Source organism: Carassius carassius, chromosome 1 (assembly GCF_963082965.1).
Source record: "Carassius carassius chromosome 1, fCarCar2.1, whole genome shotgun sequence".
NCBI classification, from domain to species: domain Eukaryota; kingdom Metazoa; phylum Chordata; class Actinopteri; order Cypriniformes; family Cyprinidae; genus Carassius; species Carassius carassius.
The window spans coordinates 24,318,619-24,445,034 of record NC_081755.1 but is presented as its reverse complement, the minus strand read 5'-3'; the positions used below and the strand labels follow the sequence as shown (position 1 = coordinate 24,445,034).

General features: G+C 40.9%; 5 protein-coding genes across 9 annotated transcripts; all 5 read right to left on the bottom strand.

Moving 5' to 3' along the window:
• Positions 1-22,103: 22,103 nt before the first annotated feature.
• On the bottom strand, positions 22,104-25,273 carry LOC132117599 (nuclear body protein SP140-like protein). The gene is made up of 9 exons (XM_059527234.1): positions 25,225-25,273; positions 24,972-25,121; positions 24,266-24,399; positions 23,420-23,488; positions 23,219-23,337; positions 23,038-23,140; positions 22,889-22,928; positions 22,638-22,774; positions 22,104-22,508 (listed from the first exon to the last, which is right to left on the bottom strand). Exons 1-9 carry the CDS (start codon positions 25,271-25,273, stop codon positions 22,428-22,430), a joined length of 882 nt encoding a protein of 293 aa, XP_059383217.1. The 3' UTR covers positions 22,104-22,427.
• Positions 25,274-25,387: 114 nt separating this feature from the next.
• On the bottom strand, positions 25,388-27,699 carry LOC132113652 (nuclear body protein SP140-like protein). Its single transcript, XM_059521567.1, has 6 exons — positions 27,422-27,699; positions 26,469-26,659; positions 26,083-26,181; positions 25,786-25,931; positions 25,537-25,584; positions 25,388-25,456 (listed from the first exon to the last, which is right to left on the bottom strand). The coding sequence occupies exons 1-5, from the start codon at positions 27,433-27,435 to the stop codon at positions 25,537-25,539; spliced, it is 498 nt and encodes a 165-aa protein (XP_059377550.1). The 5' UTR covers positions 27,436-27,699; the 3' UTR covers positions 25,388-25,456.
• A 20,216-nt stretch (positions 27,700-47,915) lies between these two features.
• Positions 47,916-54,450, bottom strand: LOC132142497 (uncharacterized). Of its 4 annotated transcripts, none has more exons than XM_059552413.1 (9): positions 54,318-54,450; positions 53,067-53,285; positions 52,797-52,895; positions 49,848-49,999; positions 49,694-49,741; positions 49,400-49,562; positions 49,096-49,142; positions 48,664-48,736; positions 47,916-48,403 (listed from the first exon to the last, which is right to left on the bottom strand). In XM_059552413.1, the coding sequence occupies exons 2-9, from the start codon at positions 53,272-53,274 to the stop codon at positions 48,060-48,062; spliced, it is 1,134 nt and encodes a 377-aa protein (XP_059408396.1). In that variant the 5' UTR covers positions 53,275-53,285; positions 54,318-54,450; the 3' UTR covers positions 47,916-48,059. The 4 variants fall into 4 exon arrangements, with proteins under 4 accessions (XP_059408396.1, XP_059408413.1, XP_059408404.1 ...); XM_059552430.1 differs by having other exon boundaries at positions 47,916-48,373; XM_059552421.1 differs by having other exon boundaries at positions 52,797-52,886.
• Positions 54,451-56,133: 1,683 nt separating this feature from the next.
• On the bottom strand, positions 56,134-114,898 carry LOC132116851 (uncharacterized). The gene is made up of 13 exons (XM_059526137.1): positions 114,809-114,898; positions 79,376-79,550; positions 79,113-79,217; positions 73,718-73,869; positions 73,571-73,618; positions 73,270-73,345; positions 69,802-69,848; positions 60,245-60,326; positions 58,256-58,296; positions 57,927-58,014; positions 57,602-57,648; positions 57,146-57,233; positions 56,134-56,799 (listed from the first exon to the last, which is right to left on the bottom strand). The coding sequence occupies exons 2-13, from the start codon at positions 79,545-79,547 to the stop codon at positions 56,153-56,155; spliced, it is 1,593 nt and encodes a 530-aa protein (XP_059382120.1). The 5' UTR covers positions 79,548-79,550; positions 114,809-114,898; the 3' UTR covers positions 56,134-56,152.
• Positions 114,899-115,535: 637 nt separating this feature from the next.
• LOC132142484 (nuclear body protein SP140-like protein) lies at positions 115,536-123,393 on the bottom strand. Of its 2 annotated transcripts, XM_059552400.1 has the most exons (17): positions 123,284-123,393; positions 122,902-123,072; positions 121,851-122,025; positions 121,541-121,747; positions 121,254-121,373; positions 121,036-121,169; positions 119,218-119,274; positions 119,080-119,128; positions 118,969-119,001; positions 118,786-118,905; positions 118,566-118,705; positions 118,416-118,484; positions 117,139-117,266; positions 116,944-117,052; positions 116,677-116,751; positions 116,375-116,518; positions 115,536-116,230 (listed from the first exon to the last, which is right to left on the bottom strand). In XM_059552400.1, exons 2-17 carry the CDS (start codon positions 123,061-123,063, stop codon positions 116,150-116,152), a joined length of 1,803 nt encoding a protein of 600 aa, XP_059408383.1. In that variant the 5' UTR covers positions 123,064-123,072; positions 123,284-123,393; the 3' UTR covers positions 115,536-116,149. The 2 variants fall into 2 exon arrangements, with proteins under 2 accessions (XP_059408383.1, XP_059408375.1); XM_059552392.1 differs by having other exon boundaries at positions 118,786-119,001.
• Between the last annotated feature and the right edge of the window lie 3,023 nt (positions 123,394-126,416).

Genomic DNA, 126,416 nt, shown 5'->3' with positions numbered 1-126,416 from the left:
TCTCCGCGCCTTGGTCATATGGAGAGAACACTGGTTCCTGTCCCAGGGTCCGGTATTGGGAGCTCTTTGTCATCAGGTTACCATCTCGACAGATGCTTCCCTTACCGGCTGGGGAGCGGTAATGGAAGGCCGCTCAGCTCAGGGTCTGTGGGAGAGCCATCATCACTCTTGGCACATCAACTGCCTGGAGATGATGGCGGTCTTCAAAGCTTTGAGGCACTTCCTGCCAGACCTGAGGGACCATCATGTGCTGGTCCGCACAAACAATACATCGGTGGTCTCTTACATCAACCGTCAGGGGGGTCTGCGCTCGCGCACACTCTGCAAATTAGCGCACCAGATCCTCCTGTGGTCCCTGGGGAAATTACGCTCTCTGAGGGCAATGTATATACCAGGGACTCAGAATATTGGAGCAGACACCCTGTCGAGGCAGGTGCTGAGGTCAGGGGAATGGAGGCTTCACCCCGAGGTGGTGGAGCTCATATGGGAATCTTATGGCCAAGCAGAAGTGGATCTGTTTGCGTCTCAGTACACGACGCACTGTCCACTATGGTTCTCCCTTACTCATCCAACCCCCCTGGGGTTGGACGCTATGGTACAGACGTGGCCGAGGCTACGTCTGTACGCCTTTCCCCCTGTTGCTCTGCTCCCAGGAGTTCTGGAGAGAGTCCGCCAGGACGGAGTAAGTCTACTTCTCGTAGCTCCACACTGGCCGAGTCGAATCTGGTTTGCGGACCCCGATTCATCTCCTCGACGGTCCTCCCTTGGAGATCCCTATCAGGAAAGACCTTCTATCTCAGGCCGGGGGCACTATATTTCACCCCCGGCCAGAGATTTGGAAGCTTTGGTGTGGCCTCTGAGGGAGCGCAACTCATAGAGAGTGGTCTCTCAACTGAGGTTGTGGAGACCATTCTTAGCTCCAGAGCTCCAGCTACGAGGAAACTTTATAGACTCAAATGGAATGTTTTGTCTTCTTGGTGTTACCAACATCAGTGTGACCCCGTCCACTGCTCTGTTGACTCAGTTCTTGAGTTTTTACAAGACCGCTTCACTCTGGTCTATGTCCATCCACCTTAAAAGTTTATGTGGCGGCCATTTTGGCTTTCCACGCCCCAGTGGGTGGTGCATCTCTGGGTCGTGACCCTCTTATCTCTCGTTTCCTTTGTGGCACCTTGAGGCTGAGACCTGCAACTCGTACTAGAGTGCCGACCTGGGACCTGGCTATAGTTTTAGAAGGCCTTTCTAGGGCTCCTTTTGAACCCCTAGATTCTGTCTCTGAGAAGTTTCTTTCGTTTAAGACTACTTTTCTCCTTGCTATTTCGTCCCTAAAAAGAGTCGGAGACCTTCAGGCTCTCTCGGTTTCTCCCACCTGCCTTGAATTTGCACCTGGAATGGTCAAAGCTTTTCTCTACCCTAAGCAGGGATACGTCCCTAAGGTACCGACCGTTGTTCCGAGACCTATTGTTCTGCAGGCTTTCTGTCCTCCCCCGTTTGCATCATCGGACCAGGAAAAGTCTAACCTCTTGTGCCCGGTGCGAGCATTGGACACTTATGTTCATCGGACTTCTTCTTTTCGGAAATCCGATCAGCTGTTTGTTTGTTTCGGGTCACCTAAGATAGGTCTTCCTGCCACTAAACAGACACTTAGTAAGTGGATAGTTGGGGCTATCCTTCTTGCCTATGAGTCTTCTGACTTACCGTGCCCTTTGGGGGTCAGAGCTCATTCTACTAGGAGTATGGCGGCCTCTAGAGCCTTATTATCTGGGGCCTCTCTTCAGGATGTTTGCGATGCGGCAGGCTGGTCCTCGCCACTCACATTCGTCAGGTTTTATAGCCTAGACCTGGACGCTACTCCCGGGTCTCAGGTTTTTAATTCTTCAGCCGTTGGTTTTTTCTGGCTGACACTCAGGCACTTGTAATATGGCGGTTTGGGTATTCTCGTTCCCAAAGCGTTATCGACGCATCGTCTCTCCCTCGATGGGGAATGTCTCGGTTACGTCTGTAACCTCGGTTTCCCGAGAAGGGAACGAGACGATGCGTCTCCCTGCTATACTTCCTTCGTTCCTGTGATCGACTTGCTTCGGCACTGTCGAAGCTAACACCGGTTGCTCCGGTTGGGGTTTTTATCAATTCCTGGTCGTGACGTCACTCCTGATGCTCACTCTCGCCATTGGACTAGTTGACATGGATGCTTCAGACGCACTCACGCAGAATGCGTTCCCAAAGCGTTATCGACGCATCGTCTCGTTCCCTTCTCGGGGAACCGAGGTTACAGACGTAACCGAGACGTTCAGCGTTCGGCGAAAATATGAACACGTTCAGTGAACGTCGTTCATTGAACGCGTTCATGCACAACACTGTATATATATATATATATATATATATATATATATATATATATATATATATATATATATACATATATATATTTTTTTTTTTTACTTTGATGCACTAAAATATCTGTGTAAAAGGCTGTGTAGCTGTGTCCCAAAGTGGAGTGTGCTCACTTTGAAGACCAGGCCTCGGAAGTGCATGAGGCGCTTCGCCTTTGCAGGATTTCATAATTCTGCCAGCAGTGCGAGAGAAGAGCTGACGACAGAAAAAAACTACAAAATACACGCATACACATAGCAGTTTAAATGCTGACTGATATCTTACAAAGTTTGGTTTTTATATAGTTTATTGTCTTGACCATGGTGATCATATGTGGAAAGTTTTGCAACCCGGATTTTTTAGGCAGTTAACCATAAAAATAAAACTGAAGAAAGAAAAATAGAGCATAGTAAAGCTTAATGTTCAGTGGCAGCTGTGACAGCTGAACATTGCTCTGTCTGACCAGTCCGAGTCACTCAGATGCAGTCTTTCATATAGTTAGCAATAATTTATTAATATTCGGACAATAAATGCTGTTACTTTAATTTTCTAAATAATCAGAGGTGGACTGTAAGGAAGTACATTCATTAAGTATACTATCAAATATGAAGTACTCTTTTACAACATGATGCATTGTTGTAGATTAAACTACCCAACAGTTTTGTTTAGTAGGCAACTTTAAATTTAATAACCTTGAACACATTTAGAAGTAAACTTTAACATACACCATAGGTAGTGCAGAAGTAATGTTAATATAAAACCATCTTGAAATTTTTTTTTTCTCAGAACCATTCTGTACATACCTTTACTTTTACTCTCAATATCTTAAGTATATTAGAGTATGCAAGATAATAATTTTATTTAAAGGACATTGTTACACCTGCTAAAAGAGGGCAAGACCAATGTAAATCTCATATTTAGGAAATTTTCGTTTGTTATCTGGCTCGGCTCGGTGTTCATCTTCAGTTTTCTCTTCACAGCAGTTCAGTGAGTGTACTGTTTGAGTAAATTAATTACTCCGGGATATTGGTTTGTTTGAACTCAGAGGGAGTGTCAGCCACATTAAAAAAGTTAACAGCTTAAGTCATTTGTGGATTAAATTAATGTGTATTGGAGAGGCGAACCATTTAAAACGATTCAGTTTGATTTGGTGAACTGGTTCAAAAGGATCCGGTTACATCGAATGATTCGTTCGCTAACTGGATATCACAAAGTGCTTTGTTTTGAACTGTCTTACAACAGACACAGAAGAGAAGACAATGCTGAATAAAGTCATAGTTTTTGCTATTTTTGGACCAAAATGTATTTTCGATGCTTCAAAATATTCTAACTGACCCTCTGATGTCACTGTCAGGATCCTACCCTGAGAGTCTTGTTGGTACTGTCTTTGTTCAATGTGTCTTTGTTTATTTTGTGCCTGAGCACATGGTTGTGTCTCTTGTGTCTGCCACGTGCTCCTCTTGTCCCACCTCCTTGTTTTCCCGGGTCACGCCCCCTTGTTTAGTCCTCATTAGTCAGAGTGTTGTCACCTGTTCCTCATGTCGCTGTATGCTTCTTATTGTGCTCTCTTTCCTCTTGTAGCTGCCGGTTCGTTTTGGCTGTATGTTTGCCTAACGTGTGTTTTGCAGTTTCGAGTTCTCTTACGAGAGTTCTTTCGTACTGCGTCTTAGCTAAGACGCTACGGTAAAAGTCTCTTTTCACGAAATACTGAAGCAAAAAATTATCCTTAATTTTGAATTTTTGTAAAGCGCATTTGCAGCAGTACACAGCCATAGGCGAGACGGCTCGCTCGCTCATTGGCTGCTCTGCAGCAAGTGCACAGCCTATCGAGCGCAGGCTGATGCAATATCAGACCAATAAGGACGCCTCGCGCCCATCACGCCACTTCCCGCCGAAACGGGTGTGGCCCAACCCTATAAAAGGAGCTTGAAAAGGCTGACTCACCTGATTTTTCATCTCTTCAGCGAAGCTCACGCATCGCTATGGCCGCTATGAAGCTCACTATGGTCATGCAGAAGTGGATCTGTTTGCGTCTCAGTACACGACGCACTGTCCACTATGGTTCTCCCTTACTCATCCAACCCCCCTGGGTTGGACGCTATGGTACAGACGTGGCCGAGGCAACGTCTGTACGCCTTTCCCCCTGTTGCTCTGCTCCCAGGAGTTCTGGAGAGAGTCCGCCAGGACGGAGTAAGTCTACTTCTCGTAGCTCCACACTGGCCGAGTCGAATCTGGTTTGCGGACCTGATTCATCTCCTCGACGGTCCTCCCTTGGAGATCCCGATCAGGAAAGACCTTCTATCTCAGGCCGGGGGCACTATATTTCACCCCCGGCCAGAGATTTGGAAGCTTTGGGTGTGGCCTCTGAGGGGGCGCAACTCATAGAGAGTGGTCTCTCAACTGAGGTTGTGGAGACCATTCTTAGCTCCAGAGCTCCAGCTACGAGGAAACTTTATAGACTCAAATGGAATGTTTTTTTTTCTTGGTGTTACCAACATCAGTGTGACCCCGTCCACTGCTCTGTTGACTCAGTTCTTGAGTTTTTACAAGACCGCTTCACTCTGGTCTATGTCCATCCACCTTAAAAGTTTACGTGGCGGCCATTTCGGCTTTCCACGCCCCAGTGGGTGGTGCATCTCTGGGTCGTGACCCTCTTATCTCTCATTTCCTTTGTGGCACCTTGAGGCTGAGACCTGCAACTCGTACTAGAGTGCCGACCTGGGACCTGGCTATAGTTTTAGAAGGCCTTTCTAGGGCTCCTTTTGAACCCCTAGATTCTGTCTCTGAGAAGTTTCTTTCGTTTAAGACTACTTTTCTCCTTGCTATTTCGTCCCTAAAAAGAGTCGGAGACCTTCAGGCTCTCTCGGTTTCTCCCACCTGCCTTGAATTTGCACCTGGGATGGTCAAAGCTTTTCTTTACCCTAAGCAGGGATACGTCCCTAAGGTACCGACCGTTGTTCCGAGACCTATTGTTCTGCAGGCTTTCTGTCCTCCCCCGTTTGCATTATCGGACCAGGAAAAGTCTAACCTCTTGTGCCCGGTGCGAGCATTGGACACTTATGTTCATCGGACTTCTTCTTTTCGGAAATCCGATCAGCTGTTTGTTTGTTTCGGGTCACCTAAGATAGGTCTTCCTGCCACTAAACAGACACTTAGTAAGTGGATAGTTGGGGCTATCCTTCTTGCCTATGAGTCTTCTGACTTACCGTGCCCTTTGGGGGTCAGAGCTCATTCTACTAGGAGTATGGCGGCCTCTAGAGCCTTATTATCTGGGGCCTCTCTTCAGGATGTTTGCGATGCGGCAGGCTGGTCCTCGCCACTCACATTCGTCAGGTTTTATAGCCTAGACCTGGACGCTACTCCCGGGTCTCAGGTTTTTAAATTCTTGAGCCGTTGGTTTTTTCTGGCTGACACTCAGGCACTTGTAATATGGCGGTTTGGGTATTCTCGTTCCCAAAGCGTTATCGACGCATCGTCTCTCCCTCGATGGGGAATGTCTCGGTTACGTCTGTAACCTCGGTTCCCCGAGAAGGGAACGAGACGATGCGTCTCCCTGCCATACTTCCTTCGTTCCTGTGATCGACTTGCTTCGGCACTGTCGAAGCTAACACCGGTTGCTCCGGTTGGGGTTTTTATCAATTCCTGGTCGTGACGTCACTCCTGATGCTCACTCTCGCCATTGGACTAGTTGACATGGATGCTTCAGACGCACTCACGCAGAATGCATTCCCAAAGCGTTATCGACGCATCGTCTCGTTCCCTTCTCGGGGAACCGAGGTTACAGACGTAACCGAGACGTTCAGCGTTCGGCGAAAATATGAACACGTTCAGTGAACGTCGTTCATTGAATACGTTCATGCACAACACTGTATATATATATATATATATATATATATATATTTACTTTGATGCACTAAAATGTCTGTGTAAAAGGCTGTGTAGCTGTGTCCCAAAGTGGAGTGTGCTCACTTTGAAGACCAGGCCTCCGAAGTGCATGAGGCGCTTCGCCTTTGCAGGATTTCCTAATTCTGCCAGCAGTGCGAGAGAAGAGCTGACGACAGAAAAAAACTACAAAATACATGCATACACATAGCAGTTTAAATGCTGACTGATATCTTACAAAGTTGCGATTTTATATAGTTTATTGTCTTGACCATGGTGATCATATGTGGAAAGTTTTGCAACCCGGATTTTTTAGGCAGTTAACCATAAAAATAAAACTGAAGAAAGAAAAATAGAGCATAGTAAAGCTTAATGTTCAGTGGCAGCTGTGACAGCTGAACAGTGCTCTGTCTGACCAGTCCGAGTCACTCAGATGCAGTCTTTCATATAGTTAGCAATAATTTATTAATATTCGGACAATAAATGCTGTTACTTTAATTTTCTAAATAATCAGAGGTGGACTGTAAGGAAGTACATTCATTAAGTATACTATCAAATATGAAGTACTCTTTTACAACATGATGCATTGTTGTAGATTAAACTACCCAACAGTTTTGTTTAGTAGGCAACTTTAAATTTAATAACCTTGAACACATTTAGAAGTAAACTTTAACATACACCATAGGTAGTGCAGAAGTAATGTTAATATAAAACCATCTTGAAATTTTTTTTTTTCTCAGAACCATTCTGTACATACCTTTACTTTTACTCTCAATATCTTAGGTATATTAGAGTATGCAAGATAATAATTTTATTTAAAGGACATTGTTACACCTGCTACACGAGAGCAAGACCAATGTAAATCTCATATTTAGGAAATTTTCGTTTGTTATCTGGCTCGGCTCGGTGTTCATCTTCAGTTTTCTCTTCACAGCAGTTCAGTGAGTGTACTGTTTGAGTAAATTAATTACTCCGGGATATTGGTTTGTTTGAACTCAGAGGGAGTGTCAGCCACATTAAAAAAGTTAACAGCTTAAGTCATTTGTGGATTAAATTAATGTGTATTGGAGAGGCGAACCATTTAAAACGATTCAGTTTGATTTGGTGAACTGGTTCAAAAGGATCCGGTTACATCGAATGATTCGTTCGCTAACTGGATATCACAAAGTGCTTTGTTTTGAACTGTCTTACAACAGACACAGAAGAGAAGACAATGCTGAATAAAGTCATAGTTTTTGCTATTTTTGGACCAAAATGTATTTTCGATGCTTCAAAATATTCTAACTGACCCTCTGATGTCACTGTCAGGATCCTACCCTGAGAGTCTTGTTGGTACTGTCTTTGTTCAATGTGTCTTTGTTTATTTTGTGCCTGAGCACATGGTTGTGTCTCTTGTGTCTGCCACGTGCTCCTCTTGTCCCACCTCCTTGTTTTCCCGGGTCACGCCCCCTTGTTTAGTCCTCATTAGTCAGAGTGTTGTCACCTGTTCCTCATGTCGCTGTATGCTTCTTATTGTGCTCTCTTACCTCTTGTAGCTGCCGGTTCGTTTTGGCTGTATGTTTGCCTAACGTGTGTTTTGCAGTTTCGAGTTCTCTTACGAGAGTTCTCTCGTACTGCGTCTTAGCTAAGACGCTACGGTAAAAGTCTCTTTTCACGAAATACTGAAGCAAAAAATTATCCTTAATTTTGAATTTTTGTAAAGCGCATTTGCAGCAGTACACAGCCATAGGCGAGACGGCTCGCTCGCTCATTGGCTGCTCTGCAGCAAGTGCACAGCCTATCGAGCGCAGGCTGATGCAATATCAGACCAATAAGGACGCCTCGCGCCCATCACGCCACTTCCCGCCGAAACGGGTGTGGCCCAACCCTATAAAAGGAGCTTGAAAAGGCTGACTCACCTGATTTTTCATCTCTTCAGCGAAGCTCACGCATCGCTGGATCACGAAGGAAGCAAGCGCCGTCTGATAGGCATCTCAGCGGGACGAGCCATTCTGAAGCTGCTGGCCTTCGCCGCCTTCCACTGCCGTTCCTGCTGCGCTCTCCGGCGCCTATATCCTTTATATATCCTTGTGTGTGTTCGCCCTGCGACGCACACTCATAAAACAGCTGCGTCTTTTTAAAGATGCCCTCGTGCGGCTCGTGCAGAGCCCCGCTCAGCGAAGGAGATCGTCACGTCATCTGTGTCTCCTGCCTGGGTGAGGACCATCCAGCGCTCGCTGATGGCGGCTGCCCTCACTGCGAGCTAATGCCTATGGTGACTCTGAGGACTCGCCGGGCGTTCTTCTCTAAGCCTGCATCCCCCGCTGCGCCGCAGCGCCGTAAAAAGCGCCGCTCTCAGCGTTTACCGGAACCGCCTCCAGCTCTACCGAGCTCGCCGGTTCTCTCCGCTTCACCGGCCTCCCCTGCATCTCTTCCCGATGGTCAGCGCCCGCTGTCTGCTGCCGCGTCCTCCGAGGAAGTGGATCTCAGGGCCGCGTCGGAGGAAGAGGACACGTGCTCTCTGCTAGTTTCGGGCAGTGAGGCTGGGCGAGCTCCGTGGATCTCGCGCCTTCTGCTCAGAGGCCCAGCAGACGAGCTGATATCGATAAGGAGCTGATGCGAGTGCTCACGCTGGCCTGCTTCGGATCTCTCCCTCTGCGCTACTAAGTCCGCTGCACAGGCAATGGGACGGTTTATGGCTTCCGCTACGGTGGCTGAGAGGCATTTGTGGCTGACGCTTTCCAACATCGTGGAGTCTGAGCGCGCTGCGTTCCTCGACGCGCCGCTGACTCCTGCTGGCCTCTTCGCTAGACCGGCCCCACAAAACTCTCAGTCACGCCCACCGCCTCCAGCTGCGTCATCGCGACAGCGTCAGCAGCGCAGCTCGGGACCCCATTCTCGCTCTTCCAGCCGTCGCCCCGCGCCGCGGGAGCCGCGGCAGAGGATTACGGTGAAGCCGGAAGCCCCGAAGGCATCCTAGCACTGCTAGGAAAGCGCCGGTGTACGAGTTCCGCTGCGGCCGAGCTCTCACCCAAGCGCGCCGCTGTTGCAGTTCCAAGAATTGTGACTGTCTCAGCGTCTTCTGCAACGCGCAAGCCTGCACGAGTGCCCGCTTGCCTGCACACAAAAGCCGTTATCACGGCTACCCAGATATTTCCCGAAAAGAGTGTTATTTCTGGTGTTCCGGCCACGGCCGATGGTGCTATAAATGTAGTGACGATGCCCACTCCTCAGTGCCCATCTCCACATGTAAGCACAGCCTTGCACACAGGGCTCGCGCCTATAAGATCGACTCAGATCGGTCACGCGCACCACATAGTAAACGTGCCCACTCCTCAGTGCCCACAAACACTATGTCACACACGGCGCGTGGTTTCTGTAAAAACGAAACCCGTGCACGTACGCTCTGCCCAGGCAGACAGCGAGTCGAAAGCAGTAAATGTGCACACTTACAGCCCACAGTTACTCACGAGTCCCATGGGACCCGCTCAGCCCTCCCTCAATCAGTTAAGCGCTGGGACGGGGTCGAGGAGGAGTGATCCGCCCGCTGTGATCAGCGTGCTCCCCGCCTCAAATGCCACAGGCGTAACGCCCATGTTACAGCACACCGAAGCGCCGCCGTTGCCCAGGCAACAGAGCGCGCTTCGCATCCAGCCCTTAGCCATTCATGCAGATGCATGGTCAGCACTTCCAGGGGTTTCGGATTGGGTGCTAGGCATTATAAAGAGAGGCTACTCGCTACAGTTTTTTCGACGCCCTCTGCGCTTTTTAGCCCACGTCGAAACCACAGTCAAAACAGAAGTAGCACACCTACTTCGGGCCGAAATATCAAAACTGTTGAGCAAAGGGGCTGTAGAGCCTGTGTCTCAGCAGATACTTTCTGGTGCCCAAGAGAGCGGGGGTCTCAGGCCCATACTGGATCTAAGACAGCTGAACAAGGCATTGGTGAAACGCAGTTTCAGAATGCTTACGACCAGGAAGCTCCTCGCGCATATTCGCAGAGGAGACTGGTTCATGTCAATAGATCTGAAGGACGCGTATTTTCAAATACAGATAGCGTCAAATCACAGGCGATATTTGAGATTCGCCTTCGAGGGCCAGGCATACCAGTTTACAGTCCTGCCGTTCGGCTTGTCCGTAGCTCCTCGTACGTTTACGAGGAGCATGGACGCAGCGCTCGCTCCTCTCAGACTCAGAGGCATGCGAGTACTGAACTATTTGGACGACTGGCTGATTCTGGCTCAATCACGAGCGGAGCTCGTGGAGCACAGGGCCGTTTTACTCGAGAGACTCGGTCTCAGTGTCAACTGGGCGAAGAGTTCGCTGAACCCCAGTCAGACGATACTGTTTTTGGGTTTAGCTCTGGACTCACGTTCCATGACGGCGCGGCTGTCACCACAGCGCGCGTTGAGCATGCAGCGCGCGGCGAGTTCTCTCCGCTGCGGCGCGACTGTTTCGCTCAGAGAATGTCAGAGGATGCTGGGTCTCATGGCCTCGGCATCTCCGGTTCTGCCGCTGGGCGTGCTCCGCATGCGCCCCCTGCAGTTCTGGCTGAAAGCGCGGGTATCTGGTCGACTGCGTCTCAAGGTCAATGGACAAACCCTGGACAGCAAACGACTGGTACCAATCAGGTGTAAACCTGGGGACTTCCTCGAAAGTGAAGATGGTGTCGACGGACGCCTCCACTTCGGGATGGGGAGCGCTGCTCGAGGGCAGACCGTCCTTTGGCCTGTGGTCAGAACGGGAAAAGCTCCAACATATCAACTGTCTGGAAATGCTGGCAGTGGAGAACGCGCTGACGCGCTTTTGTCCCGGAATCAAGGGCCGCCACGTCTTAGTCAGTTCGGACAACATGTCTGTGGTGTCCTACATAAATCGCCAGGGCGGTCTCGGGTCCCGAAACCTATACAGGCTGACGGAACGCCTCCTGGTTTGGGCTCAGCGCAACTTGCGCTCGCTGAGGGCAGTTCATGTGCCTGGGCTACAGAATCTGGGTCCAGACAGGCTGTCCAGAAACCACATTCCAACGGGCGAGTGGTCTCTACACCCGCAAACAGTCCGGCTGTTGTGGGAGAGAGTTGGCAGGGCGGAGGTGGACCTCTTCGCGTTCCACAAAAACACTCACTGCACCAGGTTCTTTTCCAAGAACGAAAGCGCGCTGTCACGGAGATGGCCGTGCTGCCCGCTTTATGCTTTCCCTCCCGTCTCCCTCCTTCCGCAGGTGATAGAACGGGTGAGAGAAACAAGATGTTCAATACTGCTTGTAGCACCTTTTTGGAAGAACCAACCATGGTTCCCAGATTTGATGCGGTTAGCAGACATCGCCCCGTGGCCAGTGCCGTTGAGGAGGGACCTCCTCTCGCAGGCCAGGGGCTCGATTTGGCACCCTCAACCGGAGTTGTGGTCCCTCCATGTGTGGGCGCTCAACGGTTACCCGCTGATCTCTCAGTGGGAGTGCTAAATACCATCACTCAGGCTAGAGCTCCGTCGACACGACGGCTGTATGCCTCGAAGTGGTCGGTGTTCTCCAGCTGGTGTACAGCTCGGGGATGTTCACCCCTTAAATGTGAGGTGACGGAGGTTCTCTCCTTCCTACAGGAGCTGTTGGATAAGGGCGGGGCCCCATCCACGCTCAAAGTTTATGTGGCGGCCATCGCAGCGTTTTCTGAAACAGCGCTCGGTCAGTCAATAGGAAGGAACGATTTGGTCATCCGCTTCCTTAGAGGAGCTAGGAGGCTGAATCCTCCCGGACCTCCGTCAGTCCCTATATGGGACCTCGCGACGGTTTTGGGGGCCATGAAGGGACCTCCTTTGGAGCCTATCCAATCGATTAGCCTCCAGCATCTGTCATTCAAGATGGTATTCTTGTTGGCTCTCGCTTCAGTGAAGGCGTGTGGGTGACCTGCACGCGCTCTCGTTGAGCCAGTCGTGCTTGGAGTTTGGGCCTAATGACTCAAGGGTCATACTCAAACCTAGGCATGGTTACGTGCCAAAGTCCCTCAACACGCCGTTTTGGGCTCAGGTTATTGCCCTGTCTGCCCTGTCGGTGTCAGGAGAGGATGGAGACTCGAGTCTTCTTTGCCCTGTTAGGGTTTTAAGAGCTTATGTGTCTCACTCTGCTGTCTTTCGACAGACTGAGCAGCTGTTTGTCTCGTTCAGTGGACGTTCCAAGGGAATGGCTGTTTTGAGACAGACTCTATCCAGATGGATAGCTGATGCCATAGCGTTAGCTTACGCTTCCAGGGGCCTTCAGTGCCCACTGGGCGTCAGGGCACACTCCACGAGGGGCGTCGCCTCGTCGTAGGCGTGGTGTACTGGGATCTCCTTGCAGGATATATGTATGGCGGCGGGTTGGGCCTCGTCGTCTACATTTATCAGGTTCTATAACCTGGAGGTTCCCGCCTTGCAAGCAAGGCTGCTGTCGGTATAGCCGAATCAGGGCCCTGATGGGAATTCTGAGTTCGTGAGCGTTATGCGCTGCCGACTGTTATATGGGCAGTATTGCGTAAGACCCGCATTGCCACATTGGTCAGGCCTTGCCTCGACTGTGTGATGATTGTATTGCCGCATCTACGGGTGCTGCTAGATATGGGACGGAGGGCTTCCCCCCTCTCCTGTCCTGGGCTCTCTGTGAGTCCCTCGGGTGACTGTGCACTGTAAATCCTGGGCGTTGCTTCAGGTTTATTGGTGTGTGATCCCTGCGCGCACGGCGTTTTACATGGGGTTCCCGTAGCGTCTTAGCTAAGACGCAGTATGAGAGAACTCTCGTAAGAGAACGTACTCAGTTACTAACGTAACCTCGGTTCTCTCTAGAAGAGGGAACGAGTACTTCGTTCTCTGCCGTGCGTACGATTCACTCTGGTTCGCTTCGGCGATGAAATAAATCAGGTGAGTCAGCCTTTTCGAGCTCCTTTTATAGGGTTGGGCCACACCCGTTTCGGCGGGAAGTGGCGTGATGGGCGCGAGGCGTCCTTATTGGTCTGATATTGCATCAGCCTGTGCTCGATAGGCTGTGCACTTGCTGCAGAGCAGCCAATGAGCGAGCGAGCAGTCTCGCCTATGGCTGTGTACTGCTGCAAATGCGCTTTACAAAAATTCAAAATTAAGGATAATTTTTTGCTTCAGTATTTCGTGAAAAGAGACTTTTCTCGTAGCGTCTTAGCTAAGACGCAGTACTCGTTCCCTCTTCTAGAGAGAACCGAGGTTACGTTAGTAACCGAGTACGTTTTCCTAGTCAAATCTAGTTTTTGCTTTTTGGACTTTCCTGTTGAGCCAAGCTACTTGTTTCTCCCAGAGCTATTTTTTTCCATAGGTCTCCTCCTTTAGTTCCTTTTTAGTTTAAGTTTATCTTCTCCTATTATCCAAGAGTTATCCTTCTAGTCTTTTGCTAGATTCAAGTCTCTAGTTTAGTTTTTTTCCCCTCAGCATTTACCTGTAAGAACCTTTTTATTTATTTGTTTTTCCCTAGTTCCCTTTCATAGGTCACTTCGATGCTGCGGTGACATCACCACGTATGGGAACACCTTCGGTGTGACGAATGTCTGAAGCCCTATACCATCCCGCCAATCCTATTGGCCAAATAGCGCGTGGCACCGCCCAGCATGCGTAGGCATATATATACCTGGTGCCGCGCGCCATTTACCTCAGATTTCATTCCTTCAGTACGAAGCGAATCTTCTGTGCCCTATTGTCTCGCGTTCTCAGCGATCGTCTACGAGCAGTATACTCCTCTCCGCGGACGCGATGAGTTTCAAGAAGTGCAAGGACCCGTGTACCAGGTACATCGTTCAGGGGGACACTCATGACAGGTGCGTAGTTTGCCTTGGCTTACACCACGCACAGGAGGCGCTTAGCGGCCTTTCTTCATGCCCCCATTGCGATGGCTTGCGACTCAGGGTGCTTCGCTCTAGGGTAGATGTGTTCTCCGATGTTGCCGTGTCTAACCCCCGCCACACCACTTCTGCGACTGCCGAGGCACCGCACGAGGTGATAGCTTGGGGTGACACGTGTGACATGGAGTTCGAGGACAGTTCAGCGATGGAAAATTACTCTCCACATCGCTCGCTCTCCCCTACCCTAATACACAGGAAAACTTTTGAACCTGTCATCTTTTCCTGTGAGGATTTACGGCCCACACCGGGGGCATGTAGTGCCATCTCCTTCGGTTGTGACCGCCATGATGACGACGTTCTTTCCACTGCGGCCTCGGGGTCCGAGGACTTCGCGGCCGACACGAGCCCTCTCCCTCCTAGTGGACAGGAGAGGCATGTTTCCCCCTCCTACAGTGAGCTGTTGGATGTGGTTTCCCGTGCAGTGGGTACATTGGGGCTGGAATGGGAGGTTGAGAAGGCCGAGGCCCAACCTTCTTCGAAGCTGGACGACCGTTTCCTAACTAGTCGGACACCTGCGCAGCCCCGGAGGCCTTTACCCTTTTTCCCGGACCTCCACCAGGAGGTTTCGAGGTCCTGGAAACAGCCGTTTGCGGCGCGCATCACGAACACTGCGGCCGCGGATTTCGCCACCATTTCGGGCATGGCGAGTCATGGCTATACAGCGATACCGCCGGTGGAAGAGACTCTCGCCGAACATCTTGCGCCTAATTCGGCCGCGCCGTGGAAGTCCCGCCCCCTCCTCCCCTCGAAGGCGTGTCGAGTCACGTCTAGTTTAGTGGGAAAATCATATATGGCCGCTGGCCAAGCGGCTGCTTCGCTTCATTCTATGGCGGTCCTTCAGGCCTACCAAGCGGAGCTGTTAAAAGGATTGGACGAGGGGGACGGCATTACACCTGAGGCGGTCAAGGAACTACGGCGAGCAACTGATTTGGCGCTTCGTGCTACCAAACATACTGCTCGAGCAGTGGGCCGTTCCATGGCTGGATTAATTACGGTTGAGCGCCACCTCTGGCTTAATCTCACCGATATAAAGGAAAAGGATAAATCTTTCCTCATGGATGCCCCTGTGTCTAAGGGCGGTTTATTTGGAGAGGCGGTCACTTCAGTGGTGGAGAAGTTCAGAGCAGCGAAACAGCAATCAGCCGCTTTCCGCCAGCTGATTCCCCGCAGACCCAGAGAGGTTGAACGCCGTCAGGCGCCCGCGCGTTCTCGCTCAACCTCCTCTCACCGCCAGCGAGTGCCCTCTCGGGAAGAGCCTTCACCTATGGCGCCCCCTCGCAAGGACTGGGGCCCTAGGGTTGTTTCACCGGCTCAACAACGCCAGCGAAAAAGGTTGAACCTGAGTTCGACGGCCAATGCCTCTCGTTCTCGGGCACCTAACAGCAGCTCCTGATTTTTTCGCTGCCTGCCAGGGACTGTGCCCTCCGCTAGAGAGCGCTGTTGGACCGCTTTCGCGCATCCAACACTTTCATTGCAGTCCCCACGCTCAAACCCTGACTGTTTCGCCGCAAACAGCGCCTCGAACAGCATTGGAGCGAACTGTAACACCAATCGCTTCCTCAGACACTATGCACGATCCAGTTTTCAGAGCTCAAGGAGCGCTTCAAAGGGTCGTCATCGAACGGCCCGTCATGACGGCTCGCACAGCCGCCGCTGTTTCGCTAGCGGCAGAGCCCGATGCTCAATCTGTTGGCCTAATTCCTGCCGTGGACACGTTTCAGGATTACGTACAACGAGATGCAACGCCTGCTATGCATATACTTCCCCTGTGCATGAACACCGTGAGTCTTTCGTGCCCGGACATTTCTATGTGTGCAACAGCGTTGCAGGAAACGAACATGTTGAAACCGCTAATATTGTTTCGGGCCGCGTGGGAACGCTTGCCCGGCATTTCTCAATGGGTGTTACGCACAATTTGTCACGGATACACCATTCAGTTTCGGAAAGGCCCGCCCCCTTTCCGCGGAATTCTCTCCACGGTGATGAAACCGATGGACATGGCGGTGCTGAGACAGGAAATGTTAGCTCTACTGAGCAAAGGGGCTATAGAAGAAATACACCCCTCTCAGATGGAGTCAGGGTTTTACAGCCGTTATTTTGTGGTACCAAAAAAGGATGGCGGATTACGACCCATTCTGGATTTACGCCGTCTAAATCTTGCACTCAGGTCGAGCAAATTCAAGATGTTGACGGTAAAATCTATTTTGTCTCAGATTCAACCAAACGACTGGTTTGTCACGATCGATCTGAAGGATGCTTATTTTCATATTCAGATCATCGAGAGACACCGGAAGTTCCTCAGATTCGCTTTGGAGGGCAAATCGTATCAGTACCGCGTTCTTCCCTTTGGCTTAGCGCTAGCTCCCCGTACATTCTCAAAATGCATGGACGCAGCTCTGGCCCCGTTGCGGCTCCGGGGCGTCCGTGTGTTAAACTATCTGGACGACTGGCTGGTGTTAGCGCAATCTCAGACTCAAGCACACTCTCATCGAGATATTGTGCTGAATCATTTACACAGCCTGGGTTTACGCACAAACTTCCAGAAAAGTGTATTAATCCCCTCTCAACGGATTACCTTTCTGGGAATAGAATTGGACTCTCGCGCGATGACAGCAAAGCTTTCTGTCCCGCGTGCTCAGTCGATTACGTCATGCGTTCAGCACTTCAGGGCGGGTCACACAGTGACAGTGAGACTGTGCCTCAGACTACTAGGTCTAATGGCGGCGGCGCTTCCCGTGATTCATCTGGGTTTGCTTTACATGCGCCCGTTTCAGTGGTGGACGAAACGACAGAATATTTCACCCCGTTGTTCTCCGCATCGAACGATCTCGGTGACGCGGAGGTGTGTGATGTCGTTAAAACAATGGACATCAGCCGAATTTCTCCTCACCAGAGTTCGGCTGGGAATTTGTGCTTCCCGAGAGACTGTCACGACAGATGCGTCTTTGACCGGGTGGGGAGCTGTTTGTCAGGGGCGCCCAGCCCACGGAGTGTGGACAGCGGCACAACGCAGCTGGCACATAAACAAATTGGAATTACTGGCGGTTTTTCTGGCTCTCCAGTATTTTTCGAGTCTACTGACCGGCCGTCATGTGCTTCTCAGAACGGACAACACTGCGGTCGTGGCTTATCTGAACCATCAGGGAGGATTACGTTCTCGCCCTCTGTGCAGACTGGCGAGGCGTATTCTTCTTTGGTCTCACGACAGATTTCTGTCGATCCGGGCTGTTCACATCCCCGGACGACTGAACTTCGGAGCGGATTTATTATCCAGGCAGGCTCTGGAACAAGGGGAATGGAGATTACACCCCCAAACGGTGAATCACCTATGGCATATTTTCGGGGAAGCGAAAGTGGATTTATTCGCGTCGAGCACGACTACGCATTGCCCGCTATGGTTCTCCCTATGCCCTCCATCACCCCTGGGTCTGGATGCGCTAGCTCACAGCTGGCCCAGGACCAGTTTGTATGCATTTCCTCCGATTCGGCTGGTCCCAGCGGTATTATGCAGAATACGGCGGGACAGAGTGAGACAGCTGTTGCTGGTGGCTCCGCGATGGCACACACAGCCGTGGTTTGCGGATCTCATCAATCTGTTAGCGGGCTCTCCGGTGGAGATTCCCCTCAGACGGGATTTATTATTGCAAGCACAGGGACGGATCTGGCATCCGAGGCCAGATCTGTGGAACCTGTGGGCGTGGCCTCTGAGCGGAGTGAGTTGATATGTCCCGGTCTTTCTGCTGAAACTACCGAGACTATACTGAACTCTAGAGCAGTTTCTACGAGACGCTTATATGCTTTCAAGTGGAAACTGTTTATGACATGGTGTGAAACTCATGATGTGGATCCAGTTTACTGCCCTGTGGCTTCAGTACTGGAGTTTCTTCAAGACCGTTTTTTGGAGGGATTGACACCAGCCACCCTGAAGGTTTATGTGGCAGCTATCTCAGCTCACCATGAGCATATAGGTGGTGTTTCAGTGGGTCGTCATCCACTGGTTTCTCGCTTTATACAGGGTGCGCGACGGTTGAGACCTTTCCGCCCTGTGCGAGTTCCTTCATGGGATTTATCCATTGTGTTACTGGGTTTGTCAGGGCATCCGTTTGAGCCCCTGGAAACTGTATCGGATAAGCTCCTGACTCTGAAGACACTTCTTCTCATGGCTTTATCCTCCCTCAAGAGAGTTGGGGATTTACAGGCTCTCTCTGTCTCACCCTCGTGCATGGAGTTTGCACCAGGCTTTGTGAAAGGGTTGTTGCGACCTAGGCCTAATTATGTTCCTAAGGTCGCGTCTAATCCTTTTCATTTTCAGCAGGTGGTCCTGGAGGCTTTTTCTCCTGCTGCGACAGAGTCTGGAGATCTAAGTCTTTGCCCTGTGAGGGCGTTGAAGACTTATGTGGATCGCACTGCCCCATGGCGTGAGTCTGACCAGCTGTTTGTCTGTTTTGGACATAAGAATAAGGGCCATGCAGTTACGAAACAGCGCATGTCCCATTGGCTGGTGGAGGCTATTTCCTTGGCCTATGAGGCGCGCGGGCTCACTTCGCCCTTAGGAGTAAAAGGTCATTCCACAAGAGCAGTGGCTTCTTCTCAAGCCTTTCTCAGTGGATCTTCTTTGAATGATATCTGTGCTGCGGCAGGCTGGTCCTCACCGAGCACTTTTATCAGGTCTTACAGTCTGGATGTGAGGATGGCTCCTGGCTCCCGGGTTCTCTCCGCTTGAGCAGATGCTTCCTTGGATCCAAGCTATCAGGTACGTCAGGCGTGATGGTATAGCGTTCCCATACGTGGTGACGTCACCGCAGCATCGAAGTGACCTATGAAAGGGAACATCTCGGTTACGTATGTAACCTTGGTTCCCTGAATAGGGAACGAGATGCTGCGGTTCTGGCCGTGCCATACCTTGATAGCTTTCTTCTCTTCTTCGTCATGAAATCTGAGGTAAATGGCGCGCGGCACCAGGTATATATATGCCTACGCATGCTGGGCGGTGCCACGCGCTATTTGGCCAATAGGATTGGCGGGATGGTATAGGGCTTCAGACATTCATCACACCGAAGGTGTTCCCATACGTGGTGACGTCACCGCAGCATCTCGTTCCCTATTCAGGGAACCAAGGTTACATACGTAACCGAGAAGTTTTTCTTGGTTCTTATTTATTTACTTATTTAATTTTTTCCCTGTTTTTTGGGAAGCAATTTCTTGTTCCCTGTATTGTTTGTGTTGTCTAGTGTGCTAGTTTTTTTGTCAGGTCTTGTGGTGTCTCTGTCTGTTGTGTTCTCCCCCTCCAGCCCTGCCTGGCCATCTGTGGTTCCCTGACCGCTGGTTCCCTCACCCCTGCAGCTGTATCGGTTCTGGGCAAGTGATCTTCAAGCTGCAATTCTCTGCTCCTTTGTGTCTCGCCTGGTCATCTACATTCTGTCTGGTCTTGCCAACTCCTCAGCAGTGGTCCTAGCTGCTGCTTCCTTATGCGGGTTCCAGTGGTCACCCCCCGCTATCCCGTCATTACCCCAGTATCCCCTCCTGTTGGACTCTCACTGCACATGCCCTGTTTTTGTCAATAAACCCTTGTACTTTGTCATTCTGCGATTGGGTCTTTCCTTCCAGTCACATGGACTACTTTGTTTTTCTTACCTTTCTGGACATGGACAGTATACCGTACACACAGTTTCAATGGAGGGACTGAGAGCTCTCGGACTACATCTAAAATATCTTAAACTGTGATCCGAAGATAAACAGAGGTCTTACGGGTTTGGAACGACATGAGGGTGAGTTATTAATTACATAATTATGATTTTTCGATGAACAAACCCTTTAAAGGAACACTCCGACTTTTTGGGACTTTAGCTTATTCACAGTATCCCCCAGAGTTAGATAAGTCCATACATACCTTTTTCATTTCTGTGCGTTCTGTAAGTGTTATTTGACGCACCCACCGCTAGCCTAGCTTAGCACAAAGACTGGATGTAAATGGATACTGGTAGCATAGTAATCCCAATAAGTGACAAAATAATGCAAACATTTTCCTATTTACATGTTGTGATCTGTATAGTCACAGCGTGTACAAATAACAAGGCTATATGAGACAGAGAGCATTTTTAATCGTATAAATACTGGGAACTATATTCTAACTAGGCGTAGGAGCACAGCTAACGTTACTTGGGCGGAGTGGCTACTTGGGCGGAGTGATTAGCGCAGCACCCGAGACGCGCCGTGGTGAGGAGAAGAGAGTTCGCTCAGAGTTGGAGTAATAGAGTCAGCAATTACTAGATATTAGATTTATAGTGTACAATCATGGGTGTTCGCTGTATTGTAAATAACTGCGACAATAAACAGGGGAGACCAGGTATTACTATGTTTCATAGAATTCCAACCACAAACGCTGACCTGATGAATCGATGGCTACTTGCTCTGGAAATAGATCCAAACACACCTGTAAACACCATCACGAAGTATTTCGTTGCTCTGAACATTTTACTGTAGACGACTATTTTGAAGAAATGCAAGTTGCCACACAGACCATGAAACGTGTGCTAAAGGATACAGCCATCCCATCGATAATAAAGACAGGACAAATTGGATCACCTGTTGCTGCGGTAAGTGTTCCGTTATGTTTTGAGATTACTAACATTAGTCATACTGTAACAGTGCCATGCTAATGTAATATAACCTTAGTAGTGACACTATTACGTGAATAGGGGCTCCGTGTATCCGTGTATCCCCTTTATTGTTATTATTGTGACACACTGTATGCAATGGCTATACTACAATTTCATTGAACTATGAATGATCATTATAACAAAATCACTTACTTGGTGGACAGCTGACCATTAGGTTCACTCGGCATGGGGCGTTTCTTCCAGTTGATCTTGTCACAATGGGAAAAAAAGACAACTGCCGGGTGTATTAGGGCAGAGAAATCTTCCGTGGTAGTGACGCAAATATTTTGATTGGCATCAAGCCTTGACATTGATGGAAATACCCGGTCCCATTCATTACAACAAAGGCACTCGGTTTCTGTCGGCATAGGTTGGCATGTTCCACATTTACACCACAAGTCCGTGTTCGTTCTGATTCTCCCTTCTTCTTACAGCTTCCAAAGTTTGTAACTCCTCGTCTGTGTATTCTGGCTCAAAACTATATGGTTCTGGATCTTGGTTTGATACACAGTAAAATTCCTCTGAGTCTGACAATTCCTCAAAGTCAGCCATGATCACGAGTCACGTTTGTTTTGTTTACGGTCTCGTGTGCTGCGCTAATCACTCCGCCCAAGTAGCCACTCCGCCCAAGTAACGTTAGCTGTGCTCCTACGCCTAGTGAGAATATAGTTCCCAGTATTTATACGATTAAAAATGCTCTCTGTCTCATATAGCCTTGTTATTTGTACACGCTGTGACTATACAGATCACAACATGTAAATAGGAAAATGTTTGCATTATTTTGTCACTTATTGGGATTACTATGCTACCAGTATCCATTTACATCCAGTCTTTGTGCTAAGGTAGGCTAGCGGTGGGTGCGTCAAATAACACTTACAGAACGCACAGAAATGAAAAAGATATGTATGGACTTATCTAACTCTGGGGGATACTGTGAATAAGCTAAAGTCCCAAAAAGTCGGAGTGTTCCTTTAACACCACAAAGTTGCATAACAATGTTTAAAAACAACCCCACTAATATAACTTATTTAATCATTTCTAAATGTAAAATCAAACCATATACTCAAATTACTGCACACTTTTTTTATACAAAGGTACCAGTTTATTTAAGTTTAAATAAAAGAAAAAAACAATAGAACAATAAATGTGAACACAAATATAGTAACAATAATGTGTAGTTAGATTCAGATCTTGGATGTGAAGTGAGTAATTTTTGATGTTGAAATTCACTCCATCTCAGCTTAGAAGAAAAAACTATAATTTGAACATTTATTGATAGTGTCCATAGCTGGCTCTGTTGGGCTTTTAAAATGGCACTGTGTTTCTTTGGCCATGTGCACACTGCAGCTAAATTTGCTCGCCAGTTTACCTTTTAGTGCTTTACCCTGTTCTTAGTAAATTACAGGAGTGAAAACTGTTATACAACCAAATTAACTGCTAAATATTCAGGTTGTAACAACTGCATTTACAAAAATTGTACACTTGTTCAATTCCAAATTGAACAATTAGTTGTTAATAATGTATTTAAACATACCAGAGTTGTGCCTTTCTTCAATATGCTTAATAGCCATCGCTTATAATATGTGGACATAGCAATACTTCAATAGTACTGACATATTGACAAACATCCCACAGCATGATGTTATAGGAGCTTAAAGATGGTTTCAAACTCCCTCTTGAATACTTCCTTCAGCTTTGAGGTCATTTTACTCGAGTTACTGCCCTACAGAGAAGAAAGAGAGAAAGAAGGGAAACAAATGTAGAACTTAGTAGATAAAAACATTAACATAAATCCAAAATGTGAAGACTCTTGTCATTGGTAAACCTTGCAGAAGGTTAAAATTAAACTCACTTCACTGGAGGTGCAACAGTTGTTGAAAATCAGTTCAATATCTGTGACAAACTCCTGTAATGTTTGATAATCATTATTCTCCAACTTCAGCTTCATTCTGCCCAGATCAAAAATGTTCTCACTGAATCCTGGAACCTGAACACCAGCAGTTCAGATGTCACATACTGTAGTACATATAAACCACATATAAGAGCTGTAAATATTGACTAAGAGCAATATGAAGCTCCTAAATATGAGATTTACATTGGTCTTGCTCTCGTGTAGCAGGTGTAACAGCAGGTACTGGCAGTGCTAGAAGACAATCAAACAGACAATAAGTGTTAAATAATTTTTTGGTCTATAAAATAAAATAAAAGGAACCCACTGAATTCCACTGTAAAAAGTTTTACATAAACATCACCAGTGTGTACTGAGAGACTGGACTGCTCAAAACGTGTTGTAGGGTCTTTTGATTAGAACCTTCCATCTTCTTCATCACACAAAAAGTGCAGCTCCACTGGCTTCTGTACACACAAAACACACAGTGTTACACAGTCACATATATAGTCCGTCTAATCCAGCATGATTTCTTTCGCTCTTACCCAAGTGAGTCCTTATGTACAGCTGGTAGGTGACAGCGTGAATGAAAAGCTCGTGGACACTCGTCACAACACAAAAGATCTTCCTCAGAATCACACACGTAACACATGTCATCATTCTGCTGGGACAAGAGTTTACAGAGGATGTTTAGTTGTGATGTTGATGTTCTGATGTGGCTGTAATTGTAAGTGATGGTGTCTTACTAGGTCCTGATCCAGGTCTTCACAGAGCCTACAATCGCAGGTTATCATATGCAGTTCCAAAACTCTTTTCTGAAAAGTATGAGAATGAAGTGTCAAATTATTTAAGAGTTTAAAATGTGAATATCATTGGTTTTTCATTTGGTCTTCCTTTAGATTTAATAATAATAAAAAAAAAGGATTCAACTTCAAATTTTCATGTCAGTAAAGCAGAGCAGAACCACTTTGAGGAACACGTAGCATGTCCCACGTATATACATGTGTAATAATTTAAATTTAATGCAATAGGACAGTTATATGATATTTGTATAAACTTCTCTATGAAGATTCTATGAAATAATTAAGAATAATAACCAAAATAATAGATGTGCTATGACAGTGATCTTTTCATATCAATCATACCATTACAGCTTTATACCATTTCCAAAAGTAAACATGCTGTGTAAAATAAAAGTTATGACTGATGCATATTTACAATTAAATCAATACAAAAGGGTTGCTGTATCTTCCGAGGTACATTAATATTTCTAAAATGAACAACTAATATTTCTCTGGCACACATAGGTTGATGAATCCATGGCTACACATAACAAAATCCCTGCCTATGTGCTGACCTGATGATGACCTGGTTTAAAATGCAAACAACAATAGTACCAGATGACTATTATTATGTTGCACAGAACTGAACTGATGATGGCATGGTTTGATCTTTGTCTGACTAATCAGTGGAAAGATGTGTTTAAATATTAAATATAGGCTATTTTAAAATGTTCTACTCCTGAATGTAAAACTGAAAAGTCAAAGGGAAATCTTAAAAAAAAAAAAAAAAAAAAATATAATAATAAAAACCATTATAAGTTTCCCAAGAGGTATCCCACTGGATAAAATGTCTTTTCTCCACATTCCATCTGGTTTGTTTAGTCTGATGAAATCCTCAGGTGTCAGCCAGAAGTCTTTTGTTCTTATGCATCTCCCACAGCGCCCTGGAATAACAACACTGAGGCTCTGTACCATAGTTTAAGAAACTCTTAGAGCTATGAATTAATCCAAAATGTATTTGGGCACTTACATCACACTTAAAATTTCTAAATGCCATTGCAGTAGATACAAAATATCAAACCAAGTGGGACTTGCAATTAAATGCCACCAGAGCTTCTCTGTATGTCACTTTTACTCAGGGACTTCTGGTGATTGGTGTTTTTGGTGATTTTTAGTGCAAATACTCCATGAAGTCAGTTCTTCAGTTCTTATATATATATATATATAAAATATATCTGTTTTGCCAATTAAATTTAAACAAATCTCATTTTTGTGACTCATTTTGCTTAAAATATTAATTTAAGAAACAAAATATCAAACCAAGCTTTCTCAAGAATAAATAACACTATTTGAGTGATGTTTGAAGTTTGATATTTTGTATTTTCAATTACATCTGGGTATTTGTATGCGTGTCTAAAGTGTTCAAACATTTTTAGGAGCTACTGTAGCTATAAATGTAAAACATAACTAACCAACACACAATATTACTTATTTAAAAATATAGCCACTCACATACCTGTGGCAAAGCGATTTTTGTGTAGGATGCCAGAGTCAGAACCACAGGTAACAGGTAGAATTTGAACTTCGAACATGGTCATGTCAATGATATCTTTATCATCCTTATCAACAATGTCACCATTGTCAGCATGGTTCCAGGTGTTTGATTCTACAACAAATACACAAGGAAACAGAAAATAAAGAATACAGAAATAGAAAACTGTTGATATTAGGCAGCATATTGTCTGATAATGGGTCACTGTTATACTGACCGGAGGAGGAGAGAAACAGCTGTCTCTGAAAATTAAGAGATGCAAACATGTCAGTGATGGGAACATGACAAAAGCTCTCACAACCGTTTATCTGTGATCCTGTGCTCTAATCATCGGGACTGGATTTGTTATTTATTTACTTATTTTTATTTTATGTAAAGTCATCATATCAGGATCTAACCTTTCTTTTTCTGAGTCTGTCAGCAACAGGTGAGGAGTCAGGAGAATCAATCTGTGCAACAGACAAAGATTTAAAAACATTTTATTTCATAAATATGTTTTGTGGTAATTTTGTGCTTTTTGGTAAAACACTCAAACCTGTTTATTCCGGCTTTTCTTAAGGGGAGACAAAAGACCAGCCTATGGATGGAAGAAATGCTCATCTTATCAACACTGATATATGTTATTGTTTTACTTAAATTAACACTTAAATATTTTGATTTATTAATAACTGGATCATAAAATCAGATTCTGTTAAATGCAAACATTGAGCATTTTAGCCATTATTGAATGCTAGATAAAATTCCATTGATTGTGTGTTATTTAAACCATTTTATGCACCTCTATGAGTTTCTGGAGTGGAATATTATCACAAAAGATGCTGGTCTTCCATTTTTTGTTTCTCCCTTTTCCTCCAAACCTCTCAAATTCGTTGGGCTTGAACCACTGGTCTTCACTTAAGATGCACTTCTCCATTGAAGACAGATCTAAAATAATACTGGAGTTACTTTTGGACTTGTTTTAGAAGAAGTGTTTTGAACATCTAGATGCTTTAGAATTATGTTTTCAAGAATTGTTCAACAAGTGACTCTTCATGTTATATTAAACATATTGCAATCCTTAATTCTCTGCACCTACTGTAATTATATTTCTCCACATGCAGGATGCCGTTTTTATCCCCACATGTGACAGGGAGTTCAGATTTGTTTCCAAATTTTTGTCTCAACTGTCTGGAGTCTGAAACAAATATCACAAATGTCAAACATCACAGACTTATTCAATTTAACAAATTTACCAGTTCTATTAAATATATAATATATATATCTGAACAATATATCCATTGTTTTGTCATTTAAATTTAAACAAACCTCCTTTTGGACATCAATTGACCTTTAAATTAAACATTACATGCAGAGCAGTGTTAATAACTCTTTTTAGAATTCATCTAATTGTTTTGTAATGTAATGTAAATAAAGTGCTGAACTATTCTCTACTTTGGAAAGCGCACTTGGGGACTTTGGTACCTTCGACTTGACTCTTCCTGGGTGTACAAAGGGAAGACGGTTTTTTCAGTTTCCGTTTTTGCCCTTGTTTTGCTTCTGCGCGGTCATTCTCACTCAGACTGTCAGATCCTGTGCTGCTCTCAGGATTCCATTCTGATTCTGAGTCCGACGTTGTGTCTATGTCCGACTCTCCTCCCATGTCCTGTGGTTCTCTGAAAATCAAGCAATACTGATTGATGTGTTTCATAGAGGAAATTATCATTGCTTTGCACTTTTAAACATGATCATGTGAACTTGCTTTCTGTTGTATGTAATGATGCATAAAAATATGTTACAAAGATGAGCATGATGTGAGAAATGAAACATGAACATGTCTATAAACAGTAGTTTATCGATAAAGGAAATGTTTGTATTTAAGTGAAATAATTTCAAAATAAGGGAAAATACAAAAATGGACTGACAGTCACTGTAAAAAAAGCATTGATTTTAATATTTAAATTTATAATACAACAAATGTACATATAAGTAGATCTACATTTTAATAAAATATAAATGTATTATTTTTTAAATGTTAGTATTACATCATTTTACAGTAATGTTACAATTAATCCTTTTTAATCACTATGTTGTACAGTAATTGAACTTTTTACATTGCACATAAATGCTGTGATTGCAAAACTGACATCATATTCCTATTGTAGCTGCATGAAGCAAACCTTCAAGCTGTTTTGTTTGCAAAAAGAAATATCAATCCAAGTCATATAAGAAACAGATAAACTCCATGCATTATAATAGGACTGAAATCTAATGAATATTGAAAGCTTCTCTCATGCTGAAACAAAAACTGAAAGTTGCTTCCTATACCGTTGTTTTGAAATCTGTGTGACAGATAGAAACGAAAAGAATAGAAACCACAGACCAGAAGTTATTTGTTAACATCAAACTTGAATTTATTAATGAATTAATGTACTTACCGTGCTGTGTTCATGACTTTCAGTGTGTTTCCTCTCTCTACACACAGGTTATTACGTACATTCAAAAACAATGTAATCTCCTTTTCTTGAACATGCTCCACCTAACCACACCTTTCAGTAGGTGTGACTGCGTCACTGAGGAACTATTCCACTTGATCACTTAAAAAACATCACAAGTAAACACCAACTTCCACATCATTCAGAATTTAATTATTTTATATATTATTATTAATTGCTGTTTAAATTAGAAGCCGTTTTCTAAATTTGAATGACTTGTATTTGAGGAACCAGAGAACTAGAAACTAGAATGGCTGAACAACAGACTCTAGTGAAACTCCTCCTCTTAATTACGCAAGAGAGTACCTCAGAAACACTCTGACACAGAAACGAAACTGAAATTTAAACTGAAATAAAAGCATATCATTGTGGTTTGACTGAATTATTACAAACACAAACAATTAGTCACACTATGTTACGATGATGGAGTGGAGGATGAACCCAAATGCAGACAGATGTCACAGCAACATGGTTTATTATACAAAACAGAAAAACAAAACCCACGAGGGGGCAAAACAAGGGCAAGACTGACGAGAGAAAAACTAGACTAACACTTGACAAACTACACTATAACAAAAACAGGATCACACTACTACTTAGACAAGACTTACTCACTGACAGATCAACGTGACAATATTTAAACAACGTTTGGCAATCTTAAACAATGAACCGACCAAGGGACAGAGAAACACACGAGGTAATAAAGGGAGGCTACTAATGAACACAACAGGTGGAACAGGTAAATCAATAACGACAAAACTAGGGTAACAAGGGGGGCGGGGCAAGGAAACGAGACAACGCAAGCACATGGCCCAAACAAATGGCCATGTGCTTGCACATAAAACATGGGCCTGTCATGATCCTGCCACAAGACTAGAGAAAAATCAGGACATGAAGGCAGAATCATGACACACTATCCTTTCAAACCAGCATTTCTCCACAACATTATCAAATGTTAACTAATAAAAGCTTAAAAGATTGGTACATACAACTATTGAATGTATTGCAATAGTTTTTATATTGATATCCTAAATATAAATAATTAAAAGAATCTGATCGAGATAAATCACAAGGACAAGTTTATATCACACATAAATACAAATAGGTTAGATAAAGTCTGAAATTTTCAAATACTAAAGAAAAAAACTGAAATATTAGTACCACTCAGAAATTCAGTAATAGACACGGGTAAGACTTTTCAAAGGCAGGCTGTTCATCTCTAAATATTCTTACTCTAATGAGAAGCAAACACATGATGTGAAAGTGACCAAAGAAATCATAAAATTCATAAAAAAGAGAAAAAACATGATACAGGGAAAAATAAAAGAGCTCACTAACTTCTAGCATTGGCAGTAGATTCAACCAGTTCTGTCATCTTTTTACTGACAGTTTCAGGTAAAATCACAGATTCTCTAATGTTCTGTGCCAAAATAGACAGAATAAGAATATTGTAATGTTTCATTTGCTAATGGAGGATATGCAGGCACAATAATTGGGTAATTCACTCCTTCTCATTACATACAGTTTACACTGCATCAGAACTGATTTTAAAACATCTTGGCATGATAAATTAATGGATCATTGTCAAAAGTAAACGATAAAGCAAAAAAATGTAAAGCTGATTCATTACCCACAAATTTCAGTCAATGTCGTTAGGCAGAACTACAACATATGATATGAATATGGTTTGTTTGATTGCATATGGGTTTATAACTTGTGACTTGTGCATGTATATACAAAATACCAGATGACTCCCTCAGTTGTCCAAATTCTAAAAGGAAAAAAAGTTCATATGTTAATAAGGATGTCAAATAAATTCAGACCTCACACTAGCTGTGTACATACTTGTATGAGTTTCAGTAATTTAACTTGTTGAAGGCCATTTTGATGGGTTGTAATAGATCCTACTCTTCCACTTCTTGTGATGTCCTTCTCCTACTAACTTCTCAAACTGTTTGGTCATGAACCACTTCCCTTTAAATGAAGTACACTTCTCTTCTAAAGACAGAGAAGCATAATACAGAACATGAATGGATGCACATATATATATTTTTATGTTTGTTTGTTTTGTTGCTACTCTGTTTTCCTACAGATCCCACTCTGGCTTATCTTCTTTAGGTCTATGAGGGGTAAAAGTTATGTAATATTTAGTTCACTTGATTGATATAGAATTTTTGTTATTTTTGCCACTGATGAAAACAAATACTATTAAAGTCTTCTAGCCTAATGCACTCGACATCAATAATTCCTTTAAGTGTTGCACAGCAGCTAAGTCAGGCTCCCTCAAATCTTGCCCTGGAGAGCCAATACGCTGCAGTTTAGCTCCAGCCCTGACCTACTTGTGATTTACTAATGATCCTGAAGACACTGATTAGCATGTTTAGGTGTGTTTGATTAGGGTTAAGGCTAAACTCTGCAGGAAATTGGAGCTCATGAGCCAGATTTGAGCATCCCTGAACTAAGTCATATACAGCATCCATTCATTCTCCAAATTGCTTGTCTTTGCAAGAGTGCAAAATTAAAAATTTCATGCATCTTACATACATTATAATGAGTACCAGATTGAATCTTTGAAAGACTTGTAAAAGGTGTTATTGGATACGGAAGATTTTCTGGAACACTTCCTCAAACATTTGCTTCAGCCTGGCACCCTGGCACAATTTGGCCAAACTCACTGTCCTTTCAAGAGCAAGAGAACAAAATGTTTAAAAAATAAATATTTCAAAAACCACATCCTCTTGTGAAGTTAATCATCTTGGCAATAATCATCTTAATCATTTTGGCAAGGGGAAAGGTAGATGAAGTGTATGTTGTTTTTTTGGTTTCTTCCTGTGTTTTCTAAAAAACTTTACAGAAGATGTGTAATAATGCCCCCCGTATAACATTGAAAACATTCTCGGAGCACAAGTACTGTATAGCTCAAAAAAATTTAGACTTTTTCTAAGTAAAGTCAAGTACAAACCTTATTCCAAAAAAGTTCGGACACTGTACAAATTGTGAGTAAAAAAGGAATGGAATAATTTACAAATCTCATAAACTTATATTTTATTCACAATAGAATATAGATATCATATCAAATGTTGAGAGTGAGACATTTTGAAATGTCATGCCAAATATTGGCTAATTTTGGATTTCATGAGAGCTACACATTCTAAAAAAGTTGGGACAGGTAGCAATAAGAGGCCGGAAAAGTTAAATATACAAATAAGGAACAGCTGGAGGACCAATTTGCCTCTCAGAGTGGCAGTGTCTCTCAGAAGTCAAGATGGGCAGAGGATCACCAATTCCCCCAATGCTGCGGCGAATAATAGTGGAGCAATATCAGAAAGGAGTTTCTCAGAGAAAAATTGCAAAGAGTTTGAAGTTATCATCATCTACAGTGCATAATATCATCCAAAGATTCAGAGAATCTGGAACAATCTCTGTGCGTCAGGGTCATGGCCGGAAAACCATACTGGATGCCTGTGATCTTCGGGCCCTTAGACGTCACTGTATCACATACAGGAATGCTACTGTAATGGAAATCAAAACATGGTCTCAGGGGCCTGTACCATGATGGTAGCTGAACAAATTCAGAGTTACAGGATTAGTTTTGAGTTGACGAAACCAAACCTCTCCAATCCGGCTTTGTTGGTACCATGATGCTGATCATCAACTTTCTTTGTCAACTTTTGATCCGGAGTTTGTGGAGCATGTGCACATTAATGTGTGACATTACTGGTGAACAGCCAATCACGAGGCTTGCAACACAAAGCATGTTTGATTTACTTCTCGTGAGAGACCCAGCGAGATTCAAAACTAAAGGTTAAAGGTTTTGCTAAAGGTTAAAAGATTAGTATTAAGAATATGACAAATTTAAACGTCAAATAAAGAATGAAGGAAGACAAATAAAATAAATATATTTTTTATTTAAAATAAACGATTTATAATAGCAGTTCAACTAAAATTGCTTGTGTGTAATAGATAAATCATAAAATGACTCTTTTATGATAATTATCATTAAAGCCAGAGTTCTTTTTTTATCATTAGTGACCTTTAATTTGGAGCAAGATAAACTGGGGGAGTGAGTTTGTGTCAGACATGTGTCACTTTTCTCACATCTGATTGGTCCACCTTCAGTTTGAGATCTCTAACCCAGAACATAACCTGCCCTGGAGCACGTTAGCCGTGGAGTGTAAGTTACTATGGCACTGAATGCCGCTAAAAGCCTAGCCACTTACATGGAACCCTAAAACCCTGGATTGGTACAAACTAACCTGAAACTTACCTGGCCAGCCAGCTAATCCAGCTTCATGGTACAGGCCCTTGGAATACTTCTTGAAAACATTATCGGTGAACACAATCCACTGTGCCATTCGCCGTTGCCAGCTAAAACTCTATAGGTCAAAAAAAGAAGCCATATCTAAACATGATCCAGAAGCGCAGGCGTTTTCTCTGGGCCAAGGCTCATTTAAAATGGACTGTGGCAAAGTGGAAAACTGTTCTGTGGTCAGACGAATCAAAATTTGAAGTTCTTTTTGGAAAACTGGGACGTCATGTCATCCGGACTAAAGAGGACAAGGACAACCCAAGTTGTTATCAGCACTCAGTTCAGAAGCCTGCATCTCTGATGGTATGGGGTTGCATGAGTGCGTGTGGCATGGGCAGCTAACACTAGAAAGGCACCATCAATTCTGAAAGGTATATCCAAGTTCTAGAACAACATATGCTCCCATCCAGACATCGTTTCTTTCAGGGAAGACCTTGCATTTTCCAACATGACAATGCCAGACCACATACTGCATCAATAACAGCATCATGGTTATGTAGAAGAAGGATCCAGGTACTGAAATGGCCAGCCTGCTGTCCAGATCTTTCACCCATAGAAAACATTTGGTGCATCATAAAGAGGAATATGCGACAAAGAAGACCTAAGACAGTTGAGCAACTAGAAGCCTGTATTAGACAAGAATGGGACAACATTCCTATTCCTAAACTTGAGCAACTTCTCTCCTCAGTCCCCAGACGTTTGCAGACTGTTATAAAAAGAAGAGGGGATGCCACACAGTGGTAAACATGGCCTTGTCCCAACTTTTTTGAGATGTTTTGATGCCATGAAATTTAAACTTCAACTTATTTTCCCCTTAAAATTATACATTTTCTCAGTTTAAACATTTGATGTCATCTATGTTGTATTCTGAATAAAATACTGCAATTTGAAACTTCCACATTATTGCATTCTGTTTTTATTCAGAATTTGTACAGTGTCCCAACTTTTTTGGAATCGGGTTTGTATAGTTAATTGTCATTTAAAGTATATTTCTGAGGAGTATATAAAAAGTACACTGAAAGTATACTGAAAGCACACTTGAATAAACTTATTTTTCGTAAGGGATTGAGTCCTGCATAAATGCAATTCAAAGATGTACAGTATATGTCAAAGCGATGGAGTCAAGGAATTTAGGTCAGATAATGGAACTGACTTTGTTAGTAATTGTGAATTGCAACAAGCTTTGCACTGAATCAAAATTTGAAGCTCTCTTGCACATGATGAAATAAAGAAGACTTTCAACCCACTGTGTGTGGCCCATCATGGTGGAGTCTGTAAGTGCTTACTGCAAGCCCCAAGCAATACCCCATTCTTCAGCTAAGAGCCAGTCCTGTTTTACCTCTAAGATTCTTCAAAAAGAATGATCTCTACAGTCATAGATGCTGGAACCAGGTGCAATGCATAGTAGACCTGTTTTGAAAAAGGTGTATCAAAGAATATTTGAAATTGATGTGAGAGCATCAAAAGTCGAATGAAGTACGTTGAAGTTTGAAGGGAGTTTAGATATTTTGTTTACTGTAAAAGGTGTGCACTTTCCCAGTGTCTTTCATGCAAATCACCACCTGTCCCCAAAGGTGCAAACTCTCCACATCTAGGCCTTGATCTAAGTTCCAATTTTTAGTTCCTGTCTCCATTTGGAGGATGTTAGTCTTGGTATGAGTACTTAAGGAACATTTTCAAGAGGCTCAGGGCAATTATGTAGCTAGATGAGACCATAGTGTGGATTGTGTCCATAGTTTTATATAGCACATGTGATTGTAGGCGGCTGCAGCGCCGATCATAGTCGGACACTGGGACGTGCACAGGGGCGTTGCCCGGTGGCTTGAGTGTGAAGACTACAGTTCCTAAAGCTTGTTGCATTAACAAGTACTACTGTAGATGCATTACAATCCACATTACAGTCAGTGGGTGATTCACTGAATTAGTAATTTGCTAGTTTGTTTTTGTATTTCTGGTTAATGATTTGCTCTCTGTGTTCTTAAAGTGATAACAACAAAATATTAATGTTCTTAGAATTAAAATGCCTAGTCAAATTGAGGGAGAGCCCACTCTTATCAAAACTTCTACAATAAAGTCAGAAATTATTACAGAGTGGACTGTCTTCTTTTTTAATAGTATATTTGTAACAACCATACAATTTGTTTCAACAAGCAGCCAGCCCCTTTTTTGGATTGCAAATGGGCCAAGGGGTGCCCCGTTCCCTAACTCGCACTGGGCCCCGTGTCAACTAAGGATGGCCCTACCTATAAACATGGCATAATCTTCTTCCACTCCACCTAACCACACTTTGCAGCAGGTGTGCCTTCCTACAGCATTGAGGATTCAACTTGAACACTTCCAAATATGAAAAATGAAGATAAACATATAATTGCACATCATATAGAATTTAATTTGGGAATGCTTTTTAAATTACAAGTCAGATTCTGAATTTGACATATGCGGTGGTTAAAAGAAAACTAGAAAAGGAATTTGTCTGGAAGGAAATGAGAGAACAACAGAACAATTTCTCCCCTTCATTACACCAGAGTGCAGACAAAGGGCTTTGATCTTCTCTATTTGCTTCATGTACACATTGACACAAATTAAACTGAAATTTAAACAAACTATTTAAACAAACTATTTTCATGATGTAATTTTGTTTGTAACTGTAAATGAATAAATGATATGCCATTAATTTTCTGAGCTTTTGCACATTAAATATAACCTATTATATTTATTGTTGTTACTAATGTAGATATACCAATAGATATTTATACATATGCCTCATTAGCAACTGTTTCTATTGGCCATATTGTAATGGTCAACTTGACATCATTCCAGAGATTGTTTTACTATTGGGATATTAGAGGGTCTGTATTACTTACTAATGGAGAGAGCATAACAGTCAACTTGGATCACGTGTGCGTTAATAACCAATCATATTACAGCCTTGACATCACTGAATTTCAGTGAGTTGTGTGACACTCAATTGGCATTTAAGAATAGGAATGAATGGGATGAGCCTACAGCTTAATCCCACCTGTCGCAATATGTCAATGACTTACTTTCGAAAACACATTTTTTTCAGTTTAAACTAAAAATAGTTCAAACCAAAAATATACTTTTTAGATTAGCTTTAGCCATTATGGTGTCGATTCAATAAATGAAAAGCGATTTCCTTAAAAAAGCTGTTTATTCAGCATTATTAATTATTCAGCCTCTGCTACATTGACAATAATAATAAAAAAAACAGCTGTCTGGTCTCCATTCCTGCGCACAGTGTTAGCTTTAGCCATTTTGCTTTTTTTGCTAAAGGTGGCAGGCTTGCCTTTTTGGTCATTCACCATACTAATCAATGAATATTCAAAGATGGCACAATCCTGCATAGCCGATGGTCTGCGAAACCATAGTATGATGAATGGTGTCGAGTTGACCGTTAGAACATGACGGACGCATCTATGTGTTTGGAGTGGGCGAAGAGGGAATCTATTCATACCTATGGATAAACCTTACATGCATTTTTTTAATTCATAACATCTCAGACCAAAGTGCTATTTCTTCCTCTCATCAGTATTGACCCTATTTTTGTTTAATCTCAGACCTTAGTTTTTCAATCATGTTTTTAATCATGCCATTACAACTTCAGTGATTTGCTCCTCCTTGACTGAGGAGTGAATCTGGAGATTTTCAATAACAGCAGGAGTTAGACTGATGTATTGAGGCAGTGTGTCTTGTGACTGTTTTTCCACCAGCTTCTTCAAAGACAAATCAATTGATTGTAGGGTATTGTTAATGGTATTAAACTGATTTTCCAGAAATTCAAATAACTGGTCTGTCTTTTCATTCTCTTGAGCTGAAACAGGGTTCTGCCATTTAGCAGGAGAATCACTGAAGTTCAGCTGAGCTGCTGCTTCATCTGTGGTCTCATCAGGCTCCTCTACAGGTACCGCAGGTTCTGGAGCAACGGTTGGATGAGCAGGTGAGTCTTGGTTTGGGGAATATAGTCAAAGATAATGAATTAAAACATTTAATTTCATTTTGGTATCACTCACTTAAAAATAAATATTTAATGGTCATCCTATTCTAACCAACCCACTTAGCTCAACACTGATCCTTCATAGTCGAATAAAAACCAATCAATTCTAAACAGGATAAGTCTCAGAAATTAATAATGATAGAAGGAAATAACTGATCTCTACGCACCTCTATCATTTCCAGTAGATTCTATCTGTTCTGTGTTCATTTTACTGACAGTTTCAGTTAAATTTACAGGTTCCCTCCTCTTCTGTGGTGTAAAGAAATTATAAGATTTAAGTAATGCTTTCTGTTTGTCTGCTAAAAGGGGATATGTGAGAAATAATGAGGGAATGTTAAAAAAAATTAATAAATCACACATACACACACATATGCATACCCTTCAAAGGTTTGGGGTCGGTGAGTGTTTTTAAATGTTGTTGAAAGTCTCTTATGTTCACCAAGGCTACATTTAACTGATTAAAAGTTAAATATTTTAATAAACAGCATCTTAAAATGTAATTTATTCCTGTAATGGCAGACTCCAGTCTTCAGTGTCACATGATCCTTCAGAAATCATTTTAATATTCTGATTTGGTGCTCAAGAAACATTTCTTCTACTTATTATTATTATTATTATCAATGTTAAAAAGAATTGTGCTGCTTTTTGTTTTGTGTAAATCAGGGATTGGCTGCCTATGGGACATTTTGACAAACATTGGCAAACAGAGGGATAATCACTGGCACGCGAGCAATAGGAAAAGAATTGTACATTGGTATGCAGTTTTAAGTAATCATTAAGAATTAACCTGCGCTAGTCTTGAGATGTGTGTGGCTCTGGCAAACCATTTGCATGACTGCTGCTCATATGAAGCATTTTAGACCAATACTGTTTATTTTAATGCTAAAATAAACAACTTTTTAGGATGTTGAAAAGTAAAAAAAAAACATGAAAAATTGCTTCAGAAATATTTAAAATTCAAAAAAGGTCCGAAAGGTTGCTGACCCCATTTGTAAACCATTTCTTAGATGAATAGAAACAATTAGAAATCATTTCTAAGATTATAAAGTTTATTTTTTATTTGTATTACTTATTTTAATTTATCCTTGCTGAATAAAATTCTTTAAAAATATCTCACAAACTTCTGAATATCAGAGTGTATCCCATAATCCCTCATATGTCAATACTTATATTTTAATATTCTATTTCAATTTATCAGTAAGTGCATGCACATTGCTCAGAGGGTATCTCAACCCATTTTCCTTGTTACAACTGAATCTCACCAGTTTGACTCTTTCAGCAACAGATACGGACTCATCTGAAGAACTATCTGTATGGGACAGAAAACATTCACTATATTTATTTATTTTTTTCAGAGGAACAGGTGATAATAATGGTAATAATAATAATAATAATAATAAATGGTGTGAAAGTGAACCAGAGATCAGCAATGGTGAAATTAGCGGTTGTGTGCTGTAAATATGACAATTTGCTGCATGCACATTTTGTACTTTTTGTACACTTTTGTACAGTTTACACAAAACTCAATTGTTTTAGAAAAATACATTTTAAAGCTTTACACTCCACTGAACTTGTAAGCTAAGAAAATGTCTGGATGAATTTACAATGCAAATGTTCATGCAAACTTACCCAGCTGAATTGTTCCCTTCGGTACTGGGTCCTCTTCATTTCCACCCACAGGTATTTTCTTATTATTTCTGCGATAGTTTTCCTTACTGCCAGTGAAATCTAATGGTAGAAAAGTCCCAATTGTCATTTTTTTAGGTTTAAATGTTTTGACTGTAAAGAAGTCATAGCCTATATGTTCAACTGAACAAAGACCTCTTAAAGAGTTAATAAAGAAACTATTTGCTTACATTTTGTATGGTTAGGTGTCTTCCTTCTTGTCACATTTTGCTGAGATGATGAGACTGCACCACATCTATCTGACTGTGTCAGCAATAAATAAAAAAAATATGAACATATCGGAGTAATTCTGCATCATGATTAATCAACGGTATAGTAATGATAAAATTAATCTTTAAAAAGAAAACCTGAATAGTACTGAATAGATCAATATTTTCATGAAATGCATGCTTGTGGGTTTGTTAATTCATTTGCAGTGGCTGAAATACCTGTCCAACTGACTTCCTCAGATATCCATACTGTGGCAGACACCTTTTCTAAGATGGATCAAATAACTGTTGCATTTTAATTTGATTTACTTAAATCATATGAGGATCAGTAAAATGTAGGAAAATAAAAAAAATACCATTCAAGCCTTACACCATCTGGACACTGTACATACCTGTATGAGTTTCCCTAATGGCACTTGTCGAAGGCCATTTGATGACTTGTAATAGATGCTACTCTTCCACTTCTTGTTATTCCCTTTTCCTCCAGACTTTTCAAACTGTCTGGGTGTAAACCATTTACCTTTACATGAAATACACTTCTCTCCTTAAGACAGAAATATCATAAAGAATATATGAATAGGTAGCATATAATTAAATCAGTATTTTCTAAAACAAAATTTGCATTTCACTTTATTTCTGACAATGTGAGAAAAAATGTCCATAATCTCAAAACTTACCATTCTCATACTTTTTTTTGTATATAAGACCAGTGATTTTTCCACAACGGACAGTTAGTTTTGTCTTATTTCTGGCCTCCTGAAAGATTTCATCCAGATCTACAGTAGACATTAAAAAGGAAATGATTCTGCAATTACAAGCTATCAGACTTGTACTGATTTTCCCTGTTCTTCAAAAATACAAAAATGGTGTGCACATCCCAAATATCCAGATGGGACGCAGGTGCAAGACAACTGAATAATATAGACAAATAAAGAAGTGTGAAGTCTGCACACTACTGCATTACTGCTCCAGAATAATTTATTCAAGCAACGTGTCGACCCCCAGTCTTCATCAGGCACAATATCAATGTAAGGGAAGTCAACTTTAAATAGTCACAGGTGATCACCTTAATTAGGCCCACCAAAGAAATCATGTGACAAATACAAGTCATGTGACACATACAAGTCATGTATATTATGTGACAAATACAACTCATGTAACAATTACAAGCTACAAAAATTTTTTGGGATCACTATAAAAATGTCTTAATATCAAAATCCTCATTCAGCCCTTAAGGTGACCGAGTATTTAAGGTAAAAATCCAAAAAACATTCCCTCTGTATTAATTTCTTCTCATAATCTCCTCCTCTTGAGGATTTTGTTACCTTTTCTATACCAAAATACTGCAAAACGCTGACGTTATGGCCTACTTGTCTAAAATGAGACACTATAGGACTGTGCATATCTCCAGTTCGAATGTTACTGCGATGTTTACTATAATATGAGTGCTTAATTGTCTGAATGTTTTACCCACGTATACAAGACCACAAGGACAACAAATGAGATAAATCACATGAGTGGAAGCGTAGGTAATGGTACCCCGTATCGGAATATCACGACCAGTGCGTGGATGACTAAACGATTTACGATTTTTTTTTAGACATCACACCCCTTTCATACACAAAATATGATAAAAATTTATTCAGCATTAAATGTCAACAATTAATTTCTCTGCTAAATTAACCTCAACTTCACCTATATTTAAATAAAAAAGCTTAAGATGTGCTTTAATGTAGTCTTTAGAAGTATAAAAAACACTTTGATTTTCTGAAGTTTTACAGATAGCTTCAAGAATGAAAACTAGTTGATTATTACTTTTTATATTCTCAATATGCTCCACCCCTGCTTACCTGGACTGCTTTTACTTCTAACTTTTATATTCTGGTTGGAATATGTTCCTTTCTCCTTGCCATCTTGTTTCCTTATCTTTCTTTTTCCTCCTTGTTTTCCTTTACTTTTTTCCATTTCACTCATCCAGTCAGATCCTGAAGAGCTGTCCAAATCCTGCTCTGAATCTATGGATGATTTACCATCCATCTCCTGTGGGTATCTAAAGCACAGTCATCAATTAGTTGTGGATATTCAAAATTGGGTGTATGAGGCGAAATAGATACACACTTGTGAACAGAATGGATGATTCTTTCAGTTTACACCGTTCAAGTAAATCCCTGCAATATTCCTATTAAAGAGTTAAGAGAGGATCATGTGCACAAATGCCTTTCATCATAAACATTCCCTATTTCATAAAATATATATTTAGATATCTGGGCATAATTAAATGGAAGAAAAAGATGACCTTACCTGTAAAACACAGAAATTAACCTGGCTGCACAGAAACACAACTGAAACTTGCTCCTCAGACTGTTCGTCTTTTGCATTGAAGAAAAGAAACTGGAAATGAAAAAGTACAATACAAACATTTAGCTAAATTAGCATACACGTCCACACCGGTTTTTCACCTAACCACACCCGTCTTCTTACAGTAACTCTACATTCCTGATGAGTCACTTCAATTGTAACATCAACCCACACATAAAACTTACTTTTAAAAATAATTAAATGAACATTAATATAAGACTAATACATATAATTAAATTAACACACACACACACACATATATATATAGACACAAATATATATATATACACATATATATATATATATATATATATATATATATATATATATATATATATATATATATATATATATATATATATATATATATATATATATATAAGACTAATAAGACTATATATGTATACATATACACTATATACTATGAGGGGCCGTGCAAGACTTATTTCATTCTGGCACTCTTACACGCTGACATTCTCCTTTCACATATTCTTGCTTTCACACACTTACATTCTCCTTTCAGATACATATATTTTTTCTTTCACACACTTTTATTCTTCTTACACATGCATACATTTCTACTCTTACACACACTTACATTCTCCATTCATATGCATATATTTTTGCTTTCACGCACACATACATTCTCCTTACAAATACATATATTTTTGCTTTCAAACTCATACATTCTCCTTATACATATATTTCTACTCTCACACACATACATTCTCCTTTCACATACATATACACACATACATATATAGAATGTATGTAAGAGAAGAATGTATGTATGTGCGAGAGAGAGTATAGTGGAAACGGAAGGCGTTTAATTAGGCGCGATCAGGCTCACCGTGACAGGTCTTGATCAGCATGGCTGAGGTAGATGAGGAAGCCGCAGATGTATTTCAGCAAGCTATCTGGGTTTTAAAAAAATAAATAAATATTATTATTGTGAAAAGGTTACATGGCCTCGTCCTTTGAGCGAGTTGTGATTGAGGAGCTCAGCCTCAGTCGTGTTGCCAGATAGATGTATTATAAGCGTCCAAGGTTTTTTTTTTTCATTTACTTTAGGAAGTGAATAAAGTGGGAGGTTGCAAGTTAGGGACAGCGATATCTTTATATTATTTAAATAACTCAAGACTCATTGCGGTTTATTTATTTTTAGATTTTCATTTACTTATTTAATTATTTTTTTTCAATTGCAGCTCTGCTCGCAGCAATAACTCAGTGCTAGAATAGTGATCTATAAGCGCCACCTGTTGTCAGAGATTGAATTAGCATTTTCATCAGAATCAGAAAGAGCTTTATTGCCAAGTGTTTACACAGAAGAAATTTCGTCACGAGCTTCCAGTACAGAAATTATAAACATAGTGCAGACACACATATAATTAAGGAAATAAAACTAATAATAATAAATAGTAATAATAAAATATTCATTAAGCCAATCTGATGTTTTTGTTTTGTGCACTTGCTTCATGTTGCATATATTTTTTTGTTTGTTTGTTCGCTCAGGGTTAGTATGGCCAGTAACAGAGCAAAATAAACATTTAATAAATGTACAAAAAAAGAAAAAGAACTAAATAACATGGCAACGAGAATGGGAATCGGCTCATTTGATTGTAAAATAAATAAAATCCTGATCAGTGCATCCTTAACTGGAATAGTTAGGCCTACCTGAAAGACCCGAAAAAGCATGGTTTATTTATTTGTGCAAAATGGTTATTATTTATTACAATACAATGTTTACAGTCAACAATGAAAACAATAAGTCTTATTGATTGATTGATTGTGGCAAGTCCTGTGAAAATTTTGCCAGGGCAAGTAAAAAATAAATAAACCACAGGCCGAACCGGACCAGTTGAAAATGTCTTTAGAGTTAAGCCCTGTTAATACGATCAAAATCAGTGTCTAAGTACTTGTACACAGATCTTTAGAACACGTTGGTTACATAATGATATGTTAAAAATAAAAACTTAAAATATGTACTTGAAAAGAAAACAGGATGACTTTGAATAGCATAACTGTAAAATTGTGAGGAAGAGCTGAGCAGGTCTTGCACATGTATTTCCTCCTCTGAGAGTGACGTCCTGCTTAAACAGGAAGTAATGGATAGCAAAAAAGGTAGAAATATATATATATATATATATATATATATATATATATATATATATATATGTAAAATGAGAATGCATGTGTGTGAAAGCAAATAAAAAATTATGTATGTGTAAGGAGATTGTAAGTGTGTGAGAGAGAGTAGAAATGTATGTATGTAAAAGGAGAATTTAAGTGTGTGAAAGCAAGAATATATGTATGTGTAAGGAGAGTGTATGTGTGTGAGAGTAGAAATGTATGTATGTATGTGAAAGGAGAATGTATGTGTGAGAGAATAGAAATGTATGTATGTGAAAGGGGAATGTATGTGTGTGAGAGTAGAAATGTATGTATGTGAAAGGGGAATGTATGTGTGTGAGAGTAGAAATGTATGTATGTGAAAGGGGAATGTATGTGTGTGAGAGTAGAAATGTATGTACGTGAAAGGGGAATGTATGTGTGTGAGAGTAGAAATGTATGTACGTGAATGGAGAATGTATGTGTGTGAGAGTGCCAGAATGAATTATGGCTTATATGGCCCCCCATAGTACAACACTGCCACCTGCATCCCATATTGAGAAAAACAATGCATGTTGCAATGGAAAGATAGTAGTTGTACAGCAATCCTCAAATAAGAAATATCCTATCCATCCATCCTCCAAACAACTTATTCTATGCCGGGTACCAGGATATTATAATGTTTTATACATTGTAATGATATCTAATTACAGTTTTTCTCAGCCACTTTGGTGCATTTCTCAAATCAGAAATGAAATTCTCAAAACTACTTGTACAACCTCCACATCATCTAGTCATTTATACACATCATAAAACCAGTTTCTCAATCTTTTGAACAAGTTGCGATAGCTTTTGTACATTCATGCAATTGATTACACACATTTATCTGCGGTTTCCTACATTATCAGTTGCTAATGTCATGTCGCTCAAAATGTATTATATAGTTTTCTGTGCAGTAGTCTTACCCCTCAAAACATCTAGTCTTTAGTTCATTATAAGTCATTAAATGCAAAATGGTTAATCTAGTTGTCATAAACTGCCAAGCACACTTTTTATTTTTACACATTATTATTAGACTTTTTGTCAATCTGGCATGAATTGTGCAAGTGAATCTTTACTAATGAAGAGAATGTAGATGATAAACCAATGACAAACCATTTCTCTGAAATAGCTCAAAGGTTCATCTCATGAATCTTCAGTTGGAAAGCTTATACTGTATAGACAGAGGACAACACAAGAGTTACAAATTCTGAAAACTTTCCATCTTTGTTCCCATATTTATTTTTCCTTTTCTATATCACAATGGCATTGTAAAGGTTTTTGTTATTTTTTTTGGGTCAGACCACTAGTAAGTGTAACTGGGAATTCTATCCAGTCTCTTTCAATCAATATCCCACATACAGTAATACTCGCACCCTAAAGAGAGCAGCACGAAAAATGGAGCGCAGGTGGTATTTCATATTGCTTGGCGGGAAAGTAACATATCCTACAGAAAAACATTAAAAACTGCTAGATCCGATTACTTTTCTTCTCTTTTAGAAGAAAACAAACATAACCCCAGGTATTTATTAAATACAGTGGCTAAATTAACGAAAAATAAAGCCTCAACAAGTGTTGACATTTCCCAACACCACAGCAGTAATGAGTTTATGAACTACTTTACTTCTAAAATCGATACTATTAGAGATAAAATTGCAACCATTCAGCCATCAGCTACAGTATCACATCAGACAGTGCACTATAGACCCCCTGAGGAACAGTTCCACTCATTCTCTACCATAGGAGAGGAAGAATTGTATAAACTAAATCATCTAAACCAACAACATGTATGTTAGACCCTATACCATCTAAGCTCCTAAAAGAGGTGCTTCTAGAAGTCATAGATCCTCTTCTGACTATTATTAATTCCTCATTGTCATTAGGATATGTCCCCAAAACCTTCAAACTGGCTGTTATTAAGCCTCTCATCAAAAAACCACAACTTGACCCCAAAGAATTAGTTAATTATAGACCAATCTCGAATCTCCCTTTTCTGTCCGAGATACTAGAAAAGGTGGTATCCTCACAATTATATTCCTTCTTAGAGAAAAATGGTATATGTGAGGATTTCCAGTCAGGATTTAGACCGTATCTTAGTACTGAGACTGCTCTCCTTAGAGTTACAAATGATCTGCTCTTATCATCTGATCGTGGGTGTATCTCTCTATTAGTTTTATTGGATCTTAGTGCTGCGTTTGACACAATTGACCACAACATTCTTTTGCATAGACTTGAACACTTTGTTGGCATCAGTGGAAGTGCATTAGCATGGCTTAAATCGTACTTATATGACCGCCATCAGTTCGTAGCAGTGAATGAAGATGTATCCTATCGATCACAAGTGCAGTATGGAGTACCTCAAGGCTCAGTACTAGGGCCGCTACTTTTCACGCTTTATATGTTACCCTTGGGAGATATCATCAGGAAACATGGTGTTAGCTTTCACTGTTATGCTGATGATACTCAGCTCTATATTTCTTCGCAGCTAGGTGAAACACACCAATTTGAAAAACTAATGGATTGCATAGTCGATATAAAAAACTGGATGACGAGTAATTTCTTACTGCTAAATTCTGAAAAAACAGAGGTGTTAATTATAGGACCTAAAAACTCCGCTTGTAATAACCTAGAACACTGTCTAAGACTTGATGGTGGCTCTGTCAATTCTTCGTAATCAGTTAGGAACCTAGGTGTGCTATTTGATCGCAATCTTTCCTTAGAAAGCCACGTTTCTAGCATTTGTAAAACTGCATTTTTCCATCTCAAAAATATATCTAAATTACGGCCTATGCTCTCAATGTCAAATGCAGAAATGTTAATCCATGCATTTATGACCTCAAGGTTAGATTATTGTAATGCTTTTTTGGGTGGTTGTTCTGCACGCTTAGTAAACAAACTACAGCTAGTCCAAAATGCAGCAGCAAGAGTTCTTACTAGAACCAGGAAGTATGACCATATTAGCCCAGTCCTGTCAACACTGCACTGGCACTAGATTTTAAAATATTGCTTATTACTTATAAAGCCCTGAATGGTTTAGCACCTCAGTATTTGAATGAGCTCATTTTACATTATAATCCTCTACGTCCGCTATGTTCTCAAAACTCAGGCAATTTGATAATACCTAGAATATCAAAATCAACTGCGGGCGGCAGATCCTTTTCCTATTTGGCGCCTAAACTCTGGAATAACCTACCTAACATTGTTCGGGAGGCAGACACACTCTTGCAGTTTAAATCTAGATTAAAGACCCATCTCTTTACCCTGGAATACACATAACATACTAATATGCTTTTATTATCCAAATCCGTTAAAGGATTTTTAGGCTGCATTAATTAGGTAAACCGGAGCAGGAAACACTTCCCATAACACCCTATGTACTTGCTACATCATTAGAAGCATGGCATCTGTGCTAATATTTGTCTGCTTCTCTCTTGTTCCGAGGTCACCGTGGCCACCAGATCCAGTCTGTGTCCAGATCAGAGGGTCACTGCAGTCACCCGGATCCAGTACGTATCCAGACCAGATGGTGGATCAGCACCTAGAAAGGACCTCTACATCCCTGAAAGACAGCGGAGACCAGGACAACTAGAGCCCCAGATACAGATCCCCTGTAAAGACCTTGTCTCAGAGGACCACCAGGACAAGACCACAGGAAACAGATGATTCTTCTGCACAATGGAATCTGATTTTGCTGCAGCCTGGAATTGAACTACTGGTTTCGTCTGGTCAGAGGAGAACTGGCCCCCCAACTGAGCCTGGTTTCTCCCAAGGTTTTTTTCTCCATTCTGTCACCGATGGAGTTTCGGTTCCTTGCCGCTGTCGCCTCTGGCTTGCTTAGTTTTGGACACTTCATCTACAGCGATATCGTTGACTTGATTGCAAATAAATGCACAGACACTATTTAACTGAACAGAGATGACATAACTGAATCCAATGATGAACTGCCTTTAACTGTCAATTTTGCATTATTGACACTGTTTTCTTAATGAATGTTGTTCAGTTGCTTTGACGCAATGTATTTTGTTTAAAGCGCTATATAAATAAAGGTGACTTTGACTTTGACTTAATGTGTAAATCTGTACTTTTGAAATGGATATATGGCATACATAAGCATATGGCATACTGTTCCAATACAGTAACTGTCATCCAAAATGTTACCATGGTTTACATCAGAACATCCCTCCAGAGTACAGTTATATTGACAAAACGAGTCTAATCATTTTGACTTATCCGTAAACTATGACACAAGGACTTGTCATTCTGATGGCCCGGACATGTTTGTAAGGATGAAAGAACCTAAGATACTTTGATCTCCTGAGAAACAGACAGTGTCCACACACTTCATACTATGTATTTTTCTAAAAGTCAGGTATGTATCTTTTACTATTAGATTCATCTTTGAGAATTTGATGTCTTGTATTGATTTGATATCTATGAATTGGCTATGTAATTGGCATAATCCTTACCTGACTGATAATAAATTGTTACATTTGATTTACTCTGAAATTATTTTCTCAAGTAGATTAAGTGAAGGCTATGTTTCCGTAAATATGCGTCCAGGGTTAAGTGCATACTAAAACTCAGGCTAGATGGAGCATAGGGCACATCAGGTGAGATTTTAGATTTCTGACTAACCGCTTGACTTTAGTTAAGTTGTACTCAGTTGCATTAACTATGGGGGGCTAGTAAAAGTACTAGTCATAACCGCTGGTTATTGTCTCAGCTTGAATTAAGTTGTACGTAGTTATATACCTGTCGGGGGCTAGACAGGTAGTGCTAGCATAACCGCTGATTATTGTTTGAGCTTTAATTAAGTTGTATGTAGTTATATGACTGTCGGGGGGGCTAGACAGATAGAGCTAGCATAACCGCTGATTATTGTTTTGAGCTTTAACTAAATTGTACATGGGTAACTGAGGGGGACTACTAGTCATAACCTCTGGCTGCTGTTTAGACCGGCGAGTTTGTGATCATGGGGCACAAGTAGAAGAACGGCCGTCGTGGGGCACCCTGAGCGACATAGATTCCTAATGAACGAGTAAAATAAAGTAAAGCGTTAAATTAGAAGAATCAAATGTCAGAGGAATAACAATAATAATTAGAGACCAACAAACAACCAATTTGCCTTTCAACCTAAATTCGAGGTCACAATAAAACGGAGTCAGATTAAATAATAATACAATTTAGTCAGATTTGAGTTTAACCTAAATTAAATAACTCTACGTGCTGAAAGACCGAACACGCAAGAAACCTTTATCCAGCACCGGATACCTTCCTTGGGCCGAGTGCCTGGACCTTACATGTTCATTGACACAGATATTTATTTTTGAGAGATAAACTAGATTTTGAGCAAGAGACTGGCTTTTGCAGGTAATCGATAATGTTTTGCTATTTGTACGAGTTGTTTTGAGAAATGCACTTACTGTTTTGCAAATCTCAAGGATGAATCGAGAAATGTACCAAAGCGACTGAGAAAAACTGTAATAAAGCTGATTATGAATGATCAAAAGTGATCATTGTTACATTTGCCTGTTAATAACCTGACCCAGAGACAAAACGGGAACATTTTTATAGTTTACTGTAATTTTTTCATGGTTTTATGACTATGTTATATTTTATAAATTATTTTAACTGCATGAAGTGGATTGAAACATCAGTGCTGTTTTGTTTCTGGAAAATGTTAGACACACAAAAAACTGAAATGAGATTATGAGATTTTAATGAGATTTTAAATCACATTTAAAATATGTGACAAAAAGAGTAAAAAGTTTACCATACATATATATATATATATATCCTTTTAATTATAACTGCAGTATTACCCCTAATTTGTTCAGTATCAAACTTTAGTCTACTTCAGTTATTTAAAATTTCCATCATTTGCTCCTCCTTGACTAAGGAGTGAATCCTGGGATTTTCAATAACAGCAGGAGTTAGACTGAAATATTGAGGCAGTGTGTGTTGTGACTGTTTTTCCACTAGCTTCTTCAAAGACAAATCAATTGATTTCAGGGTGTTGTTGATTGCACTAAACTGGTTTGCCAGAAATTCAAATAACTGCATCTGGCCTGTCTTCTCAGTCTCTTCAGAAACGACAGGATTTTGCCATTCAGCTGCTTCTTCATCTGTGGTTTGACTGTCCTCCTCTACGATAGGAGATACTGCAGGTTCTGTAGCATCAATGGGAGGTGCAGATGAATCTTAGTTTGGGGAAGGATAAAGAGATAAGAGATTATTCACAAATTTTAAAACTCAAAGGAAATAAAGAAATATTAGTGCTACTCAGTAACAGACACTGGTAAGAGTTTTCAAAGGCCAGTGGTTACTGTTGGACTATAAATATTTTTATTTTAATGAGAAGCAAAAACAAGAGATATGAAATTGACCAAAGATATTCTTATCAAAATATGATCGGAAGTTCAAAATAAAATAAATGATAAAAAATAAAGAGCTCACTAACCTCCAGGAGATTCTACCAGTTCTGACATCTTTTTACTGACAGTTTCAGCCAAATTCACAGATTCTCTCCTGTTCTGTCTCGAAAAAAAGGATAAGATTAAAGCAATGCTTTATTTGTTAATGAAGGATATTTGTGTACAGTAATTGAGTAAATGTCAGTAACTGAGGGTGAAAGTGAAAGATAAAGTTAGTTATTTGGATTAATTTTATATATTAAGTTATTTTTATATAATCACTCCCCCAGAATTTGAGCAGAATTTGTCAATGCAAGTCATGACATCTTGTCAATAATAATAATATACATATTTATATTTCCATTTATATCCCTTAAAAATATATTGTGATACATTATAAACTCACCACAATAGTGTAATACACATGCAGTAATAATCTAACTAATAATTTTCAATTGACCAATAAATAAACACATCACCATTTTGACTCTGTCAGCAACAGATACAGACTCATCCGAAGAACTGTCTGTTTGTGGTAAAAAAAAAAACAAAATTTTTTAGGGTAAATGTAGATGACCACATAAAAACAGAAACACTAACAATAAAAGAAAAAGCTCTATGACAGTCTAGACACAGCAACCTGGCTTAATATGTGCAAAACAACCCCAAGGAAGTATGGTGGAGAACTGAAGAACAGGTAATAAACACTAGATGGTGTTATAGTGAGACACAGATCACTAACTTATAAATCTGAAATTAAAATGATCACTCATGATCACTCACCCGGCTGGATTGATTTCTTTTCAATTCCACACACAGGTATTTCCAGAGTCTTGGAAAACAGTCTTTTCCAGGACTCTGGAAAACCTTTTAAGGAGTTAATTGATTCACTATTTCTTGTTACATTTTCCACTGTGTTTGCATCGTCTCTATCCGTCTGTGTCACCTATGATAAAATCCACAGAATAAAATAACTGTTGTGAGGCTGAACTACAACATATGAATATAATTTATGTTTTATGGCCTATGGTGGACTTATATTGTAACTTGTGCACTTGTACTATATATATTAAATACCGGTCTAATTGGCTTCCTCAGTTGTCCAAACTCTGAAAGACACCCATTCTAGGAGGAAAAAAACCCAGATAAAGTTCATTTACATAAGATGAAGTTCACATATGCTCATAAAAATGTCAAATAAACTCAGACTTCACACTAGCTGAATACATACCTGTATGAGTTTCTCTAATGGCATTTGTTGAAAGCCATTTGATGGGTTGTAATAGATGCTACTCTTCCACTTCTTGTGATGTCCTTTTCCTCCAAGCTCCTCAAACTGTTTGGGTGTAAGCCATTTCCCTTTACATGAAATACACTTATCTCCTGAAGACAGATAAACATTATACATAACATATAAATGAAGTGCAAATATTTTAAATAATAAATTCTGGTTTGTTAAAACAGACAGAGGGAAAAAGACAAAAAAATGTGTCAGGAGATAATGGAATGGATTTGCATAGGTGAGCAGCTGCATGCAAGCCTTGCATCATCAAGTTTAGAGTTGTATTAAGAGTCGGATAGAGTGGTGTAAAGCACACCACCACTGGACTGGAGCTAAGGAAACCTGTTCTGCAGAATTATGAATCACACTTCTCTGTTTGGTAGTCTGATGAATGAGTCTGGGTTTAGTGGATACCAGGAGAACATTACTTACCCAACTGGAAGTTCAGTGGAAGAGAGAGCATTGTGCATAAACATAGGGCTGTTATGCCATGATTTGGCCTAGACCCCTTATTTCCAGTGAAAGGAAACTTAATGCTTCAGCATACTGTACAAAAAATTTTTGCACAATGCTATGCTTCCAACTTAGTGGGAACAGTTTGAGGTAGGCTCTTTTCTGTTCTATTTCTTCTGATTCAGATAAAGATTCCAGTGAAAATGTTTGGTTAGAGTCGCCCTGAAGCTGTGAATCTTCAGAAGTGGAGTCGTCTACTCCACAATGACATCATTTACACCATGCAGACCTTTGCCCTCGTGCAAGTATAAACCAGGCTTGGCTGTGCCAAAGTGCACAAAGCAAGGTCCATAAAGACATGGATGAGTTTGGTTTGGAAGAACTTGAATGGCCTGCACATATGTAGCCCTGACCTCAACCCCACCTTTGGGATGAACTGTAACGGAGATTGTGAGGACAGGCATTCTTTTCCAACATCAGTGCCTGATGAAGAAGATCCAATATAGCGGAGGGTAGTACTTAAATTCGAAGTACTCTCAGCAAAATAGCACAGAATATCAAAATAGTGGATGGTTATATTAATCTATGTTGCCGCACTACTAATACACTACACGGCCGTGTCATGATACATCAGAGCTGTCCATTTGGATAAATACAGCTTTTAAGGACAGACTTGGGTAATGTAGAAGCCTTACCATAGGAAAAAGTGCTGATTGTGTCCTCTTCACAAATTTTTTGTCAAATGAGCTCAGAGGTTAGATTTAAGTACAGAGTTAATCCGGAAATTTCAAAAAGAGAACTTAACTCCTTAAAACTGTAAATCACGCAAGCATTCTGCGGGACATTGATGCCAAACCAAAAGCATTGTTGGGGTGTCATTTAAATATTCGTAGCTTTATGGCAAAATGTGATGAAATGAAACATCTTGTCACAAATTCAAATTTGGATTTTTTATGTCTGACTGAGGCCCTGTCCACACGAACGCGGGTATTTTAGGTTTGGCCATTCATCCACATGCAAACACAGCACCAGGTCAATGAAACTGAGCATTTATGAAAACTCCTGCCAGGATAAAGATTTTCAAAAACTCAGGTTGCAGTGTTATCGTGAAAACAGCGAAAACGGAGATTTTGGCTTGTGATGTTGGAGCATGTGCTGTTATCTCTGCTTGCAGGTAATGTTTTCAGGATTCTGATTGGCCAACATGGCTTTACGGTTAAGATTATATCGCCACCTGTTGGCTTGACATGCTCAACAGTGCTTCATAGCATGCTTTTGTGTTTTCACGTGGACAGATTTTTTTTAAGATTTACCATACTTCACCATCAGCAATGTTGTGCATTCCTGGTTATGATATTTTTATAAGGGATAGGTTGGAGGGTAGAGGTGGGGGTATTATGTTTTATATTAAGGATAGTATTTGATGTACTGAACTACAGTTAGCTTATAACTTCGATATTGAATGTAGTGTATTAGGCGTTTCTCTTTCACCGCAAATGTCTTTTATAATTTTAGCAGTTTATCAGCCACCTTCAGCAAAGAAATGAATTTTATGATAAATTATATAAGCTTCTTAAATAATGTGATTTTATTAAAGAAGTTATTCTACTTAGAGATTTAAATGTAAATAGGTTAGATAAAACTGGAAGGAAGAAATTGAAAGATTACTAGTAACTAGGACCCACAAGAATAACTAGATGGTCTGAAACACAAGTTTATTATTTTATTTTTATTTATTTTTTACAAATAAACCAGATAATGTACTTAAGACTTTATAATATGATTACAGGATTGTCACATAATTTTACTTTGATAGCAAGGAAACTAAATAAATAAAAATAGAAAAACATGGAAATTTTAGAATACCAAAAAAGTGATTTGAATAATTTAAAGAGGGAGGGCATTAGAAGATATAAAGTGGGAAGCATTTATTTTTTCTCAAAAAGGTGTTGAAAGGGATACAAATGTTTTAATGGATGTAATTCAAACTACTGTGAATGATCCTATTGTAAAGAGAGACCTGCATACACGCAATTTTCATCTCTCTCTCTCTCGAATTCGCAATATCTGAGAAAAAAAGTTTAGCGATTTCTAATCATATGTCTACAGTGGTTATCTCCCTGATCAGACCAGACAATATACAATATAATAATATTTGTCTAAACCCAACTGACGGATAGGTTCAGGGTCTGGGTTATGTGTAGGTCATTCATACAAATTCATATGAATTGTGAAACTCGTAAAATAGAGACGATTTAGCACAAACCGTATGAATTTGTACGAATGAATTACAAATTAGCCACCTTGTACATTATGTACGAATTGCCATGAGATCAGGCAGGATTGGGCCTAAGTCTTATTGTCCAGACATTCCATGTATTGCATTAATGGATAGTGTATTGTCCAAGTTTACTATTAAATTGTTTTTGTCCACCCAAAACTTACCATTGTTATATTTTATTCTGTACAGACAACCTGTCATTTTTCCACAACGAACAGCCAGCTGTTTCTTATTTCTGACTTCTTGAAAGACATCTTTTAGGTCTACAAAAAAAAAAAAAAAACATAAATAGAATAATATTTTCTCAGGATACAATCAAACAAAGACAGTTCAAAATTACTCTTCAGATTAAAACAACAACACCAACAAAAAATGTCTAGATGTATGACATTATTGAAGAAAAAAAAACTATTATGTATTAAAGCATTAATTACCCGTGTCATTTTTATTCTTGGTCTGCCTGTTTACACTGGATATTTGGTGGGAAAATGGCCTCTTGTTCTTACCCTGCTTGAAGAATCTTTGCTTTTTCATTTTTTCTTTCATTCTCCTTCTGTCATCTTCATTAAAATCAGTTTTTGTGGAGCTTTCCTTCAGTTCACATTCTGGCTTAATCTGGTTCATAACTGCTTCAGCATTCATCTTCTTCAGGTCTATGAGGGGCAAACGTTATGTTATATTGGTTATGCTAATGAATCTCAACTTACTTCATAAATGGTCTAATGCTGCCAATTGTCAATCTAAATCACAGACTGCTTCAAGAAACAAAGTTACAAAATATTTATTCTGGGTATCGTTTTATGCTTGCCTGGAGGCCTAGAGTTTTTACTTTTGGCTATTTTCTTCTTGCCACTATTTGGTTAATTCATCTTTCTTTCACCCCCTTGTTTTCCTTTCCTTTTCCCCATCTTGTTCATCCAGATTCAGATGTGCTGTCCTAATCATGCTCTGGATCTGTAAATAATTCTCCATCCATCTCCTAATAATAAGCATTTATTCAATTATTTTTTATGCTCTTTGTATTGTAAAAGTTTAATGTTGCAAATATAAGTACTTATGTCATAAACATCTAAATAAATAAATAAACTAGGACTAACCATAGATTTATTTTAACGTAGTTAAAATAATGAATATGGGATTTCATTAAATTGTAACAGCAAATTGTTCTCCAGTAATTTTGTGATTTACACTTTTAGTAGAGGCTATATACAGAATTTCTAAGACCATGAGTACCCTGGTTTATAAAGAACAAAACATAAGTCCATTTCAGGCATTTTGAAGCTCCCTTGGAGGTTTTCGAGGCGCATTTTTACAAAATGTAACAAGTTTTAACTTGTTTTTATACGGTCTATGGTTTTAGCTTGAGTGCAGTGTTTTGAATGAAGTCGCTGCTTACGACGCGTCGACGTTGAAGCACGTGTTTACGTAACAGAAAAACAACAGAAATGCAGTGGAACAACGGAAAAAAAGATACGAAACATTTACGTAATGTAGGTAGCCTAGATGTTTCTCCTCTCAGGATGCTTCTGAAATTGCATTTTGTTTCAAAACACTAAAAGCTTCAAACTATATTATATTTAAAAAAAGATTGCGAGGCAACGTCACTGGAACACATGTTGTCTCGAATTATAGACTACTCTTTTTAAATACTACTCGTTAACAGCAAAAAGGAGCGTGCAAGTTACCTCATACCATTTGGATACGGCGATATCCGTCCGACTGCAAGTAAAGAGAAAGTGGGCGGTAGCATATATGCGCAAAAGGGCTGGGAATCGATTCCGAGGCGTTGGGAATCGATAGTCCAAAGGTTGGAATCGATTCCATCAAGGGGAATCGACTCCTCATTCAGAGCCTTTTTCGGTTCAACAAAACGTATCTATTTATGTGAGTCTCTCAAACGGAAGGCTGCATCCTACGACTGCACACATTTAAATTCACGAAAATAAACTGAGAGAAAACTAGTCGTATAGCTGCTGATCATCTGAATTTTACATCCTCAGGTAAATTTCACCTTCCTCGTGATTTTTATTAAAATCCGTAATTACGAGAGTGAGAAAGATTATTTTCATTAATATATATATTTTTATTAGCATTCTCCTCATGTTCGCTAAAGGTGATTAGAAGTCTGAATAGTTTCCTGAATCGGATAGCTTAATGCGTCAGTTGAAATAAATAAATAAATAATAATAAAAAAAAAAACATTCAGAAGTTTTTATTTGAGCGCTGCACGACCATACAGTCTTTTTCCTCCCAGAATTATACATAAAGTAATATAGTAAATACAAATATTTCACAAATACTATTGTAAATGATTCCAAAGCATCATAAGATATGAAGAGCATTAAAGGTAACATTCAAAGAAATTAAAAGGACATTCGATTCACACATTAAAGAAAAAAAACATAACGGAAAGGGGGTATGTATAATTATAATAAAGAAGAGAAATGTAATTCTTTGACGATGTCCATTCTTGTTGCTTTGCGGTTTGAAAGTCCTCTCAGTGTTTCAAAGCAAATCTTCATGTCAGACTTAAAATGGTATGGATGTTGGGTATCCTTTCAGACAATTTACATTTATGTATGTAAAACTTACCAAGTAATACGATAAAATTTAAGAGACTTTTTTTAGACTTTTGCCTATACCATTTTTTGTCATTAAAAAATCCCTTTTCTCTATGCAAATTTTAATTCCACTCTACATATTAGATAAATATTCCACATCAATCAATCAATCAAAAAAAAAAAAAAAAAAAAAAAAACTTCACATACTGTACATACATTCAAGAAAAGATGTAAGACCGTTTCAGTATCCTTTTTACAAAATGTACAGGATTCAGATTCATGTGCACGACAGAATAGATCATGACGTTATCGAGGGTCTTAATCTTATTAACATCTAAAATACTTTTTTTTTTTACATTTCTATCAGCCATCATTAGCTTTGCTCTGTTTTATTCTGTGAAACTTTAAAACGTATGTGGAATACCGTTTTATAAAAGCAATAAGGCCCGTGAATACACACACACACACACACACACACACACACACAAATAAAGCTTTATATTATGAGAACGACCTATCCTGCAATCATCATGGAATTGATTCCAAAAATCAATTCCCATCGATTCCAGAACCAGGAATCGGAATCGGACTCGATTCAAAAAAATTCGGAATCGAACAGCCTAGTGGGCGGAGAATCACGAGAGAGGGCGCGCATGACTGAAAATAATGCGCCTAATATTCTCGCTTCAGATTGTATTTGAATCATCCTCCATGTTTTAAATAATTCAAACAGACTAAAGTTTCAGTACATGCTATTTATGAATTGTGCACCCCCCCCCCCCCAAAAAGAGTCGGGATAGGTCACCCAAGAAGAAAAGTCTATCATTTACTCAAGTTGTTTAAAACCTGTATTAATTAGTTTCTTACGCTGAAACAAACTTAATTAAACTTCAACTTAATAAAATAATAATAATAATAGTAATAATAATAATATATTTATTTATTGATAACCTCTCAGATCACAGTTCTGCTTCCTCAGTACTACCCCCACCTTCTTTGACTGGCTCCTTCTTGATTAAGGAATTAATCTGGGTATTTTCAATATCAGCAGGAATTAGATAGATATATTGAGGCGGTGTGTGTTGTGACTGTTTTTCCACCAGCTTCTTTAAATACAAATCAATTGATTTTAGGGTGTTGTTCATGGTATTAAACTGATTTTCCAGAAATTGTATTAACTGCATCTGTTCTGTCTTCTTAGTCTTTTTAGAAGCATCAGGGTTCTGCCATTCAGCAGGAGAATCACTGAAGTTCAGCTGAGCTGCTGCTGCTTCATCTGCTGCTTTATCTGTGGTCTGATGAAGCAGCAGATCGGCCTCCTCTACGACGGGAGATACTCCAGGTTCTGTAGCATCAGTGGGAGAATCACTGAAGTTAAGCTGAGCTACTGCTTCTTCACCTGCTGCTTCATCTGTGGTCTGATGAAGCAGCAGATCGGCCTCCTCTACGACGGGAGATACTCCAGGTTCTGTAGCATCAGTGGGAGAATCACTGAAGTTCAGCTGAGCTGCTGCTGCTTCACCTGCTTCATCTGTGGTCTGATCAGCCTCATCTACGACAGGAGATACTGCAGGTTCTGTAGCATCAGTGGGAGGTGCAGGTGAATCTTGGTTTGGAGAAGGACATAGATAAATCATGAGGATGAGTTTATAGCACACACAAACACAAACAAGTTATACAAAGTATGAAATTGTAAAATACAAAGGAAAAAACAAATATTAGAACCCCTCAGAAATTCAGTAACAGACACTGGTAAAAATTTTAAAATGCCGATGGTTACTGTTCCAACTGTGAATATTCTCCTCCTTATTATTATTCTTATTATTGAAAGCAAAATCAAGAGATGTGAAAGTGACCAAATGTCTTCAGAATAAAAATATGTAATTAAAATCAAAGTTCAAAATAATAATAATTATAATCACAATATATAGAAAATAAAAGAGCTCACTAACCTCTAACTTTGGCAGTAGATTTTACCCGTTCCGTGATCTTTTTACTGACAGTTTCAGGTAAAGTCACATATTCTCTCCCGTTCTGTGCCTATAAAGAACAGTAATTGGGTACATTTCAGTAACTGAGGGATAATGTGAAATACAAAGTTAGTTATTTGGCTAATTATAGTTATTTTGATATAATGACTCACTCAGAACATGAGCAGAATTCCTCCAGTGTCAAGCTGTTGTTTACATTATTATTTAATATAATAATTATTATAATTTATTCTTATTTTAAACTATAGAATATTAAGCAGAATCTGCTGCTTTTATGACATCCTGTCAATAATAATTATATAAATTTATATACTTCCTTTTATGGTTACCCATCATTCTCCATATGCTAAATTCAACTCTACAAAATAGGATAATACACATAAAATAATAATTTACAACTGATCAATACATGCTTACCATTTTGACTTTTTCAGCAACAGATACAGACTCATCTGAAAATCTATCTGTATGTGGTAGAAAACAAACATAAACCATAATCATTTCAGGGTCATTGTATGTGGCAAAAAAAAAAAGGAACGCTAACAATAAAAGAAAAAGCTCTTTGGCAACCTAGACTCAGCAACCTGGCTTAATATGTGCAAAACATCCTCAAGCAATTATAACGGGGATCAGAGAACTAAAGAACAGGTAATTAACAGTAGATGGTGTGATGTTGAGACAGATCACTATTGGTAGATCACCAACTAATGAATCTGAAATTCAAATGTTCATTCAAACTCACCCAGCTGGAATGTTTCCTCTTCAATTCGACACACAGGTATTTCCAGACTCTTGGAAAACAATCTTTTCCAGGACTCCTTCGGTGTCACCTATGATAAATTATAATGGCAGTGATTTTAAAACATCTCGGCATGATGATAACTTAATGGATCGTTGTCAAAAGTAATCTATAGAGCCAAAAAAGTCAAAAACATCAAAGTGAATTCCGACACAATGCAATCGCTGTTGTGAGCATGAACTACAACATATGAATATGGTTCATGTTTTATTGGTTATAGGCTTATATTGTGCATTATATTATTGTGCATTGGTACTGTATATACAAAATACCTCTCTAATTGACTCCCTCAGTTGTCTTGATACTGCAGGTTCTGTAGCATCAGTGAGAGGTTCAGGTGAATTTTGGTTTGGGGGAGGACAAAGAAATAAATCATGAGGATGAGAGACAGTCCACACAAACAGGTTTAACAAAGTCTGAAATGGTAAAATACACAGGAAAAACAAACAAATATTTGTACATGTAATATTTACAGCGTGTACAGCGTCTATTCAACTCTCTCAACCAATGCCATTTCCATGCTCTCAAGTCATACCGTCTTCTGAACTCTCAAACAATGCCTTTTCAGCGCTCTCAAGCAACAGTTTTAGCACTCTAAATGCTTCCCAGTCCAGAGCCTCTTCACAAGATAGCTGCCAGCCCAGAGCTTCTTCACAACATGGTTGACATACTAGCGTCTCATCCCATCATGGCCACCACGCCACAGTCTTCAGTCACCACGGATTCCAATCCTGTGTTCCCAGTCATCGTGAATTGTACTTGAAGATACTCAGGCATTCCAAAGACATCTGGGACTTATCTCCAGTTTTACAGACCCACCACTGATTTCAGCCAGAGCAGCTGGCATCCCAAGGGCGTCATCACTATCTGTCCCAGAGTCTGCTCCTGTCCAGGAGCCTCCGGAGCTTACTCCTGTCTATGAGTCTGCTCCAGATCTCGTTCCAGGCTATGAGTCAGAACCAAAGCTTCAGCTCCTCACAGTGTGGTGGCATCCACTACAGAACCTCCAGTGGTAGCGGCTTCTGCAGCAGAACCTCCTGAAGCAGCGGAGGTGTCCGCCTCAGCTCCTCTCAAGGGGCTGGTGCCCATTATTGAACTCTGCCTGTACAGCCACAGCCAAGGAGGCTATTTATGGACTCTCTGACTGTCCTGCAGTAGAGGCCGCTGTTAACCTCTCTGTGCTCGCTGTTGCATTTCTACCTGATCTGCCTTACTAGCTCAATTTTGGAGGGCGTCTGCTGTGCTGTGGTGGCCATCTGCTCCACCGTGAGGATATTCGGGCCTGTCTGCTCTGCTGTGGTGGCCATCAGCCCACCTGCTCAATCCTGGTGGTCTTCTGCTCCTTCCTGATGGTCTTCAGGTCCGACCTGGTGGTCTTCATCCTAGCCTGTTCTGCTGGCTCCACCCTGGCTTCCTGCTCTGCTGCTTCCGCCTTGGCTCTTTGCTCTGCCTCAGTCCACAGATCCCCCTCTTCCTTCACAGGGACATGGCCCTGTCCTTCCCCTGTTCCGCCTCCACTCCACCTCCCTCCTAGACTTAAGTCTGTTCTTGTTTAGGAGTGTCTGGAAGCCACTCCTTAGGGGGGTTTTATGACTCTGTCGCAATATCTAGAGCCCCTTTCACACTGCCAGTGATTACCCGGGATATGTGCGTGCTTTCATACACAACCTGTAAAGATCCCGTCACTACTGACATCAGGGCGTGACGTGTAATGTACGATTCGAAAACGTTAGGCACGTTATACTTTCACTGAAGCTGGCAAACGATCTCGGCATCAGCACGGAAAGTGAGGAACTAAATGATCTCTGCTTCATTACAGTTTGCACTTATTTTTTCGTCTCGAACGTTGATCTTCCTTCTAAACAGCCGGTAAAAGAGTCACGCGATAACGTGCGTCATCACTTCGACACGGCATTAGATCTGGCTTTTGTTCACACAGCGCTCGTCCCGGGTTGAACCTGGCAATGTTACTAGGTCCCCGACCCGGGTTCAATGCCGGAATCAATCCCGGGACGTGGTTGCTTTCACACAGAAGGCAATGTTCCGGCAATATGCTGGGTCCGACGTGCAGTGTGAAAGGAGCTTAGCTGAAGTGCCCACGAGCTTCACCCCTGACTCTTGCCACTCTACCCTGGACTCCCTTAACTACCCTTAATTTGGATGTTGCTTCCAAGTTTAATGAAAAATATGAAATTAAAAAAATCATAGAGTTCAAAATAAGATAAATATTATAATATATAGAAAATTAAGAGCTCACTAACCTCTAGCAATGGCAGTAGATTCTACCGGTTCGGTGATCTTTTCACGGAAAGTTTCAGCTACAATTACAGATTCTCTCCTGTTCTGTGCCAGAAAAAAAGGATAAGATTAAAGCAATGCTTAATTTCTAAATGGAGTATATGTGGGTACAGTAAATGGGTACATTTCAGTAACTGAGGGAAAAGATGAAATACAAAGATAGTTATTTGGGTTTGTACTGTACATATTTAGCTTTTTTTAATAACTCCCTCAGAATGTGAGCAGAATTCTTCCAGTATCAAGCTGTTGCTTACACATTATTATTTAATAGAATGTTTATTATTATTATAGAACTCCGGACGTCATGTGACCCACTCTGTTTATACCAACATGCTGGAAGACAGGGACAGCCTGGAGCGAATATGAAATGAGTGGCACCAGCATGAGTTTCAAGGCAACAGAGTTGTCTGTGCACTGTGCACTTTAATTTAAAAGACAGCATAGCATAATTTAATAGATTAAACATAACAGATCCCTATAGATGGTTTTAACGGCAACAACATAATCAAACATTACTGCGCATGCACGCTTTTGCGGCCCTAACTTAACTTCTGGTAGACTACCAAAATCAATAACAACAGCTATGTCCCTCTAGAGTAGATTATTTTTGATAACAAGCAAAATATGTTTGCTGTGTAGATGGGACTTATTCAAAATGCTAATTCATTCTCTGCCAACAGGAGGTGGTTTAAAGTGTGAGAAACAGAGGTTTATCCAGTAATGGCTGTACATAAAGCACGGAGCGCTCGAGCTTACAAGCCCCCATGCTTTATCAGGCAAATAACATGCAAGATGAAATGAAAATGACAAAAAAATTCAAAAGTCAGTCTTCCTTCAGAAATACGTGCCTTGTTTTGATTTTTAAATGTCCAATACGTGCTCATGTTTATTAAACAAAGCCTTTTGGAAAACTGGTCAGTTTTGATGTTGTGGCGGGTCGCCACAAAAAAATAAATGTATGGAAAACACATCCTACAGCTGTGACGATGGTGCACCAGAGAGACACAGGGAGATAGAGAGATCCAAATGCAGATGTCTTTAATGAGGGATAATTCAAATCGTAGTCAGAACAAGCAACGGTCAATACCAAACAATCAGTCCAAAACAAAACAAACAAACTAAAGGGACAGGAAAGGTAACTCGGAAAAACGAGAGGACTCGGAGGACGAGCAGACCACGAAGAATCTCGGGTGACAAGAATGCTGGATACACGAAGGGTAAGGACTCCATACAAACAACAGGAAAAGACTGGTATTTATAGGGAGGCTAATGACAATAAAGTGACTGCACCTGGTGCAATTAACAGGAGTGCAATTACTGTGATGACAGGACAAGACTAGAGGAATTCTAGTGCCTACGGTGAAGTGCCTAAGGGGAAGTGAGCCCACTAGTGGACACCCAGGGAAACAGAGACTAGACAGCATGACAACAGCACAAAAATCTGAGCTAGGGTTGACGATATTATTGTGTATCGACGATAGTCAGCAGATGGCTCTGTCGATAGTCAAGATGATATTAGGCTTATTCTCCTATTAATGTATTCAATAATAATAATATTTATTATTATTTTTATTAGGCGGCCTATTATAATTTGGCTAATAAACTGTCCAGCTATTTCACTTCAGCACAGCGTTTCACACAAACACACACACGTGCACAAATGAGGATTAGAGCCTGTAGCCGGTGAAGGAGTCTCCATCCACAAACAGACGTACATCGTCTGCAGATATAAGGTATTTCATTTCACTTTAACAAGTACTCTGAACGGCCTATATATGTGCAATATTTTAAACAAGCCCTCACTCACTGAGTTTAATGCCACAGTTATGTTAGAACGCATCTCATTCTTGTTTCTGTGGCGGTGCATCAGTCTCCTCATGCGGCGTGCGGTCCGGAGCGGTCTATGACTTATGCAGCAGTTCAACTCAACTCAACTCAACTCAACTCAACTCAACTCAACTCAACCCAAATATATGAACTTACCTGTTTAAAATACTTTATATTTAACGTGTTCGTTTATGTCCAATATTAGTGTTAAACTTTAGGACTTTAAATGAAATCTACAATTGATTTTCACTGCTGACTGATTTTGCAGAACATTTAGACAGATAAATTCCATGCGCAGATGTGGCAAATTTGTCACAGGATGCGTGATATGTCACAGTTGCGTCTGACTTTGTATGAACTAGCTGTTTTAAATACAGTATGTTATCAGTATGTTTGAAAGTATATTTTTTATATTATTGGTGATTCCATATGCTCTCTCTCGCGTACCGGCGCAGTTTAAAACACAAAATAGTTATGATATGACAAGAACAAAGAGTCTCTCTCCTGCTCCACCCATGCACGATAATATTGTGTATCGTCGATCTCACGGGCTGACGATATGACGATTTATAAAATTACCATATTGCTCAACACTAACCTGAGCCCAACTTCATTACTCATCACTTTAACTTTAACTGCATTAGTAGCCGGCGCCACTAGCCAGCCTGATAAACAAACACAGACCAGAAGTTAACTTTGTACCAGGTGCATGCGCCTGATGAAACAGTCTATAATAACCCCAGGGTGCTTTTAACCTACATATCAATAAGCGAACGTAATCGACCCTAGCTGTCATTGTAAATAGCAAGTAGCTATATCACTGTGAGTACAGTAGACATCATAAATGTCATGAAATCTTAACCCTTTTAATCCCTAATTTTGTGTTGGTTTGCATGTTTTATTGTTTTATTGATGCAGTATGTGGTCTGGCATTGTCATGTTGGAAAATGCAAGGTCTTCCCTGAAAGAAACAACATCTGGATGGGAGCACACGTTGTTCTAGAACTTGGATATACCTTTCAGCATTGATGGTGCCTTTCTAGATGTGTAAGCTGCCCATGCCACACACACTCATGCCACCCCATACCATCAGAGATGCAGGCTTCTGAACTGAGCGCTGATAACAACATGGGTTGTCCTTGTCCTCTTTAGTCCGGATGACATGACGTCCCAGTTTTCCAAAAAGAACTTCAAATTTTGATTCGTCTGACCACAGAACAGTTTTCTACTTTGTCACAGTCCATTTTAAATGAGCCTTGGCCCATAGAAAATGGCTGCGCTTCTGGATCATGTTTAGATATGGCTTCTTTTTTGACCTATAGAGTTTTAGCCGGTAACGGCGACTGGCACGGTGGATTGTGTTCACCGACATTGTTTTCTGGAAGTATTCCTGAGCCCATGTTGTGATTTCCATTACAGTAGAATTCCTGTATATGATACAGTGCCATCTAAGGGCCCAAAGATCATGGGCATCCAGTAGGGTTTTCCGGCATTGACCCTAACGCAGAGATTGTTCCAGATTCTCTGAATCTTTGGATGATATTATGCAATGTAGATAATGAAAACCTTTAAACTCTTTGCAATTTTTCTCTGAGAAACTCCTTTCTGATATTGCTCCACTATTTCTCGCCGCAGCATTGGGGGAATTGGTGATCCTCTGCCTATCTCGACTTCTGAGAGGCACTGCAACTCTGAGAGGCTCTTTTTATACCGAATCATGTTGCCAGTTGACCTAAAGCTGTTCCTTACATATACATTTAACTTTTCCGGCCTCTAAGCTACCTGTCACAACTTTTTTGTAATGTGTAGCTCTCATGAAATCTAAAATGAGCCAATATTTGGCATGACATTTTAAAATGTCTCACTTTTTTAACTTGTGCTATATTATCTATATTCTATTGTGAATAAAATATAAGTTTATGAGATTTGTAAATTATTCCATTCCTTTTTTAATCACAATTTGTAGTGTCCCAACTTTTTTGGAATCGGGTTTGTACATATACAGTACAGACCAAAAGTTTGGACACACCTTCTCATTCAAAGAGTTTTCTTTATTTTCATGACTATCAAAATTGTAGATTCACACTGAAGGCATCAAAACTATGAATTAACACATGTGGAGTTATATATGGAATTATATACATAACAAAAAAGTGTGAAACGACTGAAAATATGTAATATTCTAGGTTCTTCAAAGTAGCCACATTTTGCTTTGATTACTGCTTTGCACACTCTTGGCATTCTCTTGATGAGCTTGATGAGGTAGTCACCTGAAATGGTCTTCCAACAGTCTTGAAGGAGTTCCCCGAGAGATGCTTAGCACTTGTTGGCCCTTTTGCCTTCTGTCTGCGGTCCAGCTCACCCCTAAACCATCTCGATTGGGTTTAGGTCCGGTGACTGTGGAGTAGGGCTGTCGCGATAACCGCAATATTGTAATACCGCACTATTGACAAGCAAACCGCAGAGCAAAGATAGCAACCGCAGAAACCGCGGCAACCGCAGCGTTCAGTTTTTTTTTATTTATTTATTTTATTATTTTTTTTTTATGAGGCTGTGGCCTTCTTGTTTTTTCAATTTGTCACTGTGCATTCAATGTTAAATAAATTAATGATACAATATGGTTAGGACTGTAATTTCCTCGCGAGCCGTGGTAGCTTTATGGTGCTTCGTTTGTTTTGAATAGGCCGGCTGAAATGATGGGAGGCGCTCGATCTCATCACAAAACCCAATGTCACGTCGCCAGTTTGGGAACATTTTGGCTTTCAAACCAATGAAAAGGGCGAGCCAGCGAATATAGATGAGCCGATATGCAAAATTTGCTGCAAAAAGCTTCCTGTGACGCAGCAATACATCTAATTTGAGGTCATCGGGACGTTTTCTAAAACGCTTAGTGAAAAACGCTTAAAGTGGTTTAATGTACCAATACAGTGATATTAACAGACCAAACTCACTAAACTTCATATTAATAAAGTATATTATCTACATAAAATCAGATGATCCCTGAATATGAATTCAACGCGTTTAATAACACGTTAAGCCTTTCCCTCTCATAGAAAACCATCATAAGGCTTAACGTGTTATTAAACGACTTGCATTCATATTCAGGGCTCATCTGTCTTTTTTTTGTACATCGTATACTTTATTAGTATAATGTTTAGTGAGTTTGTTTTTTAAAAATCACTGTCTTAGTACATTAAGCCACATTAAGCGTTTTCTTATAACGGTTTTCTATGGGAGGAAAAGGCTTAACGTGTTATTAGAGTTGCATTCATATTCCGGGCTCATCTGATTTTTTTTGTAGATAGTATAATTTATTAGTATGATTTTTAGTGAGTTTGGTCTGTTAATATCACTGTCTTAGTACATTAAGCCATGTTAAGCGTTTTAGAGTGTCCCCTGTCATCCAGCGCAGCTGCCCCCTCAAGCATCAGATCGCGGAGCAACATCAAAAAGAACAGCTGAGACCGGCCGACAGTTAGGAGTAGCTGAAGCCTTTGCGAAATCTGTAAAATACAGCCGTGAAAGTAACAGGCATACCTGCTGAAGTCACGGACAACCTCCGCATCAGTGCCCATACCCAAGAGAGCATGAGCAGATAACGAGCTCACACACGCTATCTGCTTGAGGAGTGCATCTCCAACTCCAGCGCGAATCCACTGTCCTGTGGGCCAGTGGTGACGCGATAATCAGTCTAGATTTCCGCTGCTGTCCAAAGTCGCGCGCAAATACGTTTAATACATGTTAGAACTCTGTGATCTTTAAAAAAAAAAAAGGTGTAAAACGCATGTTCTTGTTGCTGTTTGGCATTTAACAATAAACAAAAAGTGTTTTAAAACGTGTCTCTCTGTCAGTTAAAAAAGCAAGAATATATGCTACATAACTCAACGATAGAGCTTTGTATGCAGCAAAATCAGGATAAATTAGGTATGTAAAATAAAAAAAGGCGGTAATACCGCATATCGCGCTATTGAGCCCACCCATAATAACCGCAGGGGAAATTTCTTAACCGCGACAGCCCTACTGTGGAGGCCAGGTCATCTGGCACAGCACCCCATCACTCTCCTTCTTGGTCAAATAGCCCTTGATGCCTTCAGTGTGACTCTACAATTTTCATAGTCATGAAAATAAAGAAAACTCTTTGAATGAGAAGGTGTGTCCAAACTTTTGGTCTGTACTGTATATATATATATACACGCACACACACACACACACACACACACACACACACACACACACACACACACACACACACACACACACACACACGCACACATACAGGTGCTGGTCATACAATTAGAATATTATCAAAAATGTAATTTCACTAATTCCATTCAAAAAGTGAAACATGTATATTATATTCATTCATTACACACAGACTGATATATTTCAAATGTTTATTTATTTTAATTTTGATTATAACTGACAACTAAGGAAAATCCCAAATTCAGTATCTCAGAAAACTAGAATATTTCTTAAGACCAATACAAAGAAAGGATTTTTAGAAATCTTGGAAAAGTATGAACATGAAAAGAACGAGCATGTACAGCACTCAATAGTTAGTTGGGGCTCCTTTTGCCTGAATTACTGCAGCAATGGGGCATGGCATGGAGTCGATCAGTCTGTGGCACTGATCAGGTGTTATGAGAGCCCAGGTTGCTCTGATAGTGGCCTTCAGCTCTTCTGCATTCTTTGGTCTGGCATATCGCATCTTCCTCTTCACAATACTCCATAGATTTTCTATGGGGTTAAGGTCAGGCGAGTTTGCTGGCCAATTAAGAACAGGGATACCATGGTCCTTAAACCAGGTACTGGTAGCTTTGGCACTGTGTGGAGGTGCCAAGTCCTGTTGGAAAATGAAATCTGCATCTCCATAAAGTTGGTCAGCAGCAGGAAGCATGAAGTGCTCTAAAACTTCCTGGTATACGGCTGCATTGACCTTGGACCTCAGAAAAAACAGTGGACCAACACCAGCAGATGACATGGCACCCCAAACCATCACTGACTGTGGAAACTTTACACTGGACCTCAAGCAACGTGGATTGTGTGCCTCTCCTCTCTTCCTCCAGACTCTGGGACCCTGATTTCCAAAGGAAATGCAAAATTTACTTTCATCAGAGAACATAATCGTGGACCACTCAGCAGCAGTCCTGTCCTTTTTGAAGCGAGACTCTTCTGACGCTGTCTGTTGTTCAAGGGTGGCTTGACACAAGGAATGCGACAGCTGAAATCCATGTCTTGCATACGTCTGTGCATAGTGGTTCTTGAAGCACTTACTCCAGCTGCAGTCCACTCTTTGTGAATCTCCCCCACTTTTTTGAATGGGTTTTGTTTCACAATCCTCTCCAGGGTGCAGTTATCCCTATGGCTTGTACACTTTTTTCTACCACATCTTTTCCTTCCCTTCGTCTCTCTATTTATGTGCTTGGACACAGAGCTCTGTTAACAGCCAGCCTCTTTTGCGAGAACCTTTTGTGTCTTGCCCTCCTTGTGCAAGGTGTCAATGGTCTTCTTTGGACAACTGTCAAGTCAGCAGTCTTCCCCATGATTGTGTAGCCTACAGAACTAGACTGAGAGACCATTTAAAGGCCTTTGCAAGTGTTTTGAATTAATTAGCTGATTAGAGTGGGACACCAGGTGTCTTCAATATTGAACCTTTTCACAATATTCTAATTTTCTGAGAAACTGAATTTGGGAATTTCCTTAGTTGTCAGTTATATTCATCAAAATTAAAAGAAATAAACATTTAAAAATATATCAATATATATAGATATTTTTATATATATATATATATATATATATATATATATATATATATATATATATATATATATATATATATATATATACATACACATATATATGTGTATGTATGTATGTATGTATGCACTATGGGGCTGTTGAATGCTTGAATCTGATTGGCTGATGAACATTCTGAGGTGTGCAATTATTTATTTAACTGTAATAACGGTCACGCAGTTTGCACAAAAAGGTGTTGTCAGTGCTGCTCTGATGATTTTATCAGTTAGCCTACATAGTGTAGCAACAATTAAGTTTCGATTAAGCAAAAGAGGCATTGGATGTGGAGACGTGGAAGAAATAATCCTACTCACAATAGCAATTTAAGTACAAAAGCAAGACAAATTCCTTAAAAATATATCATCGGATCGATGTCTTGAGGTGTGATAACTGTAGTTTAATTTTTACGACTTTCCGTGTTTTCACTGTTATAAACTCGGGTTATTACACATCTTCTGAAAGTACAAATGCTCCCAAACAAAAACACACTTGAAAAGGACAAAAAACTAGAGATCTCTTATGTAAAAAGATGCATATGATAAATAATGTGATCATCAGCAATAGACAGCATATAAATGAAAACTGCATAATGTTACAGAGTAAAATAATGATATAGGAAGTGGTATATGGCTGCTGATGAAGCAATTTACTGGATTTATGCCTTGATAATCATACTGAGTATTCTCCATATGTAGTTTTTGATAATAAGATTTTCTCACCTTTTTGCTCAAAATTATACTTTTTTATGAAACCTACCTATAGTATATTCAAGTGTTGATAAAGAAAGAATAAAACAGATATTTTTCAGATTTTGTTTAAAAGTAGAGGCTTTGATCTTTATTTTGGTGTATTGCATATTCAAATATTCATACAACAAAATATACTGCAGGTTATCAAATTTTAGTGAAAATCATCAAAATCACTGGCGGTGACTGGAAACGTAAAAAAAAAATGCTGGGGGTAAAGAGTTAAAGATAACTTATAGATTTATTATGCAGTGTTTTTAGTGCTTGACACTTTTTTATTGGTCATTTTGTGTGTTTTAAGAATAAGATAGGCAACAAGGTTAAGAAGCTATTACTTAAATGTAAAATTTTTTTCTTAATTTTGCAATAGTGAAAGACGGCTTCCCTTATTGATCACATCTCAGATTGATGGCATGTTTTCTTGCGATGCTGAATGTTAGACTCATGAAAAATAATCACGTTGTTTGTATTTGCCAAAACTGATTTACTGGAATTGGCATTAGCGCAAGTGCGACCTGCCAGTTTTTGCTTCCAACATTATATTAATAAGGGGTAAAGCTCTATTAGCATATACATCTACCCCAACCCTAAACCTACCCTTACAGTAGGATAAATACAGTGTTGGTAACATAATCATATAGGTAGCATTATTTGTCAGAACAACGGCAGATGATTTCTAACTGTTGCGTTCTGGATGTTTTGATTTACTTAACGAATACTGCGTGAGGGGGCAAGAAACGGGCCCAGAGAGGTCATGTACAGGACACATATATTAAGCCTGAACGTCCCGGCTAATACAGGATGGTTGGCAACCCTAGTTTCACCCTCCTGTTCTGGCATCCTGGTGCACAGCAGCTGTCCACCATGTTGAAATGTAGTAAGGTTTGTAAGTAGTAAATAGTCTTGATTTAAATGGTTGTTTGTCAATACCAATGCTACAGCCGCTCTAGTGCTGTCCTGATGCCCTGCCAAAACGGCGGTGTTTAGATTGCTTGATGTCAACCCCTGGCGCTCTATAGAATATTAAGCAGAGTCTACTGCTGTTATTACATCCTGTCATTAATAATAATAATAATAGGATAATATACTCCAAAGTAGGATAATACACATACAATAACAATTTACAATAATAAAATACATGCACAACTCACCATTTTGACTCTTTCAGCAACAGTTATAGACTCATCTGAAAAACTGTCTGTATGTGGATGAAATATTTTTTTAGGGTCAATGTAGATAACCACATAAAAAACAAAAACACTAACAATAAGGGAAAAGGCTTTTTAAAAATCTAGACTCAGCCTGGTTTAATATTTACAAATATTCTTATTCTAATTAAAAATAAAAACAAAAGATGTGAAAGAAACCATGGCTCTTCACAGTCTAATAAAAACATGACATTTTAGAAATCATAAGGTTCAAAGTAAGAGAAATAACATAATATATAGAAAATAAAAGAGCTCACTAACATCCGACATTGGCAGTAGATTCTCTCTTGTTCTGTGCCAAAAAGAAAGGAAATTGTTCATGTATTAATGGAGGATATGTGGGCACAGTAATTAGGTACATTTCAGTAACTGAGGGAGAAGGTGAAATATAAAGTTAATTATTTGGGATAATACAGCGGTTCTCAAGTCCAATCCTTGCACAATAACTTACAATTGATCACTACCTGCACATCTCACCTTTTTGACTCTTAGAGCAACAGGTACAGACTCATCTGAAGAACTGTCTGTATGTGGTAGAAAACAAACAAACAAACATGAACCATAAAAATATTTAGGGGTCAATGTAGATGACCACACTATAAAAAAAGAAAGAAAAAAACCCCCCACTAACAATGATAGATAAAGCTCTTTGGCAATCTAGTCTCTGCAACCTGGCTTAATATGTGCAAAATGTCCTTAAGCAAGTATAGTGGGGATCAGAGAACTAAAGAACAGATAATAAACAGTAGTTGATGTAATGTTGAGAGATATAACTAATGGTAGAACACTAACTAATAAATCTGAAATGCAAATGTTCAGTCTAACTCACCCAGCTGGATTGTTTCCTCTTCAATTCCACATACAGGTTTTTCCAGAGTCTTGGAAAATAATATTTTATGGGACTCTGTCTGTGTCACCTATGGTAAAATATTATAGTAGTGATTTTAAAACTTTAAATGGATACAGGTATAAAGAGGCGACAGGTGCATCCACTCATTCAGATTTTTGCTTTCAAGCGGGTGAATGAATTTCAACTGCACAATGCCAATTGTTTCTGAGAGCTGGAAAGAGAAGAGGCGGTTCTGGTTGGGGTTATGGTGCATACAGCGGTGTCCCTGTCATCAGCGATGCCCCTGGGCACTTCAACTAAGAGAGCAAATCACAGATGACTCACATTTTTTAAAGATGCTGCTCTGTCCCTGTTCTCTTGGTTGCAGTTGTTATCTGTCAATAGCCATGATCATTCGCATGGACAACACTGTGACTGTTTCGTACATCAACTGCCAGTATTGTCTAAGATCATGTCCTCCTCTAGAGTCAGATGCGGCTCGAGTCGCTGCACAACATCCACATTCCATGTGGCCGAGGTGCTCTCTTGACAGCTTATTTTTCCTGGACAATGGCAACTTCACTCCCAAGAGGTCCAGCTGATCTGGAGTCAATTTGGGGAAGCTCAGTGGGATCTGGTTGTTTCTTGAGAGTCCTCCCACTTCCTTCTATACTATTCCCTCACCCAGGCCCTCCTTGTCATGGATGCATTTGCACACAGATGGCCCGGTCTCTATGCAAGTATGGGTTTCCCCCAGTGCAAGGTCAGGGAAGACAGGAACAGGTCTTGCTGGTTGTGCCTTACTGCTCACTCTGAACTGGTTTTTGGGAACTCATGCTCCTTGCGACAGCCCCTCCCTTGAGCATCCCTCTGAGGAAGGATCTCCTTTCTCAGGGGCTCAGCACCCGCGTCTGGATATTGGTAGGCAACAGACCAAAGTTATCAGCCACCAATGGTGGAAGACATTTTCCCTCAGGCCAGAGTCCTCTCTACGAGGCAAGCTTTTTCTTTGAAGTGGAGTCTGTTCACAAACTGTTGTTGTTCTCACCGAAAAGACCCCTGAAGATGCACGATTGGAGTCATGCTTTCTTTCCTGCAAGAGAGGTTAGAGAGTAGACTGTCACCCTCCACCTTGAAAGTGTATGTTGCTGCTACTGCAGAACATCATAAAGCAGTGGACGGCCGGTCCCTGGGTAAGCATGACCTGATCTTTAAGTTCCTGAGGGGTGCCAGAAGGTTAAATCTTCTTGGTCACCCCTGGTGCCTTCCAGGGATCTTTCTACTGTCCTGGCTGGCCTTCAGAAGGCTCCCTTGGAGCCGCTGTATTCAGTCAAATTTAAATTCCTGTCTGCTAAGAGCCAATTTCTTCCTATGTGTTGGTTAATAGGTAATTGGCGAGAAGGACTGGCCAATTTCACGCTTGCTGCACCATTCCCCCCTCACCCAGGGATGCAAGCACCTTTTTCCTCCAATTAATTCCCCGGAAGGTGAACCCTGGTTAAGTGTCCTCCAGCACCCCAGGCAGTCAGAATTGGCAGAGCAGTCTGATGCCAGGCCCAGTATTAGTGTTAGCTTGCCTGGGTCTTAGGTCAGCCCCTGTACTGGGCTAGGTGTCCAGATGCACGGGGAGTGGCTTGGATTGCAAAATCCACTAGCCAGATTTCATTAGTGTTTTCCCTTAAAATCAGAGATGACTGGGGCTCCCAGTAAACCCTTACAAGATATAACAAGATATAACGTCTCCATTCCCTTAATCAGGGAACAACAGTTACATATGTAACCAAGAAATTTAAAATGGGGAAAAATGCAAAACTCAATCTGGCCACTCTATTGAACGAAGCCCCGTCTTTCGAGCAAAAGAGCCACTTCCTAATCAGTTAAGTCAATGTGTCACTGCAGCTTGCCTTTAAAAGTCCCGGTTTCTACAGAAATGGTAAGCATTCCGAGACATTCGCCTTGGACTGGACATGTGCACTGGCTGTTCTAGCCTGAAAATAACCTTTTTTTAAACACCATTTGAGCAAAATAAACAACATTTATGAAACAGTTGTTGTCAGATTTAAGTTTTGAATAATTGAAAAATTTGATGTTTCCCCATTCAAAAAGAGAGAGTAGCTGCACTTGCATGGCCGAGAGGCATTTAAAAGATGGCTGCCGAGTGACATGAGTTGCCTTAAAGGGACTTTGACTAAACTCAACTCTCCAAAGTAGGATAATACACATAAAACAATTGCTCAATACAAGCACATCTCACCGTTTTGGCTGTTTCACCAACAGATACAGACTCATCTGAAGAACTGTCTGTTTGTGGTAGAAAACAAACATAAAGCAGAAACATTATTAGGGTCAATGTAGATGACCACATAAAAAACAGAAACCCTAACAATTAGAGAAAAAGCTCTTTGGCAATCTGGATTTAGCAATCTGGTTTAATATGTGCAACACATCCTCGAGCAAGTATAGTGGGGATCCGAGAACTGAAGAATAGGTAACAAAAAGCAAATGGTGTGATGTTGAGACAGATCACCATTGGTAGATCACTAATTAATGAATCTGAAATTCAAATGTTGATTCAAACTCACCCAGCTGGATTGTTTCCTCTTCAATTCCACATACGGGTGTTTCCAGAGTCTTGGAAAACAATCTTTTTGATGTCCCCTATGGTAAAATAGCGGTAATAAGGGTAGTGATTTTAAAACATTTCTCCATGATAATAACTTAATGGATAATTGTCAAAAGTAATCTATAAAGCCAAAAAAAGCCAAAAATATCAAAGTCGATTCATAATCCACATAATACAATCACTGTTGATGTCTAAACTACAACATATGAATATGGTTTGATTTAAAGCCTATGGGCTTTGGTACTGTATATACAAAATACCTCTCTATTTGACTCCCTCAGTTGTCCAAATTCTGAAAGGCACCCATTCTAGGAGAAAAAGGGAAGGTTCATATAAATAAGATGAGGTTCACATATGCTCATAAAAATGTCAAATAAACTCAGACTTCACACTAGCTGAATACATACCTGTATGAGTTTCTCTAATGGCATTTGTTGAAAGCCATTTGATGGTTTGTAATAGATGCTACTCTTCCACTTCTTGTGATGTCCTTTTCCTCCAAACTTCTCAAACATACTGGGCGTAAACCATTTCCCTTTACATGAAATACATTTCTCTCCTGAAGACAGAGAAACATAAGAAACATACAGAACATATGAATGCAGTATCATGTTACTGAAACCAAACCTTTTTGAAAAATCCTGCCAGGGGGAAGTTTTTCAGAAACTCTGGTTGGATTTTTGTCACGTAGTCTGTGAAACTGGAAATTTTGGCTTGTGACATCAGAGTACATGCTTTTATGCCAGGCTTCTGATTGGCCAACATGGCTTTACATTTAGGGTTATATCACCACATTTTGGTTTGGTATGCTCTTGACAGCGCTTCATAGCCTGTTTTTGCGTTTTCATGTGGACAACATTTTTTTAAACAAAGACGGAAAAAATACCTGTGTACATGTGGACTAAGCCTAAAAAGACAAAAATATTGGGACATACTTAATTACTGAATTCAGGTGTTCTAATCAGACCTATTTCCACGGGTGTCTAAACTCAAGCACCTAGCCACTCAGTGTGCATTTACAAACATCTGTGAAAAATTGGTTCTTTCTGAACAGCTCAGTGCATTCAAGCATGATACTGTGATAGGATGCTACCTTTACAATAAGTCAGTTTGTTAATCCTATCCCGGTCATTAACAGAAACAGTAATAGTAAGACTTCCAAAAATACAAACTAAAATGTTACTCGTGCTCATATGCCACTGAATGATATAGGCATTGGCTCAAAATTACACCCAAGGGTGACCTTTAAACATGTTTGCATTTTGTAAAAACAGGGTGACACCTAATCTATGTCATCCCTGTTACCTCAATGTTAAAACATGTTACCCTGAAAGTAACAGGACGGACAGTAACCGGTTTGACTATTTCAAAATAATTTGCTTATTTCTAGCTAATAGTCAAGTTCACAAAAGTCAAGAGGCATTTATTTGTCATTTGCATAGTTAACACTGGGGAAAACTGGGCATTGAAATGCTTGTGACGAGGCTCAGACATACAGTGACAATAACAAGACATAAGATATAGACGTACATGAAGAGCCCTGAGGTTCTTGAGTGACTACAGTACCCATAGACAGAAAGACATGGAAAGAGCATTATATGCCCATAAGTGGAAGTAACAGGTACAATAAAGGTAATCAGTGTTTAGAGTTATAGTGTACATAAGAAGTCCTGAGGTAATATTATGATTACTGGGGTATTTCCGGTGTCTAAAATGTCTTTGTAGAGTGACGTAGAGCTACATGGAGGAAAATTAAAGTGGCAGTGCAGATGCAATAAATAAACTTAAGAGCAGCACACATTCAGATGTATTCCTGAGTAGAGCAATGTCCAAAAGTCATTCTAGAGTGTCACAGAGTAACATAAAGGAATATTAAAAAAAGTGGCAGTGCAAGCACAATGAAAGTAAACATAAGAGCAGCATGTATTCCGGTTTTTAGATGGAGGACAGCTGATTGTTAAGTAGTCTGATGGCTTGAAGATAGAAGCTGTTCTTAAGTCTGGTTGTCCGTGATCGGATGGATCGGAAACGTCTGCCAGATGGCAGTGTGGCAAACAGGTGATGAACAGGGTGAGTGCGGTCCTTGATGATGCTGCGAGCCTTTCTCAAGCAGCGAGTTTGATAGATGTCCTGTAAGGCTGGGAGTTTATGTCCAATGATGAGCTCTGCTGTTCTCACCACTTGCTGAAGAGCTTTGCGGTCCAAAGAAGAGCATTTGCCGTACCATACAGTGATGCAGCTGGTCAGAATGCTCTCTATAGTGCAGCGGTAGAAGTTTGACATGATGTTAGAGGAGATGCCAAACCTCTTCAGTCTCCGCAGGAAGTAGAGACGCTGACGGGCTGTTCTCACTATGGTCTCTGAGTGTAGGCTCCAGGAAAGATCCTCAGAGATGTGAATGCCAAGGAACTTGTAGCTTAACTGTCTCTACTATCTCTCCGTTGATATGAAGGGGAACGTGACCCTCTCTCTGTGACTTCCTGTAGTCCACAATCATCTCCTTAGTCTTGCTGACGTTTAGAGAGAGATTGTTATGAGCACACCATGTTGTGAGTGCATTAACCTCATCTCTGTAGGATGTCTCATCGCCATTAGTGATGAGTCCTAGGATAGTAGTATCATCAGCAAATTTGATGATGATGTTGGAGCTATGCTTAGCAGAGCAGTCATAAGTGAACAGGAAGTACAAGAGAGGACTGAGTACACATCCCTGTGGAGCACCAGTGCTGAGTATAAGTGAGAAGGATGTGTGATTGCCAATTCTGACCACCTGGGGTCTTCCGGTCAGGAAGTCCAGGACCCAGTTACATAAGTGACTGTTAAGACCCAGATTTTTCAGTTTGGCTATAAGTTTGGTAGGGATGATGGTGTTAAATGCAGAGCTGTAATCAACAAACAGCATCCGCACATAGGTGTCTCTTCCCTCCAAGTGTTCTAGTGCAGAGTGTATGGCCATTGCAATGGCGTCATCAGTGGATCTGTTAGAACGGTAAGCAAATTGTAATGGGTCCAAGGTGTCAGGCAGAGAGGAGCAGATGTGGGATTTGACTAGCCATTCGAAGCACTTCATGATGACTGATGTCAGTGCTACAGGACGGTAGTCGTTCAGGCAGGAGACAGTAGTTTTCTTGGGAACAGGGATGATGGTGGTTTGCTTGAAGCATGTGGGGATCACTGTAAGTCTCAAGGAGAGGTTGAAGATGTTGGTGAAGACATCTGCTAACTGGACAGCACAGGCCCTCACGACACGTCCGTGTATGCCATCTGGACCTGGAGCTTTGTGGCCGTGGACTCTATTGAAAGCCTTACTCACTTCGTGTGTGGTTAGAACCAAGGGGCAGGTGTCAGTTTCAGCAGGTATTTTCACAGCAGGAAATGTATTGCCTGCCTCAAAACGAGCATAGAATGTATTGAGCTCATCTGGTAAAGAGGCAGACAAAGACACACCACTGCTTTTCCTTCCTTTGTAGTCTGTGATGTAGCGTAGACTGCTCCACATGCGTTGGGGGTCAGAGCCATGATATTCTGACTCTGTCCCTAAAGTCTCTTTTTGCTGATTTTATTGATCTTTGAAGGTCATACCTGGACTTCTTATAAGCAAATAAATCACCAGAGTTGAAGTCCGTGTTCTTAATTTGGCCCGCACCTCACCATTGACCCATGGTTTCTGGTTTGGAAATGATTTAATGTTAATGGCTGGAACAACATCCTCTGTGCATTTGTTAATGTAACCTATCACAGAGTCTGTGTATTCCTGTATGTTGTCTCCTGCTGCATCTTGAAACTGTCACGTACTGTGTTACAGGAAACACAGGAGAGGGAACCAATTGCAGGTAAGTCCTTTATTTAAGGGGTAATCCAAAGGGGTAAACAGTCCAGGCAGGGTCAAAACCAGAATATCCAAACAGAACATAAACAAGACACGAAGACAAGGTAAGGCAAGAAAAGGTAAGGCAAGGCAAGGCAAGGCAAGAGGCGACGGAAGTGAATAACTATAAACATTAAACAAGGACTCCGTAACACAGACTCAGACAGACCGGGTATAAATACACAGAAGGATAATGAGGGAACAGGAGACAGGTGGGGAACAATCAATTACTCAACAAGAGGAAGGTGACCAAATAAGGGAACAGGAAGTGATAAGGAGACAGACACCGTGAGAAAGGAGGACACCTAGTGGAAACCCAGGGAACACAACCCAGACACTGTGACAGGACCCCCCCTCTACGGAGCGGCTCCCAGACGCTCCACGACAAGACACGACACAGACCAGGAGGGAGGCGGACAGGTGGAGCCTCTGGTGGAGGGAAGGAGGGCCAGACTCACTGAGGGGAACAGACAGAAACATAACAGAAACCAAGAAATACAAAACAGAAATCCATGAAGGACTGGTCGGGAGAGGGGTTTGTAACTGTCCTTTAGTGTTGAATAGCAGTGATCTAATGTCTGATCACCTCGAATGGGGAAATTAATGTGCTGGTAGAATTTGGGAAGAACTTTCCTCATATTCACCCTGTTAAAATCCCCAACAACGATAAAAGCAGAGTCAGGATGAGCAATTTCTAATCGGGAGGTAGAAGGGGCGCACTTTAACGGAGAGCAGTTCAATCTCAGGGGAGCAGTGTGTAGATAAAACTGTAACATCAGTGCCCCAGCGAGTGTTAATCAAAGCACACACTTCCACCTCCGAAAAACGGAGAATCCAGGCGGTGTAATGGCTGTATCGGGTACTTCTGAGTGTAACCACGTCTCACAGAAAGCCAGAACGCAGCAGTTACGAATGTCCCGTTGGTATGTGATTCTCGCATTAAGTTCATCAAGTTTGTTATCCAGAGACTGTATGTTGGCTAACAAGATGGTAGGGAGAGGAGGATTACAACTTCTTTTCCGCGATCTGCATATAATTCCAGCACGCTTGCCTTTCCTCCTTTTCCGAGGGTGTCTTAGGACGCAAGCCGGCAACAGAGGGAGCGCGTAGACGCTGAAGCTGGAGTTCAGGGGCGGCGTTGTTTCCGAACCGAAGTTTAAATTTGATCGGATGTCCAGTAGTGTTTGTCGATCGTACTGTATTAGAGTCTGTACTGTCTGAGCAAAAGTAAGTATACTAAGTAACACGAATAACACAAAAAAACACGAAAAACAGCAAAGTTTGCACAGAGCGCTCATCAGCGAAGCCATCGTAGCGGCACGCCGGAAGATAGGCACGTTGTAGCACATTGTACACTTTGAAAGGATTTTACTTGTAGATATATTGATTATATTACATGTAATATATAATTGTTTAAATTTACATTTTAAAAATGGTAACAGTATTGACATTGCATGATGCCCCCCAACCCTCCCAAGTCCTGCTGAAAAATAAAAATCATAGTGAGGGACAAGTCAAAAACTTTACCCTTATCAGCATAAATGTTATTTAAATTATTTAAAATAATATTTCAAGTGACTTTTTTTATGTAATATTGATGAAAGAATATATAGTATTGTTATGTTTTTAAAATGCAAATGTATTTGTTGTTGTATTAAATCTATGTTTATTATTTCTTAGGGACGCAAAAGGCACCAATTTCATGGTATCACCCTATAGCTGCAAAGTGGGGACCTACTCCATATTAACTGTCTATGTGTTTAGAATGTGATGTCATTACAGTCCCTGTTGGTGTAATTGTCAAGTGTCCCAATACTTTTATACATATAGAGTGTGTATGTATTTATTTATTAAGTGACAGTCTACATTAGTTAAATCTGACTTTAAAGACTACATATGCAATTTAATCTCACAATGTGAAAAAAAAAACGTACCATTGTCATATTTTATTCTGTACAGACGACCTGCAAATTTTCCACAATGGACGGCCAGCTGGTCCTTTTTTCTGATTTCTTGAAAGATATCCGTTAGGTCTACCCCTTAAAAAAGCAGATCAGAGGTATTATTCAGATCAATGAAAAAATAAATGTCTAGGAGATGCTTGACATTGGATTTGCTGATGAACCTCAACTATTTAAGGATCACTGACTTTTTAAAAAATTAGTGTTAAAAATATTAGATGTCATTTTATGCTTACCTGGAAGACTAGAGTTTTTAGTTCTGGCTATTTTCTTCTTGTAACCATTTTGTTGATTCATCTTTCTTTTTATCCCTTTTTTTCCTTTCCCTTTTCCAGTCTCACTCATCCAGTCAGATTCTGATGAGCTGCTCCAGTCATGCTCTGAATCTGTGAATAATTCGCCATCCATCCTCTGCAGCAAAGTCAGCATTTAGTCAATGATTTTTAGTGATCAGACACCTTTGATCATAAACATTTGCTATGTTGTAAACTTCAAAATAACTAAATAGCTAAATATATGCATACATAAAAACTAAAACTGTAAATAGATTAAGGCTACGTCCACTCAAAGCCAGAGGTTTCCCTATCCGACTCCATGTTTTTGTTGCTGTTACGTGACATAGCGATGTCTGACTAGGGGTGATACGTGAGCTAATAGTTTCAGAAAATATACGCATTTGCTGTCCACGCAAAAACACAAAGGTGGCATTTTCTAATTTATACAGTATGTGACCCGGTTTCCAAAAATATTGGGTTTAATCTCCCAAACCACCAGATCCATGTGAATGAAATGGCTTTATGATACAAAATGTATGCGTATACAGCTAAACACGCCTCTGTGTGGACGGGCCCTAAAGCAACTAAAAATCATCAATACAGTTAAACTCATCATAGGATTTCATAAATTGTAACTGCTGAATGTTTTTCAGAGAACCCACTCTTTTCCAGTAGTTTTGTGATTTACAATTTAGATTACTTGTATATTAATGTTCCAAGACCATGAGAACCCTTTAAAAAAAAAAAAAAAAAACTTTTCAGTCATCTTGATGCACCCTTGAAAGGCACATTTTTAAAAATATAACTTCTTTTAATTTGAGTATTTTCACAGTGTTTTTTGGCACGCATGTGTCATGCGCAAGATGCTCCAAAAGACGAGAAGTCCATCTAGCATGTGTTTACATAACAGAAAAACAATGGAAACATATAAACAAATGTTATATGTTAACATAGAAATGAACACAGAAACTTGCTTCTTTCACTGTTTGTTTATAAAAAATAAAAATTAAAAGTAGTTAGGGCTCTAGACTGTGACCAAAATGATCGCATATGCAACAATTTTTTGAGAATGTGCAAGTTAAAATGTGACGTCACGTCAATTCTTCTGCATGTACAGTACATACAGAGAATCGAAACTGTGTTAACCTCAGACCCCCGGTGCATACAGATAACATTGACAGTACAGCCTAAAAATCTAGATCAAAATATAAAGCAGCGCAAGGCACATGGCAGATAGAATGCAAATCTATGAAGTGAATAACAGTGCAGATAAAAGATTTTTAGTGCAAAAAAAAAAACGTATGTATGCTGCACAAAGTGACTGGTGCATGTCATCGTATGTCAGTGGGAGGCGGGGTGGGGTGGGGGGGTCATAGTTCAGTTGTGCCTAGGGCAGAGGAGGGTAGGGGGGGCAAGTTCGGGATTGAGTTCAGCTTCCTGACAGCTTGATGAATGAAGCTGTCCATCAGTCTGCTGGTTCTGGCCTGGAGACTCCGCAGTTTCCTCCCTGATGGCAGCAGGCTGAAGAAGCTGTGAGACGGGTGGGTGCAGAGGGCTTTGCGAGTGAGACGGGTTCCGTAAATGTGATGGAGGGAGGGGAGAGAGACACCAATGATTTTCTCAGCTGCTCTCACTATGCGTTGCAGAGTCTTTCGGCAGGACGTGTTGCAGGCGCCATACCACACAGTGATGCAGCTCGACAGGATGCTCTTGATGGTGCCTCTGTAGAAGGTGTGCATGATGGGGGGTGGGGCTCTGGCTCTCCTCAGTTTACAGAGGAAGTAGAGACGCTGTTGTGATTTCTTGGCCAGTGCTGCTGTGTTTTCAGTCCAGGAGAGGTCCTCTGTGATGTGCAAACCCAGGAACTTGGTGCTGCTCACTCTCTCCACAGTCGCACCGTTGATGGTCAGAGGAACGTGCTGAGTGTGCACTCTTCTGAAGTCTATAACAATCTCCTTAGTCTTCTCCACGTTCAGAGAGAGATTGTTGTCACTGCACCACCCGGCCAGGCGGCTCACCTCGCTCCTGTAGTTTGTCTCATCTTTGTTGCTAATGAGACCCACCACAGTCGTGTCATCCGCAAACTTAATGAAGAGGTTGGAGTTGTGCAACGGTGTGCAGTCATGGGTCAGTAGAGTGAAGAGGAGGGGGCTCAACACACATCCTTGGGGGAACCCAGTGTTCAGTGTGATGGTGCTGGATGTGTTGCTGCCGACCCGTACTGCCTGAGGTCTTCCAGTCAGAAAGTCCAACAGCCAGTTGCACAGCGAAGTGTTGAGCCCCAGCTGGACCAGTTTGTAAAAGAGCTGTTGAGGGATGATTGTGTTGAATGCTGAATTTAAGTCTATGAACAGCATTCTGACATATAAGTCCTTTTTCTCCAGATGTGTGAGTGCTGAGTGGACGGCAGTGGCGATGGCATTATCGGTCGACGGGTTGGAGCAATATGCAAACTGGAAGGGGTCCAGGGAGGGGGGGGGCAGACTTGATGTGGTGCATGACTAGCCGTTCAAAGCACTTCATGAGGATGGAGTAAGTGCAACGGGACGGTAGTCATTGAAGCATGATGGAGATGGCTTCTTCGGAACTGGAATGATGGTGGTAGTTTTGAAACATGTGGGAACAACAGCCTGACTCAGTGAGATGTTGAAAATGTCTATGAAGACATCAGTGAGTTCTGCTGCACAGTCTCTCAGTACACGCCCAGGGATGTTGTCAAGACCCGGAGCTTTGCATGCATTGATCCTGCTGAAGGATCTCCTCACACTGTCTGGGGTCAGTGTCATCACCTGGTCGCCGGGAGGAGGTGGAGTCTTCTGTACAGTGGTGCTGTTTTGTTGCTCAAAGCGAGCGAAGAAGGTATTCAGCTCGTTCAGCAGAGATATGTTACTGTCACCGGTCTTTGGTGGGGGCTTGTGGTCTGTAATGGTCTGTATCCCCTGCCAAAGGCTCCTAGTGTCTAGGCTGTGACAGTCTCTGAGTACTCCTGGAGGTCATTGGTGTTATTGCATGTGGCAGCCTGCTTAAACATGTCCCAGTCAGTTTTGTTGAAGGAACCTCTGATGATCTTTCTGGCCACACTTTAATCTGTTTGTGAACTGGTTTGGCGACTTTAATGAGCGCTCTGTATGCAGGCATTAGCATTAGCATGACAGTGATGTGGTCTGAGGCTCCGAGGTGGGGGAAGGGGGAGGGCTTTGTAAACTCCTCTCTGTGTGGTGTAAACAAAGTCCAAAATGTTATTACCTCGTGTTGGAAAGTTAATGTGTTGGTGTATATTTGGAAACACACTCTTTAAGTCAGCATGGTTGAAATCCCCAGCTATGATGAGAAAAGCATCAGGGTGTGCTGTCTGCTGCTCAGTGATGTGCTGGTACAGTACCCCTCGTCTGCTGCCTCTCACACCGCTTGTGGCGCCTCCGCTGTGGGCGAGATGCAGTAGTGGGGGTCGGTGATGATGTAGGCCTCCGTAGCAGACCGAGATTCCGCAGCTGTTCTGCGTGCGCGGAGTTTAACTGTAAAAATTCGGTTCTGCCGACATAGAGCAGAAACTCGCAACTGTATGCGCACTTACAGACAGGTAGACGTGATGACGAACTACAAAAACACTGCGACTCACAAGACAAAAACACGAAAACACCTTTATGTCGGGACAGAGAGAAGCCGCTGCGTGTGTACGTGCCGCCATCTTGGTTTCAGTCTTTAATGTGGTGCAAATTATAGGGGTCTAACAATTGACTCATTTTCTCGATGCATCGATTACAAACCCAGATGGTTCATATGCATCGATCTTGAAAAATTATTTTTGAATCGTGAATTGCCGATCTCGGACAGTAATCGATTTAAAATGCTAAGAATCTAATGAATCACGATTTCTATAGCGATTCAATGCTTTCAAAATATATACAAATTAAATCTAAATCATAACACAGTTCCATTGAATGATAAATATGTTTTAACAATGCTGATGAACCGAATTTACGAAAGAAACAGTTTTACAAGTTCACGCTTACATATAATTAGCTGAGGTATGGTATGCGTATTTGGCGTGCTGTCCGGGGAAGGGATCCGAGCTCAGGAATGGCCCGAACCTAGAGTAACCCCCCTTCCATGCCTAGTTGTAAAGTGAACTCGAAGTGAGGAGATGGGGAGGAGGAGGGATGCTGATAAACCATCAATGGATAGAGGTAAGCCAGCGGTATTTATACTATGGTATTGATTACTTGATTGTGGTCCAACGGTGTTGATTAGACTAAGTATCTGACGCGCTCCTCCCGAACCTTGTTACGTAAAACCTCATTTCACAAGTTCACTCTTACTTATAATTAGCTGAGGTATGGTATTTGGTGTGCTGTCCGGGGAAGGGCTCCGAGCTCGGGAATGGCCTGAATCTAGAGTACCCCCCAAAAAGCAAATGAACAAGAGGACAGCCGCCAGATTAAGAATGCCCCCCAAAAAAGTATTGAGTACTGGTGGGGGCTGATTTTATTTTTCTGAGAAATCATCTCATTGGCATGCCGGAAAAGCCTATGTACTCCAGTGGGAGCGACTTAAGCATTGGAAGGGTAGGCCCTACCGGCTGATGAGGAGGAGCAGCATGGTTGTATAGCCCGACCGGGAGGGCCCGAGTTGCCTCGACTGGAATAGATCACCATGTCGGCGTACGGGCCCTACTGGCTGATAAGCCCCTGCTATTCAGTGGGCAAAGGGAAATGGCTGACTGAGAGAGCCCATGAAGCCTTCGACTGGAGATTAAGACTCAGGATGACGGACGGCTGGGTCCTCTCAGTTTGGCAGATATAAAGGTTTTTGGGCTGACCGACAAGGAGACTCTTGCAACATCCGACGGGAGGTCGACACTCACGGCGTCAGATGGATGACACTCGCTTGTGGGTAGTAAGTATGGAACCCAACCGGGAGAACTCTAGCCGACATCTGATGGGAGCACACGCATCAGACTGGTAAGCCTCGCTGGATGGGGAAAGGAAAAGAAAACCCGTGCTGGGAGGCTCTCGCTGCATCCGATGGGGTATCAACTCAGAACATCGAACGGGTAAGCCTCGCCAGGCGAGGGAAAGACGGCAACGTCCCATGGGAGCTTGTACTCATGGCATTGGACAGGTAAACCTTGTAGAATGGAAAAGGAGGTTCTCTATTAGTGTGGAGTGCGCTCCCCGAATTCCTATTTATCAAAAAATCTCTCTCTAAATTAATTAATGCACAAAATGTAATTCCCTAATTATTATATACTTGTAACCGTTTACCTTAAGGGCAGCCTTTAACTCAATTCAAAGTGGTGATTCAGTGTCTTTATAGCCAAATTAAAGTAAAACACTAATTGTACTCAGCTATCTCAAGTGCTATGTTAAATGAACATTAACTTTTATAGTGACATTCATATTCCACCTGTTTTAAATGGCTATCAATACTGTAAGTGAAATAAACATCAATTCACAGGTCACTTATCTTAACCAGTATTGATAAATACTTTCACTTTAAACCAGTCTACTCAATATCTTGCCTCAAGTATCAAAATTATAATCATAATAATGTCATAAACCCAATGTAATGCAAATCTTCAACAGAAATTTGTTTGAACTATTTACTGGAAAAAATATAGTATGTACATATATACAGTTCAAATATCAAGTGTAATTCAAATGAAACACAATTAAATAACCACAAAATTAAATATAAGCCGGCAAAATGACTAAATGCCCACTCAATTAAATAAACTGAATACCCCAACAGTCATAGGAGGACACATTGCAGGCCTGAAGTGTGGCTTGGGAGCGGGGAGACCTTAAACACAATGGCCACCTCGCACCGTGGCGCAAAAAAAAAAACTCACTGCTGTTGTAGTGCTGATAGGCATGTCGTCGTTCACGCCGCGGCAACGCGATGCTTGCGATGCTGGTGATTGAAGACGTCGTCCGACAGCTAAGCAGGGAAAGGTTCTGGAGATGAGTGCATTTTTTCAGACGATGCACAAAAGGGCAACCGAGCAGGCTACTCGCTGGCAAAGTCCTTGTAACTAAATCGTTCTGACTAGCCGTTCACTCTTTCTCCTCGTGGAAAACTCTAACCGAGTTCCGCAAAACCATAAACTTTCACGCTGTAAACTTCTATAGAAATGTCTGTAACTCACTCTTCGTGCAGTCTACAAGGACCTATACTATCACAAACATTAACTTGGTGTTTTACCAAATTTCTAACGTGACAGTCACAGCGCGATTCTCACTCATGTCTCTCCATCTTCTCCTCCCGATCTCCTCTTCCTCCACCTCGCGACCTCTCACCCCAATTCCTGATTGGATCTTTCTTCAGGGTATAAACATTTTTAGCTAACGCAATTTTTAACACACACAAACATTATTTAAACATTTTTAACATCAGGAAATTTACATTTTAAAGAAAATAAACAAAATAAAAATTATGATTTTAGTAAATACCCAAAATTCCCATAGGGCTACATCCTCCCCTTACTAAATGTCTAAATGTCCTCATTAGACATGAACCATAATCAGGTTCATCATAGGTAAGTCTCAATACTGGTTTTATTTGTCTTTTCTCAGTTAATCTTGATATAGGTACACTATTACCTTTTGTTTTAGGTGCACAGACAGAATTTCTTCCAGCATCCAGGTCTGTTCCTGAATCATAAGAATCTGACTCTGTCACTGCTTGACCTTCTTCGTCATATTCTATGTTGGACTCTATTTCTTCTGCTGATTGCACAGAATTTGGTTCTATAACGTCTTCATACTTTGAACACACTGAGACTCCATCAGACACTTCTTTCCTCTTTAGTAGACATTCCACATAATCCCGGTATGGTATACTGGTATGGTCACACTCCACCTCAGATGAGGAAACCGTCATCTCTGAGACTTCTTCCCTATGCCTCATTTTCAGTTGTCTTGTTCTTGTTCGAGTTGAACGTGTTCTGGGTCTCGCAGTGGTTTCTTCACAGGCTTGCTCCACTGGGATCCTCACAGATTGTCCAATAGGTAATATGTGGTCACGATGAATGGTTCTTATTCAGCCTCTGCCTCCCTCAGGTCTCACACGGAATACAGGTAAGTTTTCTACAGGTATCTTTCCTACCACTACATGGGGTATGGAACTCCATCGGCTGTCCAGCTTGTGTTTCCCTTTCAGACCTAGATTCTTTAGAAGAACACGATCTCCTTCCTGTATGTTCTGAAAACGGACCTTTTGATCATAGGCTCTCTTGTTCCTCAAGTGAGTCTTGTCAGCAGCTTGACTAGCCAGTTGATAGGCTCTTTGCAGGTCCTGTTTCAGGCTTTCAACGTACTGAAAATGGTTCCTCTCCTCGGTTCCATCTTTTGACGTTTCAAAGCACAGGTCTACAGGCAGTCTAGCTTCCCTACCGAACATTAAGTAGCAAAGAGAGTATCCTGTTGAATCACTTTTTGTGCTGTTGTACGCATGCACTAATGAAGCTACATGCTGACTCCAGGATCTCTTCTTCTCTTGCCCTAACGTAGCCAGCATAGAGAGCAGCGTACGGTTGAACCGCTCCGGCTGGGGGTCCCCTTGAGGGTGATACGGAGTCGTTCGTGATTTCCGTATACCCAAAGTTGTTAGCAGTTCTCTTATCAGTCTCGACTCAAAATCTCTTCCCTGATCAGAATGAATCCTAACAGGTAAGCCATAGTGAATGAAATACTTTTCAACTAGGATCTTAGCTACTGTCAGGGCTTTCTGATTCTTTGCAGGAAAGGCCTGTGCATATCTGGTATAGTGATCGGTCACAACCAGGATGTTACTAATGCCCCTGGAATCGGGCTCCATTGACAAAAAGTCAATACACACAAGGTCCATAGGACCACTACTGGTGATTTGGTGCAGAGAGGCAGCTTTCTTTGCAGGTGTTTTACAAGTAATGCACAGTCCACAATTCCTCACATACTCCTCTGCATCATGAGCCATTTTGGGCCAGTAGAATCTTGCTCTTAGGAGTTGAGTTACCCTCTCCACCCCTAAGTGGCCCATGTCATCATGAAGAGAGTGCAACACTACTTCTCTGAACTCAGCAGGCAGCACAAGCTGTAATGCCTCCTCTGCATCTTTCTTGATTGCTCTGTACAGAAGTCCATCTCTCATCACTAGTCTGCCAACTTCCTTCTTCTTCAGTAGCATCTCTGGGTTTAAGTCTTTATTGCTAGGCCAAACTCCCTGTTTCAATGCCTCAATCACCCGTCTGATCACAGTATCCCTCTTCTGGGCAGCCATCAAGTCAGCTTTTGATAGTTGTTCCAATGAGCTGAGGTGTAACTGAGACGGAAATGCATACACTTCCGGTATACAGGCTGGCGAAGCTCCTAATTGTTCCACATATCTGGGGGATGAATTTGGAGATACATTCACTTCCACCCGCTGACATGGACTTCACTTCGTTCTGAGACATGTCATCCCACTCCACGTCTTCAGGTAAGTTGCGAGACAGCAAGTCAGCATCAATGTTTGCTTTTCCAGGCCTATATTTTACTTCGAAGTCATAGGTGGCCAGGGCTGCAAGCCAACGATGACCTGTTGCATTGAGTTTGGCCGTGGTTAGTACGTAAGTCAACGGGTTATTGTCGGTGCATATTGTGAACTTGACTCCATAAAGGTAGTCATGAAATTTATCAACGACAGCCCATTTCAACGCAAGGAACTCTAGCTGATGTACAGGGTATCGCTGTTCAGAAGAGCTCAACTTTCTGCTGGCAAACGCAACCGGTCTTAACCCTTCTGGATGTTCCTGATACAGTACGGCACCAAGCCCTTTGAAACTTGCGTCAGTGTGTAGAACATATGGCTTATTGGCATCAGCAAATGCCAGTACAGGTGCATTGAGCAGACACTGAATGATACGATTGAATGCATCCGTACAGGACTGATCCCATTGGTCACTGAATGGTTCTGAGTCTTTAAAATATGTCTTGGTCTTGTCTGGGGTTTGCTTCCTTCCACGCTGGGTGGGTGCATAGCCCTTTGTCAGCTCAGTGAGAGGCCTAACAATCGCAGAGTAGTTCGCTATAAAGCGTCGATAATACCCACAGAAACCTAGAAAAGACCTCAATGACTTAAGGTCTGTGGGCATAGGCCACCTAGCGACTGCCTCTAGCTTTTCAGGGTCAGTAGCAACACCATCAGCGGACACTATGTGACCCACATACTTAATCCTGGGTTGACAAAATTCTTTGGAACGTCGCAGGCGCTCCAGTTATGCCTTGGGGCATCCTTTCAAATTGGAAAAAACCCAAGGGAACAAATGAAGGCGGTTTTTTCTTTGTCCTCCTCCGCCATGGCGATCTGGTAGTAGCCACTACGTAAATCAAGGACAGAAAACCATTTGCTCCCAGTTAAACAATCCAACGCATCATCTATGCGAGGAGTCGTGTACTGGTCTGGAATTGTACGCCTATTAAGGGTCCTATAGTCAACGCACATTCTGATACGCCCAGTCTTTTTTCTGGCGATCACAATTGGTGATGCATACTGGCTACGTGACTCCTTAATTATACCAGCCTTTAACAACTCTTGCAAGTGCTGACGAACATCGTCAATATCTGCGGGAGCTAAACGTCTTGAACGTTCTCTAAATGGCTTTGCATTTGTCATCCTGATATGGTGTTCCACATCCTTTGCAAGGCCAACATCCCACTCATGCAATGAGAATATGTTTGCTCGCTTACATAACTCTTGACTGAGTCGTGCTTTCCATTGTGATGGTATGGGCGAGTCGCCAAACTGGATCAGTTGCGGGTCTAACTCTGTTTGTACAGTCACGGCCTCAGTTTCAACTCTCAGAGATGGAACGACTGGATCAACGTGACACAGCTGGCCTAAGACAGTTCCAACTGGAATGACGGTGTCTTTCATGGATTCATTCTGGATAAGGATAGTGAGGTGATCATCCACTGCAGTACCATGCACGACCATAGGCTGCAGCAGTACTCCGGATGGTAGTGGAGCGGTGGGTGATGCCTCAACCATTAACATGTCTTTACACAGAGGCCTCTTCAAGTCCACTTCACAGATGGCGTAGCATTCACCACCAGGAGGTAATGTTAGTGAGCCTGGACCCATCCACTTCACACATGCAACTTCATCCTCTTCACCCTCAGTGGTTGGTTTGTCTGTGTTACAAATGGAGTTCTTTGCCTTTATGCCAAGGGTCTGTGCAATGTCCACTCCTGTGGTCTCCTTGCAGAGCATGGACAGTCTTTGGAACAGGTTTGCATTTGTTCCTAGGATCACAGGGGTCTTTTCAGGATTTTTTGAACTTGGGCAAATCAGAGCAAGGACGGAAAGGGTCTCCTTTGCACCGGTAACCTTCTCTGGAAATTCCATCTCCACTACGACATATCCCAGGTAGGGGTAACTGGTTTCGCTTAAACCCCATATTGCCAACCCTGACACTGGCTGGATTGGGACATCAGGTAAGTGGTGCTCATACCAGGGCTCAAAGATAACTGTGATTTGAGAGCCACTATCCAGAAGTGCATCACAGTGCTGGCCATTTATCTTCACTGGGATGATTAAACAGGGCCCGATCAGTCCTGGAGGAATGCCTCTTTCCAGGGCGGTTACTTCACTTTTCTTAGCGGAGTACACTGTGTGACAATCACCTGATGCTTGAGAAGATAGATCCCCCTGTTTAGCTTTCTTTAGAGCGTGTATCAACTTTCGAATAACTTTGGCCTGAATAACTCTCCGCATTCTGGCATTTGGCAGAGTAATGGCCATTTTCAGCACAGCGATAACAAAAGTTCCCATCCGAGTCATTAGATGGTTGCTTTCTATTATCACTATGGGTTTGTCTTGATGGCTCTACTCGAAGAACTGAAGTAGGGGATTCAGAGACTTTTAGCTTATGGCCTGTCATTTGCTTTTGCAGGTTTTTCACTTGCTTTCTCAAAACAGCTACTTCACTATCACTACCTGGCTCTGGGGTGTGCATCTTTGTCATTGACACGGGTCCTTTGCTATCTGCTACAACCTTGTTAGGCACAGTACTCATGGCAGTGAACATTGACTTGAGTTCTTGAATTTCTGTTCTCAAACGCTCAACATCATCTTGTCTAGTGTCTGTCGCAGGGTTTGTGTGAAATCTCTGAACAGAGGTGTTCAGCTTAGTCCTTGATAACTCATACTCTTCTTCACTTCTGATCTCACTCAGAAGTTCCAAGAATGATGGAGGGTTTTCCTTCCTCTCCCTGAGTTTGAGCTGGACAAGCATCATATCGGAGTGAATAGCACCTCTCAGCAGCTGCTCCACACGAGCACGGTCAGCACGGCTTGTAGGGAGACCTCCACGACGAACTACCTTAGTCAATGACAACTCTATGCGCCTAAGAAAGTCAGACAACTTTTACTTTGGTTGCTGCTGTAGCAATCTAAAGGCAAAATACAGGTCTTCGCCGGTCTCAGCAGACCCAAAAGCACTCTCAAGGGCTTCTAAACACAGAGCAGGACTAACCTCTGGATCAGCAGTCCGCACAGCCTTTACAACAGCTAGCGCAGGACCTTTCAGACTTTCCATGATACGTCGTTGTTTCTCCTTAGTGGAACACTCGCTCTCCTCAACCATCAGACGTGCATGTTCTAACCAATGTTCAAGAGACTCTTCTCCAACTGGAGTTGGCAAGGTACCGGAGAACACTCTCAGACGACGGTAACTGCTGTTGTCACCTGATGGTGTCCCCATCTTAGTCAACAAATCACCCACTGCACGAATAATAGACTCTGCTGAGCCACTCTCAGTAGGTTCTTCCAACAAACTCTTTAACGGAGTTGAAGGAGTAGGACTTTCAGAAGCAATAACAATCATCCACTTTTTCATCTTGCCCTCTGGCAACAATTCAGGAGGGACTTTGGTGGGGTCCACCATCTCTTTACACTCGCATAGCACCCTGTGACTATCCAGCTTCAGACTAACAGTCCGTCCTCTCACTCGCACTCGCCCTAAGGCTTTGATAGTTCCTAGGGCTTCTTCAATCTGGGTATTCGCAACGTCTTCTGGAATCAGTACCATGAGGGAATGGGCATCATCCAATTCTTCTCTTCTGCACCAGTCCTTGAGCTCTTGAACTAATTCTGCAGTGCTACACTTAGCCTCCATTTTCTTTTAGGGTTTTAACAAACTATTTAACTTCTATTTCTTGAAAAAGCTAATAACAAAATACAGGTTAATTGTTAACAGATATTAACTTAATTTAGCATAGTTATTACCCTATGACTTAATTTCCTTAAGAAACTAACAAAATTTTAACAGCTAACACTATTATCATCACATTACAAATTAGTTGATTGCATTAATTATCCCGGACGAGCCCCCATTTTATGTAGCGCCCCCCTAGCATGTCTAGCTATTAGTGTGGAGTGCGCTCCCCGAATTCCTATTTATCAAAAAATCTCTCTCTAAATTAATTAATGCACAAAATGTAATTCCCTAATTATTATATACTTGTAACCGTTTACCTTAAGGGCAGCCTTTAACTCAATTCAAAGTGGTGATTCAGTGTCTTTATAGCCAAATTAAAGTAAAACAATAATTGTACTCAGCTATCTCAAGTGCTATGTTAAATGAACATTAACTTTTATAGTGACATTAATATTCCACCTGTTTTAAATGGCTATCAATACTGTAAGTGAAATAAACATCAATTCACAGGTCACTTATCTTAACCAGTATTGATAAATACTTTCACTTTAAACCAGTCTACTCAATATCTTGCCTCAAGTATCAAAATTATAATCATAATAATGTCATAAACCCAATGTAATGCAAATCTTCAACAGAAATTCGTTTGAACTATTTACTGGAAAAAATATAGTATGTACATATATACCGTTCAAATATCAAGTGTAATTCAAATGAAACACAATTAAATAACCACAAAATTAAATATAAGCCGGCAAAATGACTAAATGCCCACTCAATTAAATAAACTGAATACCCCAACAGTCATAGGAGGACACGTTGTAGGCCTGAAGTGTGGATTGGGAGCGGGGAGACCTTAAACAAAATGGCCACTTCGCGCCGTGGCGCAAAAAAAAAAACTCACTGCTGTTGTAGTGCTGATAGGCGTGTCGTCGTTCACGCCGCGGCAAGGCGATGCTTGCGATGCTGGTGATTGAAGACGTCGTCCGACAGCTAAGCAGGGAAAGGTTCTGGAGATGAGTGCATTTTTTCAGACGATGCACAAAAGGGCAACCAAGCAGGCTACTCGCTGGCAAAGTCCTTGTAACTAAATCGTTCTGACTAGCCGTTCACTCTTTCCCCTCGTGGAAAACTCTAACCGAGTTCCGCAAAACCATAAACTTTCACGCTGTAAACTTCTATAGAAATGTCTGTAACTCACTCTTCGTGCAGTCTACAAGTACCTATACTATCACAAACATTAACTTGGTGTTTTACCAAATTTCTAACGTGACAGTCACAGCGCGATTCTCACTCATGTCTCTCCATCTTCTCCTCCCGATCTCCTCTTCCTCCACCTCGCGACCTCTCACCCCAATTCCTGATTGGATCTTTCTTCAGGGTATAAACATTTTTAGCTAACGCAATTTTTAACACACACAAACATTATTTAAACATTTTTAACATCAGGAAATTTACATTTTTAAAGAAAATAAACAAAATAAAAATTATGATTTTAGTAAATACCCAAAATTCCCATAGGGCTACATCTGCAAAATGGATAGGTCAGCTCGGCAGACAAAAAGGGGAAAGGGGCAGGGCTAAGGGGTAGAATTGGGATTGGGCCTAAGTCTCTAAAACTGTAAAGGGGAAGTTAAGGTTGTTTAGCTGGGAAGCTCTCGCCGACGTACGATGGGAGCACACGGCATCGAACAGTAAGCCTATGCTGGCCATAAAATATAAAAGCTATGGTTGTCTAGCCGGGAGGCTTTCGCCAGCATTCGGTGGGAGCTCAATGCTTGCGGCACTGAATGGATAAACCCATAGTCGGACGGAAAGGCCAAGAATGCTTGACCGGGAGGGCTCTTGCAGCCTTTGACAAGACTTCAATATTCACGCACAGATGGGTAAGCGACGCCGTTAGTTGAAGGGAAACATTTACTCAACCGGGAAAGCTCTTGCAGCATCTGACGAGATTTAAATACTCACGGCATCAGATGGGTAACTCCGCCAGTAGTTTGTCAGAAAAGGCAAGGTCTGCTCGACCAGGAGGCTCTCGCGGCATCTGACAGGAATTCTATACTCACTGTATCAGATGGGTAGCCTTGCCGGTTGTTGGAGAAATATTAACTCCGCTGGGAGCACTTTGCAGCACCTGACAGGGAGTTCAATACTCAGAGCAATTTGAGTTGTCTAAAGGGGATGCTATGAAGACATTTTTTCTCTCTCTCTCCATATTGATTGCATGATCATTGTTCTACGGTTGGGAGAGAGAATTCATCAGAACCATCGAGGTGATTATGCTTTAAAACAGCAAATTATATGGAGCTGACAGATTGATTAAGAGTTTCTTATCACAGAATTTTCAGATTAACCACTCCAGTGGGCTAATGATAAACAAGAAGGGGGGGGGCTTCAAAAATGCTGATCATGAACCCCCTTTTTTGCCACCTATAGAAGAAATCTTAACAGATTATTTCAGTGAATAGCTGAAACGTAATGAAAAATGGCAACATTTGAGGTCACGTTCAAGGACTTATGATTGCTGTAGCATGCCTGTCATAAAGGATTGTCCAATATTAAAGATAGTGAACATTTAATTTAAATGTTCAGCAAAACGAGGACTAAATTGTACAGTGACATGTAGAAACTATTGTCGGGACGTTGGTGCCCTTGAAGGCTTTTGATATAATGAGCATGTACATTAGATTGTTAGCAAAGCATTACGTTAAGTTTGTTCAATGGAAAAGTATAATTAATTGTTTTTCGAGAGTAGTGTCGAGTGGGTTATTTTTTTTAATATGTTTTTTATTTTATTTTAGAGGCCCCTGCGAGAGCAAGAACTGCTGTGGCAGTAGAGAAGGATGGAAAGGGCTCTTGCTGGAGCTGCTCCTGCTGCGGCAGTGGAGAAATACAGATAGAGGCTCCTGTAGGAGCAGACACTGCTGCGGCAGCAGGAGATACAGAAAAGACTCCTGCGGGAGCAGACACTGCTGCGGCAGTGGGGAGATACAGAAAAAGCTCCTGTGGGAGCAGACACTGCTGCAGCCGTGGGGAGATACAGAAAAGGCTCCTGTGGGAGCAGACACTGCATTACGTTAAGTAGTGAGGAAAAGGCTCCTGTTGGGGCGGGAGGGAGCTGATGAGCTGATGACGGTTCGGTGAGCTTCTTTGATATGGAATCGGTCTGATCGCTAATAGGTCTTGGTGCCCTCTGCCTTCTGACAAATCTGTGCTCTGATTTTACAGCGGGGGATGTGGTGTTCAGAAGGATGGTTAGGGTGTGGCGGAACATAGAGAAGTAAAGGGGAGCATGAGAGGAGTTTTGGCCTCTTGTTTTGGCCTTCTGGTCTTTTTAAACGGCCTCCAGAGCAGATCAACTTCGAATGCTTGGAATGTTTTCACGTTGTAGTATGGACTGTGGAAACAGAGGCTTTTGAAAACAATGAAGCGTGTCTTGTATAACATTGTACCAACAGACATGATTATAGCAGTAACGTTAATTGCAGTTAAGTGCTATTCACTTTCAAGCGGTTTCTAAAGATATTTACTTTGCATACTTTTCATATTACAGTCCTAAAAAGACAAAAAAAAATTTACTCACACTTGCTGTCCTGCGGCAAAACACGAGGGTAGTTGCATTTTAGATAAATTCTGAGTGATCATGCCAATAAATTATGAAATATGTCCCTAAATAAATTGGTCCTGCCAGAATAATTGCATGAAACTTATGTCTGTATCATCTCAGTGAGATTTAAACATGCACAGTAAGGCAAATGTAATGTCTTCAGACATTTCAGTGTGGATGACGAGTCTGGAAAAAAATTATTGGCTTCGTGGTTAAAAATGGCATCGTCATCTGACAGAATTCCGTCATAACGTTGTTTAACAAACTTTAGCCGCGAAACCTGCATTTAGCGTCTTCACCTGAAAATGTATTGGTTTACAACACACGGTCTGCGCCGCTAGTGGAGGCAGCCTCAAACTGCGCCACGGCCAGAAAAGCGAAACAGGCTTGCTGCAATGAGAAGTGGGGTGCTGCCCAGGCTGGTTGAATGCCTGCTGCTGCTGCGATCCAGTGCTCATGGAGAGCCGGGTCTTGAACGGGATGATCGTGGTGTTGAGCGAGGCGAGCTCGGGGCTTTGCACAGTCTATTGGCCACAACTTGTGGCTTGGCGAGAAGAGCAGGTGTCGCGATAAGGCTTAATGGTGCTCAGCGGCCGTGTTTGGCAGGGTAGGACTGATCATGGGGCCAGCAAAAAGCGGCAGATCTGAAAAATCCCCATTATAGATCTCTTCGTTGGAAGGAAAATTGGGTCTGTGATAAGATGACAGACATAGCGAACCAAATGCTGATAAACCGTCAATGGGAGAGTTAAGTCAGCGGTATTTATACTGTGGTATTGATTACATGATTGTGGTCCACCAGTGTTGATTAGACTAAGTATATGACGTGCTCCTCCCGAACCTTGTTACTAAAACCTAATTAAAATAACCACAGCATTAACCAAAACCTTGAAATAAGAGCACAAGCTTTTCTGATAATCAGATGAATTAGAGTAGCATTTGCTGCTTTAGCAAACAGACATCGGGTGCGTTTTCTTTCAGGATCATCATTTGCTAGCCTGACTACGTCAGACTTCGTACTTCCACTCAATTTCAGTTCGCTTCTGTACTCGGTCTGAGATAGCAAACCATCTCCCAGATTTCCTCCGGCTCCAAACCAGCCATCCAATCAACAAACAGAGGGTGGGCTTAGAGCCATGATGTAGATGCTAAACTCAGCATAAGTACCGCATTTTAGATTGTAGTTTAGGTAAAAGAAATTGAAAACGACAATGGACATGGAGATACAAGATGCTATTCGCTCTGTTGTGGAGAATATTCCCAGCTATTACCAACTGAAGCCCGAACAAGAAGAGTGTTTGTTTCACATTTTGAATGGAGGTGATGTTGTGGCCCTATTCCCGACAGGGTTTGGGAAAAGTTTCATTTATCAACTGTTACCGATCATCAACGAGAAACTGGGGAGGCTAAAGTCCGGCAAGGCGATAATTTTGATTGTGTCCCCCTTGGTTGCTCTCATGCAGGATCAGGTTAAGGAGGCAGCAAAACTCGCTCGATGGTTTTGTTTTCGCAGCATTCCTGTGTTTACAGTGGAAGTTTGAGGCGGCTGAGCCGGCATAACCAAATTTTATGTGATTGGCTTACGGGTACACCAATGATTTTAAACTTCAGATCTACTGTATGGTTCTCTAATCATAAAGGCTGCTGAGTAATTTGCCCCCTGACTAAGCATTTAAAGAATTTAGGGAAATCATTTAAATAATCCTGTGAATGCACTTAAAGAATGCAGAATCAAATCGTTATAATCTAATCGAATCAAATTTAATTATGAATCGAATCGAATCGTTCTAAATTTGTAGAAATTCTTGACTCGAATACCTATAAATCGTGAATCGAATCGAAGCCTACCCACAGATTCACAGCCCTAGTAAATAATTTTATTTTACATAACGCAACATAAGAACGAGATGTCAGTCAGCTTCGTCAGCAGTGGTGGTTTCGCTCTGGAAACACCTTTGCCTTGCATAACATAAATGGATTTTACTAGGGGTGTAACGATACACCAATGGCACTGTTCGGCTTACGATTTTGTAGCCACGGTTCGGTCTGGTTCGGTTCAGTTTGTTGTGGTTGCAGGGTTCATGTCATTTTACCAGCAATGCTAAGGAACAATAGATTCACTTAACTTAATTATAACAACAAAAATAACTTGTCTTTTTCTTTATTAACTCTGGCTTCACAATTTTAGTGCAGTCAGCATACCTGAGTAAACAAAAATGAAATAAATACTTCCAATGTAGACTGGTCAGAATAAAACATTTATCTCTTTAGTGCAGTCAGCTTATCTGAGTAAACTAAAATTAAATATATTATAAGTAAAATATATATAAGTATCTTTCACCATTTGATATGGAGACATTTAATATGACAAACATTATAGGGTGCAGGAGTGCCTGACTACACTGGAAATAACTTTCCAAACAGTTCAGAGATTGGTGCCTTTTTTGCTGGAGGATCATCACTGCTGGATGCCACATCTAACTGCTTCTCTGAGACCAATTTTCACGTCATAGTTCAGACGCGGGCCGGCCCTACCGCCTGTTTTATACTTCTCCTTACTTTTATATTTTAGACATCCATTAATAAGTGATGAAACAAAATTGCCGCGCTGGTGGAAACAATGCGAGGCCGCACGACTATGAAGAGCGACTCAACGGTGTTTAGTGTCCCGAAGCAGAAGCGCAGCTGAACAGTTCTGCGTTCAAATAGACGCAATAGGCTCAAGCTTGCCGCAAAGCACCGGCAAAAGTAATTACCATAAATGTGGCTGGTAAATAGTAGGGAGATATTTGAATTATTTACTAATAACTAGCGTTTTCTGAGTCTGTGTCGCAAGGATGAAGTTGCCTGTCTCGCGATTTCCTCATTAGATGCGCCGAGAAGATCATCACAGATTGTGATTATAATGAGAGTTTTTGTTTTATATTTGTTTTATTTCGTTAAGTAGTCATTTACAGCTTTCTATAGATATATTTATTATGTCTGTGAGGCATGTTTTCACTGAGTGTCGGTCCATTTTTGTATGATATGAATGATATCCGTCATTCTCAACAATGGAAAACGGCTGCATCTAGTGCCATGAAAACACCTATTGCCTATGTAATTGTTTGAGCACAGTCAAAGTTAGCTTGTAGCTTCATTCTGGAGGCAGTGGAAAAAGTTTCCTGTTTTTGAGGCTTCTTACGTGTGCCGCTAATATTAATGTTGGGGTGATGTCTCCGGAGATGCGCTTGCATATTAGACGTGTTTCCTGTCATACAAATAAGTTTTGAGAAACAGTTACGACAGATTATGTGTGCTTTGTCTACGACACAAATTCCATTCTTGTACTCCACTGGAAAACCAAAATATTACCACACAGGAGACTTAAATGTGTCCGTGGGATCTGCGATCTCATGGCGGAGCAGCCATCCTGCGTATGCAGTAGTAACCGAGTGTGACGCTCACTCCCAAGTCACGTGACATGCCATGCACTTGGAAAACAGTAACTTTGGAATATAATTTTTAGAACAGCGTTTGTAAAAAGCTCTTTAGTCGTTACCAATACAATTTAATCAAATGTATGGAAATAAAATTGATTAAATTAATAGATTAGTTAGTAAGAGATAAGTGACATTAACCTCAACAATGGGCAGCAGGAGGCGTGAGAGTACCGCGGTACGCCACGAGAGTTCCGCGATTCGTATCGATCTTTCCGCGTTCCGCGATTCGTATCGGTGTATCACGATCTTTCTAATATACCTCGTTATGCAGTTTCCATGATTGTGGCTGTTTTCAGCTGGCATCACTACAGCACCTTTAATGTTCTCATATCACTCAACTGTGTGGATCTAGTGACTTGCGCTTGTTTATCACTTATAAATCATGGCAGAAACGCAATTCACGTTTGTCAGTGCTGTGCAGTTGACTGATCCCACTCTGCTTTACGCACAGCTGGCAGATGCCTCGGATAGAGCCGCTTCACACATTTGGGGTATTTGCTTTATGCAGTTTCGCATACACTGTCATTTAAAAACAGTGCCTAATAATGGGGAATTCTCCCTTGCTTCAGCAGTCGGCCCCCTGGGAATGTCCCAGTGCTCCTGATGGCCAATACATCCCTGGGTGTTACAGTCTGGTCTAAATCTGGGTCATTTCAACCAGCTAAAAACTTATATACAGTAGCTATTGTCAGTGTTTATTTAAAAACATATCCAAAAATGCAGAATATAAGATGGTAAATGGGTCAATGACCTCATGCCTAAACTTTCTGTCTGATTGCATTTTTTCAGTTAAAAAGCCTACGAGCTACGCAACCGACTTCTACCCAGTAGTCAAATCGGCATTGCGTCATGAAAGTGCAGACTCTGAGGAAGACCATAAGTTATGAATATAACTATGGATCTGTGACCCCGAATGATGATCATCAATACGGTCTTAATAGAATGAGAACCTTTGTTCCACCTTCTCTCGAGAACTTATGTAAACAAAGTCATGCCCATGACCCTGGAGGTGGAGCTTCCTGGACAATAAAAGTGGGATGAATTTCTGGCTCATTCTCTTACCTTGAACGCCTAGTGTTCTGAGTGACAAGTATAGTAACCATCTCACAGATCTATAATTATATTCATAACTTACGATCTGTTTCTACCTCACTCTGACCATCACTACAGTCTTAATAGTGTACAGTCGTGACCAAAAGTTTTGAGAATTACATAAATATTGGAAATTGGAAAAGTTGCTGCTTAAGTTTTTATAATAGCAATTTGCATATACTGTACTCTAGAATGTTATGAAGAGTGATCGGATGAATTGCATAGTCCTTTTTTGCCATGAAAATTAACTTAATCCCAAAAAAACCTTTCCACTGCATTTCATTGCTGTCATTAAAGGACCTGCTGAGATCATTTCAGTAATCGTCTTGTTAACTCAGGTGAGAATGTTGACGAGCACAAGGCTGGAGATCATTATGTCAGGCTGATTGGGTTAGAATGGCAGAATTGACATGTTAAAAGGAGGGTGATGCTTGAAATCATTGTTCTTCCATTGTTAACCATGGTGACCTGCAAAGAAACGCATGCAGCCATCATTGCGTTGCATAAAAATGGCTTCACAGGCAAGGATATTGTGGCTCCTAAGATTGCACCTAAATCAACAATTTATAGGATCATTAAGAACTTCAAGGAAAGAGGTTCAATTCTTGTAAAGAAGGCTTCAGGGCGTCCAAGAAAGTCCAGCAAGTGCCAGGATCGTCTCCTAAAGAGGATTCAGCTGCGGGGATCGGAGTGCCACCAGTGCAGAGCTTGCTCAGGAATGGCAGCAGGCAGGTGTGAGCACATCTGCACGCACAGTGAGGCAAAGACTTTTGGAAGATGGTCTGGTGTCAAGAAGGGCAGCAAAGAAGCCACTTCTCTCCAAAAAAAAACATCAGGGACAGATTGATCTTCTGCAGAAAGTATAGTGAATGGACTGCTGAGGACTTGGGCAAAGTCATATTCTCCGATGAAGCCCCTTTCCGATTGTTTGGGGCATCTGGAAAAAGGCTTGTCCGGGGAAGAAAGGTGAGCGCTACCATCAGTCCTGTGTCATGCCAACAGTAAAGCATCCTGACACCATTCACGTGTGGGGTTGCTTCTCATCCAAGGGAGTGGGCTCACTCACAATTCTGCCCAAAAACACAGCCATGAATAAAGAATGGTACCAAAACACCCTCCAAAAGCAACTTCTTCCAACAATCCAACAACAGTTTGGTGAAGAACAATGCATTTTCCAGCACAATGGAGCACCGTGCCATAAGGCAAAAGTGATAACTAAGTGGCTCGGGGACCAGAATGTTGAAATTTTGGGTCCATGGCCTGGAAACTCCCCAGATCTTAATCCCATTGAGAACTTGTGGTCAATCCTCAAGAGGCGGGTGGACAAACAAAAACCCACTAATTCTGACAAACACCCAGAAGTGATTATGAAAGAATGGGTTGCTATCAGTCAGGATTTGGCCCAGAAGTTGATTGAGAGCATGCCCAGTCGAATTGCAGAGGTCCTGAAAAAAAAGGGCCAACACCGCAAATACTGACTCTTTGCATAAATGTCATGTAATTGTCGATAAAAGCCTTTGAAACGTATGAAGTGCTTGTAATTATATTTCAGTACATCACAGAAACAACTGAAACAAAGATCTAAAAGCAGTTTAGCAGCAAACTTTTTGAAAACTAATATTTTTGTAATTCTCAAAACTTTTGGCCACGACTGTATTCTAATGCTCATACCAAAAGGATCATGAGGAACAGAAGAATTAAATTTTCCTGAATCTCAATAGGCAACAGACATCAGAACTGCAGTGCTCACAGGTGCTGCACAGTTTACATTCTATAAAATCTCAAATAGTGTACATGATGTAGTAGACTATGAAGTTGCCAAACAAATATCTCCCACAGAACTGCTTTTAGTTAATTGGGATCATGGCTCATCATGGGAGTGGGCTCATAGTTCTGTAGGAAACAAAAAAAAACTTTCAGCATGGGTATGAGAAATAACACTGACTAGCCAATGTGACAAAACACTGTTTAGACAGAGGCAACCCCTGCCTGGCCTTGTTGTAGTAGACAAAAGCTGAAGATTAGCTTTCCTCAAAGATTGAGTACAATTACATAGTATGCAATGCCCTCACTGAACACAGGGTAACTGCTCCTGTTCTGCATGTGAGGAAAATGGTTAATATTGAACCACCTCCAGTATAAATATTTTTGGCAAAAATGCAGTTCAATACAAGAAGTCCAAACTTGGTGCCCGCAGAGTACATTCTGGACACAAGTCTACTCCCTTTGGAAACTTACTTATTAAAAGGAGGTCAGCCTAGCTGGTCATTGGCCCTTCATGAAACGCTGAAGTAGCCAGGGCATAACCCTTGTTTGTACCGGCTGCCTTGCCTTGATCCAGTTTGTAAAAAAGGACAAGTGGCACAGAACTGCGTCCACCTCAGTGTTTACACACCAGTTTTTTCCAGCTTAGAGAGTAATTTGCCCGAATAGATGGGACTCTAGCATTGCTCAGTGTCTCATGTGTCATCTAACTGTTGAGAGACAGACTCCATACAGACTATACCCACAAGTGCAAAGCAATCGGGTTTGGATGCCGAATTTGTCCATTCATCTGTGACAGAAGACCCGCTCGAGCTGGCAGTTGCCATGGGCCTTGGGCCTTATATCAGTCAAATCCTGTCTAGAACCATGGCCTTCCTGGCCAGCGTGGAGCCACAATCAGCACAGTGTAACGACCCACCTTGATCCATTGAATGACTTGAGGAATCAACGGAAAAAGGCGGAAAGCATACAACAATCCTTTTGGCTTCCCGCACCCAAAACCAGTCGTCTGTTGATGAGTCTTAAACAAGGACTGGTGGACATTGTCCTACTCCACTTCACAGATGCTGAAAGTGTTACATTTCCTCTCACTAGGATTACAAAAGGAATAAACCACCCCTTACAATCGGAATGAAAATTAAGTTGGATCAGTCCACATCTGATTGGCCTGTTTACATGTGACTTTTTTATTCTGATTGTGCTTCTAGTCCTATTACTATCAGATTAGAAGGCTCCATGCAAACGCAGCTACTGTGTGCCACATGCTCTCAACAGGTCCAGAAGGATCCTCAAATGGCTCCTTTTTTTCAACGCACTTTTAACTTCCTCCACCAATTGGTTCCAAAAGGGCATCCTTGACAACAGTCATTAGGATCCCTGAAAAGGGAGGTGAAACTACAGTCAGTACTCATGAGTTACCATGGGCAAACCTAGGGCTGTAGTACTCGTTTGCGTTTGCACTCGGACTTGGCCATTGGACTCGCCAAATGTTTTCTTTGGTCTCGACCAAGTCCAGCAAAATTTGCATGATGTCCCGATTGAAAACGTGTGTAAAACACTAGGGGCGCCGCTTTCTCCTTTTTTTCCAAAGCACTCTGTAGCCTGTGCTTGCGCTCCGGTGGCGTCTGCTGTTGCTAGACAACCATGACCCGCTCTCCATGAAGATGCAGAAGTTTCAGCAAAGAATACATTTCCAGTACCAAAAAAATACATTGCAGTAGCTATGCTGATAAATTCATTAAAAAAATGGCTATCCTTGTACAGCTATGATCAGCTGTTTCTCCATCTTGGCTTAGCTTTCAATTTTTTTTTTATCAATAAACGCTTATTAATGTATAGCCTTATGCAACAATTAGCCTACATGTGTAAATTTTAAAAACTTTATAATTATGACATTACATGTTTAAATTTTCCTATAACAGCCAGTATTTGTATCTGTAACAATCACAACATTTTTCGTATCTGCATTCATATACAACGTCGTACAGTTACTTGATAAGACCGTTATGACTTTTTATCTTTTTTTTAGTAGTGATTACTGAACAAGTATGTTGTGTTAAACTAAAATAATTATTAATTTCTAAAATAATATTTATCATGCAAGAAAGATGTCATGACAAACGTTTAGTGATCATTTGAACAAGACTGAATCAATTCAATGCGCACATTTTCATTACATTAACTCTTTAAGTGAGTCTAAATTTTTGGTGAACTTCACTAAACAAATGTGTGTTTGCCGCGCAAACCAGCAAAAGATAAAGATGCAAACATGTAGGACAAGTAGAAAATGTATCTGTATCTAAGCTGATTATTAGCCTGCTCTCGAAAGAGAACTGGTTTAGATTTTGAGAGACTGAGACGCACAGCGCAGCTGTTTGATTGGTGAGCGCGCTGTGCTTAATTCATTCATTCACATCATATGGTAGCCTAAGCTTTAAATCATTGCCTTTTAAATATTTACAAATAATATAACATGTATGATGTATTATTATAGGTGAAATTACTCTTGCAAAGCTCTGATTTCTGAGAGATGCACGGAGAGGCAACGGCAATGCGGTGTTTGATTTACGCTCTTTTTACTCATTAAGTTTACATTCATTCACTTCACACTCGTGACTTTAGAGGTCTGTGTATAATATTGCGCTGATCCCATGACTCAACTGTTATCTAGAAAACACCAGACTGTGCCAGCTTCAGCCGAGTATTCAGCCAGAATTATTCCTTGTTCGTTATTCGTTTTTTGAAGTCATCATCCGTGCCATTCCAAATAAGGTATTCGGCTTCAGGCACAACCCTAATTATTACATTAGACCTACATATTTTATTTTTTACATGCAACATAGATAAGGTCATAGAAAGTAACAGCTCAACGCAATATTGTAATCCTAAAATTCACGTCGTACTTGCAAAAACTTTTGTATTGTCACGGGGTGAAGAATCACTCGACAAGGTTTCGTGAATGTAAAGCCCCGGAGGGTGGATTTCTTTATGTTGCAAAGTGCCTGGTGAAGTGAGGTGAGCTGCTTCCTGATGGCTGGTGCTTCCCGTTCGTTCCTGTGCTTTTCGGTGCAAATCCAAAATGAAAGTGGGTGTCCAGACATGCTCCAAAGTGAGTGGGCTGTTGGTCACTCGCTGCTTTCTGAGGAGAAGGCCTCTTCCGCCGACGGAGTCCAGCATACTTTCTCCGGCTGCCCCTTTCTGGTCAGGTCTGTCAGAGGGGCAGCTAAAGAGGAGAAGTTGGGGATAAAACAACGGTAGTAACCCGCCAACCCCAAGAAGGCACGTACCTGGGTTTTCGTCCGGGGTCTCGGGGTGGAGTGTACGGCCTCTACCTTCTTGTCCTGCGGCCGGATGAGGCCTCGGCCGACTTGGAAGCCCAGGTACTTGGCCTCAGAGAGGGCTAGGTGGCATTTGCGGGTGTTGGCGGTGAGCCCAGCACGCCGGAGCTCCGAGAGCACCATCCGCAGACGTTCCAGATGTCCCTCCCATGCCTCGGAGAGGATCACCACGTCGTCCAGGTAGGTGGCCGCATAGGCCTGATGGGACAGCAGGATGATGTCCATGTGTTTTTTGAGCTGTAGCTCTGTCTTCTGAGCCGCGGAGAGATAGGGGTTAACGTCCACTACGACGGGTTCGGTGAGGCTTGAGGCCGCCACTTGGTCCCGGGTTCCCACCCACTTCTTCAGGAGGTTAATATGGTAGAGCTGCTCCGTCTGCCGTCGTCCCGGCTGCCTCAGCCGGTAGGTGACCGGTCCCATCCTCTCCACTACCATGTAGGGCCCTTTCCAGGAGGCCAGGAACTTGCAGGCAGAGCTGGGGACCAGGTCCATGACATGGTCGCCGGCTTGGAACTCACGCGGCTGTGCTCTCCCGTCGTAGTGACGCTGTTGGGCCTGCTGAGCCTTGGAGAGGTGTTCCCGGAGTAATGGCATCACTCGGTCGATCCATTCCCTTATCTGTCGGACGTGTTCGATAATGGTGCGATGAGGGGCAGGCTGCTGCTCTCACGGTTCCCTGGCCACGTCAAGGAGCCCTCGTGGTTGCCGTCTGAACAGGAGCTCGAAGGGGTTGAAACCAGTTGAGGCCTGAGGGACTTTGTGGATCCCGAAGAGGACGTACGGAAGCATGAGGTCTGGGCGACACAGTACAACAGGCCGTTCTCGACGACAAAATGTGGGAGAGGGTGGGGCCATGGGAGGACGTCCTTCCCGTCGACGACTCGCACCTGAGTCCAACAGTGCTTGAGTCGGTCGTCCTCCCGCTGTTCCTTGGCGAAAGAGCCCCCTCCAGTGGCCTGTTGGAACACATCATAGAATAGTTTGGGAGGGGGACTCAACTTCTCTCCCACTGTCGGAGACTAGCAGGGCCAGCGGGCCGGCCGGCGGCGGGGTCCTGGCGCCCGCCTCGGCCTTCGACGGTTCCCCTTGGGGTTGGCAGGCTGAGTAGAGGCGGTTAGCAGCTTGTCGAAGCCAGGCCAATCCCTTCCGAGCAATACGGCCACCGGCAGTTCCTTCACCAGGCCTACCTCCACCGGCCAGGTGCCTTGGGGGGACGAGATGACCAGTTCACGGGCCGGTACTTGGCGAGTGTCTCCGTGCACGCAGGTAATCGGTAGGAAGCGTTTCTGGTTGCTTCGGGGGGGACACAACCGTGACCGGATGAGTCCAGCAGGGCCCGGAATCGTCTCCCATCCACCTTCACCTCTGCTTCGGAGGGTTCCCGCTGGTACACGCTGGTGGACGATGCAGCCTGACAGCCAGGCTCGCGGAGGTGATGGTGGGTCAGCGCTAGGCATGGGCTCATCTCGCGGTGGGGGGGACCGTCGGCCTGCTGACCGGTCGCGGGGTGCCTTCGAGCCTGCGTCGCTCCTGGACCACCCTCCGGGGGAATGGCGGCAACTGGTCCCCTGCCCCGCTGTGATGGACAGCATCCGCCAGCTCGATCGCCTCAAGTTCCACGACGTTGCTTGGGTTCCTCATCCCAACGGCCTGACGGTGGGCGCGAGGTAGCGTGCGGAGGAGGCGATCGACCACCACTCGTTCCGCTACCTGTGTTGGGGTGGGGTCTCCCTCCAGCAACCAATGCTGGGCGATGTGGCCGAGTTCGGCTGGTCACGGGCTGGCACCCGGGGCTTGTATTCCCATTCGTGAAACTGCTGGGCGGCGCAGACAGGGTAGAGGCCGAGCCTCGCCAGGATCTCTCGCTTGACTTCGGCATAGTTGTTGGCGACCGTCAAGGGGAGCGAGAAGTAAGCCCTTTGTGCTTCGCCGGTGAGGAGGGGTGCCAGTGCACGTGCCCATTCCTCCTCGGGCCATTCCTCATGGTGGGCGGTGCTCTCGAAGACCTGTATGAAGGCCTCCACATCGTCATCAGCTGTCATCTTTGGTAACAGGCGGGTGGCTTGTGCCCGCGGATTAGGTAGCGGAACGCGCTGGGCTACGGAGGCCCGGACGGCGGTGAGTTCATCCTCCGTCCTGCCCAGGCGAGTGGCGAGGTGTTCCACTATTTGCTGCTGGCGGATACTCACTTCCGCGAGGCGTTGCAAGACGTCTTCCATCGCGGGGACGCGCGCGCCACCTTCCGTGGTGCTGAAGAGGATCCTTTTTTCTCTCATTTGGACTCGGTCTTGACTTGGACTCGAAACTTTTGGACTTGTACTCAAACCTTTTTGGACTCGGTCTTGACTAGTCCTGGACTTGGACTTGACTTGGACTCGACAAAGCCGGACTTGACTACAGCTCTAGACAAACCCTTCAGGGAAGTGAGGTGGGATTCTGACTGTTGACATCAAAGCTATGTTCTTGGACACCAGCAGGGCCACAACATCATGTCTATATTAGGCAGGCCGTTGCGGCTTTTGAGGTGTTTTTTGAGGTGTAAAAATTTTTTTAAAGCCCGGGGATTGAGCAAGCCCTTTCAATGTAATGCCCTTTCCATTACAATGACTCAATGCAATGGAATGCTCAGGTCTGTCCAACATTTCCTGAGAATCTAAATGAAAGACAGAACTAATTTCTTCTCTGGTAATTTTATCAGTCTGCTCATTATGGCAAAGAAGTATGAGCAAGCGATATCTGCCTGTGACAAAGACAACTGATGACATAACATCACTTACATCATGTGTCTGTTGTGTATGCACTACCAAAGCCGAATCAATTAACATTTTGAAATCTTGATCCTCCACACACATTGTTTTCTGTAAGGCCGCCAGCATTACCCACCAATTTGGCCAGCATTAGGCCAAAGCATTACCCACATGACCCACATGTGCAGCAGCATAAACAGTGAGAAATCAGGCAGTCACCCATAGCACACTTCTTGCCAGGACAGTATGGATTAGCTAAAACAGGGGCTTGTCCCAAATAGGGCTGTAGCTATCGAATATTTTAGTAATCGAGTATTCTACCAAAAATTCCATCGATTAATCGAGTAATCGGATAAAATGTGTTTTTGCTTAATTAAAGTGCAATATTAATTATGCAAGAGAAAATAAGACTCCTGGGTCTCTTACAATGAACAACTAAGTTTCTTTTTTTTTTTAAATATATATATTTTTTAAATTCATAGAATGCAATGCATACATCAAAAATAAACATTTAATTATTACCCATTGTTTGTCTGTCTGTACCTGTACTGTGAACAATGATAAAGTTGACAGATGAATTAAGTGCATTTAAGTGCCATTCAGTTGGGGTTTTAAATAAATCATTTTCTGAGATGCACATTAAACATTAAACACATAAAACATTAATTTAATTTATCTTTTAATTATTGAAAATTCACTTTTTGTGAACTTTTTGTTAACAAAGGGGATTTACTATAAAAAATAAAACATGGAAGAAATGTTGTGTGATTAAACCTTAAAAAAATGTTTTTTTTTTTTTTTTTTTTGTAGTGGGCTATGTACATTCTGCTGAACAATAGTCTTTAATCGGACTTTTATTTTGACGGGTTGACGTACCTTTACAGTTCTTTGTAGCCTATGTGATGTGATGCTACTTTTACTCAAATCAAACGGTCAAATGCTCATGAAGTGACTGTCAGAGCAGTTCTGGAGATGTTGTTCATGTGTTCACGTCTTACTAGGTGAGACGGCAGATGCCGAAATCACCGCGAGCAACACGCGCACTTCAGTGTGTGTGTTAATAAACGGAGACGAGCTCCTGCGCCATTCATTAACAAAGACACGCAGAACATGCATTATTCATATTTAAACAGACTGTACCGGCTTAATATTTACAGATATTAGTCAATATCGTGATTTGATGTCAGTGCAATGACCTATTTTTTATTAATGAATTCAAAATTTGGCAAATTCCTTGCCATTCCGCGTTAAACTGTAAATTCCGTTTTTATGACTGGATTCCGCGATTCCCTCTGCGTTTTCTGCATCGCGGGAATCATAGGGCCATAGTTGTGGTATGCCAGCTCTATCTTGCAATGGACACAGGCCACGACGTTCTCTTTACGTTTGCCAGCGCCCTCAAATCAAAACACTGCTGACTCCTTGCGTCTCCTTACGATTTGTGGGTGACGTAAACGCGTTGTATCACATTAAAAAAAATAATTGCAAAAGAACCTGACGTGAGATTTTAAATAAATTAAAAGAGGCTTCGAGGCAGAGAAATTTGCCTCGATCATTTTTTGTAATCGAGTTACTCGAGTAACTCGAGGAATCGTTTCAGCCCTAGTCCCAAAGCTGTCTATTATGCTATCGCCTGCTCATCTGGTGGCATATCCCGAAGTCCATTGTCTACTGGTTTATGAGCATTTTTATAAATCCAGATATCTGAATGGAAAACAGAGTCCACAAATTTCTATGCCCATTTTGTGTGTACGCAATGTTTATACATCTGTACTTTCTGGTAGTGGAGCAGAGGTTGGTTTACACACTTATGAGTTGTTGGTTTGAAATTGTAGTCATACTGGAGGTCACACAAATGTTTGAGAGCACACTTATGATTGCGACCACCTAAAGAGTATTCCTTCTTTTTGCCATGCACAGCCACCATGCTGCGAATCCAGTTCTCATGACAGTTGTTTCTCTCAGGATGGGGTCCAGGAACAGAACTAAGTCACCCTGCCAAAGAAACAGGTGATTGGCTGTGGGAGAGAACAACTCATATTGTTTGACTCGCATGTCTCTGGTGAACCTGGCTGCTGCTTTTTTCGATTATATGCAGAGCCTCCCGGCCTTGGTTAAAACCAATGCAGGCAGCGGTGTGATTTGAACGCATGCCTCCGAAGAAACTGGAGCCTAAATCCAGTGCCTTAGACCCCTCTCACAAGCTGCACTGCAAGGATTATTCATATCCTCTGTCAGGTGAGCAATCCTAGATATAAGGGGCATCTGGATGTTCATCACAGGGGTCCATTGCTGATTGATAAAACCAGCAGCAATGAGATGAAATGGGCGCAATTGCAACTGCAGTAAATTAAGCCAACAAAAAAGATGACCTTTACCTGTATGCGAATGTACTCAGAAGGCTTATACCAACCCCCAAATATTGTGAGCATTAGTAAGGGTTAATAAAATGCAAATAGAAAAATTTACCTTCACTAGTAAGCAAACATACCCTGCAGATCCAAATTTAATAGAAGAATATTCACTATTTTTACATTGATATATTTCTGAAATAGAACAGAATTACACCAACAATGCATAGCTTAGCATACTAGCTAGCTACAAAACAATGCAATGGAGATACTACCATTTTTTTACTATGCCATTTAACCACCACAATTCAAAGGGACACAAGGCACCTGCACCACTTAGTTGATTAATTGAATGTTAGATAATCAATTTTAATTTTGTTTTCCTACCTGTACCTGGTCTCTGAGGTGAGAAAGGTAAGAGAATGAGCCAGAAGTTCATCCCGCTTTTATAGTCCAGGAAACTCCACCTCCAAGGTCAGATCGTGATGGTTTAGGGTGGCATTTGGGACAGGGTCATTCTTGCTCTGTCTGCATAGCATACTTGAATGTGCTGATAACAGGGTGCGCAGAGGTATACAAATACATATGTTGACAGGCAGGTAGGAAAGTCAATTATTGGTTGAGCATTTATTTGTCCTACTCCTCCCACAGAATATATAAATATATATAAATACATTTATACCACTTGACTTAATGATAGCTATAGGGATGTGAAGAGACTTTCAACCAGCTTAACAAAAACTGTTTCTAAAGACAATCACCTGCACCTTTAAATGTCAAAATATCATGTGGTGTGACCGTCTGGCTGTTTTGGAACATCTCTGAAATTACTCAAAATGTATTCAAATTTATTTGCAATCCTGTACAAAATTGCAATGCATTTGTATTTATATTCAGACCATAATATACAAACAAACATTGTCCCATTTGATAAAATATCATGTGGTGCGACCATCAAGAAACAACCACTTTGGGACCCATAGACACATTAAGGAGCCACCGCCAACCACTCACCATAGGCAGCGAGTTACTTCTTAACATGCAGTCAAGCGCAAACTCCAGAAGTCATTGTCTAATGTAAGAAAGATGTTCATGCTGTCATCTCAGAACCTGAGCCAGCAATCCTTCGCAAAGATCCCCCTGCCCCCTTAGTTAGTGTTGCTATGTCCAACAAGCCATGCCGCTCTCATGCCACACATGATGTTATCACTCAATGAAAAATACAGCAAAAGAAACTGACAACATGCCGCCAGACTAGACAGAGCAAATTTTTTAAAGAGAGTCAAACAATAAGTACCATTTTGTGGCTCTGTAATGTGTCGTGACAGATCACTGAAGTTCCTCAGTTCAAGCAGCACCAATCGTCTCTTTCTCTTTACTAGTTATAGCATACAATAAACATGAATGAACATCAGAAAGCATGTTTCGAGTTCAAGTGCACTTAAGGTGTAATCTACTCTCGTCTGGTTTGTTTATTGGAAAAAATGGCAGATTTGGCTTTATGATTGGTCAGATCGAATTGGTCAGACCAAGCAGTATGATTGGACAACTCAGCAGTCAAGATTGTGCAAAGTTCAGAAATAACTGGGGTTAAAGAAATGCCTGCAGTTAACGCCACGTGCCACACTTTCACACAGACATACCAAATACCCATAAGCAGCATGATGATCATCACAACAAGGCCACACTATTTGTTAAAACTAAATGTATTTCTGATGAGGAATGATTACATTATTATAAATGGTTCTGATCATTCTGATCAAAATGAAATAAATATGTATTTATTCAATTGTCTCCATTGTCAAGTTAAATAAAATGGTGCACTTAACGTTTGCGATGTGATTTTTATACAAAATACACTGAACAAAATTATAAATGCAACACTTTTGTTTTTGCCCCCATTTTTCATGAGCTTAACTCAAAGAGGCCTATTTCTCTCAAATGTTGTTCACACATCTGTCTAAATCTGTCTTATTGAGCACTTCTACTTTGCCAAGATAACCCATCCACCTCACAGGTGTGGTCTATCAAGATGCTGATCAGACAGCATGATTATTGCACAGGTGTGCCTTAGGCTGGCCACAATAAAAGGCCACTCTAAAATGTTCAGTTTTACCACACAGCACAATGCCACAGATGTTGCAAGTTTTGAGGGAACGTGCAGTTGGCAACTTGGCATGCTGACTGCAGGAACGTCCACCAGAGCTGTTGCCCGTGAATTGAATGTTTATTTCTCTACCATAAGTCGTCTCCAAAGGCGTTTCAGAGAATTTGGCAATACTTTGTAAAGGTGTTCTCTTCCCAGATGAATCCCAGTGTTCATTCTACAGGGCAGATTGCAGACTACATGTATGGCATTGTGTGGGTAAGCAGTTTGTTGATGTCAATGTTGTGGATCGAGCGGCCCATGGTGGCAGTGTGGTTATGTTATGGACAACGAACACAGGTGCATTTTATTGATGGCATTTTGAATTCACAGAGATACAGTAACGAGATCCTGAAGCCCATTGTTGTGCCATTCATCCACTAGCATCACCTCATGCTGAAGCATGATAATGCTTGTCCCCATGTTGCAAGGATCTGTACACAATTCTTGGAACCTGAAAACATCCCAGTTCTTGCATGGCCAGCATACTCACCAGACATGTCACCCATTGAGCATGTTTGAGATGCTCTGGATTGGCGTATGCGACAGCGTGTTCCAGTTCCTGCCAATAACTGGCAACTTCACACAGCCATAGAAGACTTTTAGAGTGGCCTTTTATTGTGGCCAGCCTAAGGCACACCTGTGCAATAATCATGCTGTCTAATCAGCATCTTGATATGGTACACTTGTGAGGTGGATGGATTATTCTGGCAAAGGAGACAAGCTCACTAACACAGATTTAGACAGATTTGTGTACAATATTTTAGAGAAATAGGCCTTTTATGTACATAGAACAAGTCTTAGGTCTTTGAGTTCAGTTCATGAAAAATGGGGGCAAAAAAAAAAAGTGTTGCATTTATAATTTTGTTCAGTGTATAAGGTGTCATGTGGTGCGACCAAGGGCGTAACTTTGGGTCTACCATTGGGGGGGTTAAACTCGCGGCATATTTATTAATTTATTTATTTATTGAATAATTTTCTTGTGTAAAAGGTAACGTGCTAATTTGCATAATTTAATTATGCAATCCCCCCAAAACGGGTGACTGTATTGGAGCAAACAGCAACTTAAGTTACAATTCAGTGACATTGGTTCTACACAGTCCCTGGCACCCTCTGGCTTTACCTCATAGGACACTGGCAAACGAACATCTAGCCAGCCAACTCCAGTCAACAAAACAAATTATCAGCTAACTCAGTGTTTCTCAAACTTTTTCTGCCATTCCACACTTCGGAGGTAGGAAAGGGTTCCGAGCCCCACCTGTCCCCAATCACCCCAACAAAATGTTAATAAACTAGGCTTTAAGATTAACTGTTAAAATGTATTTTATTAACATCAGATTTTAAAAACTTAACATCAAATAACAGCATTAAAAACTTTCAAACAGAGAAAATGAAAGTGCAATTATATTATCACTTTGCATGAAATAAGACTCAAAAGTAGATAAAAAACAATAATAATTGTGTTTGCATTTAGCCTCTGATAACATCAAATTTAGAAACTGACAAAATACAAGCGTGGACTGACGTTAACGTTAGTTGTGCTTTGATTCATTTTGTCACTTTGCAAACTCCATGCAAAAAAAAACAACCAATAAAGCGATACTACGATCGCCTTGAAAAACTTTTAAACTTACGTGTGAAAAGGTTAAGTAAGGCTTACATTTAAACGTGTCTTTGTTTTGTTTTGAGTGTGTGGTCAATAAATAAAGGAATTAAAAAGATGGGCACAAAACCTGTTTGTCATGTCTCTACCCCCCACACTTTGAGAAATGCTGAGCTAAGCTACATTACAGATTATTTAAATATGATACTATCTTTCTTGCTGGCAAATGAAATTAATAAAGAATACGAACAAAAGTATTCATTCTGAATATTTCATATTATTTTAATCGGAATGATGTGATGATATTGAGGGGGTTATATTAGTTGGATCTGATTTTTTGGGGGGTCATGACCCCCGTAACCCTCCTGCAAATTACGCGCAAATTACGTCAATTATAAGTCAAAATAAGTATGTTACATTAAAGAATACAACTCAGGAATTATAGAACAAAAATATGTGATCATTATTTACAAAAACTCAAAAGAAATGCTAAATTCTTTCTAAACACTTTCATTACTGAGAACTTGTAATAAAAATATAAAGCATGTAAAGTAATTTAATTAATTGTAATACAATTACGGTCGCACCACATTAGCCTACACTTTTAAGGCTGTAGGCTAGATGGAAAAACACTAACATCACTTAATTTGAGATTTTAATATTAATTTATATGTACACAACATTCTTAATATTCGAACAATTTCAATGGATATTATTTTTGGAATTAAAATTGGCCTGTCAAATATCCTTTTACGTCATAAATGACCCATTAGCTAGTTTGTCATGTAGTCTAGTTTTATTGTTGAATAGAATATTGTTGAATATTTATTAAAGAATAATAAATCCATATCCTTTAACAATTTGTTTTAGACTTAATAAGTGAAAGATGTATGGATGTAAGGAAAACAGACAATTATCTTTCTTGTAAAACGTGACGACAAAATCGCGAACTCGAAAGCGAAAGCGTTCGAAGCACGGTTTATAACACCAAACGATGAACTACTTAATTTGGAAAACGGTATGTATTCAGTTACACAGATTCAAATACTACTCTTTAACAGCAATAAGCATTAGCTTGGCAGTTACCTCAAATTTCTTGGATACAGCGCTGTTTTCAGAATTATCATCCGACTAAAGCCGCCACGAGAAAGTGGGAGGAGAACCACGAGGGGCGCGTGCAAGACTGAAGAGGATGCGCCGAGCTTCGCTTCAGTTGTTCTTTTAATCATACTTTGTGTTTTTTATAATAATTTAAACAGACTAACGTTTAATTTACAAGAAGGCATATTTTTTATTTATACCTTGTACTCCAGTAAAGGACTCGATATAGCTGTTCCAAACAGCTTTTATTTCTCTGCTGAAAACTAGTGATATTTTGAAGAATGTTGATAAAGTTTTTTTTTTTTTACTTTAAGTGAGTAACGTTAAATGACGATTTAAAATTTTTTGGGAACTATCCCTTAAAGGGCAACGCAGGTGTAATATAAATATTTTGTTAAATTTACTCATCTGACCAAGTGTATCTACACATAGGCTACTCTGTCATCAAAATGCCCCAAATACAAAAAAGCTACAGAACAAGAAGAAACTACACACACACACACACACAAAAAAAAACTAAAACAAAATTTACTATTAGTAATAAACATTAAAAAAAAATCAAAATTTTTACATAAAAGTATAGATCTATTTATATATAATTAACGTTTATATGTAGTAAAAAAAAAAAAAACCCAGCAAATGATTCAAACAAATTGCTACAATACATTTTGATGTAGGTATTTAATGTGAATTGTGCAATTTTTGTTACAATTTTTATGTTAAAAAAAAAAAAAATCCAAAGCCACAAATGAAAATAAAAAGAGAAATACATTTTTATAAAAAAATTAAAAAATTAGATTAATTTCCATAAAAGGGTGCAAACATCTGGCTCTGTAGTGTTTTTAATGCTGTGTGTTTGGTGGTGGGGCTGCTAGTTTTCTGAACAATGGAAGATGGAGCATGTCAGAAAGGGTGGTCAGATTGTTTAGGAACCTATTTACAACAATCATTGTACTTGCAGTTACAGAAATGACACCCTTCACCTTTAAAGTACCTGAACACTGACAGTCATCAAGGTCTATATGGAGTAGAAGAAAAAAAAAGTTAATAGTAGCAAATCTACTGTACTGTCATAATCAAATTACCAGAAGTATAATGTTGGGAATGACATAATCGGTCACTGCATTGGAAAGATAGCATTACATAAAAAAGTGTTGAACAGCAAGTCCTGTACTGCATCCGTCTATTCTCTAAACCACTTATTCTTTGCAGGACTGCAAAATTAAAAATGTTATACATATTATATACATTATAAAGAGATCTAATGACTATTCGAAGCTAAGAAGCTCTCCATTGTATCTTCGAAAGACTTGTAGAAAAGAGCCGTCATTGGATACTGAAGATTTTCCGGAACTCTTCCTCAAACATTTGTTTCAGCCTGGCACCCATTCGGCCAAACTCATTGTCCTTTAGAAAGAAAAAAAATGTGTCAAAAATAAAATGTAATGTATGAATCCACGTGTAAGATTGCAAAACAACTCAATTCTAACAAGCTATTGATCTATCATTTGGCAATTTATTTATTATGTAACATGTTTCAGTGGCACTTACCCTATTGAACATGCTGCAGTTGCTGAAAATGAGCTGAAAGTCAGAGACGAACGCTCCTACCGTCTGATACTCTCTACTGTCCAACTTTTGCTTTATTCTGTCCAGCCACATCGGCTGAGTTATGATCTCAGAGTATCTGCGCACCTGGAAGTCATTTTATTTCTGGTTTTTAATGCATTATAAATGTAAAGTCATATTTTTCATCTCTTTTATTCTATTTATATTTTACATTAAACTAAGGCAAGAAAAGAGTAATGGTCACATGTAAAAGACAGCAAGAAGAAAAAAGGAGGCGATCTCACTGTTTGTCGTGGATCCTCAACAAACACCTTCTGGATGTCCTTTCTGTACACACATAACAGGAGGTAGTGGCAGTGCTAAAGATGACAAACAACACACATATCCACAGTTAGGCCCATAAATAATTGTTCTGTTTCTAAACCTGCTAAGAAGCCTATGTAGGCAGCACTTTAGGGGACTGAAGGCTGTCACAAATTGTGAGCACCTTTAAATGTTTGTGTTTATCTTCTATATTAAGGTGCCGATTTTGTGTGTGTGTGTGTATTTACCAATATATATTGAGACACTGGGGCATTGAAAGCTTCTTGTTCAGACATGTAATTGGAGTCAAGCCACTGTTGATTGTTTCTTAACACACACAAGGTACAAATCCATTCCCTACAAGCACACACACACATACAGGATGAATGTTCAACATACATACTTGCTAATTTAAAGATGTTCAATATGTTTTTCTCTCTCACCCAGGTGAGTCTCCGTGTACAGCTGGTAGGTGACAGTGTGAATGAAAAGCTCGTGGACACTCGTCACAACACACAAGATCTCCCTCAGAGTGACACACATAACACTCGTCATCATTTTTCTGGGCAATCTAGTCACAGGATGACATGACACAACATTTTATCACCATCACAGAAATAAGCTCAAATGCATTTGGCTCTTCTATCTTACAAACTTGTTTTGATGTATTGGAAACTAAGCACAATATGTCAGTTATATTTCACCACAAAAGGGGTGGAAAAATAAATTTTGGATCAAGAAATGTAAGCTTCTTGTAAGTCCAAGAATTTTTATTATTATTTTTTTTAACATTAGTTTCATAACCATTAAAAGGATAGATAAATGAAAATTCTGTCATCACTTACTCACCCTCCACTGTTTCAAATCCAGTGCTGAGGGTAACGTATTAAAAGTAACGTGAGTTACGTAATCAGATTCCTTTTTTAAGTAACTAGTTTACTTAACTTTACTTTATATAATTCAGAAGGAAATATCTGAGTTACTTTTTCAAATAAGTAATGCTAGTTACTTTGTTTTCCCATGTACTGATTGACAGCTGTCATGTTGTCATAAGTGCAGAGGTTGTGTCTGCGCTGTGTGAACATGATGTTACTGATGTTCTAGACTAAATATAAACATGTATTTACTTACCTCACCTGAACAGAAACAAACTCAGTATTCATCAAATATTAATAAAAACAGGCTAGTGCAAACTCAAAATATTATACAAACCTGCAATAATTAAATGTTAAACACAAATATTTTTTTATAATAAAAAAAAAAAAAAAGCCTGCCCAGATTTAAAAAGTAAATTAACGCATTACTTTCCAAAAAAGTAACATGATTAGTTACTTTTTAGGGAGTGATGCAATATTGTAATGCATTTCCCCAACACTGTCCAAATCTGTATGAGTTTCTTTCTCCTGTTGAACACAAAAGAAGATATTCTAAAGAATGTTGGTAACCAAACAGTTGACTGACTTCCACTTTATTTTCTCTCTACTATGGAAGTCAATAACTACAGTGTGTCAACTGTCTGGTAAAGAAAATTCTTTATAATATCCTCTTTAGTGTTTAACAGAAAGAAAGAAACTCATAATACAGATTTAGAACAAGTAAATAAATGATCATATACACATTAATGTGCACATTTAAAAGAATGTTAAGAGTTTAAGTTAATATAAATTATTTTTATGATGACTGCTTATGATAAAATATTTCAGGTAGAGATGTTTCTCACCAAGTCTTCCTCTTGAGTGCTGCATTTCACACATTCACACAGAAGGGAATGGATGCGCAGAAACTTTTTCTAGAGTTGACAAAAAAAAAAAATTATATATATATAATTAAATGATCATACTTTTTATATGCTATCGTTCCCATTTGTTACCTGGAGTAAAAAGTTGATTGTTTTTCCATGGCACAGTATATCTTTCTTCCAGAGTCCATCAGTGAGAGTCGGTTCCTGCTTTACAAATTCCTCCGGAGTGAACCATCTTTCCTCCGTACGTATACACTTCCCACGACTCCCTGCAACACAACATAAACTTAAACACTTCCCACTCAAACCTTTAACAAAACAAACACACTGCTGCACACAAATAACCTACCTGATGCGAACCTGTATTTGTACAGAGTCCCAGTGAGTGAAACACAGGTGACTGGTAAAGAAGGAGCCTGGAAAACAGACAGATCTGCCATGTCTTCTTCTTCCTCCTCCTCATCCTCAACTCTCCCTCTAAACTCTGTTCCTTCGCCCCTCCCTCCCTGCTCCTGGAAATCTTCAGCATCACTTTCCTCCATCAAACTAGAGCTTGTTTCTAAATCTTGAGCAATAAAACATATTACTGCATTCAGAAAGACAGCAGAAAGCGTTTGAATGAGCGAGGATTATGGGTACTCACCTGCACTGGAGCTCTCAGATGAGCTGACTGGAAACTTCTTATTCATGTTCTGCAGGAAGGAACAAAGTCACTAATGAATGTCAAATGAAAAACAGAGGAAAAGCAAAACCTGACATTGCACATAGAGAGACAAAGTACTTTTTGAACACAGGTTCTCTTTCTCCTCTCAGTCGGTGGACACCGAAGATGCTCCTCCTGAAAAAATGAAAAAGAAAGTGATACAGATGAATATGAGAGGTCTGCTGAATTTATTTAATTTAATATATTTACCTCATATGCTATAATTAAAGAGACAGTACAAACATATGTGCTGTATTTCTGTTGCTTTGTATTAGAAGCACATTCCTGTTACAAGCTGTAAGCTGCTAGTTGTAAAATAAAAAAAAAAGTTCAAAATAGTAGTTGTACCAATTAAATAATTAAATAAAAATGCCACTTAAATGTTCATTCGTCCGTGCAAATTAGATCTTTATGCTCTAACCCTAACCACACATAAAAATGAAATATTGATTAACAAATAAAACCTGAATATATATATATATAATTAGAATATCATCAAAAAGTTGATTTATTTCACTAATTCCATTCAAAAAGTGAAACTTGTATATTATTTTCAGTCATTACACAGACTGATATATTTCAGAAATATGATATTTTTAGAAATCTTTGCCAACTGAAAAGTATGAGCATGTACAGCACTCAATAGTTAGTTGGAGCACATTTTGCCTGAATTACTGCAGCAATGCGGCATGGCATGGAGTCAACCAGTCTGTGGCACTGATCAGATGTTATGAGAGCCCAGGTTGCTCTGATAGTGGCCTTCAGCTCTTCTGAATTCTTGGGTCTGACAAATCGCATCTTCCTCTTCACAATACCCCATAGATTTTCTATGGGGTTAAGGTCAGGCGAGTTTGCTGGCCAATTAAGAACAGGGATACCATGGTCCTTAAACCAGGTACTGGTAGCTTTGGCACTGTGTGGAGGTGCCAAGTCCTGTTGGAAAATGAAATCTGCATCTCCATAAAGTTGATCAGCAGCAGGAAGCATGAAGTGCTTTAAAACTTCCTGGTATATGGCTGTGTTGACCTTGGACCTCAGAAAACACAGTGGACCAACACCAGCAGATGACATGGCACCCCAAACCATCACTGACTGTGGAAACTTTACACTGGACCTCAAGCAACGTGGATTGTGTGCCTCTCCTCTCTTCCTCCAGACTCTGGGACCATGATTTCCAAAGGAAATCCAAATTTACTTTCATCAGAGAACATAACTTTGGACCACTCAGCAGCAGTCCAGTCCTTTTTGTCTTTAGCCCAGGCGAGACGCTTCTGACGCTGTCTGTTGTTCAAGGGTGGCTTGACACAAGGAATGCGGCAGCTGAAATCCATGTCTTGCATACGTCTGTGCGTAGTGGTTCTTGAAGCACCGACTCCAGCTGCAGTCCACTCTTTGTGAACCTCCCACACATTTTTGAAAGGGTTTAGTTTCACAATCCTCTCCAGGGTGCGGTTATCCCTATGGCTTGTACACTTTTTTTCTTACACATCTTTTCCTTCCCTTCGTCTCTCTATTAATCTGCTTGGACACAGAGCTCTGTGAACAGCCAGCCTCTTTTGCGAGAACCTTTTGTGTCTTGGAGGGCCTTGTGCAGGGTGTCAGTGGTCTTTGGACAACTGTCAAGTCAGCAGTCTTCCCCATGATTGTGTAGCCTACAGAACTAGACTGAGAGACCATTTAAAGGCCTTTGCAGGTGTTTTGAGTTAATAAGTAGTCTACAGACTGATAACGCATTGACTAACTATTTATCAAAATGAAAAAGTTAATTTAAAAATGTGTATAAAAAGTATTTGTGACGTGTAAAATAAGTTTACAGCAAAACTGAGGACAATTTGCAAAACCTTTTAACAAAGATCCCATGAATCCCAACAATCTGTATGTGCTTGCATTATTTACCTCTATGAGTTTCTTAAGTGTAATGTTTCTGCAGCGGATGCTGGATTTCCAGTTTTTGCAGTTTTCCTTCCCTGCAAACTTCTCAAAATCTGCTGGGCTGAACCAGCGTCCCTGGGACAAAATACACTTTTCCCCTACAGAAGACAAGGAAAGTATGCATTCAGACCAAACAATCCACCCCACCAAAGAGAAATAGCAAAAACTCAATGATGGTGAACCTTTAGGCAGTTTTTCCCGATAGAGAGTGCCTTCTTTATCCCCACAGGTTACAGGCAGATGAATTTTATAAATAGGCCAGGTCCAAATCTCCTGCTTGTCTCCTTTCTTCGCAGGAGATGCTGAGAAAGAAAGAGAAGATGACACAGATCAGGAGAGAGTGAAAAAACAGGAATAGGACATCAGGCACCAGGAAACAGGGTGCATGTGTTAGTAGTTATTATATTATTATAGTTTTTATAATTTTAATAAAATTTGTTTTTGGATCTGCTGTAGTTCAGGGACTCACAGAATGTGGGTTTTTTGACTGGTTTCCTCCGCTTGGGTGTGGAAGTAGAGGAAGGACCAGGACCATCACTATCCTCACTACTTCTGTCATCTTTACTTCTCGTTCTTTTGTACCTCTTCTCCTTCCCTTTCTCTGCTTTTCCTTCACTCTCTTCCTCGTCTGTTAGTGTCTCAACATCCGGAGGTTTTTCATAGAGTTTGAAAGTGCCTGGGACAAATAAAATAATAAAAAAGATAATGTACATATGTATGCAGTCTTGATCTATCATAGTATAGTTGCTAATAATACTGTAATAAAAAAAAGCACAAACCGTCCAGCAGACTGTTTCTGAGGATGCGTAGTGTTGGGTACAGCAGCAGGATATGATCTTCACATACACAGCGCCAGAACTGATGCATGTACTGAGGTCTCTTTTTCTCCACCCAGTCCAGGACCTCATAAAAGCCCTTCTCCTTCTGCTCACGAGAACGCATCTTTTTCACAGTCTACAGACAAAAACAGAGAGAAGGACATAAGGAAAGAAGCAACTATGATCAGATGTATCAAGCCTAAATATGAAAAAACAATGAACTGACACACTATAGCCGTTTTTTTTTTTAAATATAGTGGAGGTACCATGGTAAAGTGATGGTATCTGATAGTACGTCCCATGAATATTTTTAAAGAAATTAATACTGTAATTAATAGTTACAAAAATCTGTTTCAAATAAAATGCTGTCTTTTTTACTTTCTATTCATCCAAAAACCTGAAAAAAAAATGGTAACACTGTATCCACAAAATTATTAGGTAGCACAAATGTTTTTAACATTAACAGAAAACAACAACAACATATATATTAATATATATATATAGTTTTTGAATAATATTTATGTTATAATATATATGTAATAACATTTCACAGTATTACTCTCTTTACTTATTGATCATATAAATGCAGCATTTGTGTATCTCTGGTGTATATATACAACATGGTAAAGCCATAGCTTTTGCAAAGATGCAATGTGGCATGTTGGAAATGTGGTATTGCTATTGTGGTTTGGCCACTTAGGGTGCAATGTCCAAAACCAGCTATGGTACAATGATAAAAAAGTAGTGCATGCCCCCAAACATGGTATTACTATGGTTAAATGCCAAACAAAAAAAATATCATACAACACCAAAAATATCATGGTATTACGATAGTATATGGTATAACCAAGTTACCATGGTATTACAGTAGAACTTTTTGTTTAGTTTCTGAAATAGCGCGAGTTACTATAGTAGAGTACTATATACTGTCCTTCAGATAGCTCTATAATGAAGGTAAAAAGCACAGGGTGGGTGAGAGAGAGTGGGCATGTAAGGGTGGGCGTGTTTCTACCTCAAACAGTTTCTCAGGCACCAGATCGTGGTCGCGCAGCTGAGTGAGGAGTCTGTGCGGTTGCTCTATGCACGAGATCTCTGTCTTTTTCCGATGGAAGAAAAACAGCAACTCTTCATTCGTTAGAAAGTCTAACTGGTCCATTTGGGCACTGACTCCCATTAATTCGATCTATAATGTGACATGAAATCATTTTAGAGACTTTACAAACAGCATGCAGATTAATATACAATGAAACAGGTATAGTTCATTGTCAAAAAACATTATTATAAAGCAATGTCTTACACTCTTGTACCAACTGAATAGGCCAGAAATGTTATGTACGGATGTTTTGCAGACATTAAACGCAACAGTTGCATATTTGACTCGTGTGTAACGTTACCTGTCATCGGCGGAACTGTCTGGAAGAATTTGTGTATTTCTGTACTTGACACGACGAGTAGTAAAACAGAAAGAGCCGTTTCCGAATCTCCCGCCTGTATAGAGACAATGGCCCTGTCCCAAATCGCGCACTTCATGTGGACTTTCGGTCTCGTGGACTTGAAATGCGCGTGCTCGCCGAGTCTACGAGTCCGTAGGCCGTCCCATTCAGCATTTTAACGCTCCGAAGTGTGCTCAGCAGCGCCCCCTTTGTACCCTTGAAGCGGTCTTCCGCGAAGCCCGCATAGAAGCAGGCTCCACGCACTTCAACTACCCAGGAATCCTTGCAAAAGACCAATCAGACAACAGATGGGAGGATATTTCGCTCACGGACTGTAAACATGGCTGAGAAGAGAATATTTAAGTGTAAAAGTATCAATGTTTTTTATGACATAGGCGTACATTTTACCAGTTGTTACTTACAGTTATACAAACATTATCGACCAGTTGATATCTCAAACATAATAATAGCGCGTTAAATAATACGATCGCATTATGATTCATTACATAAATAGAACCGAATGTCATGGCTTTATGAGTCATATAAACGTAGTATGAATATTGAAACCTATACATTTTTCTTAAACTCATTTTAATTTTGTGTTAAAATTTAACATTATGTATTATTATGTACAAATGTATTTATCATTTAAATAACCATGACATCTATTCTAATGCCCAGGTGGCATTTACAATTATAGAACTGTAAAAGCAGGCTGTGTATTTCACATGGACATATTATTTGGAAAATTAAAATTAATCCTGTTCTCTATGCTAAAGACTGTAATTTGTTTAATGATATTTGTGATATTTTTCTAATAAAGGGACTGATGAGATGACCTTTAAGTTTATTCAGCTTATTCAGCTCCGTATGGAGAGGGATAAGTCAACCAGACCTTCTTCCTGTTTCCGGCGTGACGATCGAGTCTGTCCCAAAATACCTCTCAATGCACCCTCGCGGACTCGCGCTAAGGGCCCTATAGGTCTGCACTACATGACGTCACCGAAGTGTGGACTCTGAGGAAGTCCACAAGTCCGGAGTGTGCCATTTGGGACAGGGCCAATCTGGCTCATAAAGTCAGAACGCGGAAGTGATGTAGGGAAAGCGAATGTTACTGGAGTTCCGCTATCCGGGCAGTGTTGCTGCCAACTTAGCAATTTTGTTGCTAAATTTAGCAACATTTCAGACCACCCTTGCAACTTTTCCTTCCAAAAGCACCTAGCAACAAATTTAACCATTTAAAAAAATTATTTGGCAACTTTTGATAAGTGACTCAAAAACAATAAAATAAAAAGACAATAAAAAGGAACACATTTTACATCCAAATTACACATAAAGAGGAAACTATATTTTGCCCTATATTTACAGACATTTCTTAGAATGTATTTGAGAATGTGTAGTATTACTAGTTTACTAGCTATTAAAAAAACTTAAATTGTAATCATTCAATGTGTAATGTGTAAGTGTTTAATAATACAATGTGTTTAAAAATACAGTTATTTATATTTAATTATATTATAAATATTTTTACAAACAAATCTAAATTGACATATGTGACCCTGAACCAAAAAAACAATCTTAAGTCGCTGGGTATATTTATCAACAACAACCACAACAAAAAATAACTTATACAAAATTATAAATGTTTCTTTTGTGCCAAAAATCATTAAGATATTAAGTAAAGATTATTTTCCGTGAAGATATTTTGTAAATGTCATACCTTAAATAGGCCTATATCAAAACTAAATTTTTGATTACTAATATGCATTGCTAAGAATTCATTTGGAAAACTTCAAAGGCAATTCTCTCAGTATTTAGATTTTTTTGCACCCTCAGATTCCAGATTTACAAGTAGTTCTATCTCAGCCAAATATTGTCCAATTCTAATAAACATACATCAATATAGGCTATTGGCAAAAATGTACAGTAGTTAAAGGGATTTCAAATTAATGGATTTATTAAATACAAAATAAATAAAAAAATAAAAAAAACAGCTATAGCCAAAAAAATTCAAATACACAATAGAAAAAAAGGGAAAGCAAAGTAAGACCGTAGATTTTTGACATGTTAAATTTGATGTGTATGAAAGTCTTCTCCATTGTTCATCAATGTCCAAACACTGTTCGTAGCTGAAGCTGACTAATAGCAAATTAATTATCTAACCTCTCGTAATGGAAACACACCACAGCTCTCAAACTCCAGACACTTCCTAACCAGGAACAGTCAAAAACAGTCCAAACTGTGGTCTCATGTCGAAAAAGAACTTTAAATCCATATTCAAACTGGACCATGATGTGGTAACCTCACCAATAAGACTCGATCGGAATCGGACGTTACTTCCCGATCAGGACTCGGATATATATATATTCTCATTAATTTTTAACACATCTTTTGTTATGCGGTGGCACAGAGTTAGACCCTTTTGACTCCACACAGAAACAGCGACGCGTGCGGCATGACATCACTTTGTTTTCAAGAGCTGGTGTGAATAAATATAGATTAAACTCAAAGAGACATGATAGTTTTCGCATGACCTGATATTTCATTCGGACTCAGGATACAGCGAGATGAACATCACAGAGCGCTAAACTCTCATGCAGTGTGTGTTTCATTCATACTCGAAGCCGGAGCGCGCTCTCGCGCTGATATCAGGAAATTCCTAATATGGACAAAAGCGTCCAGCTATGCTGTGGTGCGCACAGGAAAACAGAAACTTATGCAAACACGAAGACATTAATATACGATCACGACAATAAATTGTTCTTCAAGTCATCTCCAGCAGGTGATAAATAAAGTATGAACAATGCAGTGCTGATTGACATAGTATTTATTACAGTATAGAAACTATTCTGCATTATTATGTGATAAACAGTGTTTGTAGTATATAAACAAATCATTATTATTTGTTATTGTCCAGCATTTATAGATTTCTAAGCCAATTAAAAGCTAGAAATTAGAGAAAAAAATAAAGTTGCCTATACTACCAGTCAGAAGTTTTTGAACAGTAAGCTTGTTAAGGTTTTTTTTTTTTTTTTAAGAAGTCCCTTCTATTAACCAAGCCTGCATTTATTTGATCCAAAGTACAGCAAAACAG

Coding starts and splice junctions, on each gene's coding strand:
- LOC132117599 (XM_059527234.1), bottom strand. CDS start 25,273: ATGTTTGCATCTCTTAATTTTCAGAGACAGCTGTTTCTCTCCTCCTCC. Junction 22,775..22,888: donor ACACCTGCTACACGAGAGCA/AGACCAATGTAA, acceptor CTGCTGGTGTTC/AGGTTCCAGGATTCAGTGAG. Junction 22,509..22,637: donor ACTGTTGCACCTCCAGTGAA/GTGAGTTTAATT, acceptor TCTTCTCTGTAG/GGCAGTAACTCGAGTAAAAT.
- LOC132142484 (XM_059552392.1), bottom strand. CDS start 123,063: ATGGGAGTCAGTGCCCAAATGGACCAGTTAGACTTTCTAACGAATGAA. Junction 119,275..121,035: donor CACTTAAGAAACTCATAGAG/GTAAATAATGCA, acceptor TCATTTTTTCAG/GAGGAGCATCTTCGGTGTCC. Junction 118,706..118,785: donor CAAATACAGGTTCGCATCAG/GTAGGTTATTTG, acceptor GTTGTGTTGCAG/GGAGTCGTGGGAAGTGTATA.
- LOC132116851 (XM_059526137.1), bottom strand. CDS start 79,547: ATGGATGGCGAATTATTCACAGATTCAGAGCATGACTGGAGCAGCTCA. Junction 73,870..79,112: donor CAGAATAAAATATGACAATG/GTACGTTTTTTT, acceptor CTCTGTCTTCAG/GAGAGAAATGTATTTCATGT. Junction 69,849..73,269: donor AGAGGAAACAATCCAGCTGG/GTGAGTTTGAAT, acceptor ATCCACATACAG/ACAGTTTTTCAGATGAGTCT.
- LOC132113652 (XM_059521567.1), bottom strand. Junction 26,182..26,468: donor CAGGAAGAGTCAAGTCGAAG/GTACCAAAGTCC, acceptor TATTTGTTTCAG/ACTCCAGACAGTTGAGACAA. Junction 25,585..25,785: donor CACTCCAGAAACTCATAGAG/GTGCATAAAATG, acceptor TTCCATCCATAG/GCTGGTCTTTTGTCTCCCCT.
- LOC132142497 (XM_059552413.1), bottom strand. CDS start 53,274: ATGAATGCTGAAGCAGTTATGAACCAGATTAAGCCAGAATGTGAACTG. Junction 52,896..53,066: donor CAAGAATAAAAATGACACGG/GTAATTAATGCT, acceptor TTTTTTTTGTAG/ACCTAAAAGATGTCTTTCAA. Junction 49,563..49,693: donor TGAGGAAGCCAATTAGACCG/GTATTTAATATA, acceptor ATTTTATCATAG/GTGACACAGACGGATAGAGA.